Source organism: Chaetodon auriga, chromosome 21, assembly GCF_051107435.1.
Source record: "Chaetodon auriga isolate fChaAug3 chromosome 21, fChaAug3.hap1, whole genome shotgun sequence".
NCBI lineage: Eukaryota > Metazoa > Chordata > Actinopteri > Chaetodontiformes > Chaetodontidae > Chaetodon > Chaetodon auriga.
Genome location: NC_135094.1, coordinates 18,652,604 through 18,796,782, shown reverse-complemented (window position 1 = coordinate 18,796,782; position 144,179 = coordinate 18,652,604). Strand labels below are relative to the sequence as shown.

The following is a 144,179-nucleotide window of genomic DNA, read 5'->3' as shown; positions in this document are numbered from 1 at the left end:
ACAGATTTTTTTTTTTTTTTCTTTTTTTAATCTCATTAGTCATCTTGTCACCCAGACGATTTATCTCCTCCCTTCAGATGGGAAGCCCTGATACAATTTATTTTATGGGTGTACACTTTCCCTATTTGGAACACTCTCACCATTCTACTGTTTCTTTTAAGTAAGGAGTAAACTTAACTTCTCTTATTACCTCTCTTGTCATGTTAATTTCAGTTCCATCCTTGGTCACTGTTGTTGAGATGTTTAACCATACCTACAGGGCCCTCCTCTTCCTCAGGACAGCTCTCTGGCTGTGATTGGCTATGCAGGCAGTGCTGCTATTATATCAATGCTAACAGGTAGATTAAAAAGCTGAATTTTGGTTGCATAATAAGTCACAGCACATTGCTTTACTGTGTGACAGCGCAACGGTGAATAATAAAGAAAGTACACTTTTTTCGTAAAGCAGTATTAATTCCTGTTTTCAGTCACTTGGGGGCAAAGCTGTTCTAAGGAATGTGTCAGCAAACAGCTGCCTGTTTAAACATGCAGCAGACATGGAGTAATTCATTTGGAGTTTTTGTCCATCTGTCAATATTCAGTGTCTTATCAGAGCTTTTTCACTGAACAGCTGCTTGCTGATGCTATAAATGATACTGATGAGAGTATGTGAGGGAAACAACGAGCTTAAAGACACAAAAACACCTAAAAGAGCTCAGGGGAAGAGCAGAATTGGTTGTAAATTTCCTTTCACATTACAAATAGTAGTTTAATCACATATTAACATAAAAGTGTTGATTAACTGAGCTTTAAAAACTGCATATTGCTGTGAAATTGTGTGTATATGCTATTTTTAATAGGCTAAAACATTTCAAGAGTGATATTAAGATAAAATTGATATAGATCAGTATAATGTAAAAGATTGTAATTTATCAGCCAAACATTAGATTTTGAGGCATTTGAGAGGCCTAGAGTTGAAAACAGCGTCGGAGACCCCTCTGCACTTCGCACACTGTATTTATCCCTTCATGTTATAAAATCCGACATTAAAAATGAGATCTGTGAGGAAACTACACCTATAAGGCAAAACAGCACATTCATTTCTCGCTCTGTTCACTTAGATCCCATTGTGCTTTTCTTCCTCGTGCGTGACAGATAAATACTATATATATATATATATATATATATATATATATATATATATGTTTGCAAGTACACAAGAGTGTCTCCAGGCACTTTGGGTGTTAAGAGAATATCAGGGCATCGGAACAGCTCGTTCTGCCACTTCTTTCTGATCTTCTCTTCAGACCAGTCGTCTCTTGATGGTTCTCAAGTTCCCTCATGCCTGTCTGCTCTTCTTGTGACCTTTTCAAAGTTATACATACAAAATGAGATTCTTTCCCTTCAGGAATGTACCATTTGAGAGCGATCCTATAACTTAGAAGACACTTTCCAGAGCTGCAAGGATTTTCAAATGCCCATTGAGACATACTGTGCATGATTTCTTTTTCTATTTTTTTTTTTTTTTTATCCCCATTCCTCTGCCTCGCTGTTTTTTCTTTTTCTTTTTTTTTTTTTCAGAGTCATTCCACACTTCAGCTCTCACTCTACATCTAATATTGGGCCAAGATTTCAATTTGTTGTTTGACCTTTTGTCAGCTACATTCTTGGGGAAAGTGCAAATAGCATTGTGCTCCCAGGACTTTAATTCAGGGTGCTGAGCTTCACTGACGGAAAGGTCCATCTCAATTCTTCAAGCTAAAATATCCTATCAATAGTGCAATATATTTTGATGCTTTGGAAATATAGCTATTATTTACAGGCATTAGATACTCGCCTACACAACATTAAGCTTTGAGTGATGTAATGAATCTCCACTGCCGCCTTACGCAGACCCGTAATAGTATTCTGACTGTTTTACATGACCAATAGCATTTTCATTGTGCGAATGCAACTCGGATCATAAATAAGCTTGTTAATTTTTGCCCTGCTGTTTGTGATGACAAATCACCCGCCGTGTAAACATTGTCAACAGATGGCAAAATTACTCAAGCAAGGGTGTGCCTGATACTTCTGGGAGGTGTAATGGCGGGGCTGTGTCTGGCAATGGGATGCTAAGTGATGCAGGGCTCCATTCTTCTTAGCTCAGCCTCGGCAAACAGCTTCATACATCATGTCGACGCACCTCCTCAGACAGATGCGTGCAGAGGAAAAGATGGAACACATGCTACTATTACCTCAGATGGATCTCGCCAAAACAAAGCTCACAATGGATATTCCACAGTCCCCGAGCTTGACAGGCCTCCGTAATAACAGTGCCCCCCATGAGGACAATATCTGTGTCTAACTGTGAGCGAGAGGGTGTGTGTGTGTGTGTGTGTGCCTCCCGTCTTCACCCATGTGCTCAGATTTATCAAATTCTATTCATTTCCAGTGAATAACTGAGCTGCATAAAATCATCACTTGCAATTACCCACTTTTGTTATGAAATGGCAGTTACACAACACAGTCCACATTGTCAACAGGGTCATGGTTGTTTGCAACAAGTTTCTTCCCATCCACTCTGCTCTCCCTTTCCTCCTCCGCCTGTTTGAAAGAAAAAGATAAAAGGAGACAAATGACCTGATACTCAGACCTTGTGAATATGGCTTTCAACATGAATGGGCTCATTGAATCCACTGAGATGCAATTGCACTGCCTTTTTTTTTTTTTTTTTTTTGCTTTCACTCATGCCTCGCCTTGTTTCCCCACCAGCTAAACAATGATGTGATGGTAAGAGGTTAGAGGTCAGAACAGGCAGGCTGGGGCAGTTTGAGTCTCTGTTACAGCTGGGAAATCTGTGTGGCGAAAGTGCATGAGTATCGCAGTTGTGTCATCAATGGTTGAAAGAATGTGGTATTGGGTAAATATTGTTAATAACAGTGATTTAGCATTACACAGGACATGTTTATTGTATCAACATTCCACCAAAAGCAGAACCCCTGTCACCGGTATTAAATTCTTAAGCTTTGCATATTGTATGTTGGTCACATGCTGAAGTGGTGAGTAATTATATGGAGTTTCAAGTGGTGGATGGATCTGAAGTGTGTCCAAGGTAGCATCTTTTTAATTATTCCGTATATTGTAGAACCTCAATTATTAAAAGACTGAATAAAATAATGTGGGAAGATGAACTATATTCACCATATTTTAAATTGAGCTAATTATCATGTAAAAAATACAGTAAACAAATGAAAAAGTAATGAATAAAAATGACATTTTTTTTTCCAAGTCTGCACATTATTACTATGAAAAAAAAAAAGTTAGAATTAAATATTCCAAAATGTTTTGTAAGCACGTTCAACTGAAAATAATTACATCGTAGACAGAACAGTGCCAGTTATGTGCTCTGCTCTAATTTTCCTCACACTGCATGTCTTGCTTTCCATTAGCAACCCACATTAACATATTGTATGTAAATGTATGCTGAGGGTAAATTGGTTCAAACTTATTGATACTTTCCTCAGCTTTATGTCCACATGCAATTTAAAAGTGCAGATGCGTTTGCTTTCTTTTCAGCTCTTACCCATATAACCCCATGTGGTAATGAAATAAGTCTCCAGCAGCAGACACATCCTTTACTACCCTTCATTTTAGCTCTCCTTCAGATCAATACCCTGATATTCACTGGACTGATAAAGCTCGTTTCAATGCAGCGCAGAAGTGTATGCGATTCTAACATCTCAGCATAAATGCTAAGCAAAACTTTGATTTAAAAGGAAGTGAAGGAAGGAGGTGGCGCACTGACACACACAGCCAGTGACTGAGCATTATATTAACACACTATGCTAATCCTTTCAGCAACGCAGCTGGAGTCCAAGTTAGAAGGAGAGATATAGCTTAGTTCTCAGGTTCAGGTTATTTTAAGACATAAGAGACCTCGTTTTCAAAGGAACTATAAAATGAGAGGGAAAAGGTTGGCTCCTGAATTGTAAAATAATTAGGTATTCTCTGCAACAGTAATTATCCTTGTTGTTTTTGACAGCAGTAGAAGTTCGGGCTTGTCTTACTTTGCTTCCATCTACTTGCAGACATATATCTCTTCTCATCTTGTTCATGCGAACATTTGATTTTCCAGCTTTTCTTGTGGAGCCTCACTATGTTTTATTGTTTCATCACTCTGTGGAAAGCAGCAAACACCACTGCATGAATGATGATCAAATATCTGCAGAGGAGCTGCTGTGTCTTCTCAGTCGTCTGCACATAGCATCAGATTGTTAAGAAGCGTACACTCAGGCACAAAGCAGTTAAAAACCTAAAGGGTAAGTGCATCTCTCAGAATGCTTTCAGACACCAGATATACTTAAGATCAGAAACAATCACAAAAGTTTGTCCTATAATTTTGCACATTTGTCTGTCTGATTCATCTTCACAGGTAATGATAAAAGGTCTAGATGAAGGATGTCACAAACAGAAAGCAATTTTGAAACCAGCTCTCCAGAGAACTTCAAAATTCTAGTCTGAGTCTGTCAGAGTCACCGATCGGATCTGTGAGGGTGGCTGTGAATTGAAGCCATGGAGTGAATGTCTGACAGTCCCAGTTTAAATATGTAGCAGTCAATATGGATTGCTCTGACTGATGAACTGGGTTATTTGCTGAAGAATCCAGTGCAGCACAAGGGAAAATAGAGCATTACACAAGCAGTAAATGTAGTACTTGTGTTATCCCAATCATGTGGCTTAATCATTTTTACTTTCTCAAAGGGGACATTATGTCAGCCTGTGGAAATGTCTTCTGTAGCTCTGGAGAAGCTTTGTCAAGTCTGAGAAAATAACCCCTGATGATGAGTCATGTGGTCGGGGTTATTTGTCATGTGATTTCAGATTTTCTAGCAAATGGCTTGCATTACAAATTAAGCTCTTGTAATTTGAAAGACAGGTATTTACCAGGCAAGAAGTGTGGAAAGAAAGGCGCTGTGGAATTTATTATGGGAACCATAGGATCTAAGCCCACACTGGTGCTCAGGAAATCAAACCTTTTTAATTCATCCTTTGTGGACCATGAATGTCTGTAGTAAATGTCACAACAATCCGTTCAGCAAAAGTCCTCTGGACTCATTGGAAACTATGTATGTCTCCACAAAATGTGCCGATTTATCAAGCAGATGTTGAGACATTGGAATTAATTCCTTGAATATGTGTAAAAAAGAATATCATGTCAATCCATTCAGTGTTGATCTGTCTGTCACACCAATATAACCATCCCAAGAGCTAAGCAGCATCTAAAAAGATCAGTTAAAATCAAAGCAGTAGAGGCCAAGGTATCTTTTAGTCCCTGCTGTCAGGAACACCTAATTGCTGGATTCAGGTTTAAAGGAGCCCAGGGCGCTGGACATGCAGAATTGCATTTTGGAACTCTAACATGATAACAGATGAGGTCACTGGTTATTATCTTGTAATCCCTGTACAAATCACAACATGTATATCTTAGGAATGATATATATATATATGAATTAGGATCTCTTTTTAGCTTAGTTGATGAATTCCAAAAGTTAACTAATAAGCCAACACTCACACACACACACACACTGCAGCTGAAATAAAATAATGTCCTTTCGAATAAAATAAACCAGTGCTGGCCATAGTTGTGGCTTGGGAGCATATAGACCTAAAACAAATGGCTACTTGCAAGTGCAAGCTATCAATACAAAATGTCAGTGCAATATTAGTTTGGACCCACAAGTCCATGAATTGTCATCTAAACACGGGCAAGGGAAAGATGGAGCAGGCTGGAGAAAGGCTGTGAGTGTATTTCAAGCTGCATGCTGCAGCAGTCCATAATTAATTTAAATCTAATTAGTGCGTTGTTTTTAAATGGCTGAAATGAATTGGTTTCAACCCCACATTTTTAAAGCTCATGAATACTTATTTATTTGCTTCTTTATTTCTGTTTGCAAATGAAGTTTTATACTGGGCTACATAATGTATGTGTGTACAGAGCACACATGGTGGGTTGACAGCATATCGCCATGATTCTTTATGACCCTCAATACATCTGCAATGCGAACAAACACAATCATCGTAAATGAGCAGCCAAGTGCTTCAGCAGCTTTTAGCCAACCATGCCTTTTCTGCCTAGAGGATATTTTGTGGTTTTTGCCATTTGAATACATATTACATACTGGATTAAAAAAAAAAAAAAAAGAAAAGAAAACACACTGAGTCTCCACGGCTCTTCCGTTCTATTTCATAACCGGAGCAGAGTACAGGACACTTCCCCAGTGGCATAGCTGCCACCGCCCCCTGGGATCCCTGCGCATACGCATGGAGGCCTTAGTGAGGCTTTTTAATGTGGTCCTGAGTTCGTCCATGACCCTTTTTTTTTTTTTTTTTTTCCTTTGAGACCTCGGTCTTCTTCGTTTATATAACTAAATCTATTTGCTGTAGAGAAAGAAAATTGGCAGAACTGTGCTGCAGAAGAAAAAAAAGATAAATACATTTCAAATATAAAAAGCATAAAATGCTGCACTTGCTTTTGTTGATTAGATAACCCTTTTCAAGTTTTGTCTACCACAGGAAATGCACAGTTAAGTGTTGAATTCTCCAACAACTGAGCAGAATAGTAATAAGCAGTTACATTATGTGTTCCAAATTTTGCTCATAATAGTAGTTGCAAAGTGTCCCTGATGTCAAGGCCTCAGGCGTGCAGTAGGGGGAAATGACACCAGCTTGTTTTCAGCACTTCTCGTCACAGTTAAAGAATGTAGGACAGAGGGAATAAAAGACATATGAAGTTGAGAAAAACAGCATGTTTTCTCACCCTGCCATTGTAACCACTTCTTTATTAGGCAGATTACATTCTTTTTGTTTTCAGCACGGGGAGGTGATTCATTCATTGTGAGAGTCAGAGGAGGTGGGTGGAGTTGGAGTTTGTTTAGGAGTGGTATCATCTCCACTTTTCATTGTGGTTCTTGTATCTGAATACCTGAAAGTGACATCTGAAATAGTGTGTGTATAGTGGAGAAAAACAAATAACTACATTTTGCACACAACAGTCTGTTTTTTTGAAATAATTACCCCACCAGAAGGCTGTGGTGATTTTAGAAAGCATTTTTTATTCAAACCACAAAACTGTGACTTCAAACTGGGCAGTCATTTGCTGCGCATTGCTTTTCATCTTACTTAAAGCTTTCTTTTTGAGAGACCACAGGGTGAGCATGCAATTAATTTCATTTTTCAAGTAGCAGTGAAAATGCTTTCTAACAAAGGACATCACTGCAAGAAACACAACTCATGACTGGTGTTTGAAGAATTAAACACAAGTACATTTAACAATCGACGTATGAAAAACTTCTACTTGTTTTTTGGTTGAATTGATATTTGTTGAAGAAAATAATGCCAACTAGAGGTGAAAGGTCAGGCAAAAGGAGCCAATGGCTTGCTCATCCCAAGCCAATGATTAGGATCAGGTGCGGGTGGTAGCCGGAAGACACCTCAGAGCAGTAGTTCTCAACCACAACAAAGAAAGTATACAGGAATCAAATGTAAAGAAAGAAGTGTTTCGAGGCAAGAATCTTTTTGAGTTTTGCTCCTTTTTGATAAAATGTTGTTTGTAAAGTCCTGTTCTGTTTATGAATGTATCTGAGTTTTGCTTGTTTGGAACAAACCACTACAAAAAATAACATTAAATTCAACAAATGTGTGTTGATCCATCTTGGAACTTTATGGCTTATGGTCACTAATTGTAGAATGAGAAGTCTAAAGATAAGCTGAGAACTGCTCATTAAGGATATTACTTTTGTTTACTAGAACTGCTGCTGTTATCTGGATGGATAGAACAGATGCAAGATGGAAAATGTGACAGACCATAGTGTGGAAAAGCATTGGATCGACTGAATTGTGATCAATGGATTTGCAATAAAACAGTGAAAGCTCTATAGTTGTGGATATGTAGGCTGTGTTCCATGTCAAATGCATGGATTACTCACTGAGAATGGCATGTGGGCAAAGAAAGTATTTGAGTTGATATATACAGTATATATTGTTTGTTTTCCCATTCATTTGAATTGGCTGAGACTAAACTGAACTCTGATAACCATCATGTTAAAAAAAAAAAAAAAAAAGTTAGATATTGATTTAAAAAAAAAAAAAAAAAAAGGCTGATTACAAGCTGCACGTTCTAAAAATGCCTGCTGTGGTTTTGGTAGAACTGAATGAACAATGTTTAGTGAATTCACTTTGCTCATCAAGGAATTTACAAACCTGCATTACTCTTTGCAAGAAATGCTGATAGAGGAAGACCAACAGTACAATCACCTGCAGTGGTATCTTCTAAAATTGCAAATTTAAAGAAGTATCAAAACGCGATTAAAAAATGAATTGTTGAAGCTGTAGCTGTAGATAAAGAGTCTACAGCTTGAATGGAGTCTACTTGAGAAGAAAGCAGTATCAATAGAATTAATTAGCAGGAAGGGCTCAAAAAGCGATTCTAGTGATGGTGGTAGGTCTTCTATAGCCTCATCAGCACATTTAAAGGTTGGAGCTGAGAGAGCAGTGCTCATGGCATGTGCAGCTGCTTTAGAAAAGAAGTATGAACTTGAAAGACAAGGAGGAAGCAAAAACAGCATGTCTCAAAGCTGAACAGGAAAGACTTGCTCTTAAAACAGACATGGAAGCTGCAACAGCCAAAATAAATACCTTAGAGGCTTTGGTCATGAGTGGTGGGTAAGGTACTGAAAATCTTTACTCAAGTAAAAGTACAATTACAGTGGAGGTCACTGTGTATCAGATTGACATGGTATTTCTAGGGGATGCAATTTGCTTTGCTTGGTGATTAGATCTAATTTAGCTATTTTTGTTCACTATAATCATCTTCCACATTATTTTTAATCCACATGAAGGTATTAATACAACCACTTTAAAATATCATGCTCACTGGCTGCCTAGCCCGCTACTGTTGCCTGTATCTGTTGTTGTTCACATGGACATGTAACCAACCAAACCACTTGCTTTGATATGAAGGGTACTGCATCTGATTTGCCTTCTCCAACAGCACAGTCAACAGTACACAGTCAGTGTACAATATGATTATTCTGAAAGCATCCATGAACATAATCTTTGCAAGGTAAATAATTAAACTGGCAATAACACAGGAGCAGCCCATTATTGAATGAAGTAGGATAAGCCTATATTTAGAGAGAGCACTGTGCGTCATGCGTAAAGCCCAGCAGGACTGTTTCATCCACTCACAGTTGCTCTCTCCCTTTGCTTCTCCAAATTATTTCCTGAATGAATAACAACTGGTAGCCTACTGAGTGAAATCCAAGATCATTAATATCTCGCACAACCTCATGTCTTTTTGTACTGCAAGGGAGACTGGCTAAAGCTCTCTGTGTAAGTGTATGCTTATAGCTTGGATGAGCTCATTTTGGTTAGTGGAGCAAAATGCATAGCAGATAACAGACACCAGATTGGTGGGCCAAAAAAAAAAAATAAAAAACTATACTGAAATGCAAAGTACAATTATAAAAAGGAGTAAAGTAAAAAATTTGTAAAAAAAAAAAAAAAAAATGACTTTTTTATTGTTTGTTACTTGTGTTATGGTGGAAGGTAGGCAGTAAGCTCCACCCCTTCAATGATGTGCACCTACTGAGGACACCTGCACTCATTAGCCCAGCTGGAACTAATCAGCCGGGCTGCTCTATGAAAGGAGGCTTGTGGCTCTGCTTTAGTTGGCTGTGTGACACCGGAGGGTTAACACCTTTAGTTGACTCTCCTGTTTTTGTGTGTGGCATTGTGAATGAGTGTGTAAATGTTCTTAAATTGTAGGGTACTTTCTTTTCCAGAACTTCACTTCCTCCTTTTTAGTGACTCCCAATTTCTTGTTTTCGGGCTCATTTCTTTTGTTCTTCTATCATTTTGATAGAATTAGTTCGTGTTTGTGGATAAGTTAATCCCCATCACCTTTTAGACCCCAAGGGACCCATTTTGTGTTGAGTGCATTTGTTTTTTGTTAGTTTCCCCCACCAGCGACCGCCATTAAGTTTTGTTTTGAGGGGTCACGTAACACTTGCAATGAGTTAATACCCATTCCTGAAAGTCAGATATGAACCATGACATTAGGTCTGCCCCACCACTGTGGACCGCAGTGCCGTAACAGCAATGTCCCAGCTTCTTCCGGTCACGCACCTGCAGCGAGGCTCCTAATCAGCGCCATTAGCGGCACATAAAGGCAGGTAGCGGCGCGCCAGCTCTCTCTCTCTCTCTCTCTCTCTCTCTCTCTCTCTCTCTCTCTCTCTCTCTCTCTCTCCTACTGTTCCATGTGATGCTGTTATGCTTTGAAAAAGACAACGGTGATGCTGTCCATGTTTGTTTTCGCCATGGCCGGTCGACTTGAGCGTTGATCGGGTGTTGTACAGCCAAGCAGTGACTGCCACTGCTGCTTTGTGCTTGTTGAAACTTGAAAAATATACTTTTGTATATTCTTAATTCGTTTTACATTTTACCAAAGATTGTAGCTCGTTTTAGGGTTGTGAGGCTTGTTTTTGTGTAACTACATTTTGAAACTCGCTGATTCATACAGAGGTGGCCTAGTGATTTACCGTGTAAAAGGTGGCTGGGTGATTTTTACTTATTTATTCCCTTGTGTGCTATATTTTTAGTGTGCTTTGTTTGCAGTGTTTTATTTTAATGCCCACCTGAAAGTCTGACACCCTTGTATGTTTCCTTTTTTCAGTCAAGCCCTCCACCCCCCATTTTATATATATATTTTTTCTAGGTTCTTCTTAGTATGTTTTTAATTATTTTAATAATCACTGAAGCCTAGACACTGAACAATCTTCCTTCAGTTTTATGTTCTTTTATGTCACATGGTTTGTGATGTTTTGCATTACTGAAGGAGATTAAAAACAAAAGAAAACTCTTTATCGACTCAAAACCATGTCTCTGTTAAATTCTTTGTGAAGCTTACCTGTGTGGTGAAAGTAATAATTAATAATATGATGTATTCCCAGGGTGGCGTTGTTGGGTTGTTAACTCAGTTTAACGCGGGTTTAGCCAAGACCTTATTGGGTTACATAAGTATAAGCAGATAATTTGAAGGTGAGGATTATGGATGATGGGATGATGTTGAAGAAGAAGTAGGTGATGCGTCAGAACACTTCAGCTCAAACATTCCCCTAATGCTCAAGGTCTGCAACTGCAACCCAGAACTACTGTGGCAACAAGTTGCTTAGCTTAACCACACCACTTTAGCCAGATTAGGACAGCTTCTCATGAACCCATGGTAACAGGAAGCAGTGACCTAAATCAAATCATGCAAAATGAATCATTGAAATGCTGATGAAGGAGCAATGACTGGCATTACCTACATCAAGAGAAATCCCCATTGCAGTTTATTTTTTATAATGTTTGAACTCACAATAGAAGAGAAAACTGATACCTACAGAGAGCACTTGTTGTTTCTGGAGCAGTTTACGGAAGGCCAAGCAGGAGAATGATGACTGGAAGTTGGAACCATATGGACAGCAGAAAAGGATATTGGAGATGAGGAGACTGTTTTAAGATTATTTTGGAAATCATCTTTTGATTGCTGCTGCTTTGTAGAGAAAATTCTGAGCTAGAATACCATCAAGAGTAGACTTGCCTTTGCAATTTCCTTTAGAGGATGTTGTAACACAATGCAAGATGTTGAATTGTTGGATGCAATGAACAGCCCATACAGTATGAAACAAGTAATATTGAAACTGCCCTTTGAGCTCAGAGAGATATGGAGATCAACTGTTTATGACTAGTTTGAGTGAAAAAAAGCCAAGAGCCAAGTCCAAAACAGTTGGTTGATTTCATAAAAAAGACATGTCTTTGATTCTTTCTTTGGGGACATGCAAGATGTTGCTCCCAGGAAAGACGCTAAACGGCACATATCAACCAGCATGAAATCAGACCATTGTCTAAAAGGAAGTAGTTTGACAATGCTAAGAAAGTATGAAGGCAGTGATGAACAGGAATCATCTGAAAATGCTAAACCTGCTATCAAGACAGCTGCTGTGCACAAGCTCTGTGTATTTTGTGCAGGAGAACTTGCTTTTGAAGGAATTTGATTTGGTTATCTAACAAAAGGACATCTCTGTAAAGATCGTCAATGTCGGCTCAAGTGGGAAGTGCATTCACTGAAACATCCCATAGTATTGGATTAGGATTAGTTTCCACTGATGTCAGTAGTGCTACTGGGGCATCAGACTTTATCCATAGTCCCACTGCAAGTTAAACAAGCGAACTCAAGATTGTTCAAACTTACACGTTTCAGGGAAGCACCCCATGCTTTTGTAGTCAAGCACATAAAATGGTGGTTGAACATCAAAGGAAAAAAAATAAGAAGATCTTGAAGTTAGTAATATTGACTTCCCCAAACTGTAATCTAAGAAGCAATTCCTGTTAGAGAGAGAACATTCCCACACAAGAAGCCATAGAACAGTGAGAGTATGTAGTGTGAAAGAAGTTAAGTTGCCAAAAAATGTTACGGATCACTAAGCAACAAACTCTTCACGATGAAGCCCTGGCAACAACTGTGTGCAAAGTGGAGGCAATTCTTAACAGGCAACCATTAACTACAACATCAGCAGATTTAAGTAATTTGTAGCTTCTCACTCTAAACCATCTGCTACAGCTGGAAGTCAAACCTGTATTGCCACCAGGTTTATTCAGTCCACAAGACATGTACTCTAGACAGCGCTGGAGTCACGTCGAGTATATTACAAAATTGTTAGGGCCAGATGGGAATATCTCCCTGTAATGCAAGCAAGACCAAAATGGAACCGTATTAAAAGAAATTTAATTTCTGGAGACATAAGTCGTTTCTCAATACCAAGTACGCCAAGTTCGGACTTACGAACTTGGCAGTTGGGACTTAGCAAGTTCGACCTGGGAGTACAGTCTCTCCAGGACGGGAGGACGCAGGACAGTCATTCTGCAATAGGGACGGCAGCGTACTTGATGGCGTCACCATCGCAGCCCATCTGCCGGTTATCTCTGAAAACTTTGGAGCAAATTTTAAACTACGCGCTATCGTGATGAATCGACCACAGATTTTAAGTTTTAACATCCACTTTCTCACATAAAATAATCGTAAAACCACATTCCGTACTACTAAAACAGTAGTATTTCGAAACTTGTAACTTTACAGTTGTGAGTCCTCTCCACCGCCATCGGTGCTACGAAATGCATTCTGGGATACGTGGCTGCCCCAAGTCCACACAAGTCACCACCCGATGCATCCTCGATAAAATGGGAGGGGCAAGAACACATCCGGGTATTTGACTGTACTTGGCGAGATGCGGACTTTTGAATTGGAACAGTACTTGGGCTCAGACTGATGACCAGAGGTTTCCAGAGGACTTGTTCGAAGTGTCATTAGTTTGTATTTATGTGAAATTCCCATAAAATAGGGGCCTGGTATATTACAAAGTAATGCCACCTAATGGCAAAAGCTTGGCAAAAGGGAAAATTGGAGCAAATGGCTTGCGCTGGCCCGGCCAATTAATAGTCAGGTGCTGGCGGTAGCTGGAAGATGCTCTGAAGCAACAGTTCTCAACCGCAAGCAATCACAACCAAAAAAGTAATGGAATATAAAATTAACAAAGACAGAAAGAAGAAGAGTTGAGAACCAAGAATCTTTTTATTTGAGTTTTGATCCTTTTTGATTTAATTTTGTTTGTAAAGGCTTGTTTTATTCATGGATGTATTTGGGTTTTTGTTTGTTCGGACCAAGCTACTACAGAATTAATCAAGAACAACAAATGTGTGTACCTACAAGTTGGAACTTTACAGCGTCTGATGACTAATTGTAGGAAAAAAAGTCACAACACTGATTTATTCTATATTTTCTGCATTGATTTAAAATAACAGAAGTGTTCTCCAGGAGGCATGACAACTTGGATCTGACTGTACGATGCCAGTACTTTAATTTGATTGGTTCAGTATCTGTGTGGTCCACAGTGTCACTGATTGAAGCCCATTGGGACCTTTGTTGCATTACTCTCAACCTCATTTCCTGTCATCTCTCTCCTGGCACTATCTAAGAGAGACATAAACCCATGTCCTTTATAAACTAAAGTATGAAGTACTTCTTCATTGGTTGCCATCTTCAGAAAAACAAACCATTTAAAAATCATTTAGATTATTTGTTTGCGTATATTTAAAGTTCCCCTCACCTATAAATGTCTTCATAACTTGGCTCAAGAATATCTCTGCGATCTCCTCCACACCTACAGTACACCTCTCCTTCTGCACTCCTCTATAGACTCCATTCCACTCCATTAACCAGGCTACATTCTGTGAGGTGACAGAACTTCCAGTACTGCTGCTCCTATGCTCTGGAATGCTCTTTGTCTCATGCTGAGTCTTTTCTTAAATCTAAACTTAAGATCCATCTTTTTATCCAAGCTTTTTCATTGAAGTATTTTTTGTGTATTTAATGTGTCCTTGAGTTATATGAAAGAAATGAATTGAAGAAAATACGACATTCTGGAAACACAAGCATCTTGTGGTGTGTATTGGCACAATGTTTACCACTCTGAAACTCTCAGTATTACTGTACTAAATGCCAGCACCGGCAATGTAAATAACAGTAGATTGATGCATTGCAGAGCGTCAAAGTGTGTTTTTGTAACAAACCCGGTTGCTGCAACCTCATGCTGATATTTTGCCAAGTAAATATATTTCTGTCTTTCTGTGCGACCCCTCTCAGTGTACCATGGACATCACCATGGAGCTGTCACAGCACACCACATACACAATAAAGGAGGGGTACCCAAAAGCTGTTTGTCCAAAATAATGTGAACAGTCCTTCACATCACATTACTTTTATGACTTAGCCCAACTCAACTCAAGCTGCCACAAATTAAGCGAATACCGTCATGGTGATGACGGGGAGAAAATATCATGTGGGCTACTGTTGTCTGTCAGACACAGAAACAAACTACAACAAAATACACATGATATACAGTGTGCGGCATTGAGATTATTCATTCCCTGATTATATTTTTATTGTTTGTACTGTTTTATCTACGAGTGTTCTTTGCCGTAAACCTGCTCACAGCTGTGCGGGCTGAGCAAGTATGACTGACCAGCACTGAACCAAGGCCAAGATCAGGAATTATTCATCCTCCAGCCGCTCTCCCTTCTCCCTCAGACCATCACTGTGCTGCCTGACTGCTGCAGCTGAAAGCCCGCTGCTGGTGGGACACATGAGGGGTCATCTTTTCAACTAGTGTCCAGACTGACCTGAATAAATAGTGTTGGTAATGGGCAGAGATAATGTTTCTAACCATGGCAGTGACATTTCTACCAGATTCTATATCCACAGAAATGACATTTCCACCGGTGTTGATGATGTTTCCACACACGGCAGAGCTGTATTTACCCAATGATGACGTCTCTGACCCCAGCAGTGATCCACACTGATAACATTTCTGCTCATCTTTGTCTTGTTCTGTTCCAGTGTTTGGACACTGCATGCTTATTTCTAGTTTTTTGTTCATTTTATTTAATATCAGCTCTATTATTTAGAACAGAATACCCTCTGAACCAATCTATCATTATTTTATTTGATCCATTTGTTTTTACTCTATAATATGAAACTTCTACGGACAAATTTTGATCAAATATTAATTTCTTGTGTCAGCAGCAGTTTCACTAGTGTCACTAGTAATCGTAATTTTAAATGGAGGCAGAATCAAAAACAGTCTTTTGAAGTCAGTATTTTCTGCATTTTTATTCTTTTGTCATGTAGATAAGCAACAAGCTCAAGTTTTCCACCATTTCAGCTAATGCCTTCCTCAAAGATTGTGACAGTTCAACCCATTTTCCTGTGTTAGGTTATCTTTTAAATTGTAATATTGTTGACATTTTTTATGCGGGGGGGTTGACGAGACCACTATCCTTGTTACATAAAGCTAAATTACAGAAATAAAAATACACTGCAGCCTGCATTATATGCATGATCAGGCATGCTCAGCCTTCCATGTGTTGAATATGGCATATTAGGCTTGTGACATACTTGCGTCTTACAAATGCATATCGCTACACATGGGTGAGCAGCTGAGATGTGAGCAGCATGGTTCACATACTTGACAGTGTGTGTTGTACCTAGAAGATTACAATCACAGAGTTACTAAAGGAGTTAGTTTGTAAGGTAAAAACCTTTTTACTAGCAAAACTCGTCTTTGAGGTAGAACACAACCCTGTAAGTTGTACAGCTGTCACATTTTGACTAAATGTTCTATTTTCTGTTAGTGCTTGATTTCACAGTCTTATTTTTATATCTCTACTATAAAATGAATATTTTTTTTATTGAGTAACTTAATTTAATTGGTTTGTCGGATTTGCAGTACTTTCCACTTGTGCACTGTTTTAACCTGGCTTTTTTCTGAGGTTTACTTCAAGGTATGTGAGAATGTCATCAGTATAAAGGTCTGGTTGCACAGCATTATGTATCCATGCGTCATTGTAAAATATTTAGTTCTAGAGTCTTGGTGATGTAGTGACTATACTCACAGGCTAGTTGTTGTTGAACTACCGTAGCTGGCAAGGTGAAAGCTAACTAGTCATAAAAATTCTACTACTATTTTTATAGCACCTGTCATGAAAGAAGGTTGGCAGTTCAAAGTGCTTTACAGCAAAGAAATCAAGTGCTTCACATAAAAATAGACAATATGTACAAAACAGGGATAGAAAATTGATGGAAAATAGATGGCACATTAAACCCATGTAATGGGAATTCTTATTATTCATCTTCTCTGTTCATAAGCATTCACTGTCTTAAAGTGTGCGTGTGTCACAATCTGCTGACCATGACACCACGTATGTTATTATCAACTGATTAAATTAACATTTTGTCCTGATTGTACAACACATTATGACGTGCCTATTGTGCTGACATTGTTCTGATGGTAGAAGTCATCTTGTCTACAAGAAAATGTATTATATATACTCTCACAACTTCTCCTGTTCTGGGCTCTTTCTTGTCATCTCACACTCGAGACAGCAAGCAAGGAGTCCGTCTGCAGGCGTCTGAAGAAACTCTCAGAAAGACAACAAACGACTTTGTGCTTTTTAGTACAATATGTCAGAACACCCATTTGATAATAATGGTTAAAATGAGGTAAAAATAAAGATGAAAATAGAAGCATCAAATTTCTCCACACTCTTCTTATGCCTTCACTAAAGTGGGGTTCAGCAATTTGAGGTTTAATAGGCAAGGATTCACAAAGTACTTTGCCTCATGTGCACACTCTACTAATCCACATCTATAGGCCTCTGAAGCAAACAAGCATAACAGATTCACTATCAGCCTTCCTACAATTTGATACCACTAGAAATTAATATTTACTTGGCCTTTGTTAATTCATACTTCCTTATTCACAATGCATACATTATGCAAAGCTCCATGCATTGTTACATATTTGTTGTACTGCCTTGAGATATTGCTATATACAGTATGTCCTAAACTTTTTGCATAATGTGTCAAAAATTTTTCCACATCCAACACGCTGCTTAGCAAGTTATCTCATCTTCTCTCATCTTACTTTTCTCTCATCAGCAATAGTGTTTTACACTAATCTCATATCCCATGCAAGGTCTTATTCTTTGTGTTTTGTTCCTCTACTCTGTTGTCATACCACACACACATCACAAATTTGCAACACTATCCTTTTTAGGACATTGCATTGAGTTCCATTTCAAAGTGCCTCAACATGTTCAACAGCCTAACCTTAACCATAGTTTGTGCCTAACCCTAACCTTACCTGAACCTTAACTCACACCTTACCCCTAACTTTAATTAGACAGAGCTTCAAAAAGGATGTTTTGCCTCATTAGGCAGTGAGTCCCACAAGTACTACAGATCTTGACAGCCTCAGTGTTTACACCAGAAAAGGTCCCAAAGAGGTAACAAGTAGCAACAGCAGACAATGGAACTCTCATTGATCCCGTCTATTACAAGAGGGTGTCCTGAAAACCTCACAGATGTTGTCAACACACACACAGCAGTGATGGCTCCTCATACATGTACATGAACCGTTTTCAATTCCTGCTGGTCACTCGGTATTCAAGTTCTTGCCAAACGACTGATCATTCATCTATTGTGCATAATGATACATTCTACATTCATGGCAAACCATGTTTAATGTTTTACATGAACACAAATTGACCATGCAAGGATGGTTAGGCATATTTAAAGAATCTGCCACAGTTCACCTGTTTCACCAAACTCCTCACGTGTTCCATTGCATCATACACACTGATTTGTCAGTATCATGGCCGGTGTGATCCCACCGCAAGATGGTCTTTACCTACACCCCTGCTTCTGGTGCTCTTGCACGTCCCACACCTTCTTTGAATCTTTTGTACTCAATACACACCTGTAAAGTTTAATGACCTCATCTTGCACGGGTGTGACGTTTTCACATTGACAAAATCTGTCCACAGTAATACTGACATACTGACAACTCCAGGGCCATGTTCCGCCATGATGACACCCACACACAGACTCACAAGGTGAAAACAACACCAGTCACACTGTCACAGGTGGTAAAAATGAAGTGCAAGGACACATGTAGAGCAAGAGGACCCTGTCTTTTAATTAGAATTCTCTCTGAGTGGAGTTTGCATGTCTTCCTTGTGTCTGTGTGGGTTTCTGCTCTCATTCCAAAGACATGCAGGGCAGGTGTATTGGAAACTGCCTGTAGGCATAAATGTGAGTGTGAATGGTTGTCTGTCTAAATGTGTTAACCCAGTGACAGACTGGTGACCTGTTCAGGGTCAGCCACAGGATAGGCAGGTGTAGATGGATGGACTATCCTTCTGTAAGGCTGCAATGAATGATTTACTAAACATTAATAAGAAAGTCATAAGTGACAACTGATAAACTGATTGTCTGTCTGCCTTTTCATGAGATAGTACTTTTTTGTTTATATTTATGTACTGATTCATTGTATCAGGCTGAGCTAATGTCTCAAAGCCTCTACAATCCACAGCATCATTATCTTGAAATATGGATCGAGAGGAAATTAGTTTTATTGTGTTTATGGATAAACTGTGCTTTTCATGATCATTACAACAAATGTTAAGGATTTAAAGATTAAGCACCAGTAGTTTAAGCACAAGCAGTGATACATAAGCAGTAAGGCTGTTGGTAAAACATGCACGAGACAGACTACGTCTGTTCCGCTCCAAGCTTTATTTCTTCTGTCCATATCTCTATTGCCATGTTAAATTGATTCAATCACAGCCAACATAGTGTCCTTATTTGTGAATGTAAATCCAACCTGTTTGACTATGGAAAAACTCAAAACTTCTCTTGACTGTAACTACCCAACACATTTCAGTTTAAAGCTCAATATGGCAGAGAATTTAATCCATCACAATCTCTTCATTCTTGTGGAGGATGGCATTTTTGCAGGTAGTGCATTGGAGGGCAGCAGTAGACAGGCTAGCATTGAATGTAATGAGTCTGTCCCAGACATGGCTCTAAGGATGGCCTCGAGTTAACAATATTTTGTCTTAATTAAAATGTTAATTAGACTATCCCTGTAGCCAGACCCAGAGTTGCAGTGCTCCTTTTTTCAAGTCACTCCCATCTAACCTCCCCTGGACACCACAAATGTCATGAAACAGGAGGAAGCCACTTTGAAGTCTTCTCACATCTGAGATTTGAGACGTAGCAGTTAAACAGAATATGGAAATTTACGGCTTTGCTATAATTAAGAGAAATTCTTTTGATAAGAAGAGAATTTTCTTGGGTCTGCAATATGATTGAGATTTGCGAATGGATAGATGAGTAATGTTATTATGCATGCAGGCTCCTCAAAATTTATATCACATGTAAAATATATTAGCAGTTTACATTGCTGGTAGCATTTAGAGTGTTTGCAGGAGGCAGAAGGACTTTCATGGAGAAGGGGCATATCAGTGTGTGGAGGAGGGGGATACAGCCCCACAGACTGAGGCTAATGTCTCATCAGCTGTGATTTTTTTAATGTTAGAAAAAATCAATAACTTCCTCTGAACTTGATTAAGTGCTTTGGTTAACTAAACACAACCACAATCAGGCCTGACTGGCTACTAGCAGATATTTTGATTAAACATTGTCTGTGAAGCCACTGCTATGAAATGTTAATTATTTTGTTGATAAAAATGTTATTTTCTGTCTTTTATGCTTATATTATTGGTTATTACTATAATCATAATTAGCTAATAGCAGGATCAGACTGCTATTTTTTTTCTCTTTAACAATGGTCACTGTGTCAGATCTGATGATCACAGTGCCATAAACTCTTGCTATGTCTTAGTCACGTGACTGGCAAGACTACATGTATGACCCCGACTAATCACAGCACGTCTTATCTTACTATAACACATGAGTTTAGAGGGAGGTGGGTGAATTGTCCAAAAATGGCTGTGCATACACTGCATTAAAAGCAAAATCAGAAAGGAAGGGTTAATTTAGTCATGCTGTTCATTTATTATGGACTCTTATGCTCTCTGTATCTGCAAGGTCATTTCTATGTGGTGATTTTTTTTTTCTCAACTATCCTCTAAATAAAGAAGTGCAAATATATATATAAAAATAAATACAAAATCTTGTACTTTTATTTTGAAGGGGATTTTTTATGCAGCGGAGTGCCATCTATTCATGTTGTGCCTTGTCGTTAAGGGGTGATGGTGGGTCCCAAAGCCATACCAGTTGAGAAACACTGCTTTAAAGCATGCCAGGATTATCCCAGTTTTAATGAATATCTTGTTGCGTTCTCCTCTATGACAGCAGACTCATCAGCCCTTCATAACGGCACAAAATCCACACTCATCCCTCTATTCTTAAGTTTATTTAGAGGCTTCAGCAGTCTGAGAGAAACAAATGAAGTTTCCCTCCAGTTACAATTACAGTCTCCAGTTCCGTTGAACTACAAATGCTTTAACTCTTATAAGCTTTAACTAAACTTTAGAAAACGTTTTTGCGTCAAACAAGAACTGTAAACTGCTTTGTCTCCCATCACTTCCAATGAAAACACAGTGGGAATAGATTTCTCAATGGCCAGTATGAACAGAAGGAATGATGACAGTTTCAGTGTTCACGTGGGCATGCGACTGCTGTTTGACGACAGACTTGAAAAACTGGGAATCTATTCTTAAACGCTGTTTGGAGATGCATTCAACATTTCTAAAACTACAAGGTTCTGAAAAGAGGACAACCACTTTTTAAAATATAGATTGTGTGAAGGTTTCCGTCCTGAATAAGAATATTAGTTAAGTCAGAAAAACATACACTATTTACATTACAGTTTTTTGGAGAGAGTGTTTCGAGTGTTAAGAATTGAATGGGACTGAATGCATAACTAGACAAACATTGTGTGTTTAATTGTGGCACATGCTGGAAACTTAATGGATGTAAAAAGAAATATTAAAAAATGAGCAAACAGACAAATCACGCTGGAATTATCCTTAATTATGTTCCCATGGTATCAACCTTCTGTTTTGCTAATTTAGCAGCCTGCCTCATGTCCCTGGCAATATCAATATGCAAAATCAACACAGTCAATCATAGTTAGACACACACCAACTCACACTCACACAGATACTCATATACCAAATACAAATACTCATTAATTTACTGGATGTGATGAAGCTGTTACTTTTATCATTAAAAACATTCCATTACAGTCATGTACAGCTAATGTGTGTCAGGCTAAATGGCTCCATAAGTCACTACAAGTCAGCCTCTGCACAGGGAAAGACACATATTACTGTCCTTTTCAGCCACAGCTATTCAGTCTGTCCTGCCACATGACATCTATTACAATGCTAGTCAATGAGATTCACAGAATGGCAATGAAAGGTTCTCCCAATGTCAGCTTTCTATCTTTGAAATGAAGTCAATGATTAAATGGAATAAAGAAGGAGTGCAATAGGCCACACTCGAGGAGACAGACAGGCAGCCAGAAAGTGAGAGGGAGTTCTTCAAGTAGCCATTTGCTGCACGACCACAAAATGACGGCCCCAATTATATCTTAGCAGCATGTGTGTGCAGAGGCAGCTGAGCAAAGCGGGAGAAAAATGAACCCTACTCACGCAGTTCTAATTAAGTATTACAAACAAAATAATAGATCTTGAGTAGCTCTCACATGCATTACTGGATTCATCTATAAAGGCCACTTCTCATCCGTGTTCACTTTATATAATGACACAGCGCTCATTCCACTTTTTGTCTTTTGAATCTCACAGTGAAATCACCTTCATATGCATTCTCAAAAGGGCAGGCTTGAAGCCAGTTGTACAATGTTTTAGTCCAACTCTTACGGCAAGTGTTTTTACCCGTTCTGAATGGCCACACCTGGGGGCTGGTGGAGAAAGCCTTGCATCATAGGCTCATCCTTTTTGCATTCCACTGCATTTCTGATCAATCTCCAAGAATTCTGGGTCAGATTAACTAGAAAAAATTGGCACATTACAAATGTGCAGTGCAGTTCTCAATTAATTAGCAGCAGAATCATGCAGTGTATTTAGCGGCTGATTTACGAAGGCAGCAGCTGATCGCGCAGTCAGCTCCTGGACGGCAACTTCAGTGAGTGGGCAGGTCCAGCATCTCAGAGTGCAGCAGGTGGAGGTGGAGATGGAGCTGATACAGCCGATGAATACTCACGTATTCAAAGGCAGTAAATACTGTAAATGCTCCCCATATTCTGTTCGTTTGGTATAAAATATATATGTTCATTAACAATGATTGCTCTTTTTGCTTTTCTAACAATCTTGTTTAGTTATGGCTGTTTATTTTATTGGTTTATTTTTGAGATCATTGAGATTCCTGTCACAGTCATCTAATTTCTTCTTTTCCCACCTCATCCTTCCTTCTGTGCTGAAGAATTTTCTGGCTATCAATGTATAAATAAATAAATAAAAATTTCCATGTATTATTGTTATTATTAGTGTTTAAAAGCTATGAACTATCTGCATACATGGATGTACCATAGGGGTAATCTGGGTACATGCCCATGGACCCCTGGGGGTACGAATCCATCTTTGGCTAAACATGTAATTTCCCTAACTTTTTGTAACCTGTGGCCTGAAGTCTTACTGTATAGCTATGACCAGCAGCACTGGTTTACTGCAATGCACCTGAGACCATGTTATCTCCATACAAACCCAACACACACAGGTTAACCTGGTGGACAGACCAGACCAGGAGAGGGGAGCACTGATTAATCTGAGTTTGAGACCCCTGCTTCCTTAGTATCATCATGTTGGTGGGCAAGAATTTCAGCAATTAGTTTTCTTTACCTTTTTTCCCCAAGCAAACGTGGATCTTTCAATCATATCCATTTATTATTAGCTAGGTGCTACTACTACACATAAATGGAAAAGGAAATATGGAGCTGGCTTTGACTGAGCTAATGCATAAGAGCATCACACGGGGATTTATTTCATTGGATACTCCCACACTCTCATTGGACATTTACTGTATTTTTTGGATACTGCAGCTGATCTGACACATCAGGCTGCATTGAAATGCAATCATTCCAATTTTTACATATTTGTTCTCTTCTTCATTTAATTAAAATGATTGGATCTGTGCTAAATGCAGGTCTAAATTAAGGAATCATGAATCCCCTTTTCACACTCTTCTAATGTGTCTTCAGTAAAAGGCTTCCTTTCATTCTCTTATCTCTTATTTTCCCTATAATGTGCATCTCAGCTCACAGTCAGGTGCATATGGAGAATATGTGAGAAATTACTTTTAGCCCCAGGCTGACGTTTAATTTTCATTTTAGGCCATTTCTGTATTAACTGTTTATCATAATAGAAGCTCACCTGTATAAAAAAACTAATTAGTCTACAGACTATATTTAGAATGTTAGCTGTTGACATTGCTCCGTCATGTTTGGTCCTTTTGCAATAAACAGTTGATTTTGCTGTCATTTTTTCATCATTTAGTGTGAACCAACTAACCACAGTATGTGGGGCTGTAACATCATCTGTGATGTAGGCCACAATCGGCACTTTGGTGTGGTCATGAAGTTATTTCTACACAACAGGCACCATTCTTTTTACTTTATTTTTATTTGTCCTTTATTTAACCAGAAAAGTCCCATTGAGATACAATATCCTGATCAAGATGGAAAAAGGTGCTATATACTGTACAAAACGAGGACAGATGACATTGCAAAAACACACCAAATCACAACAAAGACACACAAAACATACAACGCACCAAAGAATCACAGCAAATAATGGTACATGTTAAAAGCAATGACATTGCTCTGTTATCTGATCTAAACATATATCTATTAGATTAGAAATAATAAATTTACAAGCTAATCAAATAAACACTGACCAAAATAATTGCAAGAAAAGCACAGAGAAAGAATCAGCGATGATTTCTTGCATTTAATTGGTATTTTATTTTGACAGCGATTCTTATTATCATCTTAACCTACAGCAATAAGCTGTGCCAACAGAAGTCAGTAAACAAATTAATGTGCTCAGATTGGAAATATGGAAGCATGTTGATAAATAGCCGGCGTCTGGAGTGAAATATCATAGATGGACTGTGAGCATGTGAAATACATTTGCAAACTGAATTAGGGTTTAATCACTGTTTAGATTGTCTGAAGAGATGTGTGTTCATGTGTGAATCTCTGGGAAACTGCTCATCAAACAGTCCATTTTAAAGAATATGCTCAGACTAATAGCTAATTACTGCTACTCATCAGTATCTGACACTGCTTCAGATGACACTTGATAGGTATGGGTGTAGGTATTTGGGTATTAAGGGAAGGTGCTCACTGGCTGACGACAGGGGACAAGAGGTGTTAATGGAAAATAAAATGTAGCCCATGCTGAATCAGACTATTGACTGATGTGTAGGTGATGAGTAACATCTTCAAATCAATTCTGAATTATTTAAGAAAGCGAATGCAGGGAGGTCTGAAACAGACGTTATGTACTCCCTCATGCTTGTTTTGTATACCTGGATTGCTGAACTCTTGAATAATAAATGTGTGGGCCTCTTAGATAATCCACTCTCCATCACTTAGTGAGCCGAGAGCTACAAGAAGCTGCAGATCGGGTTGTCGATCAGTGGGATTGGCACTACTGTCACTCCCTCCACATAACGAGGAGATGTTTGAACAATAATTGCTGTTGCTTGCCATTCAATCACAGGAGGTTTAGTTACACAGGTAGGGATCATGTTTTCGGTGGAGGGCATGTTTGTTTAGCTACAGGATTACAGAAGAACAACTGGCCTGATATTCATGAAACCTGGTGGAAGGATATACCATGGACCGAGGATGAACCCATCAAAATTTGGATCTGAAACACAGGGTGGACACACAAATTATTATTTACTTTCAAGCTACTAAATCGAGCATGTGGTCAAGGCAGAATAAACATGCACTACATCTTAAAATGAAAGAGTAAAGTTGAGTAGTGACAAAACATAGCCAATTGTAGAAATATAATGACTCCATATCACAAGCCACACTCATGGGCAGCAGTAATCCTCTGGGGTAGCCAACACATGTAGCTGCTCAAACTTCATGTAAATACACTCATATCATGGAACTAATTATACTGAAAGTCACTCTTTTGCAATTTTGGTTTGTCCATTCTGGGCTACTATAGCAACATGGTGGTGCAACATGGCACTCCATGGAAGAGGGCCAACTCCCTCTGTAGATACAAAGGTTTCATATTAAGGTAATGAATATATTATTATAATTTTCAGATTTCCAGGTGATGATGCACTAATGAAAACATAACTATGGATATTATATCCCATTTATGTCAATTGGTCCACACTTAACACTGGACTTTTAAGTTAGTCCTCAATAACTTATCATTATGGTGTTATCACAGCAAATTGCAGTTGCACACATCATTGTGGTTACAGGTGTTGTATAAAACCTTTTGTGGCTCTAGAGGGAGCTTTGTCCTCAAGTGATGTCACTTGAGTCAGTGTCGGTTGGATCTGAAGACTACAAGTTGAAAAAAAAAAAAAAAAAGAATAAATCTGTGGATGTGGATTTGGAAAGAAGTGATCTTACCAGACCTCTGCTGCCTGATCATCATCTCTGCTGCAGACTGGAGGTCCAAGGCTACATTAGCCACTACTGGCATAACATACCTCGAACCTTCAACCAAACTGTTGGCAGTCGTGTTGCATTGTTGGTAATGTAGGCGTCAGTTTTTGATAAGGGAGAAGAATGTGTGGAATGAAACAGATGATATCTGCTGCACTGATTTTTATCATTTTCTCAAAAATAAATAAATAAATAAATGCTCTCCATCTTAAGTCGGACTGTTGTAGGACTGCAACACAAAATAAGCGGACTACTCTCTTAATGTTGTTATAAGTGGTGATACATGTTTTTTTTTGTTGTTTTTTTTTTCACTGCAGAGTTGATGAGAACGGGAAGGGGATCAGACTAAATGTTCATATCTAGTATAAATTAAAAATTTTCTGAGCCAACATTATTTGATGTATTCATAAAACATTTTTAAGTGCTTGAAGACACATTTGTGAATTTATAAGACGCTAATTGTTTCCCCCTGCTTCCACTCTTTGTGCTAAGCTAGGATAAACATATTATGGATGAATCTCTCTGCTATGAAACAGATATCAGTAAATAATGTGACATCTTGAATGACAAAAAATGTACGTAATTTTATTATAAGGACCTTTACAGTTGAGATATTATGAGTTTGTCATAAAATCCCATTGTAGTCATGTAAGTGGTAAATTAGTATTAAAAGTGTATTTAGCTTCACTGGGGACAAACAGGGACCTGTTTTTTTACTTTCAACATTCATGACACTGATTTGTTGTCAGTACCTGAGATGCCCCAAAACAACCTTGAACTGATATGACAGCAGGATGTCACTTTCACATCCTCTGAGTATGCAGTTCACTTCCTTCACTCATGCCCCTATGGCAACCTGAGAGGATTTGAAGGAGAAAGGTGAAGTTTGCTAGAGGGGTCTTCCATATGGCACTTACATTTGGAACTGCAGCATGGCGGATACAAAGACATAACACTGCACTGTAGACCCCAACACACACACACACACACACACACACACACACACACACACACCTCTAACTTCAATGATTGATAGTGAATTGAGCTAATTTGTTTGTTTACATGTAAGAAAAGTGCTCGGGAGAACAGTACATGTCTGTCCCTGGTTCTAGAGTTTAATGAGGCAGGCTTCACATTCTGTCAACACACATTCAACACCCAATTCTCTTGGGCTCTCTTTTTTAATAAGCACACCCACTCACTTATAGCAATGCAGCACATTTCCATTCTACCTTCACACTGTTTCATCTGTCTCTCATATTGGGTTAAACTTGGGGCTTTGTATCCACACGCTTTAAAATGACATGGCTGTTGTTGTTGTATTCAGTCATTGACAGCCATCCTAAGCCCACCGCAGTACATTTTTGGCTGATATGCCAATATGATTTTTCTTCCAAAACCTTTGGGGTGCATAAATCCCACAGCATTGACAGATGCTTAGCATTGATAGGTTCGCACAAACACATTTCCATTCCTTTGGGCGTTTTGTGGAACAAAACAATCAAGCAGGGTTAGAAAGTCACAGGGTACATTACAGTGACGGATTCTTGAAAGCCCAATAAAGACCCTTACATCAATGCCAGTTTCAATTGATTACTTTTAATGAGTGCAAATAAATAATGCAGGACTGTTCACACACAGACTCTCTCTTTTTCTCTCTCTCTCTCTCACACACACACACACACACATTTGCAAGCAGCAGAAACTTTAGTAAAGTTTAATGCCCTTCAATTGCTTTGCCTTTGTTAAAATGTCTTTGAGCAGAATTGCTTGTTAGCACTTTACCAGCGACCAGATCCCAATAGCACCAATAAGATGGTGTCAGAGGACCCTTCATCCTGTTAAGTCAGATGTACCGGTCAGCAATTGTGAAAGCATGCAGGAGATTTGTATTCATTTCTGGGATATCCAAATTGGCCTGTACGTACAACTTTTTCACGCATTGCTAAGGGCAGATGATAGATTTTGTTTAACCTTGCTGTTTGGGGGAAAGTTTGCAAAGTGGTTTGTCCTTGCTCCTGTTTCTTAAAGAAAAGTGCTTCACAATCATAAATAGGGACATGTTCACATGTGATAGCTCACCAGTAAAATGTGATTTTTTTTTTTTTTTTTTTGGCGCTACAGGCCCCAGGGTTTTGCAAATGCCAATGATGTTTGATGTCTATTTTTCCATTCATCTGTACCATGCTTGGTCTCAAGAGCAAGTAAACTCATCAATGACGGGTCAGATTTCACATTACACTAGATATTGGATAGTCATGGTCCTCAAAGGATGATCTTGTTTGTAGATTTTTGCTATCTAACAGGCCTTGCATCAAAGAACCTTTTGTCTTTCTAGAGGCTACTTGTGAGACTATAGAATTTGAGGCAGATAAAGCTGTTGCTCAACAACGCCTTAGCAGAGTTGTTCAGAGGGACAGCACTTCTTGTTTCCTATTTTTCATGATATTTGCAATCAGATCCACTTCTCTAACCTTTAGGCCACTGCATCCCGACAGTGTTGTCATGGTTAGATCTTACCCATTTTATTTGATGTACAATGTCATCCTTGAGATGTGAGGAAACACACGAGAACACATTACCTGTACCATGCAGTGCTACCAGTGGGGTGCTCTGCATTAAACTGGAATCACAGTGGCCCTTTCACTCAGCATGGATCCTGTCTCTGCAATGTACGCATGTATATTTCATGAGCATTTGAAAATGTAAACTTCAGGTATCACACTGTGTTATTTTTTTCCTTGACAGGAGCATATAAGAAGACACAAAGATCTTGGCCATCTGTGATTCACTGATTCACTACCACGGCACAAGATATTTGAATATGCAGGATTTAAATAGACTTATTCATACAATATAATCATTTCCACCATCCCTCTGTCTTTGTGCTGCAATCGGACCACTGGCCTGATTAGAGTGCCAGAGGCAGGCTGGTGCCTCGCCCTCTCCTTGCCTCAACATAAATAACTGTGTCATTGCTTGCTGAATTAACAAACACGGGCAGAGGGTTAATTTTGTATTGTTGCTCCTCTATCTCTCTTGCCTTCGCTCTCTTTTGCTACTTTGGCTGCTTTGCATTCTGAATTCACTGATTGAGTAAACCTGATTAGCTGAGCCGCTGCTGCCAAATTCACTCCTCTGTTCCAAAGAGGATCTTATTTTCTCTCTCTTCATTTTCCTTTCCCCTATCTTGTCTTTCAGCGAGATGACTGGATGATGAGACTTGACAGGCCCATTTCAACCCACAGAGAGATAGTTTCCAGGGTTTGCACTGACGAAGGTTGGGTGCCAAAACCAAGAGACCTGCAGTAAGATTTCAATATCACCTCCAAAATGCTAACCCCCCCCCCCCCCAACATTTTGGAATTTTTTTTATTATTATTGTTATTTATTTATTTTTTTTTTCTTGGGGGGGATTGTTGTTGTTGTTGTTTGCTTTTTGCTCACCTGTAGCTCAAAAAGCTGTTCACAATGCCCATATATCAATAAATAAGTAATTTTATGCAGCATCCAGCTTTTTCATAAAGTGCGCATACATTTGCACATTTAATGAGCACATTTCATATTTCAAATTGTGCAAAATTCCGTGTACGTGCCTGCTTTTACTTTTCATATTGCTAACTGATTTATTAATTATTCATGTTTCAATACAATCCTTGTACACAGTCTCATATTTTATTGTATACAGGGCAAACATTTGCATTTCTAAAGGCTCAGTGTTGTACACTGACCAACTGCACAAAATATATAGCGTTCAAGTCTACGGAAGCCCATTCAGTCTAATCGTATTCATAACACAGCACCTGTGCAATTGCACACTGATTAGCCATACATTGTTTCATTGTGGTGACATCTACAGTTTATAACCTAATGAAACATATATATTGCATTCAAGACTGTATGTAATTTTATTAGCATGGCATTTACAGTTATGTTAGTTAGTTATGTAATGCACTAAGGCTGTGGAGGCCCATTCAGTCACACTGCATTCACAACTGTATACAGTACAAACAGTGTTGATATTTGGCTATGCTTAGTGTTGCACACTGATTAACTGTACATAATGTCATTGTTATGACTTTTTACAGTTCAGGAATTATCATTATTATTTGTTATATACCACATTAAAGTCTATGGGGGCCCATACAGTCCCTTTGTATTTGAAGCTCCATTCAAATTTTAAAATGCGCACTGTTGCACACTGACAAAGTCATATAGTGGAATGCATTAAAGCCTAATGCTTAATTGTTTTAAAGCTCCCATTCTTGCCCATAGAGTCTGTAACTCAACCAATACGTTATGTCAATTTTCAATTTTTAAAGTCATCCAAAATTCATGCCAATCAGCAGCTAGACACACAGCAATCACATTCATTTTCCTCAGGGAATGCTCTCTAGTTTTATATGACTGTTATCCCATTCTGTTTTTTTCCCCATTTCTCCACGTCTGGGTAGTGGCGTAAATGAAGGGTGGCTTGATTTTGAGTAACATTTAGTAGTACAATCAAATGAAAAGTGATTTAGCTCCCACACAAAAAAAAGAAACTCTCCCAAGTTGGAAACTGGGACAGTTTTTGCCGTTGTCAGCACTCTCTCCGGTTCACTCGCTGTGAAGCTCAGTACGTTACCAACCAAATAGATGGAATCCCTCAGTGTTTGAATTTCATCTGTGAAAATGGTTTATTTAAATATTATTCTGATATCGTCATTATAATACAAACTGTTGCAATGTTCCAGTACAGAAGCCTCACACAATACCAAAGAAAAGAGAACTATAATTCATCAGAATTTTTGACAGCTCAACAAACAGACAGGACCGCATTGAAATGAAATACATTATAGAAGAAACAAATACATCTAGAGTGGATGAGTAGGGTGGCATATAAAACAGAACAGAAAAAAATGCTTGTGTGATGTTTCTGAAATAACATCCCTGGATGAAGGAACTGCTGCTCTAGCCATCATTGTGAACTGTTCACCTCTTTGGCAACAGAGACCTTGTTGCTTGTAAGCAATTCAGCCTCCATTACAACCCAAATGTTTCTTCTTTTTTTTAACCAAGCATCATGTTTCATCACTCCGATCATATCAAATCAATCATCATTCCAATCTCTCCTTCTTTATTATTCATTATGTTGCAAGAACCCACAGTCAGGCGAGTCCCCTAGATTAGGATGAAAGCTTTATAAAGGAGATGTTTTTAATATATATAGATATTTTTTTTTGTCAAATACAATTTATCCAAGTTCATTTTGAAGAGATGAAAATCCACTTTGGACTTTTTAACACTTGAATATGAGTACATGACACCATTGTTACAAGTACAGAACATCACTGGCCTCTGCCTTTTTAAATGGATTTTTTTAAAAAATGTTAACATGCTGATTATTTCATTTACAAGTTTTACAGATCTGTAACTTTTTACATGAGGGTTGGACAAAACTGTCCACTCAAACTGTGCATGCTCTCCAAAGTGCCGTGGCACTTTCCCAATAGAATCAACAGCCACATCCCAAGCTCAACACCTTCAAATAAGATGTACTTTTTTCTGCAAACTAAACATTCTGAATCGTATTACATAACACGTCTCATTTCAAAACACAGCAATCGATTCCCAGTCACAGCAGAGTGGCATATATATCATGGTGAAGTTAGATTAACTGTCCAAATACAACCTGAAGCTATTTGGAACTTGAGGGATTAGACAGGGTTGCCCTCTATCGCCCACACATCTTGTACCCAGGCTGGAAGCTGCTGATCAGTAGATGTCTCTGGTCTGATCCCAAAGCATGACACACTCTGTCAGCCTTTGAATCTCGGTGCTGAATCCACAAGTTTCCCCCCACAGTTCTTTGGAAATGCAATACAATTATATGAGGGGGATTTTTGCTTTGTCTACAAAACTGAATAAAAGCTTGAAGGGACATGAGTACTTTGCTCTTTGAAAAAAAAAAGAAAAGAAAAAAAGAAACACAGCACAATTATCATTGGCAATTACATCTGTATGTTATGTATGAATGTTAGATTATACCATACAGCACATGAGGAACTACATAATCATGCTTAATGTCACCTTAAGTTGGTGTAAATTTTGGGCATCAACTGAGCAAAAAATAGAATGTGCTTAGGGGTCAGTGTCTACCAAACTGAAATATTGATCTCATTGCAGGGCAACTGCTGCACTGTGGCAGCATGATACTTGTGGTGGATAACATTCACTTACAGCATGATTCTTGAGATATAAATCAACTACTTCATTATTCATAAATGTTTCAATTTGAATTGGAACATCTGCATTTCTGATGGATGGTGCACAATTTCCTTTTCAGCTCAAAAGTTAACAACAACAACAACAACAACTAAAGAATCCCATTTATTTTAGAGGTTATACTGTATCACGGTAATGATCTGAAGTTGTTGCGCTATGAAACCAAAAAACACCTTTGTGTTTGTGTCAGATTGTCAAAGCGTTTTGCTTATAAATGCTCTGCGCGGATAAAAATCTCTATGATATATCATCTGAAAATAAAGCTAAAAATATATTACTGTGAGATATAAGACAGAGGATTTCAACAAAACTAACTTGTTTCTCCCAAACATGGGTCATATACACTGCTGATGATTAGCAAGCCTACTCTCTATGTTGCACTGCATCTCATGTCACCATCCAGCCACTCAAACATCTGTCTGAAATCTGTGTGTTTGTGTGCTGACATGAACATAATACAAACTAGCAATACTCATGATCCGAAGTAGGTGAATACTCATTCACCTTTCTATAATAATGAGACATCCCAGGGAGGGGCACAGCAACTGAAGCATGCCATTTAAAAAACGGTGCAGGTCAATTAAAATTAATCATCCAATGGTCACATGTCAAGATTTTGAATGACTCATAAATTGTGACATCCTTTTTATTCCTACTGAGGATGCAATACAAATTAAAATGACAAGGGACATTTTTTTTTTTTTTTTTCACACCAAAGCTAGCACATTAAAATAAAGCTAAATTCAACATACTGTAACACTGAACTCCAAGTGTTGACTTACGTAGCTCAAATAACGTATGTTCCCCTCATTTAAGCCTTCAGACTAATAAGCATGCACACCTGTATATGTATCACTAACAAGATGTAAAATTATGCACATTAGATAATTTGGATGGCCAATACAGCTGAAGAAAAATGAGAAGTTTAACCTTTTTTAACCTGATGGTTTATGTTAACAGTCTAAATTAACATGTACTTCAGTTTCTTTTGCTTCTTTGAGAGGGCCGGAGTGCCTATTCACAATGAAGTTCAATGGCCAATATGGAGAGTGTCAGCTATGTATACAGCACATACAGTAATTCGAGGTGTTTCAAATAAAACAGATATATCTAGAATCATATATATTACACAAATGTAGATTCTCCTTTTTTCTTGTTCACTTCTGAGCAATGAACACATGAACAGGAACAGCGAAACCATAAGAAAATCATTCTTCCATGAGAGTTATCCAACAAGATACACAGTCCGTTCGCACCGGAGCGTTGCGCCTCAGATGGTGTCGACGTCTGTACAAAAGGTAATCCAACTGGTTTAAAGGTGACTGGTGTTTACAGTGGCTAATAACAATGTGCTGGGTACAAGAGCAGTAGTGGCTGGGAAATGAGGGCCAACTGTGTAGTCCGCATGGTGAGGGGGAAAAAATAAAACAGGCAATTTTTTGGTTCACTCTGAGAGCAAACGTGGAGAGAGCGAGATCAGGGAGCAAACCATGTCAGTTCTTCAAATTATAACAAGGCATCCCTCACCAAACCACATACCAGAAGGAGGACAGCCAGTCCATAGCTGGATGATATCCTTGTACCTGAGGAGAGAAGAAACAAAGGATTTAACCATAGCACAGATTTCCATGGCTCAATGAAGAGACCAATGCAACAGTTTAAAAAAGAAATGCTGGGTTAGACAATATTTCGATATGTTGTCACACATTTTAAGATTTGCCAGAGATTTTGTCATACAATTTTAAAATGTATTTAATCCGCTGGCCTCAATGAGATCAAGATTATCTTTCAAGAAACGCTTGAGCACATGAAACAGTCAGGGCCAGACAGTCCCACAACCAGCATGAAAAAATATAAGAATATTTACATAGATAGATAGATAGATAGATAGATAGATAGATAGATTTTTTTATTTTTTGTATTAAGTGATAGGGAAACCATTTCAAAACAGTCAGTTGGACTGATTTATGTAAATATTGGATTTTTATTTGTTGATATGATTTTTGTATCAGTGAGGGACATTCTTGTCTGGATGTTGTATCCATTAACAGTTGCTCAATTTTTTTCCAATCAAATGTATTTCATCATGACATATATAAATATTGTGGTATTAAATTACATACACAATGTATAATATAGAGATTTATCCATGTTGCCCACCACCTGATATGTATTGTTGTATCCATGCATGGCAACCTGCCAACAATATGGTGTTATTTCTGGGAAAGTTCCCTGTTATTGCAAGTAAAATGAAAATAAGAGATAATATTCGGTGGGACATGCTCATACAACACACAACCCTCCAGACTGCCCCTCCCTCCCAAAAAAAACCCCCATCAGCCTTTCATCTTTTAACTTTCTTTTAATTATGACTGTAATAATTCTCTAACATTTACCCAGAGTTAATTACTGTAATCATGACAACAAATGTTCCTTAACCTCAACTATTAATTTTAACTCAAACCATGATCTTCCCCTAAACCTAATCAAGTTATTTTTGTGCCTAAACCTAACTAAACCAGAGCCATAGAGTTGTCAGACTGTACAGTGGATTTACAGTACTTTCCACCAGGGATTTTTAACAGTTTTGGAAGGCAAAGGTGAATTATATCTTATATATTTTGTTGTTTGATTGGAAGGACTTCACACCCTTATGTATTTTCCACCTCATGACACAATAAAGCGCACAATACCTCATCAGGTGGTTCAAAATGCGTCTTTTGTTTGTTTTAATCTTTATATGTGGTTGAGTTTCACCCTCTCCTGCATTAGATTTGGTCCATATGGCTGCAGTCACGAATGAAGCCTGTGCACACCTCTTGACTGCATCGGTTTAATACATAAAACACAGTAAAACACATCTTGGTTATTTCTTTGTCATTAAATTGCTTTTAAAACTATGGCAAACATTATCAGACCATCAGGGATCCATAGTTCACATCATGTCTTGTGACTCAACAGGTTTTGGCGAATCGAATTCTTTTTACCAGAAGTAGCACACACATGTGCAGAGGCTGCATCTTAATGTGACAATGTCATGCCTTGATTTACATATTCATATCCTCAGACATGTACAGTCCCTCATGCTGAGGCTGTTCAACGTAATTGCAGAATTGTGATTTAATAGAAAGTGCTGCAGCATTCACACAAAACCGTCAAGGTCTAAAACTGGCTGTTTGCTCAAACTTATATATTCTTCCATGAATTCCAACATCTTAACCAAGCAAGCACTGAAAACTACAAGTGTGACCCGTGTTACAGTAAACAGTCTTTGGACTATTGCGAAAAGGATTTACACGGACAGCTACCGTCGCCTTGGCACTGACAAACTGCTATCATCACAGTAGGCAGGGCAGCTCTGACTGTTTACTGAGCACCTGACATGACTAACAACTGCAAACTAGAGCACAGCCTCCTCAGCTCACTATTTGATTCACCTGGGTCTTGGGGACATCAAACCTGAACTGATGAGAGCGAAATAACACATGACAACTATACAATCCTATGCAGCAGAATTCTATGGCCAAAAAACAGCTTACCCTCCTACAGCCGAAGGAGGAGGAAAGGATGTGAGAAAGACAGAGCTTGAAAGCAGGGAGAAATGAGCAATAAGAGGCGCACGAAGTTGTAATCTTGTGAAACAAGGCAGGACATGGGAAATAGAAAATGAAATATTCACTAAATCATACTGACATTGACTAGATTCCTGTGTCAGACTGGCTGATGGTTCTAAGAAGAAAATCGTCCAGGGGGACACTTTGTTCCTTGCGGCCCAGCTCTGGGTTGTCTGGGCTGGTGGGGATTGGGGGGATGAAGGGAGGAATGGTGAGAGGGGGGGGGACACAGAGATGGAGGGCTTTGACCCTTTATTCCTCCCCACCACATCTCATTTGGCTTGAGGAGATCTAGAGAACAGGAGAGCCACAGAGGAGCAGCAATCACTCCGGGCCAAAACACCCTTCACACAGAGAATAATTAATCAGCCTCCAGCTAGGAGTCAGAGCAAGACACAGGCGCAGAGAGACATACAAATATACATGGAAAAAACATGCACTAATTCACTAATATCAAGCGTTTTACAATAATCTACTCAGCGACAGTAAAACCACAGTTAAATGGGTCAAATTCCCTTTAAAAACTGAAAGCCACTTAATTATGCATCCCCGGATCCCGAAGCAGTTGCCAAGCTAACCTATGCCATTCTCAACATGTTGTAATGCAAAGCTACAGCCTGTCTGCACTGCACTACTAAATGATGGTGGAAAATTCTGAAAAGATTTTGAGGATTAACCTTGCTGGATGTCTGAGTGGGGCTTTTTTTTTTTTTTTTTTACATTATTTCAAAGTGTATTTATGAAGATTTATCTATCAAGGCTGTGAGCAAGTGGTGAGAAATTTGAGGCAAATTTTGTAAATCTAGTGACAGGCCTGAATGGACAAAAGGGAAAAATTACAGTAAAAAAAGAAAGACAACCTTATCTGGTCATATCTGAACAATGTGTTTGTATTTGGTTCCATCATTACTGTGTATAACCTGTTGATGAAGTGGCACCGAGGCTAAATGATTAGTGACTACCTCAAATTGGCACTTGTTGACAATTTTGCAAATCTTGGCTGGGACTGTGTTCTACTAAGCCCATTTAGTGTTTCGTCTCCTGCTCCATGTGTTTAGGCTTAACAAAATCCATCAGTGGTACATCAACAGCACTGACTTCACCAGTATTGACTCATGTCTTCAGCCACATTGGTGGCAAAGTTACCTGGATGAATGATTTTTTTGATCAGTGGATTTTTATATTGGATACAGTACATAAGGACAATAGTGTTGTTGTACTAGACAGGTTAAACACATTGTTATTACCCAGTCAGTGCGCACAGTATGAACACGGACTGAGGGTCATTTTATGACTTCATTGCTCATGTTATTGTTATTATATCTTGATATATATGTCACTGTCAGCATTCACAAAAAAACAACAATGATGTCTTGCCACTGACAAGAATTGTATATGTATCCAAAACCTGATAAATCTTATTCCTCTGTGCCAAGCTCCACTGTCCAAAATCTGAGAAGGGAAGTAGTGAAGCAGTAACACATGTTGTTGTTGGTCTGTTTTGAGGATTGCTGACATTTTAATGCTAGTCAATGGTTAAACACTACTAGTCTCCCTCTGGAATCTGGTGATCAAGCCACACTTGTACACAACAGCAGGGAGATTGCTATTCATACATTACTTATTTGCCGTTGCAGTGATGTATTGCTTTAGTTGGTATTTGGATAGCAATTTTTTTTCCAGTTTAGCAGTCTGAGAGAACACAAACAGTAAAAAAAAAATGTCCTCTAATGTTGTTCATTTTCATAAGAATGTGTCTACTTGCAGACAGGCAAAAACATGATGACAGCTTAATGTCCTGTTGTCTCTGAACCCGTCTGGTGATTCATTGTAGGTCACACAGTACGCCATGTGAGGGACAATTGTGTCAGTTTGTTCTGAGGTTTACCTAGAGCAGCAATTGTGTCTCATTTCATAATTTGGCCCCCTTCAAGGCAAAGTTTAAGCCTATTTGTCAATATTTTGGTAAGACATGGAATGCCATTTTTTGATCTTGGGTGGCAGACTGTGAAAACACCAGTGACAATGATGAATAAGTCCAGTAAGTCTGATATGTTATTTTCGATATTGCTGTTAATAGACCAAGTCAAAAAGCAAACCTGATGTAACAGCAGAGATCTGGAGCAAAACAAGATTGCCACAGTGAACTGAAGAACAATGTGGGGAAAAAGATGAGCAGTCAGAATGTCAGACAGGTTGTAGACAAACCAGCACTTGATCCAGAATATTTTAGAACTGGTTCCTGACCTTTTCGGGTTGTATCTGTTCCAGCCAAGGAATGTTTACTAATGACCCCTTATCACAGGTTACATATGTCTATGAGCTTTCTTCTCACACTATTTCATTTTACAGTACTAGTCTTCACAGGCTTGACAAGGTTAAACTCCATATTTAACCATTTGAGGAAAGTTAGAAAAGCTATGATTCTGTGTAATATTTTGTCTCTTCTTTCCTAACTTCTAAATCATTTTGCAGCCACTCAAATTGTGGCCTTTTGACGTAAAACCAAATCTGAGCACACCTGAAATAATAGTAAGAATTTCTCACTGCACAGGAAAACCGTATGCACACAAATTGTGCTAAGAATGATGGATCAGAGTTTAAGTAGGAATGTTGTTGTAATGTGTGAATTTTACTGTGCACCTTCATTTTAACTTCAAAATAAGTGCAAAGCTATTATTACCAATAGGAATGAACGAAGGCGGGGGTTTTCAAAGACACTGTGGGCAATCCTCAAAGTCAAGACAACTGCATCCTCTCCACACCGCCCCCACCAACCACTATTGACTATAAAACTGACTTTTCTGCAGGGATGTTCACAAGTTTTCAACACAGGACATAAAATAATGTTATATAGAGCGTAACATGAAAACAGTTATTCATGAAGATTTTAGTTCTCCTTTTATTATCCTTTGTCTTACCTACTGTGTATTCGGGGGAATGATCATGCTCTACATTCTGCTTCTCCCATAATGTTTTGGGGATATTAACCAAGAGTATAATGTTGCAATGGAGTCAGTCATTTGGCTGTGGGCTACAACTTGGGCCTTGTTTTTTTAGCCTGGGATGTGACAAAATGTCTTAATAGACATGGGACTGCAAAATGTCTGATGATGCAAATGTCATTTTCCAGAACTGAAGTGGATCACAACAAAGGACTGATCCTCTACCTCTTAAATGTTTCGGGCTCTGCCTGTAGCTAGTAGTTTCTCTTGAGTACGGGTTTTCCCCTGTAGTGCTGCTGAGCGCATTTAAAACTCCGTTGTGCACTGGGTGGGGTCTGGCTGCAACACCAGTAGCAGTCTATATTCACAATGAATCACTGTCACAGTCCAAGCTTTTCAGAGCGGATGTGTGAGACAGCCACACTCCCATATATGTTTACATTTTGGCAAATTGACGCCATTAAAAACATGCTGAATGGATTAATAGCAGACGGCTATTACTGAATTAATTTGAGGCTGAAAAAAAGCAAGCTCCGGCGTTATAAGGGGTGTCATTTATTGACGAATTGTCGGGAAATTTATGGACATTTATTTGCAGTGGACATCGGAGATAAGGATATCACTGCATCACACTAAATTTAAAATTATGTGAATCATGTCTGCATAAGTGTTTTAAATACTTTAATTGCCTCCATGAACTGTGTGTCACCGCTGCTGCTCCAACTGCTGACTGTGTTGGTGCGCGAACAAAACTACATTAACTGATTCACAATTAGAACACCTGCATGCTCCGGTCTCTTTTACCCCATAAAATTTCTTCCTCATGTCTCTCCCCCCATCGATTTTACTGTGATGGGGTCACAGATAAACCTCACTGTCTGAAAATCTCTGAACCGATTCTATGATACTTATATACCACTTATTAGTTAGGTTACACCTCGCTCTAGTTATTTGTATGCCTCTGATATGAGGTTGTTATATCCCTGGCTCTCAAAATGCATCTAAATCATCCATATACACAGCAAAACTATGTCTAAAACTATTATTCTTGTATAAATCACATACACTCGTTCAGCTATTCTTTTATGTGAGCTGTTTTTCACTTCAAAAAGTAGCTTTGCAGGCGAGCTTACTAAAGGTAAAGGTACCTTCTGTGTTCCTGTGCTATCTTTAGAAAACAACAAAGGAAGAACATTTGTGAATTATTGTTGTTATTGTACACGACCATGCATTTTAATTGCTGAGCAAAGAAGAAAATACAAAAGAGGATCGAGCAACGCAGCTGAAAACACACACACATATACATATATATTGAGTAGGCAATGGTTACATTCCTTCATTTATCCATCACTGTGGCTAAAAGCATCTCCACCCACTTCCTGTCGTAGTTCGCTTGACAAGATCATTACATGTATGTCTGAAGTCATTTTGGATTAATTTACAGCGGAATTTTGATGCTGTTATTCAGCTGAAGAGGAGAAGCTCAAAGAAAAAGAACTAGGTGAAAAGATTTCCATGGCAGATATGATTTGGAGATGTGGGACTTTTATGAGATGTCTCAGGGTTTAGAATTGCGACATGATGCTTCTTTGAGTTTACATCTTCTCTGTGTACTTCCCTGGCTTTCCTCCACATTCGGAGGGACTGCACGCTGACTTATCTGAAGCCATAATGAGTAAGATATCTGTCTGAGCTAGCAGAGACGTTTTCAGGCTTTCTCGGTGCATGCTGGGAGAGAATAGACCCACAATGAATACTCTTCATTTTGTCCTACTTAACCTAACACAACACTCAACATTTTGCCAAAATGTTTTTGGCTCGGTGAAATGGTAATGTGGAATATCAATTCCAGGCCAGCGAGGTAGTCAGGTTCAGTGAGGCAGGGAAGTGAATCACCACAGCACCTCCACAGGGAGCTCAAACTGGCTTAGTGCCAGTTCCATCTATTCCTGCTGATCCCTGGCCGGCTGACTGGCTAGCTGACTGTCTCTTTGACTCGCTTGCTTACTTGCCTGGTGGCTCTGTCATAAAACTCACTGTCTGATTTGCTTGTTGACTGATACACTCTAACAGACAGTCTGGCTGCATGAGCCATGGCTGGATTGGTGGCTGACTGACTGGTTAAATACAACTGGATGTCATTACCTTGCAGCTTGACTGTTCATCTGTGGGTGAGGGTAAATGTGATAACACAGTCTGGTGTGCAATGTAAAAGCTCCAAAATTACCATCCACCACATTTGAAAGGATCACAGCAGCCGTTTTGTGTGTTTTAGCCGACATTACTGTGACCATTTTCCAAACCATACAGCCATAACTGAGATGAGGAACATGCGGCTGATTGGAGCTTAAGGTGGGGGCCCACCATTGGACAGTTTTATTCATCTTTGTTCTTTCACTATCACTGTTTCCTTCCTCAAACACAAACACATACTGATTCTATGAATGTTTCAGCTTTATCAGCATCTGGCTTATACCTGTTTCCCTCGGAAATTACAGTGATGGAATGTAAATGAAACTTATTTGACAGCATTAGTTTCTAGTCAAATTCCAAGTTAAGATTTTTGGGAACAAAACATATGAATATACAGTACATGATCAGGATCACATATATAATAATATTTAAAAATATTTTCAATGCAGGACTTTTAGTCTTAGTTCAATATTTTTACAGTGTGTTTTTTTTCTGGACTTTAACCTTTGGATCAAAACACCTCCTCCACCATGTACTGGTTAAATAGCTATCTTACAAAATCTTTGGTTAAGCGGTTATCTTACAAAATATATAGCTAAACAGCTTACAAACTCTGACAACATTGTCGGCTTTTCCTCTTTGTTTTTAGTTCTGTTTACCTGAAGCCTTATTTTAGCATATCCTACCAAGATCTTCATGTTCCTAAAAAGCTGTAACATGACGATTAAACACATATCCTTTTGTATTTTTAAATCTTGCTTTGGTTTTTACACAGAGGACTGTTTAGCATTTTGTACACATGGCCTACAATTCAGCCTTAAATCTTTGAGATTAAGTTTCGTGGGTTTGAGCAAAATTGGTTTGCATATTATGTGTATCGAGAGTTTGTAGTGACGGTGCTTGTTAAGTTAGCTGAACATAATGAGCAGACACGAACATAGTGTCTTATCTTCAAAGGCATTCGTCACATCAAAGATAGGGCAATGTTGTGTTTGAAATGCACAATTCAAAGCATATCCACATATTTCCAACTAACACCGTCTTTGCTAACAGCTAAAATTGGCCAGCGTTGCGAACACAACATCCAATGTAACATCACGATTGTATAAAAGAGTCTTGAGGGTACAAGCAAAATGTAATGAATGCAGTGAATGTAATGATCTAAAAATAGCATTAGCATTAGTAGGCACATTAAATCAAAACACAAGTACTGTCTCAGCAACCTTTAACTTCAGTTCATACTGTGTAATCTGTGCAAATGGGAACATTATTATTAAACAGAGAAGACCCAAGAATGGATCCCTGAGGAACTTCACACACTATCCAGATACACTTTCTTTCATACTTAAAAATTAACTTGATGCTAAGTTGAGAGCACGGTGGACACAAATAAAATAAATTATGTACAAAATTATCAAAAATAAATTAAAATAAGACCCCCTGGCACCTTTTGGACTCCTTGGCATTTTGACTACTTGGTTCCTATTAGCTGGAATGTTCTATGACACGAAGAGGTTCAGTGTTTATTTATTAAATGGCTAAAGTGTGCAAAAATATTGGTACATTGGCTCCATTATCTGCTCCAGTCTGGTGTAAGTCAGTTTTCAGTGTTCCTCACAAACAGCATTTAGCACACGTTGATATCTGAAATCAGACATGATTGTTGTTAGGTCAACTTCTAGTTTCGAATTAATTTTGGACACATATTGGTGAAAGAAATTGTTGGCACTACTCTTTGGCTTCATATTAGTGCTGTTCTTGTGTTGTTTCTTTGGAACAGACACAGTAATGCCTGTGACTGGTGGACATAAACTGTCACTGCTGCAGTCTCAGTTGACATGGAGACATTTAACCACATCACTGCAAGGCTTCTGCGGATCTCAGAAGTGGGCTCTTTACATGCTGAGCACTCACAGATGTTTGCCAGATTTACAAACACCCAAAAGACAAAATTGTGAGAAAGGAAGGTCCCATGGAAGCATCCACATGAACCTGAAATGACACATTGACATTGCGTGCGACTGCTTGAGCAATATGAATGCAGCCGTGAATGGCAGTCTTGCTGTTCCTAACCACCTACTGGAGCGATGACTCACTGGTGTTCTTTCCTTAGACATATGCAGGCAAGGCAGTTTAAAAAAATATGGTGGTTCTTCAAAACAAGGTCAGTGATTTTTTTGTTTGGATGAATGCTTATGCAATCAAGCTGAGTCCATATTTGTTTTTCTTTCATGCGGGAACCAGGCTGGCCTCAGGGGTGGAGGGACAAGTCTGGCTTAGGGGACATTTTTCTTTCCTTTTTTTTTCCACATTCAGCACTGGTCACCTCTGAGCTTTGAGAGAACAACACTGCCAGGAACGATAGAGGCCGAGCTGTGATCTAACAACAGCTGACACACTGGTGGGGAGTAGCTGTGAACAAACCACTCTGCTGCTGCTGCTACTGCAGCCGCTCCACCAGCCACCGTCACATTTCCCCCATCTGGAAAGTGCCTCATTGTTTACAGATGCAGCAATGCGGAAAAGGAAAATATCGGCACTCTCCCAGGTTTAATTTCATCTCAGCCCATTTACCTATTGTTGCTCATCTGCCTCCAACCTGAGCGCAGCAGTAATAGAACTCTGTCGCCCTCAGCCGTAACACCTCTCCGCTGCTCAGAGAAGGTGGCTAAGGCTGCCTGAGCAGCCACAGAGAGGCATTTATCAGTGTCAGACACACCGCACAGAGGACTCACTGCAACACAGTTGTCAGCATAATTTGGCTGCTCATAATCTCCAACTCTGCAGCCCCGGGGATTATTCAACTTTTTACCTCTATTCAGTGGCAAGTAATATCTTTCTATGTTTGCTTCAGGGCACAGAGGGCTATCTAAGCCCAGAGCAGGGCCGACTTTGTGTCTGGCCAGGTGGCAAATGATTGGCATGTATAGATTAGGAGGAGCAGGACAATTATAAAATAGTTTAATAGTCAGAGAACTGAAAATAATGCAAAGAGTTAATGAGAGAATATTCAAACTGAGGCACCTAAAGAGAAGAACTGACTGAGACTTAGGGACGTTGCTGCTGTTATACAAGTTGAACACCATGAAGATACAAGAATGAATTCCTCTATCAGATTAAGTATGCGGGCATGAAAAAGATATGAGGAAAAGTGCAATGTGCAAAATGTTGTCACACACATAAAGTCAACTCCACGCACAAACAAAAACACAAGAATGCATTGCATACATGTAAATTATTTATTACAAGTGATGAGTAAAGGATGCATCATTACTACAAATATGTATTTTTGTCTAATTAGCATGAAAATGCAGTCACATCAGTGACAGTTTCAGTTCAGTTATTTTGTCGCACGTTAGTATTTAGGTTAAGCTTTTTACTGATGGTTTGAGACCAGCCTCACCAGAAAAATGACAGCACTGATCATTTGTTCAAGTGTGACCTTCTTCAGGAAATGAAAATAATCTCTTTGTAACAGAGGCAGAGGTAGTGTGAGGTTGTTATACTGAAAAACCTCTTGGGGAGGGGTTCAAGGTGGCTGCACTGGTGTGCAAAGTGTCTGAGTTTTGGGACCTGAGATCACTCTTTGTATCCCATTTATCTACCAACAGTTGCTTCTTTTAATCATAACTGCAATCATTCCCTAACATTAATCAAGCAGATTTAGATCCATAAGTGTAGGACCATAAGATCAGAAAATGCTCCTATGAGCTTTTTTTTTCTTAATTGTAATCTATTTTGTCACATAGGTTTGGAACCTTGGGTGGTTTCATTTATTGGACTATACCGGAAAAATAAAATAAAATTAAATAAAATCCTTTTCAGGAGTAAAAACACATTTAGTTTAGATGTTTGTGCAAACAACATAAAATGATAATAGAAATAGTAGTAATAGATAATAGAAAAGAGTAACCTAACACCAGGCTGAAAAGCAACATGTTGCACATGTAAACAACACCCAACTGTAAAACCAGTTTAACCACTGAAGCAAAAACAAGATATCCAACTGGTGTTAAGATCCTCTTTAATCATAGGTGATAACAAAAATCAGATCAAATTGTTTCAGTTGCCCATACAGCACCTAAGTAAATATTTAAATGCATGTATGTTCTGTATTTAACTGAGAACATGGTGTTTTATGGATTTTTTTTTTTTTAAATACTGTTAGCTGTAAGCTTCCACAGTTACATCTGTTTAAGCCGGATAAACGTGTTAATATGACTCACAGCATAGGGAAACAGATCATGCATTTCACATACATAATGTTTGAGAAGTAGCAGGAAGGCTTTCTTGGATAGTTTGTTCATTCAGGATGCTTGCTTCTGTAGCTTGACTGTTCCTTCATTTTGGAGCCAGCAGAGGGATATCAAGCTAAGGTGGTGATGCTAACTTTTTAAAGGTCGTTACAGTAATTTTATTAACCAGTGCTGCATTTTCTTAAAACGTAGATCATATATTACACCATAAAATCTTACACATCACTTCAGCTTACAAAATGATTTGAAGTGAAATGTTTAATGTGAGATAGTGATGGCTTTAACAGGAATGACTACACATATTGGTTGCTGATTACTTGAATGGGTGAATTTTGTTCATGTTCGTCACTGGGAAAACAGCTGACCTCAACCACAATGAAAGGATTAAATCATCCTCCCCTAGCTCAGTCTGCACGTTTTCCATTTCTTGCAAATGCTGATGATGTTTGCACTCACCAAGACAACTCAATAGGTATTACACTGCACACATCTTTGAAAGGATTTCAGCCTTACTGCACTTGCTGAAGGACAAAGGTAACATTGATATTCTTTGCAATCTGCTGAGTATAATTACAGACTGGGTATCAGAATCCCATGGCAGAGCCATACTGCAGTAAATCTCATGAAAGTTCGATAAAAATAATAATAACTTAAAGCCAGTATGTGTTGCATTTTTATGTGATTATAGCTCATCGAATTTTTCTAAAGGTGTTACTTTTTGTGGGTTGAAAAATGAGACAATATTGGAGAAAATCTATGTATGTGTTGCTTTCAGCCCCACATTCTCAGTGTCCCTGGGTCATACTGATAGACTACTTGAGGACACAAATAAGGAAATTCAAATTCAAGCCACAGATAATAATTAAGGAGTCGAGAAATTCAAGATAAATGTGGAAAATAATATAAAAAGATGCCACTGATTTGGGCTTGCCTGCTCGGGCAGGGAGTTCTAGAACTGAGAAGCCTGCAGCAAGAAGACCCTCGATAATAAGGTGAGTTTAAGAAGCACCAGAGGAGGCATGCCTGAGGAGCTCTGGAGCTGCTCATGGGGGATGGAAATTTCTAAAATATGGCTGGGAGCCTGGCCACGTAGTGCCTTAAACATTAAGGGTAAACTCTTAAAATCAATTTTAACGCTCAGCCAGTGAAGAGAAGCATGAAAGGGCAAAATGTGTTCTCATCTCGAAGAATTAGTTAAGAGCTGAGCAGCAGCATTTTGGGTATGCTGGAGGAAGGAGATTGACTTGCAGCTGATCGCAGGAATGAAGGGAATTGCAATGCTCCAAACAAGATGAAATAAAACCACAGATGTCTTCAATATCTGCGGTGGCTGAAAAAAGATTTAATTTTAGCTATGGTCCTCAGCAGAAGGAAACACTGCATCACTCTAGTCACTTGCTTATCAATGCTTATTATTATTATTATTATTATTATTATTATTATTATTATTATTATTATTATGGTGGACAGTTCCTCTAAACAGTTTGCAGTTGTGCATAATGGACAGGAACAAGTACAGCTCAATAGTGGGTTCTCACATTTTGATTCACTGACATGCTGACAGTGACATTCTCCTCTTCTCAAGCATGCATGCTTCTCTTGCTGGGCTCTGTAAACATGTGTGGGAACACTTAAGCATGGTAGAATGTCAACTGGCAGATGGGGCTACCAGCTTTATGAATTGGAGCTAGTAAGAAGTGGTGCGTTCCCGCTACCTGGTGCAAGTAGAGATGAAAACTTGCGCTACACTTTACATCTCAGGGAAGGTAGCTAAAGACTGGGCCAGATTACTTGGCCAGCTTCTACTAATTCTGGTTCTCAAATCACATTTTCCTGCTTGTTCTATAACACCTACATGGTATCTTAGCAGTTCAGTGAAATCAGACACTCACCACAAAGTCTGCTCAGTTGTTTAGAGCCACCAGAGACTGGTTCCACTCTCATTGGATCCAATGTGTTGATCAGTGTTTCAGTGCTAACTTGAATGATGCAGGTGAAACATTGTTAAAATTTGGGGGAAGGTTTGTTTTCTGAAAGCATAATTTTACACTTGACTTGATTGTTCTGAATCTGAACCAAACAACCTTTTTCTTTTTACTAAAGTAGGTGACTCATGAATACGTCAGACAGGAAGGTTGCAGCCCAGACTTTACGCTGGTAGTAAAAATTCTGGCCAGATGAGTCTTTTTTGTGTTGCACAGTGCCCTCATTATGTAACCCTCCCCCAGGGGCTTACCTGAGCCGGGGTTGTGTTTAGCTGTATTGGAGGATGTGTGAGAAGTCGAGGTGGAGGCCACCCTCTGGTCTGAACTCATGTTGTCCTGGCCCAGAGGTGAGCTGGTCTTTCTCGGCTTCTTGTCCGTCAGGTGCAGCGGGGAGCTTTTCTTGGGGGGCGGCAGTGGTCGTCGTGGCCTGGCTGTGGCATTGACCTTCAGCCAGGCCTGGGCTTTGTACTCCACAATCTCTCCATAGTTAGCTCTGGTCACCCGGCACTCATACAGTCCTTCGTCACTCTTGCTGACTCTGGAGATCTGTAGCTTGTGTGAGATGTCGTTGCCCTGGACTTTCACTGTCTGTTAGAGTAATTAAAAGAGACCACAGTGTCATAACAGTGCATGGTATGATGGAATGCTACAAGGTTTCATGACACATCATTCCACTTTATTCTACAACATGCTACATGACCAGTATTCTGTGACATTTAGATGCTAACACACTCCAATTTGGACTCATATACAGAAGTGGCAATGATAATTGCAGGTATAAAATATATTGTTTGAAGCACAGATTTCTTTGTTAGACAGGGCTGGGCTAAAATAGTGATTCTTAACTACATTCCATAGGCATATTCAGGTTTTTCTTCAATACTGCAACAACCCTTGATGACTCTACAGCTTTACACCAGTGGCCCTGGAGCCAATATGTTTTGCTTACTGGTTTGCACACAAAATCGTGCTAGTGGTGTCTTAAGAGGGATTGAAATAAAATCGTCTGTCAGGGTACTCAATACACATCATTATAAAGTCGATTTTGGATCACTACTTATTCTGGAACTTCTGGACAGTCAACTGAGAAACTGATTATAGATAAAATAGCTAAATGCTAATATATGTTTTTGGCAAACATTAAGATACTTAAAATCATAGAGATGCAGTGGAGATGCAGAAGCAGTCCTGCTGATTGATATGCAGTGGTGCTTACAATGGCTCAATACATTTAGAAGTGTTTAACATCTTGATAGATTTGGTAAAGAAAAATGTCTGACGGTTGACACGTCTCTTCTTTCCCTGTATATACATATGACCCTATGCCAACATTGGCAGTGTCACTTAAAATTGTATTTAATCTTGGCATTTTTTTAGGATAGGGCTAGTTTCCATCTGGTCAAGACACCTAAGTAAAGTGTCACAGCTGCTGCAAATCTGGTATGGCATCTGGTAAAAGCAATGATCAAAGTTAAAATTCAGAAAATAAGTTCCTTAGGTATTAGTTATTTAATGTTTAACAGCCAAAACACATAAGCATTTAGCCACTAACTGTCAGAAAAGATCACTGAATTGTGACTGGTGTACAGTAAAGTGTGACATTACCGCTATCCAAATGCACCCCATCCACTTCAAACCAGTGAGAGGAGCAAGAGACAGAAATCTCTCATGAAAAGCAATTCAATGTTATAACTTTAAAAAATAGCATGTTCATGTTGCACCCTGTTAGAAGCTCTTGAGACAATATGCTTTCAGGATCTTTAAAGCAGGTCAGGACATTATTTTGTCTTGAGGGTTGCACATTTTGAGATGAAATATTTTTGTTATTCAGAATTAAATGACTGTGGTGGAAGTTTTTGCAGTGAGGACGCCAGGCTGACAGTGTGACTTCTGATGTGGTGAGTGTCAAAGTACAATACACTGACACAACAAATTAACAAATAACAAAGTCACATATTTAGAGGACAAAGAATACATAATGCATTACTGTCTATACGATAAACATTCTTTGACATTATATTTTTTTTTAATCTATTTTCCTGAAGATGATGGTAAAGAAATAAGACGCAGAATAGAAAACTATCGGTGATCTACATCTGCACATGTGTTCTTTTATTAAGAAGGGGTCAAGAAGTGTCCTGTGGTGGCCTGTACAGCCCTGACAGCAGCGCAACAAACTCAGTTACCCATCCATTTTAATCAGGACAGCTCAACTGGATGCACTGGTGTAGCCGATGGAAATATTGAGTGGTACATGGTAGATCTTTGCTGACATGTGCCAAACCTGTCTCCTAGAATTTATGCTTATGCACAGCAACATTTTTTTTTACCAAATACTTTTGAAGCCCTGAATTATGTTCTCTGGCAATGCTTTTCCAGTTTGCAGAGTGCTGCACTCTTGTTCTTTTCAGAGGTCATTGGAAGGTTGGGGTAAACAGCAGGCTAACAAAGCACAAGATTTTAAGACTGGAGATCCCGGACCCCATGTGTGCTTAGGCTCATTAAAAAAAAAAAAAAAAAAACTTTTATCACGACAACTGAAAACGTCTCAATTTATGCCTCAAATACACAACAATTTATAGAGTAAGGTCGCTACTGTATTTTATATTTTCTGCTTCACTTGGAGAATGGGGATACCAGGTATCCTTGTAATCTCTGCATGGCGACTTTCACTAGAACCATTTTATTCTCAATATATTTAAGATGGTTCGGTTGAAATTACAATGCAACATAAGTGAGCCAACAAAAGACACTCTAGTTTGTGGTTGCTAGTTTTGCAGTGTTTTGCAGTGTTCTTAAAGCAAAATGATGGTTATGAACAAGAAAACCTAGATCTATACTTTGGTGAGTACAATGTTATTGTAATTTGTAGAAATGATGAATCAATTTTAAATAAACCAGAATTTACCTTTTAAAGCAATCTATGAGTCACCTTGAACACAGACCAGTCACTTTACATTACATGACATTACATTTAGATGACATGACCACGACTCTTTGACTGTATGAGGACTCCAGTGCAGTCATTCAGAGACAGGCTGTGTGGTGCACTGGGCACAGAAAGCACATAAAGAACAACAAGAAAAAGGGGCCGAACAGTTGCTGGGGCATGAGCGCAGGCAGGGAACCACTCTGACAGTAATAATACACTGCCACTGATTTCACTGATTAGCTCCTTTCTCTGCTTGAAGGTGTATTATTCTGGGAAATCAGCTGCTGTTGTGCTTGCTTGGAATGAAACGCTGCAAACTTGGGTCATGACGGAGCACGTTTGAGAAGCACTGGGCTGCAACTAGTGATGCATGTTCTTCAACTTACACTTATTTTTGTCCCCTCGTCGTCAGGATCAGGCTCTGGTATCATCTCCATCTGGGAACACAAAAAAGGAACAAAAAGAGAGGGAAAGCATTATCAAAGTGTAGCAGAGTAGCTGAGCACTGTGTAGCTCTCAAGGAGCCACTGTGAGGACACATTCAAAGACGTATTTTATGCAAGTCTAGCCGCAGACTCCCTAAAACCAGCTATGAAATTACTACAACAGCTTTCAAAAAAAAACATCATCTATCTGCTGATAGTTATAAATCTTTTATTCCAACATCAACACACAGTTTTCAGACTGAGTGACTGCATTGCTACTGGTCGGCTTTTAAAAATAAATGCACAAAGATGTCACTTTTGCAACTGTTTTTGATTTATTTTTAGATTCTTTGAGTGGTTCTGCAAAGAAATTAAAGACGTCTTCTAGACGCTGCAGTGAATCACGAGGAACAACTGGTTCAGACCAGGATACCGTGTGACAAACTAACATCTTCCTGAGACAAATTGTGCCTCTAAACCTCCATCAGTCTCCGCAGTAAAAGTGATATTACCCATGAAAACTTATGACAAATAATACATGTCAGAAGGCCTGGAATAGCTTTTCAGTTAAAGACTATTTCAAAAAACAAGAAATACTGAACAGCAGCATAGCTTAGGGGCTCATGAAATGTCCCTGTTTGGGCCCCAGTGACATAATTCTAGCATGGTGGCAAGCACTAAAGCCTACAGCCTACAACGTAGACTGGGCATTGATTTTAGAGGCTATAATTTATTTATCCCACATCGGATGCCAAATGGATGTGCGCCCGGAAAAAAAGTCTGCTGACTACAAAGCTGAAGAGGAGCAACGGCAAGAGCAGTGCAGCAGAAAAGGCTTGAGTGGAGGAGGAAGTTTCTCCAGAGGACATGGGAGCTATTGGCTCCACGGCTGAGACAGAAAAGGAAGGGCAGGAGAGGGATAAGATGGCTACTTATGAGCATTTGCAGCAGAGAGCGTTCCTTCAAGTGTTGTAATTACCTCGGAGGAGCCGGGCACTTTTTCTCTGGAGGATGTTCGGCAGACAGGTGATTAATGAGCAGAATTAGGAGCCATAGCTTTCTCTGTCTGCATGTATGCATGACTCTTACATCTTGACTTCACAGATGGACCTGGCATTCACTATTGTATCAAAGAGACGTCTTTAACGGTGAGGCAGGATTAATTGTCCTCACTCTTGGCATTGGACTGTTTCAAGTCATCAATTTCAGCCTTCTCTTTTACAAACTTCACAGCGGTTATATGGGCTGGGTGTGCAGTCTATATATGTCACCTGAGGAGGATAAAGTAAGAATTCCATTGGAGGACAGATGCTCAGCTCTTGTCTACACGTTGCTGCTGCTGCTTTCAGGAAAACATGGTCACAGTGGCAAATAAGCTGGAGGAAAAAGGCTTAATTGCTTCTCACACATTTCATTATAGAAAATCCTATGGGCTTCTTGAAATGCCTTAAAACAGCTGAATTATTTCCCAGAATCCAGAGTTTAATCAATTTTTTTGCAATTTAGTACAAATGGTTTTAATTCTTTGTATTAAAACCTTGACTGTCTTTTCTCAAAGCAAAACACCGTTAATATGTGATCATTGCTTCATTAATTAGTTAGTCAGTTAGGAATGGTGAGTAACTAGCCTTTGTTAGCATCTGGGAATATAAACAGAACTTAATAGAACTTTAAATTTGTGAAAGTGGAACTACACATCAAGATGAGTGTACGTGTCATGCTCTGAACTGTACTCAGCAGTTGTATATTGTTTTCTGTGGCTCTGGAGGAGCTTTGTCAAGTCTGAGATAATCACCCTGATGATGTCTGCAGACTTTTCTCAGCTTGCACTTGGAGGTGATACATTTTTAAGGGAAAGCCACAAATATTGGACATGGAGTTTGACAGTCCGCAGGTCTTAAGCAAGCAGTGAGGGTCTAATGAAAAGACATTAACGAACATAGAATTTTTTTGGTTGAAGCTTAGCTCTGATGAAGATGTTGATGATGATGAATGTGCCATCATTTGCTATATCCTGCTCTGACTGATCAAAGGTGAACTGTAATAAATTCCTGAGCTGCTGTGTACTGTTCAGCACTGTGTGGGACCATCTCACTACTGCAGTGTTTTTGTCACTTTGATACTTTCTCCTTTTCTTTGCAGCCCCTTTTGATGCAAACTGAGGAAGAGCATCAACCTTGAAATGTTATAATCCAAAGCAACTGCAAGTCCAAGCCTCTTTGTGTTCTTTGTGACATTATTTGCCTGTATTTTGCACCTTTTGAGCCGATTACAGCTCCCCTTATTCCTTCTTTGAACCATTGTAAAGTATGTACACCTAAGTCTCATTGCTGAATGCAAAACAGCTTGAAACTCACCCGTTACTATTACTGCCCAATTTGCATGCTATTGATCGCAAACACTTGGCCTACAGTAAAATATCCACATTGTCATTGCTCTGGGAGTAGCATACTGACTCAGACACACTATTTTGGGCTCTTTGGGCACCAACAAGCACCAGACTGTAGCAAAATAGCCACAAACCTCTGTGGTTACTTGTCGTGTTGATGAATTACTCTAAACAGCTTCTATTGCAAATCAACAAGCATGTAGAAGATGGACGCATTGAAAACAGCTCACACAGAAAAATCGTAGATCAATTAAAATCTCTCTCTCCACTAATAGCTCCCTCAGGACTGTCTGTTTCTGCCAGTCAACCACAAATGCACACAAACACCCTTCCTCCTATGATGCATACCTCCATGATACAAAACACTGGGTAACCTGTGCGTACCACCGTTTTAGGAGTCTGGCCAAAGTGTCGCCTGAAGCTCTGTATGTTTAATTACAACTCAAGTATAGGTGTGATTGAAATAAGAAACAACTAGACGGCATTTTTAATTGCATTTTAGTCTCAGTTATGGCAGTTTGGTGGGATTTAACTGCAGATGTCATTGTGTGGATCATAGTGATGAATAAAAGCCCACCCTACCATGCACAGCAAACATGATGACAGTAGGATCTTCAACATGTCCAGAAAAATGACTTCGACTTAAAAAGAACTCCTTCCTCTGAGGGAAACTCTCCACAGGATCCCCGAACTGTCAGTGCAACATGACAGAGAAAGCCCAGTGATGAAAGGGGGTGAAAGTAGTGAATGTGACTGGCCATGACTGTCACAGCCTCTAACATGGCCAAATATATGACTGACAGTAGGGAGAGTAAGAGAACTTAGAGCGCTCTTTTATTCCCATGCACTCATTCATTACTGTGAGTGTGTGTTTTTATGTGAAACAATCAAAGTGATCACAGCTGTGGTTGAATCCTGAACCCTGTGCCCTGGTACAGCAAGCATGCCTGGCCAAAAAAAGAAAAAAAAAAACACACACAAAAAAGTGTTTGGCATCCCACTGATGCACTGAACAGGTCACAATTGACTGTGATCTGTCCTGTGTACCATTCACTGATGTTCAGTTGCTCAGGTGTTCACATGCTGCAGTGAAAAGGAGGGTATGAGAGTCCACATGATAAATGGGTAAATAAGCATTTGCCTTCAATAGCACCAGCTCCAGTTCACATCCTGTCTCAGACTAGCAAATGTCGACCATTTTATTATTTAATAATCAAGTCTTTTCCTGGGGGTTACTGTTTTTATTGGCCTAACTTTAGCTAGACTGTAATTGCCGTTTGCAGATGTTGTAGGAGTAACGAAGTAAAAGCACACAAATATTGCAGTTATTTGATTACAGAGTGAGTACACTTATGACACTAAATGAAGCTCAAGTGAAGGTTCGGTCAGGATGATTATTCTTCTGCATGCTCAGTCCTGTAGTTTATCTCTCATACCAGCCTGCCATTCGCTCCTCTCATGCTTGTGCATGGATTCCTGGCTGTCATTGTCTGGGGTTGTTAACTGAGTTTATTGGCTGGTCACATTTATCGAATAGCACGGCGAAACACCTTCGTCTTGATGCTCTCTTTTTAAATTTGATTCCCTCTCTCTGCCTTTTGTAGTTCTTGTCACTGTGGTGTTTACCATCCCCATCACTGTCCAGTCTAACTCATCGGCTTCATCATTTCCTCAGTCTCAGCAGAGTCATCAGCCAGCACTATGACCAGTCTCTGGACTCCGTGGTGGGATTCTGCTCGGGGCAGACACCCCTCGATTACAAAATCTCCCTGTCGAGTCTAAGCGCCAAAGCCTTTCTGTCAACACTTAAATATCACATCATATCATCTGTCATCATAGACAATCATCTTTTCTTTGTTCACTTGTCTCTCCTGACTGAAATATATTTCTTATGAAATAACTGCGGTTGAGATATAGTTAGTGTTTTATATCTGTTTGAATATGCTGAATAGTGAGATTAGCCTAGTTAAGATCAGATGCTGCATGTTTCTGGAATGACTGGATGTGCCTTGAACACATCACAAGAGACGAAATCCTTATTATTGATTCATCCCGTGCAGCTCTCTGTTCTTTCGATGCATACATCACAAAAAAACATCATGTTACATGTCACAAACTACAAAAACATTCTGAAGATCGTCAAAATATGTACATGAGGGATATGTTACGGTGACACAAGAGTAGTATCCTGATCGAGGCGATGACAATGTTTTTCTTTCATTTCCAAGCCTAAATGAAACTCTGTTTGTGGCCAAAAGGTGTAGATGTCGATGTATTGTTGACTGAAAGTTGTCTGTCATAGCGATGGTAATGTTAGCTAACAAAACTGAATACTAACTGATCAGCTGAACTACAAAGACTGGCCTACACACATAAAGACTGTTTCCACCAACTTGTACAGATATTATAGTCTTTGACAAACAGGAGGGAGCATAAACCTTATGACTGACTAAACACAGTGGACAACACATTGGACCGCTGGTCAGTAACCTCTGGAGTTCTGGTGGTACCAGCAACCAGGAGCTTGGAGTGTTTCAAAGGAAAAGGTCAAAAAGGGACGAAACGAGTGCAGAGTTTGGGTGAGCTCCTGAATGGAGAGGTGTGTAGGACTGAAAAGCATAGAAAAGGAACTGGAGGTGAGTGAATTTTGTAAAGCGAAGATAACTTCAGGTAAAGTTGTTCATCAGTTGCCAACATCAGCCGCAAATATCAAACATGTTTGAAAAAAACATTTATGAGAACAACTATTAGACATATTAGACTTAAAAATGACATGCATGAAATTTTCTAACTCAAAAAACAGCATGATCCATCAAGTTCATCAGACTTATAGAGCTACATGCATTGCTGACATAACACACCCTGTGTAATCACACAGCAATATTTTACAGCGCCAACAGTTCAGCAAGATAAAAGGAATGACAGTATTCGTCTTTTTTTGTTTTGTTTTGTTTTCAAGACAATATCTCTCAGCGCTGCCCCCAGGTCAGCTGACTGTGCTGGCCTTGTTCACATACTGAGAATAAATTCATTCTGGCTTCACCTTTACCTTTCAGACATTTTAATATATTTCATCTAAATTGACTGTTTGAATTAGCAGGCACTAAAAAATATATATATATATATATATATATATATATATATTTTATGAGTGTGAACCCATTAGTCACCCAGCACTGTACAAATGCAATTAAGGTAATTGTGACATAATGAATGTCCAATATCAATTCGGAATCCCAGCATTTATCATCCGCTGTAAAAGACATTTATCTGCCACTAAGATATGGTGGCTGTGTGTCCTTAAAAAGAACAGATAACAATGTTAGTGTCAAACCTTTTGTCGAGAATAATCACTCTCTTGCATTTCTTGCAGCTTTTTCAACTCGTCAAGAATGACTTTTTCTTATCTAAATGGGTACCTGTTCGCAGAAGTAAGTTTCAAGCCTGTGACAGCAATGTAAAAGTTTTCAATGACACTGTCGGAATAAACCTCCATTATTTTCCCATTTATATTTCATTTCTGTCGCATGAGTGCCTTCTGAGCCAAAGCTGTGGCCGCTCGCAAGTATCTCAATTTCAATCGCTTGTCTCTTTATTGCAAAACCCTTCCACCATGAAACGCTGCCATTCTTCATGCAAATCTCAAATTGACTTCTTGTAAAATGTGCTCCGCAATTATTGTGCATCAAAAAAGCTTTATTGAGTTGCTGAGACTAAATTAACGTCACATGAAGAAAAATGGTCATCATTTAAACTGAAGTATAGACTAGACCACCCTGTGTTGCTGTGATTGTATTACAGCTCTTACTGTGATGGGATACGATCTCATGTCAGAGCCCTGACCCTGGATGATAGGCATACACAAGCCGATGAAAACACATTAAGGCCAAATATTTAAACGACTTTATCCAGCAATCATCAGTTTTACAAACACAAACACTCAGAGGAGGTTAAACTCAGGTCGTGCACTTCATGTGACACATTAAACCCTGTAATCTTAAGATGTGGTGGCAGAGGAAATGTCATTATATACTGCAGTGAAAAGCTTATCATCATCAGTTTGCATAATATGGGGCCAGCTTAGTAGCGCTATTGAAATACACATTAAAAAGAAATTGTCCTTTAAATTTGACAGGAAGCAATGATATTTGACTTAAATGTCTCTGTGATGTAATATGCATCAACATTGGTCTCAAGACATATTTATTTAAGCATATCTTTGTGCATACTGGGAATGAAAGTGCATGCAGAGTAAAACTTACAATTTCAATTTGCAGGTAACCTTTAAAGGTATTTTTAATAGTATATTTATAGTAGTGTCAATTGTCTTTCCATCATCTGTTAAATAATTCCACTGATTGATCTAAAGTACATTTTATGATCTTTATTTTTTGAACATTGGATTTAAAGTTTGGCAGTGTTTGGTCACCCAGAAAATGACAGTTTTTACAGTTTGCGTGACTGACAGTTATTAGGATCATTTAGAGACGACAGCAGACGACCTCCTCACCTCTGCGAGGGCAGGGACTACTCCAGCTGAAACACCTATGTACATTTCACTTATTCTTTCAATTTAAAACCTCCATGAAGATTAATCCAGTGAATAAATAAAAGATTTTTGTGAAGCGTGACTGTCTAGCAGAGCTGGAAACAGTTTGGTTCATGGCGGCTACATTAATAGAATTTTACTGAGATTAGCAACATTTTTTTTTTCTAAATCATTGGTAAGTGGTAATGATACTGTATTTGTCAGCTGTAGGAGGAGCGGATATGACATTAAACATCTTGTTGACCTTGTTTCATTAATACATCTCTCACGCTCTTTCCCTCAAACATGCACAAATGCAGACCTTGTTTTGTAATTCATGGGGTTGTTTTTGGTGTACGTGGCAAATACTGTAAGCCTAGTCACACTCCACAGATATCACCTATTGATTATGAATCAGCCTTGAGCAAAAACAAACAGTTCGGTTGAACACGGTGAAACTGCTCTGTAGAATTTTCCTTACAGGTGGTTAAGGGCTCGTCTGGCTCAAACATACAGCGTGGTTCATGGCTTAGTGATCCCTCTCTAGCCTTTATTGTACACTGTGTGTTGTGTGTGTTGGAAGAGGTGGAACAAAGTAAGTTTGTTCTTATTTATGTCACAATTGGCTACAAAGTTCAGAGTCAAGTTCTGAATCAAGAAGTCCTACATCTTGTGCAAAAGAGGTCATTATTCTCCCTTCACTAGATGTAATATCATTTAAAGATTTCAATCAGACTGACAGTTATTAGAGTACAGTTCCAGAAATAGTTAAGTCCTAAAACATTTGTAACTGTGTTCCTCAACTTGTTATTCCTGTAGAATCATTGTAATTTCTGAACTAAATGTTGCCCTCTGTTTTGTGGCTGACCACAAAAGTCCATCCAACGTTCTGCACTGTAAAACACACCTTGTACTGTATAAAGTCATCAGATTCATGCCTTGAGCCAGACTCGAGTCCAAACTCAAGTCTATTCCTCTGCATTGCCAAAGTATGTTTCCGTTGTGATTCTAAATCGAGTTTCCTGTACCTAAAGTACCTAAATAATTTAACACCCATATTAACAGCTGTCGGCTGTTTTCTCTGCACATCTGGATCCATTTTCTTATTAGCTGGTGTGTCTCTTGTCGTATAACTGGATAAATGTGCACAATGTGACATAATGCCAGCCTATTTCCAGTGCAGCATCAATAGGGCCTGATAGCAGAAAATGTCTCAAAGATCTGAAACACCATGTCTTGGTGTCAGTCTCTCAGAATCAAAGAGTGAGGCTTTCTTTGTAGAGGCGCCATTTGCTCTGATGCTCAGTAATGACACAAGGAGAAATCCATCATGGAAGAGGCCGAGATAACCGGATCTCCACCCACAGCAGCAGAAAATGGAGCTGCATCTGACGTAGCAATATGATGATGTGTTTTGCGTAAGACAAATGTAACCCACACCTAAGTGTTCCCACTTTGGAGCCAATTTTATGCGCATACACCCACTTTGACTGAAAGCAATGAGTTCACGGCCTTTCTTTGAAGCATGTTGATGAGGGACGTAGGATATCATGAGCTGAAGTCAAGGCAGATGAGGCAACCTCTGACACATCAAACATCACAAACTGATGGTGTTTAACATGTAACATTATCTGTTTATCTATTTTGTCTCACTTTACAAGTAAGTGTTGTCAGTGACAGCTGTCATAATGAAAACAGAATAATCTTTCTATTATAGCTCCGAAGATATGTGACTGACTGACTGAAGACTTGCAGTCTGACTTGCTAAACCAACAAAACTAAACACAAAGTATTGACATGGATCCTTACATCATCTTTTAAAATATACAATCTCCAACTTGAAATACAAAACATGTCATCATCTTAAAAGAGACCGTCTGTCTGAAATCACAACTGATCACCACCTTAAAAATACATTATACATAAAGACATCAAATTCTTACTCCAACAGCCTTTTTATGCCTGCCGCTTTGAAGACCGTTGGGTTTGACGAGGTCTCAAAGGATAGGCTGAATTTTTTTTTTTTTTTTTTTTTTTTTTAAATCTTAAAACAGTACATACTGTATTGCCTAAACATAACCATAAAAAGGTGAATAATGTTTTAGTTACTATGAGTGACTAGTGCGATGCAAGATTGTCTATTTTGGTGGAAAACAAATGAAATACATAGTCAGTAAACATAGGTTCAGTATCAACAGTTTTGCGACATGCCAGGTACATTAATTGTAAAATGTAACTCAGTCTGAATTATGCTTCCTTCCAGTCTGAATGTTTTTTTGCTGTTGCTTATCAGTTGTATATTAATATAATCCTGGGAGACAGGGCTCTCAGACTGGCCATGAAGCAATTCCTTCCTAACATGACAAATTCCATAGTCCTCATTTTGTTTAAAAAATGTTTTCTAAAATTCAATCAAAGTCAGCCAGATGCGTATCAAGTGGGTATCTCCCATGGTTACAGTTTTGAGTATGAAATTGTCTATTTGTAAGAGTGTTTTGTCGCTGTGTCAGAGTTGTTGATGCAAACTTACGATGTGACTGACTGATCAATGATCAACTGTGCTGATTCTGACTGATCCTTGTGTGTTTTGTCTTGTGATCAATCAAACCCATCTGCAAGAACTTACGATTAGACAACGAAAATACTCAGGTGAGCTTAAAGAAATAATGTAGCTCCATTTGCTAAAAACATTCATTTCAGGTTTGCAGCCAGTAGGATCAAACTTTGGTCTCCTGCAGGAAAAAAAGACTCCAACACATGACCTTCAGACCTTTACTTTCCACCTTGCTACATATGGGCCCACTTCTTCCTACGTTGGTACTGAATGTGTCATTGGACATAAATTGTGAGGAAATGCCTCAAATGGACATTATTCGTAGGATACTGGGCTGAATTGTAGTATGACATGCAGTCTATCCACTTGATCTGGACAGACTGCTGAAGCTTTGTATTAGTTTCAGTTAAGGTTTAGAAAGCATTTTTTCATAGAATGATTTTGTTCCTGCTTTTCTAGTGTACACAAAAGGATCACTTCACAGCCAGTATGGACAAGAGAAGTAATTATGACAGCCAATAACTCTTGCAACACACATGTGGCATGTGAGTTGCAGTAAGACAGTCTTGAAAAAATGCAAACCTGTCAGTGCAATAGGCTGCTTCTTCCATGTCATAGCAGCAGTATACCAAAGAGAACCTTACCATTTCTGCTCCTAAACCTGTAACGGTTTAGGTTTGCTACACTTGTTCTGTCATTGTGAGACTGAACGTCTTTTACCTCCTCAAAATAACTGGGAAATCATCCATGTAAAATCCTATGAACTGTATAAAGTTGGATTTGATGTGCTCTTTCCTCAACTTAAAATCACAGTAGCACTCTTTAAACTCATAGTACTCCTATGATCCAACCTTAGTTCAATGCATCCTTCATCTGGTAAAATACATTTCAACAAACCTCCAGGTCAATGAAATCTAGGAGAGAAGACTGCATGTGTAATGCACCTACACTTTGACAGTGTATTGATACTCAATGACACATCTCCAATTATGATGGATGTGTTTGGTGTTTGGTGCTGTTGAGATCCATTACAGCCAGGACAGCTTAATCATATCTGATAATGAGTTATGAATGTTGCAATCATTTAAAATTCAATCTCTCCTCCAGCTGAGGCCCTCGGTAACAGTGTGCTCTTTAAGAACAAAGTGAGGCCATAGTGGGTGTAAAGTTAGAGTGCATACAGCACAGTAGCATGCTGTACAGTACTACCCTGTAAAGTGCTTCCTAATTACAATACTCTCTGACTCCCGCTTGAAGATGTTTTGGGTCTAAGCTTAGTTGTTAACCCTAATTACATCCCACAGCTGACAGGGGTCCCATTCACATGCAAACACTAATCCCCTTCACAGCCCATTGGTTTATGACAAGAGCTATGTTAATTACATGTAAAGCCTGCAATTGTGCGTGTAGAAAACATGAAAGTGCTTGGATTGTGTACAATTACTCCATTACTTTATCCAGTGACGTGGAAATGATCCTTGGACAAGCCAATGTTACAGGAATTAAAGACCAAAGTAGCGCTCTTATTAAACTGTGAAATGGTCTCGAAGCACGACTAAAAGAAGAGGTACGAGATGGTCTCAAAGAGTGACACTTAGAATGCCATGAAGTCACATGCACTACGTAACTATTATCATCTCAGCTCTATTCATCACGCCCATGCAAACTTTGGCAGTTGCATTAATGTTGAAATGAGAAAAAAAAAAAAATACATCAGTGCCATTGTGCAGTGCTGAGGTCAAAAATCAGAGCATTGTCCTCTTTTCTCACCGTGTTTGTTTTTGATTTGGGAAGAAAAGTGGATTAGAGAACTGACTTAACATAAGAAGGTATGCATTCCTTTTTTACACTTGGCCTTAGTATTACTCTTCCAGCGTCAAAAACAAACACCACTGTCTGGTCTCACACTTTCTCCGGTCGAAAACCAAGCAGTTCCACTTAGCACTCCCCCAAGAGGCCTGGAGAGCTTTCGTTGTGTTGACTGGCTATACAACATTTTTCTGTTGCATTTGTTATTGGAGAATATGCAGTGTGTTTGCTGTAAATGTGCTTGTTTTGGCATTCTGCAGCCCATTTTGACATTTGCAGCATATTTCCACTGTTGTGTTTTGGATTTTTGTATTAGTTTTTGAATTGCATTGTTTCTGAAGTTTCCAGTTGTTTCTCCTCATGGAAATGTTTTGGCAGTTGCAATGCGTTTACCCTTGTCAGCCACGGTAATTTTGTATTTCAAAATGTACATAATCCGATAAGACTTCATTTGAAGAATTGTCATGAAATGTTATATGGCCAGTTCCCAACAGGGAACACAAGGTGATTTATAGAGTTTCCTGGTGGACACATAGCTTTCTTTGGTGCTAAAGTAAGCTAACCATTTACTGCTGCTAACTGTAGCCGCTGTTAGCTCAGCTATCTGGATGGCAAGGGAACGTAACACACCAATCAATAGCTGTGATAAGTCCCTCCCTTGTTTTCTGCTTTTACAGGAAACACATAAATACACAGAATCAAATAGCACTCTACTAGCAGTGAAGAAGGCCAAACCGGGACCGAACACAGCCTCCAAGACAGATGGAGGCAAGTCTGACAATAGGGAGGTTGTTTTCTTGCTAGGTTTGGCTAATGGCACCTGAGGCTCAGTCAGCTAATGCTAATAGGAGTGCTATCTGCATGGTTAACGGAGGTATACCAGCTAATAGCAGCTACAGTTAGCAGCAATTAGTGGTTATCTTGCTTTAGCAAAAAGTAATGCAATCAGTCCAGCAAGAATCTCCGTAAATCACCTCTATAACGTTACAGTATTCCCTGTTGTCAAAATGGCCTCTGTGGGTCTCAGAGGCTGTGTTCGGTCCAGGTCTGGCTGTGTTCAGTGGGAAGCTGCTGAACCTGGTACATACTGCCGCTGTTAGCTGTTAGCTACCTACAACAAGTAAAGCTATGTCCATCAGGAAACTAAGTAAAATCACCTCGGTGAAGTTAATGTATTTCCTGTCATCAAACTGGCTTTATAAGATTTAATGACATCTTAATGACAAGTTCCAATTTTAACACTGTAGTTGAGGTCAAGGAAATGATTCATGACACCGTTACAAAAGCATTTGACAGTTTAATAAAACTTAATGACATTTTAATGACTAGTCCAAATTATACCGCCATAGTTAAGGTCAAGAAATATTCATGACACAATTGTAATGGTCTCATGACAGCCAATGTCAAAACAAACCACACATGACAGTTTAATGTAATAATACACGATATTCTTTAAGTTTCATAATGCAATGAGATGTTTATGAGAGGTTATATTGCGTTGGCTAATGTCAAGTTGTCATAACAAAGACATTGTTGTCATGGTTAAGGTCAACTTGTCATCACAAACACACTGTTTTCTTTATTAACGTCAAGTTGTCGCAACAAATACATCTCAAACAATGTCAACTTTGTTTCATAATTGCCCGAGTGACACTTAATGAAAACACTTGTAAACATTTGTAAAGACTCCCTCATGTTCGTGACAGGTGTCATGTCAAGTAAAGTGTCACCCATAGTTGTTACTATAAGAGAAAGAGGACAAGAGGAAGAAGGATGAAGATGTCAGTGTTGTTAACAGAAAGTGCTGTGAAGTTGTAGTGCAGTGGCTTGGTGTTTACGCCAATATGACCTAACCTAATTGCGATGTCTGGTTCCCGATGGGGACCTTTGTTACATGCCATCGTCCCCTCTGTCTCTTCACATATCCTTTTTTTCCTTTACTGTCGCCCGCCAAAAAAGGGCAAAAATCTCAAAAAGAGATAAATCTGATAATGCAGATAAGCAAAATCATTTAGATCCAAAAAGAGCTAATCTTTGAGAGCTCATATTAGCGGTCAGTGATAAAACTGTCATGAACAAGTATGAACAGAGGACAGTAAATCATACAGGAACACAGAACAATGTTCCTCTCTCTCTTTCTCACTCTCAAGCAACTCCACCAAACTAAATGACAAAATATGTAGTTTGTTGTCACCATCATGAGCATGACACCAATTGTTAGTGAACTTCCAAATATCTTTTCTTTTCTTTTGTTTTTTTTTTCTCTAAGTTTTAATTTTTGAGGGTGTGGGGTTACTGGTGGTAATAGAAAGTGTGTTTTAATAATGCGAGTAATAATACAGGTTACTTCTGTTTGGTTGGTCGGTTGTCCATATGCTCTTGCCTGACCAAATTCTCATTGGTCGAACAGTCACTGGTGTTACTTTCATAAGGAGAAAAGGCATTTCTTAATTCATCGGCTTTGCTCACTTACTGGAGAAACTCTAAATATGTTTCTCTTTACCTGTCTGTGGCACCATAGATATAGAAGCTTTCAGCATGGATCTACCATTACTTGTGACATGTAACCCATGAGATGCTGTGGGTGGGACACTGAGCGAGAAAACAGAGTGGTGACTACTATCGATGGGATAAACTGTTTTCTTTATGTTTTCTTTATGCTACATTTCTATGCAGTTACTTTGCAGAAGCCCAGCACATATTATGCAGTTACAGAACCACAGTTCCTGAATCGACTGACTGTGCACAGCACATAAAGAGGAAGGAGGAGAATGCTGATTCCTGTTCTCCACCATGAAGGAATGAAAAATCAACAGGACATTCATGCTGACAAGTCGTCTCAACTGTATATCACTACTTTCATTTCAAAGTCAGTTCACTGCGATGACATTTTTGCATCCCTGAAGACCAAATCTTGATATCTTGCACCATCAAGCCATCTAACAGTAACAAGTAACATTTATCATTAGTACATAACTGAGTGTATGCCTCTCCGATGCTTATCGCAAGCCCATTCATAGAAGTTACACATTGCAATATTTCTGGCTTTGTCACTGCAGCAGACACATTTTGAAGCTACACTGTTAGAAATGCAACAAACCACTATATATCTATATCTATATCTATATCTATATCTATATATCTATCTATATATATATATATATAGATAGATAGATAGATATAGATATATATATAAATAGATAGATATATCTATCTATATATATAAATAGATAGATAGATATATAGATATAGATATAGATAGATAGATAGATAGATAGATAGATAGATACGTGTGTGTGTGTGTGTGTGTGTGTGTGTGTGTGTGTGTGCGTGTGTGTGAAGCAGTGCTTTTTTTTTTATTGTTTTTTGTGAGTGATTTATAAATGCAACTGTGAAAAGGTTCTGCATTTTCAGCGTCTCCACTTAAATGTCTAACTTGTTTGGCATATAGCTAAAGTGCAAGTCATAATCCAAGGATGAAAACAGACAAGTGAAGAAAAGGGCGTGATGAACAACCACGAAAATGAATCTGCACCTTTGAGGTGCCCTAATTGATTTGGCAGTTTAATTTTTGTTCTGGCAGGCTTATCCATTTCCAGGGAGACAAAAAGGTGGAAATGGCATGGCTGGAAATGAGTGGACATAGGCAAAGGCAGTCTCCGAAGAATACTGAATGAAATGAGAAACACTGAGTGAAATGTCAATTCAAGGCAACGGCTAGCAGAATGACAAAGTACTTACTACTCGCAATGGGAATGCCTAATGAGAGCCGAGAGGAGACATTTGAGGAGGACACTGAAATGTGACAGCTTGAGTCCAGTTTTTAAAGCTCAACTAGACTATTTTGTACATTGACAGCTCCAACTGACAACAGTTGAAAAAAATAAATTAAAAATTGAACTGATATGACCAGAAATTGTGAAAGATGACATCAGCCAGTGGTGTGTCCAGTGTTATCTGGACCGTGCATTGCTCACAGCTACAGTTTGTACTGTAGAAGAAACCGTTTAGAATTCTTGCTTCCTGTTCGCCGACTTTTACATCAGTGACAACAAGGGGAATAGCAAAAAGAGTGAAATTACAGCAGCTCAATTAATGGGAAGCTTTTCTCTTCCAGCCCCACTGTGATTTAGGAGGTCACTTTCACATCAATATTTTACCTAATACAGCTTTACGTCAAGCATTCCAACTTCCAAATGCTTCTGCTCTTTGCATGAGGAATCCAATCAGCTCTTCTGTTCTCTTTAAATACATATATTAAAGTATGTCAGCAATCGCAGTTGAACAAAAAACTAATGAAATCACTTTGTATTTCAGACTCACTTACTGATGATCTTAGCACAATATGTTCCAGACACATTGAAGTGCACAGGATGGATTCCTAATGAGTTCACAAAAACTTAAAAAGATTCGAAACATACCCCACAAGACTTTGGGAGAAGAATAGTCTCTGTTCAAAGCACTACAGATGGCTGTAGTCTGCGTACAGTAATGGTATGAGACTGTTAAAAAAAGACCCACAGGGGTGGTGCAATAATAGGAGCAGCACATGAAAAAGGTCTTTGAAATAACTAGATCACAATTACAAATGCAGCCACACGAGTGAGCCGTATCAAGTTGAATGACAATTAGGAGTATATGTGTCAGCAGAGAAGTGTACAAGTAGTTTTATATTGTACAGAATATATTTACCTAGATGACAAATTGTGCGAACTTGACAGAGGACTGGTAACAAAAACTGCAACTTTTCTTAACCCCTTTAAACCATTTGGGTGTTTTTACTATGGATATGCGGACAATAGCCTTAAAATGGGAGAAATGGCAATCACTAGAAAGCACAAATTGCACTTAATCTGTCAAAATGCACTCTATATTATGTATACACATCCTGATTTGTGACAATATGAAGTAGGGTACATTTGTGCCTCAATTGGGCAGTAGAGGTTTAATGAGGAAAAACTCAATGCCAAACAATGACATCCTCACTGTAACAGATGGACAGTGGTGCCAAATAGTTTGCCTTGTGCACCATAACAACTTCTGTTGTGCAACCCTTTTGTTGAATGACAAATGAACCTTAAACCTTGAACCTAGAACCTTGAAATAGAAGCTCAAGGTCAGTGTAGATAACAGATTAACTCCAGGGTCTGGTAAATACCAATAATTTAGAGAAATGAATAAACAACTTGTGGAATGGTCTCCCAGAAGCTTCAGAAACATGTCCTATCCAGGTTTATAAAAAGATGCACATACCTAGTATAAGGAGTACTATCATATACCATAATCAGATAATTTTCCCATCCATGATATTTAACTATTCAAGCAAGTTTCTGTTCAGACAAAGCCAATGAAGTCTTCAACCACAATGTCTGCAACAGTTGGCAAACATGGGGCATCTGTGTGTTGTCCCATGTTTAGGTCATGTAGCAGGCAGTATCAGGCCAGAGGGACACAAATTTTGTTCTTGAAAGAGGTTAGTTTTACAATTATCCTTAACTACTCAATAATTAGAGTTGTTTCATCAAAAACAGACAAAGCCAGTCCTCTTTAACAACCTCCCAAAGCAGCAGATCTAAACAAGGCCCAATATTCATGACATTATACAGCACACCAGCAGAGTATTAAGGGGAGAGCTGCACGAAGTGAACCTGACCTTGATTTTGTTGCAATCAGTACAAACATATATCTCAGTAGTGTACATGGAGATGAGCTGAACCATGGGTGTCTTACAGAAGCATTTGAAAGATTCTAGTTGCTTTGGGTGAACATATTACTTTGAAACCAATAAACATGAATGTGAGCGTTGTTAACTCTTGTGAGATTTAACGATGCTCACACAGTGTGTTTGACGAGTGGCTAGTGCAACTGGCAATTCAGATGCAAATTGTGCTTGTCAGGTCTGAGAAAACAAGTCTGAACATCAGCCACATCTGCAACAAAGTTGACACGACACATCCCGCTGAGGCATCCAACCAGTGTTGGGAAATATCGAGTGAATGATGATCACAAGGAATCATTAAGAAAAGGTCAAACCAGGAGCCAACATATGCAAAATTTCTTTCGCACAAGTCAAACTCAGCATTTGTTCAAAGGGCCATTAGCTTTGTTTCTCAACAAAAGCAGTGGTGGAGGAAGCTTTCAGATCCTTAAGTACTAAATACCACACTGTGAAAATACTCCACCAGATGTCCTGTATTCAAAACCTTACTTTAGTAAGACAACGTAAGTATTATCAGCAAAATGTACTTAAATTATCCAAAAAAAGAGGTAATTATTATACAGTAACATGCTCCCTGTCAACATTTTGTTTTCATATATGATGTTTTTGGATTAATGTTACTGCTGCTTTAATGTGTATTTTGCATTTTTCTACTGTAGATGTTTAAGGTTGAGCTAATCTTAACTACTTTAAATACTGTTGGGTAGTTTAATTTACAACAATGCATCATAGTCTTTTAGATCATCATATGTCTGTAGTGTCACTCTCATGTAGAACCACATCTCTCAAAAGTCATGGTAGATTATTACTGATTTGGTTCATATTCTAAACTGATGATGCTTCAATAAGAACTGTTTAGGCACTTCACTTTCACATAGAGGATTTTTTATTGTCTTCTAACTTAATATACTATATTCTGTGTTACTTTTAAATCTATAACCAAACCATTTTGTCTCATGAAACAAACCCCTCCAACTCTCCTTCAAAGGCGCTATTCATAAAAGGTAGTGTGCCTCCAGGGTCCTGTAGCATTACCTATAGCAACATCCCTGATACATTTGATATCCGACAGTAACTTGAGAGAAGTGAGGATGAAATGCCTGGCACATTTTTATCCCAATATTTTTGTGCCTTTCAGCTGTTTCAACATGCAAAAGGTGTAAATAATTTCACAATTGATCAATTACAACTGCACTATACTGCACACAGCATGCCCCTGTTTACCAACCAGGTTGATGCGTCGTGCTTCACAGCAAAAGGGTACCAAAGGGAAGAGAGAGGCAAATCATCTATCATTTCCCACAAAAACTGAAAATATCTGCCTCTAAGGTGGCTTCATACATCATATTTTTTCTGTTCTGCTCATAAAATGTGTTCTTTCAATACTTTCTGTTCTCTGAGGAGGTTTCCTGGCAGTTGTCATATCCAACAATGTGAGTTTGTATGGACAAAAACCAGGCTTTGTGTTTTATCGTGTCCCATTTCTCATATGTGGAGTGTCATGCATCACGAAGGGGTGTTCAGTATATAGAGGATCTGTGGCCAGTGGTTAAGCTCACTTTTGTGCATCACGACGTGTTTAGCTGTGTTAATCTTTTCTTATGGGAATTTAATAAAATAACAGACGATGGATGGTTTATCCACTAAAATATGGATGGTACTTGAATGCAATTTAGTCTAATTTCTTAACACATCACTCCATGTCCCTCTGGAGAAACAATTTTTATTTAATTCACTGACAGCTGAAGGAGTTTTTAAAGTTTTTTTAATTGTAGAGTTTTTGTCGTCCTGGTCAATTTATATTCAGTCTAATCAGATCAGGTGGGATCCTGTTGTACTCTCACAGATCTCTGGTCTGCATGTCAATATCTCTAATACCTTACCGGTTTCTTACCAGCTGTACTTTGGACTGGGTCTGAAAATCCTAGGGATCAGTTCCAATTGTCCTACGGTCCCCCTCCGTTCTGGACTCTGACTCCTTTTCTTTTTCTCCTAAGGAAATGTATTTCGGCACAGCAGGTCTGTTTTGAATGAGGTCTAAAAAGATCTGATATTTTGGATCCTATTCACCCATTTTTGCAAGCCAAACTCTGTGGGATTTCATACTCACTCTGTTTCAGTCATTGCGTTACAAAATTTACATGGTGTATATCTTTTATAAAACTTGTTTTTAACCAAATTTACAAAGCAGGCAGTCAGTAAGGACCTAAAGCTAACTTTGCCTCCAGCTCCCTAGATGGCCCCGGTATGGCCATGGTTTTAGCCTTATTACATGTAATTCTATCTATGGTAAACACTGCCTTTCAGTCCTTTATGGACTGTGATTTACGGTTTTAGGGACAACAAATTATAAGTGTAATGCACTACAGTAATGTATTACTTTTCCTAATTACAAAGTAATACATGTTATTACTAAAAAAAAAAAAAAAAAAAGATTTTGAACAGCCACCTCAGTAATGGTTAAAACTATAAGCACCATGTTCAAAACCAAAAACACATCTGATAAAGCTTGTCGAAAATGTCCTGTCCAAACCAATCATAAGTTAAGCTAACATTGCCACAGAGACTTATGTCAAAGATATAGCAGTGATAGCAAATGTTTTCTTGCCACCTATCATGTGAACGCATGTAATTTGAAGGCATGTGTCAGATTTAACAAATATATCAGCCAAACTGACACTTATCACCATCATTGATATTCATCTTACATTAACGATTTCAGTAATGTATTACAGAAAGCTGCCCCTGCATATGGCATAAGTGATCCAATCTCATGGGTCATCTCTTTGTGACAGTGTTCCATAAAATGTCATGTATCCTGACTAAAAAACACTGGTTGCAGTTATACCTCGATTACCTGGTGAACCTGGTGGACTCATGAATGTATTGTGAACTGACTTTGCCACAAATTGAGATAAGTTGCAAACTCATTCTGGCTGTGGCACACACCTCAGCTATGATAATTCAGGAGACCTTGTCCGATTATTTGATGTTTGACACCTGGCAACACTAGTCACACCTGTGTGGGCTTTTCAGTTCACCTGCTGGCACCTGGAACTGTTTTTGGGGTCCAGGGGTGGTCATCAGGTGGTGTGCTGGCTGAGTTTAGACGAGGCATGCTAACTGTGGCCAGCGGCACTGCTTCAGGACTGGAATGAAGAATGAGGTGGCATCTGTTATGCTGTTCAGCCATCCATGACTTGCTATATAACAATATAACATAGTGTCACTGCCATAGTGTGTTTGTGTTCAGTGTCCATGTGCATGTGTATATATACAATTCCCACACACACAAACTAGCACACACTAATGTCTATCAGTGGGTGAAAAGTGACCAACTTTCAGTTTGCCAATCAGAGGGCATACAATGAGTGACAGCAGATAAACCTCTGTCTCTCTCTAAGATGTGTGTTTCATGATCAGATAGCAGACTCTAGAGCAGATGTCAAACTGTGAGACGTGCTTCCCCATGGTGGGGCGGGATAGTTGAAGGGGGGCATGGAGGGAAAGACATGAGGTAAAGATTCCATGCGAGGTGGTGGTCTAAAAATAACAGACAGTCATTGTAGTGTGGCCAGCTGATTTATCCGGCTTTCCAAGCAGCGGCTGTGACGCACAGCTCATGAAGGTTATTAAGGTACTTTAAAACCCTCAGTGCCTGATTCCTGCAATTTGTGTAAAGAATTCTACTCCTTTTTGGAGACATAACTCAGTCAAATGTGAGCACACAGACATGACTCACATATTTTACACTCAGCGTATCTCTCTGAATAAACGCCAATAAACACGCTTAGAATTCATAGAAAAAAATATGTCCTTATTACTCAACAACTTAAATGAGAGTCATCACTTTTTTAAGTTTCCTTCAGCATCAAAGTAATCACTCAAGCTACATTTAAAGACCAGAAAATAATCCCTCTGTTGTGATCTACTTAAGTGATGTAAAACTCTATGAAGTTTGCCTCATCAGTCATTTTCAGGGCCGTGTTTTTTCCACATCCATGTTAAATAATTGCTAGAATTATGAGATAGCTATTACTTATGCAGAGTACAATAACAGTGTAAGATATTATCTTATTTGATGGAAATTAATTGGCACATCAATCATGTGTTCAGGGGTACCATTTTTGTCATTTCCATATCGGGAGTATTAATGGATGATATATTCAATCGCAGGTTTAATTATTATTCAAAACAGAGTGAATTTTATCATGCGATTAGCACTGGGTGACAGCAGGGAGTCACATATTAATATCTTGACAAGCTTGGAGTTATGGAGATAGAGATGTTGTGTCAGAGGTGTGGAAAACCAGTGCTGTGTTTTGTCAGTCGTAGTGGAAATGAAAGCAATAATACCGCAGGTGCTTCAAATGAATGTTATTTAACAATTGCTTTGGGGTTTGGAGTCAAACCTTTTCACTTTTGCTCGAGTGAACCATAGCCAAGGAAGGTGTATGTGTGCTGCATTATTGAGAGGCTGTGCTCCAGCGGTGCTTTGATTCTATAAGCAACAGACCTCTTTAATCAGATAAAAAGTTTGTGTGTGCGTGTGTGTGGGAGAGAGAGAGACAGAGAGAGAGAGACGGAGACGGAGAGACAGAGACAGAGAGTCTCTTCAGAATACTTTGCCATGAATCCATATCAGCTTTGAAGTTCAGATGCCTGACTTCAGAAGGTAATGAAATAGTTATCACAAAATTTCCCAAAGTTAAAAGGGAGAAATGAAAGCATGGAGGGGGAAAAATTGCACTTAGATGTCACATTCCTTTAAAAGGATTGTGAAACAGCTAAAACTGAGCTAGATTTCTCATGCAAGAATTAACTCAGTGGATAAAGTATATCAGGCTTCTATTACATCATTAAAACATTATTTGTAAAACATTTTCATAAATCTGAGCATGCACTCTTATACTGCCAGTATTAAAGCTTTCACTCAGTTCAGCTATCGCAGGAGATGAGCCTCCACAGCCTGAACCCACAAATCTTGTGCCCATCAACCTGACAGTCATCTATCTGTAAAGTTTAATTGCATGTTGCTGGTGGATAATGGATAGTGTTTCAATTTGAGGACCAACCTTGGACAACTTCTTCAACTCTCTCACAGGCAGGCATTAGTGTCTTAATCAATTTTATGAGGTAAACGATCACAGCAGTCAGCGGAGACGGTTTAGGTGTGGATGGCGGGGGAAGCAGATGGAGAGAAATAAATTGTGCAAAAATGAACTGCATTGCAGATGTTTGCAGTTGTGACAGGAAGGGACTGACTGAAAATACCGATTCCTCATGAATTTTAAAGGAAGACGTTTTTACGTGACTGCTTCACCAGTCTGTCTTGTGTGGCTTGTCCCACACGTCGGTCCAGGGCATTTCAACAACTACTGACCATGATTTATCTATTTATTCATTTATATTTGACTTTTTATGCTCCACACAGAGTGATTCCTAATAACTTTGGGGATTCCCCTGACATTTCCTCGACGGCACCACAATCAGGGTAACTTCTCTTCTCGACAACATGGGCCATATCGTGGTAGCTCTGTGGATGTTCATGCGCCCTTGAGGATCAGTTGTAATGTTCTAGTGCCACCAACAGGCCAGAATTCCCTCTTGTACAGAAACTACATTAAAATCTGATAGGAAGAATTTTACAAAACGTACACCCACGAGGACGAACCATTTTCCATTTTGGACTCTCCATTATTTTCCCTCAGCACCCTCAAACCAAAGAAAAACCAAAGTGCCAGAGCGCGACTTGTGCTGGTTTGTAGCACCATCCTGAAAATATGATGTTGTCATGACACATCGTTGGCTGCTGCCTGGGCATTAAGGCTTTTACTCCTGTTTTAAAAAAGCTGTTCCTTTGCTGAGAACTCTCCGTTCTCTTCACCTCTACAAAATAAACTAACATGGCAACAAAAGTGATTATTTTTGGCAATGGTTTCATACAAATGCAATTTTGTTGTCGGGGACAGTGAAAAAGGAGCTTGACATAGATTGTGGTTTGTGTTGCTGTTGTTGTTGTTTGCCTTCCTCACACTGTCAGCAGCGCCGTCATTTTGTCAGCAGACATCAGATGCTACGCCCTTATCTTAACAAAAGTGAACCTTAATCTCTGAACAGGAAACAGCCTTATTAACTAACATTCACTTCAAAAGAATGACAAACTGCTGCAGTTTTCCATCCTCCAGCTCTTCTTGTTTGTTTACTTCACCGTGTGCTCCAGCAACACTTCAGGTTTTACTTTATTTTGATGTTCTTTTTCTCCGACCTCGTTGAACACCTTTCTCGCTGTGTCACATTTTGACAGTGTTCTGTCCATTTCAGACTGTCTCATGGCTGTCCCTCAGACAAAAATCTATTTCTGAGTTTGAAAGGCATAAATAGAGCTAATCAATCAAAAATAGGTTTTAGTCAGAATAATACAATGGACTGAAAATAGAAGCTTTGATGGGGACTTTTTTAAAGACAAAGCAATGTCTACTTTGTGCTTCAATATTAACATCTGTTTTGCAAAGGCTTGCAACTGAAGTTGATGAGCTAAGATGTACATTGGCATCTTGGGAATCATAAAATTCAGCTTTCCCATTTGTATTTACCATTTCACTGACTTATTCAAGTGCATGCGCACATAATTACCCTAATAAAAAGCGTTCTAGTATTTGAAGGCAGCATCTGTTTGTTACTGTTGGGACAAAAAGATTTAACAAATATGGAAAATATAGAAAACAATGTGCAACAGCAGTGCTAGTGGAACTCTTTAAATGCTGCAGAGAAGAGCTTCAAATATGCAAATGACGTCTGTGTGCTTATAGGGGTCCTATACATATTATAATATTGATGATAAGTGTTATTATGTGCAAATGACAGAAAATGTCATTTGTTTTTCTAATTGAAAACAACGTTTGGCCTGTTTATTCAGTGTTTTTAATTACATTTCATCAGAGAATATTTACTTGATCACTGCATGCAATAATGTATATTGTGAAACAATTATTTGACTTGTAATTCCTTTATTGATATGAATTAATCAAAAATAATGGGCTTCCCTTTAATGGACATTTTAAAATCAGGACACAGTGCCACAATACATAGTCAAACTTCTCCTTAAACATCGATGATTTGCATCATCAGGCAAGAGCAAGGTGAAGCGTCTAACTTCTTTTTTTGGCTGTGTCATTATCCATGGAGCAACAGAAGATAACAGCTTGGCAGGCAGTAGACTTTTACAAACCAGGTCTTGTCTCAAAATGACTTACTGAAAACCTTACTGTGAGGGAAATAGAGAAATGGGTGATGTAAGTTTGCTCTTGTTTTTGCCACTTTGATACTGAATGCAAGCGAAATTGGCTAAATTGCTCCTGAGCCACAGTAGTCCGTAGTACCTCTTAATGTCATCCAGTGTAATAATCACCGACTATCAACACTGTCAGAAGCCAGTCAGGAGAGATGCTAAGCAAGGTGTTGGGATTGTATCACTGATAGATGATAGGAACAGTCCACTTCCAGTGAAATTTCTTCACAGTTATTGGACAGATTGTCATGAATTTTTGTAAGGTCATCCATGGTTCCCAGATTATGTATTCTACTGACGCTGATGATCCCCTGACCTTCCCTGTAGTGCCACCATGAGGTTGACATTTGAGGTTTTGAGTGAAATCTCTTCACAATAATGGGATGGATTGCCATGAAACATGCAACAGACATTTGTGTCCCCCCCATAATCACCGTGTTTTTTTGTCTAGCACCATCATGAGGTCAAAACTTCTGTGTCCAAATGTGTCCAGTACTTTGGTTTATGACCACATACATGCAAATCCACTGACATCCCCATCAGCTTCGGCTGTACACTGTGTTTTGAGGTAATTAGCAAATTAGCATAGGAGCATGCTAAACCAAGATTGTACCTGCTTGCTGAGATTGGCATTATGTTAGCATGCTGACTTAAGCATTTAGCTCAAAGTAGTTCTGTGCCTAGTTCAGCCTCGCTGAGCTGCTAGCATGGCTGCAGACCCTCATTTTGTCTTGATTTTCTGGAAATTTGATGTTCAAAAATGATGATCAGGTAAGATGACATTAAAGGCACTGAAACATCAAGTAAAATGTGAGTCCTGCATGCAAAGCTGTGTGGAACAGTTGCGGGTGGAGGCAATGAATAATGGAGTATTCCTCATAATAATTTGAGGTAATGTGTTTTGATGAGAGTAAATCAGTAATAATGTTGAATCTTTACAGAGACAAAAAAAAAAAATGCTACAGATAATTGAAAGCAGGAATAACCAAACTGAATAAAATGAAGAAGTTGACTGCAGCTGGACTGATAGTAATTCCCTCATGGACAGAGAGCGATCCCCAGTAATCAGTCCTCAGTTTGGGTCTAATGTCACTGCATTACCAGTATAAACCCTGCTGCACTCTGAATGATTGATACCTCCATCTCCGAGCAGATGTCAGCGATTCTCTTTGATTGACAGCTTGAAATGACTTTCTTTACTCACCCAAAGTGCTTTCTGTCTGCTTCCACCTGAGGATATTGAATCAGTCATTCCTGCCCCCCCCCTTCCCTACCCACAGACATACACACACACACACACACACACACACACACACACACTTTGTAATGTAAAGAATTTCTTCCTTTCCTCCTTCAAAGTTTATGCTGGCCTTCAGACTGTCATTGACCTGAGATTGATAGGGCCCTGCAGTGTGGGAGTATTCAATTTCTATAAGCCAGCCACGACTCATTCGCCACAATTGTGGTTTTGAATAAACAAGGTCTGGAGGACGTGATTGTATTATCTTATCTTATTGCGCTGAATTATTCCTTCAATTTTCTCGGCGTAGATACAGAATGCAATGTCATGTGGTTTGTGTGATTTACAGTCACGTTCCCCACCACAGGAGCACCTTGACAGCACACATGTCAGTGATATGGCATCCCATCTGGGGTTATGCAAGTGGAGACCACAGATAATACTTAAATAAAGCATCACTGGGGGTGTAATTTCAGGCCCTGAATGCAAAAGTGCTGCTGCTTTATCACCTTAAGTATGCTATGGAAAATTGTCTAAATGTTAATCCAGCTGTTGCACAAGCTTGCAACAACTCCTCTTTCCTTCCATACCAACAGCAATCCTCTTCTTTTGTTCTCTTCCTCTGTTTTCCTAGACAGTTACTCCATTTGCCATGGTAACATTATTGCTCCAGACAAAGAGGTAAAAAAAAAAATAAAAAGACACTGAAAGTAATTCAAACAAAAACCCACAGGATGAGTTAAGATTTAAGTGGCCATTTAAATTAGGTGTGAGGAGTTGGAGTGGAATGAGTGTGAAGACTCAGGTGATGAGGCAGTGTCACAGGATGAAATAGGTTTTAAATGAGGCCATCCCAGCTTGCCGGAATATGAAAAGCAAACATAATGACTACAGCGATATTAAATACAGAGATCTGTGTCAGGCTGTGATTGAAGTGACCTTGACCCACTGAGTCAAGGTTCATTCGGATTATATTAAAACTCCATTAAGCAATATTTTGATATTAACATGAAATCAAATAGTTGTAATATGGAAGGGCTGCCACTGCTGCTAACCCACTGGGAAATAACTCTGCAGCTCTATTCAGCTTTTAACCAATTTAACTGTCATGTTTAGGGGTTTTCTGGCCCATGCAGACTGTATGCAGGGTCATGCACAGACATTCTGAGTGAGTCAGTTGTAAAAAAAAAAAAATGCAAAAAAGCTTAATAACCTGTGGAAATGAGGCCTAGGGGCTGGGTCTCATCCCTCACAAACATATATGTATATGCTTTAGTATAAAATCACTTAAAGGTGCATTAATCAATATTTTTTAACAATGGATCCAATTACTATGTGTAATGTCAATGGGGTCCAATCCACAAACTATTATTACCAGACTCTACAGCTCCCCTCAGCTCCACCAAAATGTTGAACTTCTTGCTCATTCTATTGGTTTTATGGTTCCAACTTTACTGATCTGGGTCACTGTCACTGCTGTCCCTTTTATCAATGCGGTATCCAACAGCAGCAGACAGCTGTTTTCAGCAAAAATGCTCTGAAAAACTCACTTTACACAACCTACAGACACAGCAGCTTTTGCAACTTAAAAGACATTCAATATTTTTCTCAGGAGGTAGAGACCAACACAGACCTAAAAGGAGAGTGAACACTGGGCACACACTCTCCAGAAACATGACACCTTATGAAGGCTAATGTGTGTTGGATGTGTGACTATATAAATGTTTGCTAACATGTTTGTCATATTAACTGATGTGCTATTGTGTCCATGTTGTGTTTTTAGTCACCAAGTGGCCAGACCTATGGATCAATAGATGTTTTTTAGTGTTTTCTCCCTTTGGAAACAACCACCAGTTGGAGTTAAACATGTCATGACATTGACAAGTGCGCTTGACAGAAAGCACAACCAAACTGTGTGTGCTGCTAACATGAACGAAACTTCAGAATTATGGGTTGGTAGATGGGAACTTTAGACCTGCCTAACCGATGTGCCCAGATTTCAAAAGGTTGAACCCATTCTCTGTTAGTTTACTGAGATGTCCCACAGCTGTCTTAGGCTAGAATTAGATAATTCTGCAGAGACACATGTAAATATCTGTGTGGATGTTACAGGTAAGCCTTAGTCACACCTCCCAAATCTGCATGTTACAACCAAATACATCAAAAAGCTGATTGGTGGATGTGATTCAAGTTTTCCATTGCAAACAGTCTATCCATGTGATTCCATTTCCTGCCTTCTCAGCTTCGGCTTCTCTGCCTCCTGTCTTTAGGCACTGTAACTGTAAACAATGTGTAACAACCAATATGATGCTTCATTTAGAAAGCTACATTAACCCTAGCTAACTACAGTCAACAATTAGCCTATAACAGTGTAGCGCAATTATGAGCTGTAAAATATCCATTCCAGCATGATGGAAACAGTACTAAACAGTTTAGTGCAGGACTGGGCAATTATATATCAACAACTGCTATAAAAATCCTTTAATCTTAATAAACAAAAAATATTTTTTTCTAATATATACCGTAGATTCTTGTAGTTGATTGGGGCATTCACTGCTTTCCCACCATATGCATATTTTTTTCTTTTTCCAAGCACCCACATCCTGCAAAAAGCCACATGGTTTGTCCTAGTACACATTTATACAGGTTCAAGGCTAATAAAACACAAATAAAGCCACTATGCAGAGCAGCCTGATCAGTCTAATCTTGGTTTGAAACAAACAACCGTAACGACTGATTAAATCAACATTATAAGAGCTGCATCGCAGTCATTGAAAGAAAGAGAGAGAAAAAAAGGTGAGGAAAAAGTGGAGTTCATTCAGAAATGAAAAGAGAGACGGCCATGATGTCATTGTGCTTTGAGGCTTGGAGGCTTACAATGACAAATATTGTCAGCATAAATAACAAGCCATTATAAATTCTAAGAATATTTATCTATTTTATCTTTTACTTTTCTAACAAATGTTTTAAACTAGACAATGGGCAAAATACAGAGCTAAGTTACATCTTGAACACATAAATAACACGGTAGGGTGGGAAGAACTTTGTTTTATGTGACTGACTGCGGTTAACTTACCCAGACAGATACTTTCTCAGGTTTGACATCAAGTATTTTGGTAAACAAGCTTTACACTGTGCAGTAATGCACTGAAAGGCCTTCTTGTCTAACAACATGGCCACCTGCCTTGATGTGTTCGGCTCACAGGCATGGCAGACTGTTGCCAAGAGCAATGAACATTGATTTGATTGGCAGATGAGAGGCAAATTCAAACAAGAAAACCAATCAAAAGCAACTTTCAAAATCTGAGAGCATACTGTCCAATGAATGGATCCTGTCTGGACATATACACAGTCCCCTGTTCGCTGACCTAACAGGTGTTTTTGGAATAAGAATAAGCAGATATTTACAAAAATCATACTAATGAAGGTGTCAGACATTAAATATATTGTCTTTGTGCTGTTCTCAAATGAGTATGTATATTTAAAAACATAAAAAAAACATCAGCAAATGATCACATTAATGCTTTACACGGCACCCAGACATTTTGGGAATCAGGGATGTAATTACATATTTCATCTCAGTAATTAACAGATTACAATTACATTTAGTTTGTAATTTAATTAAATAAAGCTGTTATATGTAACCAGTTACTCCCCAGCCTAGTACACAGTGGATTCACCCCATTTATGTAAAATAAACTCCGATGCTGGCTATTGGCACTGGACACAATGTGAGAGGGGAACATATAATAACCTCACAGTTCTGGGTAATAAAATTCATCAAGAATTTTAAAACACCAGCTGCCATCTCCAGCTGTCAGTTAAAGCTGCTAAAGTGAGACATGGCCTGGCACAGCTTTAAAATAAACTGACATTTTGGGAATTACGCATTGATTGCCATCTTACCCACAGTCGGACAAGAAGATCAATATAATTTCCATCTCTGTGCATCCAATAAACAGATGTTTGCCTGAGCTTCACGTGGAGCCTTGAAGCAACAGCGAGACAGCAAAGGGAAAAAGTGCGGCCTTAAACAACAACACCTAAGCTGTGCTTGTTGCCCCTTTCATCTTTACTGATATGTGTAGAAACGTAAAAGTAAAAAAAAAAAAAAAAAATGTATTGTTAGCAGCTGGTAGATAAAAAAAGCTGTTTATTGGCAATGTCTCAGGAATCCTGTTCTCATTTTGAGGTTGCCAGGCTCAGAACTCAGATGACTGTCGGATTTACAGCCACTCGCAAGTCCTCTTAACTTACTAAGAAAATCTTTTGTTTTGCATTCTCTTTAAAAATAACACATATATCATTTTTTGAGCATCTGCGCCTGGTACAAATCATGTATCATAAAAACTATTCAAATTCAAGTTGCTATCCACAAAAGGTTACTTTCAAATGAAAAATTTCCAATGGGAAAAATGCTTAAAAAACAGCAACTTTGCAAATCTTACACCTTTACTTAGCTTTAATCTAATATCGAAATGTTTTAAGGTGTGATTCAAAGTATTTGTCATTATTACAGCATCTGAAACCCCCTCCCCTTGCACCTTTCTGAGGTTGGATTTGTGGGGCCTTTATGCAACAGTTTTAATGACTTTGGCAAACCAACAATCCAACAAGCATGCTCGGGTTACGCAGTGAGTGGCGCTCCAGCTGTGTGGAGCTGGGATAGTAGGAGAACTCACGCTTCTCTTTCAAGCTTTCATTCTCAGAAGTACTGAAGTCGCTTGTCGCGGTCACAACCAAGTGAAACACCATGAATGGTTAAGCAGGGATTGCTCTACTGTGTGCACCTTAATGCCCATTTGAATGACTTTTGCATCTCATCACAATCTGACGGAAGGATTTTCACCCCACCTTTGAGTGTGGACATTCGGAGAAGGTATAACCACTTTTGCCGTTAGACATGATTGGACGACAGACTATTTTGTTTCAATCATAAGCCGACTTTTAGACTGTGCTCGTAAATGTACTAGTAGATCCTTTGCAAACTGAATCACTGCAGAGCTAACTGAGAAAAAACTATGAATTGAAAGAAAATAGAAATGTCTTTCGGGCAAATGGTTCAGGCACCAGAGGCATTTGATCCTGACTTTTTCCTGAAAATAAATGCTAGTCCTGTTCCGTCGAAAAATCATTGTAGACAAAGAATCATTTTGAAAATAGAGGAGGGCAGGGATGCAGGAAATCATTAGTTTGGCTCAATAAAATACCAATGCCGGATGGAAACAGAGCGCTGAGTTATGCCCCTCAACAATCACTGTAATTGTTTGGAGGTGGCCCCAATCGATAAAAGGATTATTGGCACTGACAACACATGAGTACATATCAGTGTGTGATCAGTGTCATAACTATTCTAGTGCAACAATACATTACATTTAATATCCTCGGACTGCTATCCAGCAGGCGGAGGCCTAAAGCAATTAAAGGCTGAATCAATGCCCTGAGTCAAAACACTGTGACAGCTCTATTATCCCTGGATATAGGAGTCCCATTTCTCGGCTTCACTCTCTTCGTGTTGCCTGGTGCGCACGCACACACACACACACACACACACACACACACACACACACACACACACACACACAGTCACACATTCTCTCTCATCCGTCTTTAACTATCTGCAGTGGAGTAGATACACCGCTGCACTATCACACACATAATACACCAACCTTTAACATTTTTAGGAATTTTCCTCCTCTTTTTTTTTTCCCAAGAACATTTTTACCGTCTTTCAGATTGAAGTAATCCCTTCTGGTATTTTCTTACTTTTTCCTTCATTACCTGCCTCTGCTCATTCTGTCTCCCTGTCTGTCAGCATCAGTCTTTCACCACTGAAATCCACCCCATCAATGTCAGCTGCACATCAGCAGCGACAGCGCTTTCATCTAATCGCATTCTTTAATGTGCTCAGGTGCTTCTAGTCCTCTAAGGTACCACAGGTGAAAATGATTTTTGCCTGCATTTGTTCATTTTGACACATAATACTTTGCTTCATTGACCACTGTAGTTACAGTAAGCTTAAAATTATCTAAAATAAATCTCTCAAAAGTACATTCCCCAAGTGCACACCAAGCCGACCAAGCAAAGAAGTGGCTGAGGACACTGAGGTCATGTCTGGTTTTTTCCAGGGATTTTGGGGGTTTTAGCAACCTGGATGGAGTTTTCATTCTCCATTTAAAAACCTTCGTATTTTTAGACCCAGTATTCTTCCACCAGTATTTCTTCAGCTGAACTGGTATAATTTATTTAGACCTTCATGTTGGAAAATTAAATACAACGTCACAATATACTTATTTCACAGGTTGCTCATTTCCGTAGAAGTTTTTTGAAAAGGATATTGCAGCCTGGTACTGTTTATTAGCTGATTGAGTTACACACTTATTTTGGTCAGACTTCATTTATCTTGTGCTTATGAGCAGTTTCAAGAATTTCCTTGAAAGAAATTCTCTACACTAAGAAAACATAAACATGTGTTTTATTAAAACTTACAGTGAAGATACTACAATGGCTACAGCCAGCGGCCAGCAACTGCCAACATGGACGTTTGCTCTGCACCTGCATTACAGTGTGTTAAAGTATCCGTATTAATTGTGTTTCTCCACTTATTTATTATGGTTTTCCCTATCATTTGTCACCGCCTGAACAGCCAGTCAGACAGCTGTCTCTCACAAGCTGCCTCTGATGCTGATTCAACATAAGGACTTGCCTAAATAACCAATGACAAGGGCCAGCTACAGCCAGCAGACTATGCCAAGCACACTGCCAAAGCTGAACGCAGCAATCAGCCACAGATGCTCAATGGTGGCCCAATGGTGCCTGATTATTTTGTAGAATGGGCCACATTTGACATGCTAAGCCTGAGTGTTTTTTTCTTGAGCTATTTTACTGAGTCCTTATCATTTGTCATTGTCATTCATTCTATTTTATGAGGCATTTTACATGAATGATGTAAAGAAATCCCTAAATCTCCCTGTAAGTTCTTTGCGATGTATTTATTCAAATGAAGGTAAATCCACTCTAACAACATCTAGTGATAAAACATATACATCGAAATGAAAATGAGCTATTTCAAATATGTACATAAAAAATGAACAAGTGTACTCAATGTCAAATTTCAAAGAGGAATAACTGATACAATGGTCCCGTTCACCTGTGCTGCTTTGTCTGAGCAGTCCATCCACATCATGGTGGTTAGTAAGCTTAATGCCAGCAGACAGACAGGGCTGACTGATGAGGATGCTGCCTGAGGAAGTCACACTTCCTGCAGAGTCCCTACATGTTTTTTATTTTTTTATTTTTTGTCACTTCACTGTCAGTAGGTTGCTTTAATGAAGTGTAGCGGGTCCTGCAGCCTGCTGGTGTCACCACACATACGAGTGTCGTTACTAAACAAGCATCTGTAGCGAACATGATGCTTCATTTACTGTGGAAAACATCCTGCTTGACACTGGTAGCACATTGACAATATGATGGTCTAAGCTGTCGATACAATACCAAATGTATCGTTTCACAATGAGCAAACTAGTGACAAATACCTTCTGTTCTAGCTGCAGATCAGCAGATTTCTTTCCTTCTTTTTCTCAACTGAACTAAGTACTCAAACTGACAATCTTAAACTTGAAAAGCCAACATAACCTTGTTGCTGCAGCTATCACGTCACTCAGAAAATAATTAGCTGAATGTTCTGCCACTGTATTCTGTTGTCAGTCCAAAACAGATTCATGCTATTTACAGCAAGATGTATTACCTGCAGTATATCACAGCAATCTGGAAATCATCACTAAAGTTTACAAAATTACAAATGGATCATGCTACTCCTCTTGATATCAGAAGAAAGAAACTGGAGGTTTATGGTGTGGAAGCTGGAACTGATACAGTATACTACAGTAACATGAAAGCCTCCAGTAACCACTGTTAAATCAGGATTACAAACTGGGCAAACCAGTGGACACCTGTCTCAGGGTCCCAGATCGTCAGGGGGCAAGGAGTTTGAAGTCTATGGTAATTTAATTCATTCCAAATTTGTTTGGTAAAACTGTATCCACCACTAAAGCACATTATACATTGAAGTGATAGGGGCCTGGAGGCAACGCTTGCATTTTTACCCAACCTTGAGTCCACGTCTTAAAGAGTGGCCCTGAGTTTACATCTAGTTTTTAAGGCTTTTATTATGTCAGTTTGTATTGTGTTGATATGGTGCATTTCCTAAACAGATTTGCCACAAACAAATTACTAATCACTAACTACACAGAGCTACTATGTTAAGCTACTAAAATTGAAGCAGCAGTTTCAACAGTCAGAATAGCTCTGTAGGGCAGAATGCATGATCTGGTGGTTTTAAGCATCTATCATAAAATGTAAGGAAGGTTTTGAAAATGAATGTGCCATAATAGCTTATTAGGTTGTATAAATGGAGGCTGTGCAAAATCAATTTGACTGACAAAAATGTGAAAAACTCTCTTTGTCCCAAACTTCAGTTCATTAGGCCACCAGGCTTCAATATCGGATCATTAGATGAAAGTAATAAATGTGCAACAGCCAAGTTTTATGCTCCACAGCAAAACAAATACGGTTAAAATGGATGAAAAGTTGAAAAGAAATCTGTAGCAAATTTTTTGCACTTTTATTGTTGATGGGCATTGTACATTCTTAATTCACACGAACAACACTGTGCTCTGCAGATTGTAGGTGTAGTTCTGACTTTTGAAATCAGAAGTCTCGTACTAATAAGCACGTTCAGAGTCTATTATCTCCTCATATCTGAACCATGTATTTGTATTCAGTGACACCCACAGAAGTGAACAAACTGGACATCCAGAAACTGGAGCCCACAGCTCATTTGTTGCTCTGATATTGGTAATTATTTGTAATGACTTCATCTTGTCACTAACATTTGTTTAATTCACTGATGAGTCACTGAGAAATACACTCATACACACTGTTTCTTTCTACAAATCTGAGTCAGCAATTGTTGGAAATTTTGTCTGTGGCTCCACTGTTGTTCCAACTTGTCCAGACAAGCCAGAGATAATTATGTGGACTACGATATTTGTTTGGTTTGGGAAAGAATTCAAATCTTCACACTGGAACCTGTAACAGTGAGCTTTTACGCCTCCATTCTCTGTGGCTCAGCAGCTGTTTTAGTGTGGGTATATCATTTCAGGCTTTTATTGAGAAAGAAAAAAGAATGAGTTGAAATGGTTAAAAGTAAATCTTTCTTAAAATAAAAAAAAAAAAAAAAAAAAAAAAAAGGAAACAATACAGTACATATTTCAAATCTGGTACTGGGCATGTAAGTAGGTGAATAGGGGGACTGGAAGCAATTAGTGAAATTAATCATAATAGCCAATAAAAGTCCAATACATTAGATCTAAGTTCCTCAGGGAAAGCATTATGGGCCATGAGTCCTGTAAGCTGAAACAAATCATCCTTTGCCCTTCCGCAGGCAATAACCTCCTGCAATTATGATCTAGAGTAAAATTCAAAGAAATACTGACTTCCTTATATATAGTATGTTCGCCCTGCCCTCCAACTTCCACTTGCTCCACTCCACAGACAAAAGTCAGAGCACGTGGAACAGATAGAAGTCATAGAAGTTTTTCTTCATTTTGTTTATTCTCCAGTTGTCACTCAAGTTGTTACTCAAAGTAACAAAGTATGGGCCAAGGACATGGTCATGCTGTGGAAAATGACAGTTGAAAACGCTATTTTGTACGACACAATTGAAAAAATCCAATGTTCAAATTCTGTAATCATATGATGTGTGCAGTATATGATTAACCCCTTTGAGACATTTGACAGCATTAAAAACATCCTAAATGTAATTATTTTAGCCTGAAATTGATGACTTTTCCTAATGTGACCCAAGATTAACAAAAATCTAAATATATAAGAATATACTTTCTGTACAGCTGCCACACATTTGTTCATTGAAGCTGCTCTGGGTCAAATTTCACTCGCATCTATCAAACTGTGTTTTGGATCGACCAGTAAGGAAAGTGGTGGCTTTAGGGAATCTTGAAGCTGTGAAAGTGTACATGCCATGTCTGTGAATATTTTTGATGGGACTGTAGTGTCAGCAGTGAGTCCAACTTGAACCTTGACACTGTCACAAGAATTGCCTGCGTCGTTCCCACGTCATTTGCACATTGTCCTACCACTGCTTTGAATCTAAAGACTCGTTTGCAATTGTTTTTTGTTTTGATGTTAGTGATGTTCAGTCAAGTCCAGTTGCCTTTTTGTAGCACTTAGAAGAAGAAGACCGCTAGACAGTGTAAATCTATGTCTTTGCCGGCACACAAAAAGGCAAGCATATAATTAGAAATACATCAGCTGAGCAAGACTTAGGCTTAAACTTAGACTTTATTGATCCCAATTTGGGAAATGCTTTTGTTGCAGCAGCAGGTTAAACATACACATAAACATAAAATATATACAATAAAGAAGAATAAGGATGAGAATAAAAGTATATAGTTACATAATATGTATCATAATAGATAATACATATTATATATGTGATGATAGTATAATATAATAATATTGTATCATAAGATATAATAGATCAAGTATTTATTAAAAGCCTCAATACATTAAGTATAAGGATCATTGCTACAACATGTGCAGCAAAGATTAATGATTCATGCTCTTAATGAGGACTCTGCAACATCTGTTGGAAATGACTCAGTGAATATCAAGCAGCACATGTAAAAGAAGACCTTCCAAGCTTAGAATGAATGGAATAAAAACTAATGGATCCCTGGAACAATAGTCAAAATACTTTCAACTAAGGGACCTTATGTACAGGCTGATTTTGGACTGTCCCAGACAGCTTCTTTCTGGCTAAATGAAAACATGAGAGTGATGCAAATGGATGCTGTAAGTTGATAACGTGTCTCTGCTTGCACTCCGTTTCTTTCTATTTCACACTGCAGTGGTACCAGGAATTCATACATCTGACAAGCCTCAAAGTCGATATTGAACACATTTAGACCTTTGTCAACCACAGCAGCATGGTTGGCAAATGTATTAGTTAATATGGTTTGTGACATTTTAAAGTGTGGTGAGGCCAGAAGTGCAAATTGCTTAAGAATTTTAAACTGCAGAGAATAGTGAGGCAGCATTGCCACGCCTGATGTGATTCATTGTCGTTGCATCCAAAATGTGTATGTGTAATTTAAAAAATATGTATGAGAATTATTTTTACTACAGGCAAAGAAGAAGAGGCGGTATTATTTTTAATATCTTTGACATCAACATCAAATGGCATGGGGGAATCAGTCAGCAATGCAGATACATTACGCAGGTACACCCTCCCACATTCTGTATGGAATTTGATAAAAATGTATATGGCTGTCATAAAACGATCCTTCCAAGCGTTTTTTTCTCTCTGTCTAGGTGCAGCCTGTCCCTCCCTCTTTGCTGCTACAATCACATGACTTCTCCAAGCAATCCGTTCCCTTAAAACTTCTCAATACTGAAAGAAATGTTAGACTCAACCCTTTCAATGCTGCTGGAAAATGTGACATTACATTTACAGTCTGCAAAACATGAAGCACCACCATGCCAGTGGCAGGACAAACGCTATCAATTTAAGAAGAAAACGTGTGCTGACAGTAAAGCTACCTAAGGCGACTCACACAAACGGTAGCAGGTAACGATACTTGCAAAGCACACTTGCCCATAACTCCTTCAGCTTGGAGACAATAATTGAAGAATGTTGCTTAAAACATCGATTTACACAGATTATATTGATCATGGTCATCCTGTACATTGTCACTCTAATTTTAGCTAACATTATCTAGCATGCTTCAGATTTGTTGGATGCAGTCAATGTATAAAACACCAAAAACTTTCTAGTTGACCAACACGTTGGCTCGTTCTCGTTGCGTCTCCAGGATAAATAGATGGAAGAGCGTCAGCCTTCAGTATAAGTTATATGGCAAACAGAACTCTGGAAAAAGGCTACTGGATACATGAAAGATCATTATTGCTCCTTTTGCAACTTTGCAACAGAAAACAGAGTCATCATTTTGAAAATAGTGAAACTTAGCTTGCAAACTGCCGCTACATAGCTGCACCATGCTTCCCCTCCGATACGCCTCTTTTCATAGCCCCATCCCGCATGCTGATGGGATTGGCTCCTTATGTGGTCCTTACTGATGCCTTAGATATGTGACATACGGAACCCTGGCTGTCTGAATCTGTGTTGTCATTAGTTGACTGCAGATCCAAGGTGGAACAGGCATATACATTAAAAACCACTACATGGACATGTTAACAGGATTAAAAAATCGATTTTAAGTGGAGCTGGCTTCAAGCACGAAAGCCAATCAAATGCAAATGGCTGCAGCAAAACCCTCCAACAAAGGAAGAATGGAGTGCATCTGTTAATGAAAGAAACTGTATCGAGAAATTCACCTTTACCTTTACCCATGAGGTAAAGGTCTATGATCATATGAAATGATAAATATCTAAAACGTTAAACTAAAATGTACTTCCTTTATGTGCTTATAGACGTAAGCCATTGCATATGTAATTAAAAATCCCCTTTTCTGAAACAAGTATAATGTTGCCTCTGTCAGCCCCCTCTTTTGGCATGAAAATGTCAATAAAAATGAAGTTGCTAAAACAAAAAAAAGAACCTATGTGCAAGAAAAACGTACATCCCCGCGCCAGATAGTACAGCACAGAGTGACAGAGCAAGCAAAGGGCTGCAACTTGCATATGTTTCCAACAATAGAGAAGTATTCCAACAGAGCTGACATCAAAGGCATCATCTGTAGGCATTTGGAGAAGCCTCTGATTCAATTTGAAAAGTACTTCTCTGAGTCTGACAACTGCTTTTGTGACACCAAATGGGTTCAGTTTCCTTTTGGTGACAGTGTAACAGTAGGGTCAAGAAGAACAGTGACAGCAAAGGATCCATTGATTGAATTATCTGCAGTGGCAGATATGAGTTCCAGCCCCCCTCTTGTCTGGCGGTGGAGCCCATGCATGGCGGCTACCAGTGCTGACATCAAAAGCAATAAAGTGACTTTGCTGTTTACGACCATGTATCTGTGACAGTGGACTCTCCACCCTTGTGTACAAGGAGAACAAATATAATTCCACGCTTCAAGAAGAAAATAACGGGTCCGTGTCCTGTAGGGGTGAGCGTTGTTCAGTATGTTGAGATTTCCCACTAGCAGCATAGAAAAAAGCATTCTAAAACTTATTTCTATTAATGAATATGATGGAGCTTCAGGGATTGCTTTTGAATCAAAGCGGAGGTTGAAAACACGTGTGAAAAATCATCGGCCACCGTAAAAGTGAAGTACTGATATTTTGAATGAATACAAGCATTACACCATTCAGCAGTAGTCGGTCCTATTTTCAATATAATCCTCATGGCCATATCAGCAATAAAAGATATAAAATAGAGCTTGTGCATTCAGATCAACGTTAGGAAAATAGTCAGTGTAAATAAGCTGATTTCCATGGTGTTAAAGTCACAGCCAACCTTAACACCTCCATCATTGCGCATGTGTTATAATCTGCCTCTGCTATCAAACAGCAAGGATAAACCATCTCCCTAATCCATGTTTAATTTCCTGTCCCACTGTGATGTATATAAGCCCTTTTTCTGCCATCACTGGTCATTATCTGCCGCTGATTAAAGCACCAAAAGGAATATGGCGGATTACGGAAAAGCTGTTGGTAAATATAGTGGCTGCAGTAAATATATAGACATGTGAAATCAGCAGTGATTGATGTGCACTCGATAGACTTGTGTATGATTTTTCAGAATCAATCATCTGTAGCAACGGGTGCCTTCAAAGTGGTGTTGCGAGGTTTGAAGTTTTATTTTTACTTTTGGCCAAAATAAATGTCCACATCAGTTGCATTTGACACCCATGAAAGCTTTTACACTTGATCTGCAAACAAGCTAACAAAATCTGATAAAAAAAAAAATAAAACAGAACAAAATTAGGATCACAGTCTTCGTCTTGTCTGATGATATTTAAAAGCTGCAGTAATCCATATTAACAATGGAATGAAATCACCTTGTGAATAACCACAGAGACCTAACACCAACTCCGCAGCTCTTTTCAGCTCTACAGATGTGATTTGGAGTATTTCGCTCATTGCTTTGGTTTTCAAATCCAAAACTTCACTGTTTCAGCTGATAGGTTTGATAAACCCATCATACTGTACACTATCAGCTCAGTGCCCAACAGCACACAAAGTTAGCACTAGTTAGCTAGTAGAGATAGCGAGACATTCAGCAGCTAAAGAGCCAGATACTGAAAATACAAAAAGGCACTAAAAGAAGAGTGAACATCAGACTTTATTGTTTCACCAGAAACCTGACTCCAAATAAAAGCTAAAGCTTCTGTGTAAATGGACAATAGTTTGCTGACGCAACTGTATAAGGAGACAATATGTCAGTTTCATGTTTGCATTTCTTGCCCTGTCTCAAGCAGGACCCTCGGCTTCTAACTCAAAGTTGGTTTCCAGAAACCAAGGGGTCATTTTTGACTCCCAGTTGAACTTTGCAAAACATCTCAAGGCAGTCATTCAAACCAGTTGTGTTCATTGAAGAAACATTTCCAAACTGCATGCCTTCTTCTCGTTCCAACAGCTCCAAGAAACCATCCATTATTTTGTCTCTGTGTCTTGACTAATGTACTGTGGTCTTGTTTAATGCAAGAAGCCATAGCATGTGAGTTCAAAATCCTGCTGCACGATTCCAAGACTTCACAGTGTTCTCATATTACCCTGGTGCTGACTGAATTTAAACGCCTTGTCCTCTGTCTGAAGGCACAACATAGAATGGGCCTTACAGCTCCACAAGACCTCTTAGGTCAACAGAACACAGACTTCTGATTCCCCACTCAAAGTTCAAGACTCATGGTGACTGCACATTTTCTGCCCTGACCTGAGATTATGGAAGAGTCTGATCAGCAAACTCTTCTCAATGGAATTTAATTCATGTTTAATGTTTGTTATATCTATTTATTCACATGCTTTGATCGTCTCTCTGTGATTTTGTAATCCTGGTTTTGAAAAGTGTTCTATAAAAAAACAGTTTGATTTACTTACTTAATTACTTCCTTTAGGGGAAAATTGCTCAAAGTGGACTTGTCCCGAGGTGCTGAATATATGAGACTGGGCCAAGAACAGAATCCCATGAAGAGTATGAAATTGACTTTGATTTTTTTGTGTTTATACTGCACCTGCCTACTGCTGCTGGATCGAGTCTTATTCTGAAAAGTTCATCTCAATGGAAAAAAAAAAAAAAAAAAGATTTTGAAAAGCTTCTATGACTGAATTTGTTTCAGTAATAAAATTATTTGGCTTAAAATATAAGATAGCTGGAGATAGATCCAGTCTTGGCAGCCAGACAAGTAACATGATATGATTACAGTGTAAGGCGTCCTGCTGGATCAGAGGGTAGATATATGTTGAGCACAAAGTGCATAGTCCAGTTACTGCTTGGAGGCTGATCAAGATCATTGTTCAAGCATAAAAGCAGTGCTGTGCCAATTAAACCGTATTGTCTCTTAATGCAGATTAGAGTGTTTAATGCATTAGAATAAAAACAAATAACTAAGGAAACAGTACTTACAAGAACATTATAATCATATGGTCCGATAATTCTTGTGTCTGTTCGAGGCATAAAAACCTCAGGGGTTTAAAAGTCTATTGTTATGAGATGAAATGACTGTTCAAGAGATGAGTCACTATGCTAACTAGTTACCGCTAGCTGTCCTTCCCTCACCATGAATACGAAGCATGGACAGCTTGCCTCAATGAAACAAAGTCCCAGCTTTGTGAGTCTACTCTGTTCATGGCATATAGTCTGGCCAGTATACAGAGCTGTGCAGATACACATGGGGCAGTAAATGAGGGTTGGTTTTGCATGCATGTATGAATCTCTTCCAGATATTTCCCCAGAGGCATTCTGTATCCTTATTGCATCACACCTCCCATATGTTTTTTTCCATCTGCCTGTCCCTTCATCCCTCCCTCCACCATCTCATTCCTCTGCAGCGCATGAAGCTGCCCTGGATCCCACAACAGAGCCATTTAAAGATCCACATTAGGGTTTTCTTGGCATGTTAGAAAGGCGAGGTCAGAAGAAGAGACTGGTTTGGTTTGCAGAAATAGAAAAAAGACAAATAGCAACCTTAGTTGTTAATCATTAGACATGCTTTTCTAAACATGTTTTATGTATTTAACCAACTAATAACACAGACAATCACATCTTCTTGTGAGATCAGACTTTGTTGCAGTCCAAAAGAAAGCACATAAATTGCAGGGCTGGAGGAGTACCATAATGCCATAAAAGGCAGATCAAATTAAAAACGTGCAAATCCAAACACAAGTACAATCCTTAAAGAGTTAAAGTCATCTCTGCGACCTTTCAAAACGCATTATGTTTGTGTTGCGTGGCAGACCAATGAGTCATTCCAGTGCTTTGGTTTTCAAAGAAGAGAAAAGCAGGCAGGCGTCTGAATCAGATTTATCAATATGGAGAAGTATAGCATTGTGGAGTCAGCTGACAGAGCACCATCTGTCATTCTCTCTGAAACCAGAAGAGTCAGTCATATTCCATCACACTTGCTCCATTGCCATCATGACAGAATGAATGCCCTCTAACTACAAACCTTTGACATAACCTTTCTCCAATGTTGCCTTTGTCCATTATTCCCAAGTCACCATGCAATAATATGCTTTTAACAATTTTATTTCTTCAGTATGAGTTTGCTAATATTCACTCACAATATTTTTTGTCACTTATTCACCACAAAAAGACCCAGACCAACACAGGAAGGCACAGAATCTGCAGTACAGAGCAGTGTTTCACAGTTGTGGTCCTGGGCCCCCCTGCCCCCCTGCATGTTTTAGATGTTCCCCTGCTCCAGCACACCTTATGCTAATGAATGGGCCGTTTCAGGCTTCGGCAGAGCCTGCTGGCAACCAAGGATCAGGGCCAGGATCGAAAAATACTGTACAAACTAACTGCACGGGATATATCGCTTCCCTCTGTGCCATAGAGCTCCATTGTTATTCAAATCAGTGAGCCATGCTGCTGCACTGACTGACATGTTCCTTCATTAACATGAATACACACATTGTAGTTTATTTTGACTCAATTCTATATACACCATCCTGCTGCTGCTCCCAATACTCACTAGAGCGAATGTGGATTAATCCTCCACTGAAAATAGTCCCCAACAAATGCACTATTCCCTACTGTTTTAGTAACATTTGCTAAAAACTAGTCTTTTTTTCTTTTCTTTTTTTCTTTTTTTGCTTCTTTTCCTGCTACAGCACAGAGATCTGCTCTCTGTGATTTACATTTCCTGTGGTCATTACCCAAAGGGGAAATATATGTTTTATATTTTTGGGGGTTTCATAGCAGCACTGTGTCTATGCATTAATCAGCATTGTGTTGGTTCCTCATCTGCATACCAGATAGAGAGCTTCTTCGCATGTAGCCAATAAAATCATTCTATTTTAACCTATATTTGCATAAAGCAGCAATGTCATCAATCTGTTATAGTCTGACTGACAGTCACACTTGCAGCCAGATATCAGTCTGCTGCTCGGTTTACAGGCTGTAGCTAATTGGGTCAGTTGTAACAGCTTAAAAATTACTGCTGATAATTGAACGCTGTCTGTCCATGGTTTGTGCACTACGGCTCCCAGTTTGTTTACAGTGTCTCTCCGTGCCCTTGCCAGCCTTCAATCAAACACTGACATCCACTCAGAGGTTTGGAGACTAACATTTCTAATTAATCTCCCATTTCAAACCAATTTCCTTCCCTTCAATAACAATGAAAACACGACTTAATTTAGAAGTCACTTTCACATTATGCTTGAAGACCAATTATGATTTCTGGTGAATGTTACAGATTTATGTCCTAGTGTGAAACAAAGGGCTTGAGGCTGACACCAGTCATGTGTGGCATTGGTCATTTTCATGCAATTTTTTTTTTTAGATTGTAAAACACTTTTATTGATCAGAAATTTGTATTCAAACTGGCTGGTCTGGAGGTGTAAAGCTAAAGGTCATTTTATTTTAGAGTTTGAACATTGGATATGTTTTGTTTTTGTTTTTTTTTTTAGTTGGACAGAAATGGCGAGAATGTGAGAACACAAGGCCAATGTTCCAGCAGCACGATGCAGTGATGCAGCAGCTTTTCGTGATTTCAAAGGAAGCCTTCCCTCCATGCCTGATGACTGTAGTGGAGCCTGACAGCGAGTGGTCCACAGTCCGCTGGTCAAGAATGAAAGCAGCGGGCTTTCACGTGTGGGTACATGCTCACACACACAAACAGCAACCTCCTGTGAAGATCTCATATTCACTGCAAACCATTTGGAAACCATTACAATCATTACAGACGTGTGTGTGTACAGGCAGGCGTCGGGCCTGATGAGAGCAGTTAACGGGCCTGCGCCTGGTGCATCATATTGACTCCTGGTGCAGTTATCTCAGCAAGAGTGTCAGAGGAGGCTGCACGAGCTGCAGTCAAGCAGTGATGGAGGGGCGGAGAGGCAGACAGTAAGGTCACTCAGAGAGTACAGCAGCCGATGGATTTTATGCTTCCTTGCTGTTACACCCACTGGATTTATAAACTCACTTGTTAAGAGAGGTAAAGCTTGCTGTGGCTTGAGTGCATTTTGGTCAAAGTGCGGCGGTGGATGTTTTATGTAATGGGTATTTGTATTCTGACCGCAGGCCTCAGCTGATACCTATTTTTGCTGCCGGGCCTGGCCGAGGGCAGCCTCCCATCGTGTCTGCTTACCTTTTTTTAATTCATCTCACTTTTACAGACACATCATGCCATCTTTTAGCATATCCCGGGTCAGATAAATCCAGGTATGAATCCAGCAGCAGTCTAGCCATTCGTGCACTCCGGGCGGTATTTCAGGAATGAAATGCAGTATGAATTTTTAAACAGCACACATCTGCGTCAAGTCTCCAGCATCATCTTTGATTCTTTGTGCCTCTGCTTGATCCAGGTTCGAAATTCATTCTGCCAAGGTGTAGCTCTTCTGATATTCCAGATATGCAGCGATTCTTTTTCCCCTCACAGAGAGCATTAAATTGATTCTAAGCTGTTTTTTATTTTTCATGTATTTATTCTCAAGTTAGGGTGGAATATAAATATGCGACTGCAAGCTCACTGAGCAGTGGCTGAAAGGATCAGAAGAGTTACCTTCACAGATATAACTCGGCTTTTCTCCTTTTTTTCCCTTATATCCAAACATAATCCCACACCAAATAGAATTACCAGTGGACAGGGTTGTAAAGATTTACTCAATAAATTGATCTTATGGCAAACAATAGCGGTTGGATTAGCTGGATAAAAAAGAGAGATCAAACCCCGAGAAGGATCGAATCCACCTCTTCAAAATAAGAGGGATTTAGGGTTTGAAACCAAAGAGGGAATTCACTAATGTATTTTTAAATTGAAATACATGGAAATGAGGCTCTTTGTCCACCATGTGTGACATAGCCTTCAGCTAATACCATTACCCAGGAGGCTGTGTTCTGTTCTGCCAATGCTTTCTGATTCTATGATGGAGGTCAAAGCAGCAAAGCAGAAATCCACAGCCTCAGGGTGTGCTTAGTATTTAGCGTTCAGGTATTTATTACCTCTACCATGTGTTCACCTCTGACTTTAATGTATGACAATACAGGAGCACCTACACACTTGACTGATATGTGGTCAGATAGGCAGCGGCCTGAGGATCAGCTGAATAGATGGTGTTGATCTATGTTGACAATGTCCAGCAACAGATTTACAATGTGTGGTCGTAAGTATTCAGTTTATCATTGCAGGCGTCAAGTCGGCTGGTGAACAGTGTGACACCCACATGATCGTTTGACAGAAAATCAAAGACATAAGACGAATGACATCAATAAGACACATGCAACAAAAAAAAGGCAAAAAAAAAAAATAGTCATCAGTTTGTTTGTACTGTCAAGTCGGTTGTAGATTCAAAGTTGTATTGATTTTGAGTATTGATGGTAATGTGTAAATAACCCTACAGCATTATTACACCAAATAAGGAAAGATTTTCTGTTTTATATGGGCTTTACATGAACACCTATAGGTGTTTATCTCGTTTGTAGCTGTTGTTACTGTTGCTGCTGTTCATTTAGCATTCTATAAGCCCCTCCTCCACCCCAGCATCTGCCTGTCGGCTCTGAGTCTGCTCTCTACTGAGTTATTCTCATCACTCCTCACTCCCTGCTCCCTGCTGAGCTGTACTTGGTGCTTCCTTTTGCAGAGTGACGAGGTCAAAGCCTGGACTTCTAATTTCAATGCTGTGCATATTTTACATTGACATAATAATCTGTCCGAACTATTAAAAACAAGATTATATTACATTATAAAGAGAGCCTATTTAGTTGGGGTTACCCACAGGTATTGAGTCTTCAATGGGATTGGAAAGAAACAAACATTCCAACATATATTTGTGTGACTTTTATGTAATTTTTGGTTTTTACCTGTGAAGTACTGGCTGGTTGATATTTTAGTTTGCCTAAAATTTATAGTCTGAACAAATGGGCAAAATCAGTCTACAACACAACATATGGCATGTGAGGGGTCTCAAGCACTGTTAGGGAGAGACTGCTGAACATTAACAATGTCTTGAAGCACAATACAGGAAATGTTTACTGTATATTTAACCTAAATCATGACCCTTTCCTGATTGCAAACAAAGTTTTGGTTGCCTAAACCTAGCCATCTGTTATACTCTGAACACTGACCTGAGCACAGATCACCAATGTCAAAGTCTTGACTTTCGTAAGTTCATTCATCCATCCAGCCACCTCACTAGCTGTACAAGAATGCAGCACTTCCTTGACTGAAACACATTTTGCCAGTGAACGTATTTGCAGACAGCAGTAGGGGTCACACATTAAAAAGTTGGGAACCACTGGACAATGAATCAGATGACTTGACTAATGAAGTATACAAGGTAACCAGAACTACTTCAGAAGCCAGCCTGGTGAAGGCAAAAGAGCCAAAAGTCATTACACAACAAGAGTTACTGAAACAGAGTCGTGTGGCATGTTATTGCAAAACTCAGTCTGGATCTCTGTCTTCCAGGAGGTTACCAAAAACAGCCCAAGAACATCCAACAGAAGTGGAATGCTGACTGGGTCTGCAGAGACAGAACTCACAAAATAAAGTGTTCCTCCACCTCTTACTATAGTCCTCATCCATCTCACTGTCATCTTGGACAGTTGAGTTAAAATATGACAAGCATCAAAGACGCTTCCCATGCTTTCTAAATGACGGAGGGGCTCTAAAAGCCCTCGAACAAATGACGTTCCCACTTTATGACTTCATATCTTATCATCAAGACTGTAAAACAATAGTGCACAAAATTATATTCTTTCTGTCTTTTGAGAGCTACCTTGTAGCCTTTGTGGATTCCGAGTCCCAGAGCACACAGCGGAACATCAGACACTATGTAACCATGTGTAATCAAGCCCCACATGGCTTCAGTTTGTAGTAAAAAATCTGCAGCCAAAATGGCATATAGAGTGATGACCCGCTGCTTCCACTGCAATCTGCTCATGGTCTGTAACGGCAAATGTTTAGCTCACACTCGCGCTCCACCATCACTCTCCTCCTCTCTGTGTATCTTTAATCTTTGACTTGAATCAACAACATCACAAGTGTAGCAAATCCCGTCAGCAGCGTGAATCCTCTTTGTCATGGAGGTGTGAATATTTTGTATCTGTCTCTCAGTGTTTGTGCATAATTATGAACTGGCAGTGTGTCATTTATAATCAGAGAGGAGAATAATTTACCACTTGTGGAAGCTGGAGCCAAATAGCAGCTTTCTGTATTGACGTGATTGGTGTTTTTTTTTTTTTTTTTTTTTTTCCCTAACGTCCAGTGCAGTCTCATAGAATTTTATGAAATGAGCACAAACAGTGCTCAAATCTGATTTAATGAAAACCTCATATATTAAACATGCCATTTTCTTATGTTCTTCATCATATATAAAACCTACATGTAGCTGTTAGGTACTGTCAACTGGGCAAATTGTAAGAATTCCCAATCCCACTCCTGCTGCTGTCAAAACTCACTAGAGTACCAAATGTAGATTAATCTGCTGTTGAAAACAGTCCCCAATAAATGCACTATTTCTTCCTGTTTGACTACCCTGTTTTCATTCTGTTTTGTTCTGGCAGTCAACATTGGCTTCTTTTAACCCAGACCGTGATATTACCCTACCAATGTCTCAATGTCTTCATAGATACCAAATGTCTAAATTTGGGCAGGAAATGTGTATAAAAAGATGCTCAGGATACCTAAAATGTTTCCAACTGATGAAATTGTGCAGGGACAACACAGACAATGCAACAGATTTAAAAGGCATCTAGCTGAAGGTGTTAAATTCTGGTTAAAACCATTAGATAAATAAATGGAGATAGACACACTTACACACACACATTTCAAACAGCAACAGAACCAGTAAAAAACAACTGTGTAAATGCATGTGTTGTTACATGTTACATGACAGTATTTGCATTGACATATATGTGTGTGTTTGTGTATGTAAATATTTTAAATGGTTTTATACCAAGTCAAAAGCCCAATATTTAAATCGCTAAACATGTATATGAGCACTTTTAATGAGCTCAAGTTTGGCAAGGTTCAATGTTCTCAGTCTTGTTAAGGAGGAGATGAAGGACTGTAACTGTGCTTGATTTATATATTAATAACATCTTACCTCGTTCTCTCAGCTCAGACATAAACTTAGATTAATATCCCACTACTTTTTGTTTTTGCTACCTACAATGACAAATTACTTTAAAACTAATGTTCCCAATATTGAAAAATATAAACCTAATGAACAGCTTTTTAAATGTCATCAGAGGCAGACACTAAGAGCCTCATATTCAGGTTTGAAGAGTTGTTTTCAGATGAAACTGCCCCCTCCACAAAGGATAGACTTGGGAATAAAGGTTATTGGGTTATTAATCTCCAGGATATTTGGGCTAATGCTCAACAGGGTATTCAGTCTTGTTCTGCAAACTCAAGAGATCAGTTAATTTAATAAAAAGTGATTCATCGACTACATTAGCATCAGATAAATCTTCCGTTGGTGCCTCCTTCATGTGTTTGGTGCAGGTTTTGTAAAGGGTCTCTGGATCACCAGGTTTTGGTTTGGTCCAAACGACAAAAGGTGGTCTTCCAGTGTTATTCAAACATTTCTGATATGGCATTCACCCCAGGTCCAGACACTGCATCTGCTCAGTTGGTCACTAAAATTAGCGGACTGTAACTTCTTAAAGGTTGTAGCTGAGAAATGAATTCCAATGCTTTAAAATAAAGACTACTCCTGAATGAAAGAGGCTTCTGCATATGGAAAAGATCAGCTCTGATGTAGCTGGAAAATCTTTTTACCTATTTATTTCTTTTCATTTTTTCATTTATATTTCTTTATTTTCTTTTTACATATGCATTTCTCTCATACTTGAGTGGACCTGGGCGCACTTCAAAGACATGAGTGATCAATAAGGGTTCATAAATTTTCATTTTATGAAAAGAGCTGAATAGATCGTTTAGCATTATTGTATGGGAGCATGTTAGATTTTTCATTGTCTGCATGGTTCTACTAATATTGTAGGGATGCTGGATACGCATGATTAATGTCATATCGGATACTTCCCGTAGACAAGAAAATAGAGCCATGCGTGAAAGGAAAAAATCAAGTATAATTTACTCACTTATCCAATTTCTACTTGTATATTACCTTTTTCCCCCTTCTTTAGGTGTAGATATAGCTAGGAGCGTCACATCATCAATGTTATGAAATGGTTACAGTTTGCTGAGGCTCAGGCACCAAATGTACTTGCTTAGGTTCAGAAAAGATTGTGGTTTAAATTAAGTATGTTACTGTTACATATGTGATGTACCTTACTTTATTTAAGTTAAAATGAGTTAATGCTGACTTGCAGTTTCACACGGGACATGAACAGCGCTCTCCTGGGTGAACGTCCTGTGTTTGTTTGGCACGTTCATTCAGCCAACCTTCCTTTAAATACAGACTCTCTTGCTCTTTATACTATGTCACCTGACTTCCACATTTGCTCCTATCATAATTACTATGGGCTGCAATCGGCTGGCGACCGGTTCAGGGTGTACCCCGCCTCTCGCCCATTGCCAGCTGGGATAGGCTCCAGCCCCCTGCAACCCCGAAAGGGATTCGCGGGTATAGAAGATGAATGAATGAATAATTACTATGGGCACTAGAGTTGGCCGCTTATCAATAAACGGTAATATGGGTTGCGATAACCTACTTGCAAGGTCAGCCTATAAGGTCGTCTTTCTGGTGAGGACAACATTTTTCTTTCTGATAGTGAACTGAACTGAAAATCTTTAAATGAAGTCATCAAAAATAATACAGTCTCACTGTAGAATTTTCATATTCACAGCTGAAGATAAAGCATCCCAGCCATCCACCCAACACTTACTCTCCTTCTGCTGCGCTAGCTATATGAGAAACTGCGGTCTGTTTTCTCGATGTTCCTCTTTTCATGTCATTATTTCAAAGGTCCAACAATTCTTACTTTTCATGCACGCAGCTTATATTTGCATACATATTTGCATTCGAAGACACTGCACTCATTTCCTGTAAATTTCCAGGAGACCAGCTGTTTCCCAAGTAGCATCCCTCACACAGTCTTGACTCAGTTCCCATTCAAACTGCAACAGCGCAGGACAAACATAGACACACACAGACACATGCACACACACACACACACACACAGCAGCTTTCATTTCAAACCGCCTTCTCTGATAAGAAATGTGGGTAACAATGTGATGTCTGCATCAATAGGCCACTTCAGCCCAACATTCAAGAGTCATGTGGGATCAAATCCACATCAAAGCCTGGCCGATGCCACTATGAGAGCCCAGCAACAATGGAACAATAATTAAAGCCACATGGATATCCAGCCACCCCTCTCTCTCTCTCTCTCTCTCTCTCTCTCTCTCTCTCACACACACACACACACACACACACACACACACACACACACACACACATCATATCTCTCTTCCTCTTTGTCACAGAAAAAGAAAGAGCACCGTTTGATGTCTGTCACGACAATCCACCAACCCTTTCAAATCTTGACAAGCAGCTACCTACCATACAATATGTAAGCAAGTCATTTCCATCCATTTGAATGGTAAACAAATTTAGATGCTCTCATCCACTAAGCAGCAAATCATTATTTGGGGCAAGGGAAGCTGTCATAGCTTGCACTAATGCAACAGCAACACATAACAAAATGCCAAAGCACTTCCAATTCACTGTTTAATGAGGCAATATACAAGAATATGCTTTGGCTGCATTGATTCAGCCACTTCTTATCCATTCATGAATAGTCAGGCTCATTTACTTCATTTATTATGCAATTAATATCCAGAACGGGTCTTTTTTTCCACAGAAGTCCTTGATTAATGTTCTTATTTTTTTCTTGATGGGACTGCTCCCTGCTCAGTGTCTGGATGGACTATTTTAACTGTCTGAGGGACAGAAGAGACATTCAGGCGTGAACTATCGAGTCAAATATGAAATACTTTTGGGTTGCAGAGCCACCATTTAAGGAGAATTGATGGACACTGAAAGCTTTGTTAATGATTTCTTACGAAATCTGTCTGCCTGTGGATAAAGATCTAATAGTGCTTCCGACTCATAAGAGGGATTCCACTTAGATATATTAAAAAAAAAGTTTAAAGCAACTAACTGCGCCTGAAGTTTCTGATCACTTCCAGGCAGCAGCTGGCTACTTCTGAAGGTCATAACTCGTTGTTCCTTGGAAGAAAATAGGCCAATAAAAAGTTCTACCATGAGTGCCTGACATTGTCTCCAGGGCTGCCACACAAGCACGATGAAGATGACATAAGGCGCTAGTGCGTAATAGCGCGGATACTTGTTGGATACCCTTCTTTCCTTTGAGTGGGTGTGCTTAAAAGATAACTCGCGCAGCTCTTGGTGGGGGAAGAAAAAAAAAAAAAATGAAAGGGGGGAAAAAAGGTCCTTTGTACCTCTTCAGCATCTACGTCCTCCTCGCTGTCAGTGGGTTCCGGCGCTTTCACGAACCACCACTGGATCTCCAAATACACAGACGCGGTTCCGCTCTGGAAAGCACACGCCATTTCTATGTTTTGTCCCTCTTTAACCGTCATGTTGGAGGGCAGATCCGTGAAGCGACCTGCAGATGAGAGAAGGGGGAAGTGTGTGTAAGGGGGGGTGATATGGTGGAGACAGCTGAGTGATTTCGGCACGCAAATAAATACCCATGAATTAATCACCTAAATGGTGTGCCTGTGGCTGCAGTCATGAGTGGAGCTGGGACGCGGTCACGGCAGCTGTGTTACTGAAAGCAAGCGCTTGATAAAGGTGCGTTCTTGTTTTAATTGAAGGAGATGGCGGGGGCTCCCCCCATCACAGATACTGACGCGTCTTCATCTGGAATTTACATAACGCAGAGTCGCGCCATGGCCACATTATTCGGATATTTCAGTTTTTTTCTGGGAGTTTTCTCTATTTCCCTTTGCGTTTTCGTGTCGCCGCTGTCTGACTCTTTGTGACCGCGATTAAATACTAAATAAACTTGACTGTGCCAGAATGGGGGCATACACAAAAAAGCACACGCAATAATAAATGAGTTTGGTTTGAGGGAGGCTAAAAAGGGAATATAGCCTGAAGGGGAGATGTGGCGACGATGGGAAGAAGAGTGAGGATATTCGTGCATGCAAACTTTCATAGCAAACCACCATTTCAATTCTGCACAAGAAACTACAGACTATTTATAGGTTCATGCGCCTTTACCGGTGATTTGGAAAGGCAGCTATGAGGAGGAAGAGGAGCACAGGGGCAGTTTGAAAGTGTAACCTCAGTGAGATGAAGCAGGGCGGACGGAATGTGGACCGTCGCTTTCAGCACCGCGGACAGCCGCATGCAGCAGCTGTCCGCGGTGCTGAAATCTGCAGCTCACTTTTTAAGCGAGGAGCCTCTTGAAAGAAGTTCCATTTCTTTAACAGCCGATCTAAAGAAAATGCAATGGGGAGGAAAAAAAAGGCGCCCGCTGTCCTCCACACGATGTGAAATGACTTGATTTCAAACAATCACCAGTTGCATTTTTTTTTTCGTCATCACGGGGTTAAAAACGCAACCTTCTTCATCTTCCATCCCGTGCTTGCTTTTCCTTTCTGGCTTTATCACCATCCATCTCACTTTAAACATGTCCTGTTTTCCTCCAAACAGCCGCCTTTGCTTTTCCAGAAAGGCTGCGCACTTTTAACACTTTCTCCTACCGAGCGGCTTCCACCATGCAGGGCAGCGAGCCCGACACGATGACACCGAGATACACTGTGAGGAAAAATATGCAGTTCTTACCTTCAAAGGAGAGTCCGAATTGCACACAAAATCCGGCAAAGAAAACAAATCCCACAGTATCATGAGAGGTCCACATCATTCCAATGTTAGAGGGGTTGATTTTTTTTACATCAGCCGAAGGGGGAAAAAGACGAATCTCTCCAAAAAATAGCCCACACACCAGCAAAATCAAACAGTTGCTGGGCGAGTGTGTTTAAACGGAGATTGCCGAAGGTGGAACATGCTGCAAAACTACAGCCTGTCGTTGGTGAAGTTCTTTTATTCCCCTCTCTGTCTCTCTGCAGGAGAGACTGTCGACTGCTTGGCTGCACTGAAGTCTGTAAAATAACCGGGCTGCGGTCTTCGTCTGCGCTACCGGAGAGACGTCAGTCTCGTGGATCACTGTGGCATCCACACACTCCACACCTCTGCAAATCTAGTCCTCATCCGGCCCCTCTCTGTCACCTTGACCGCTTGATTTAAAAATGCGCCGCACATTTCAGCGGCAAACGCACAGAGGCTGACTGCATATTTATGAGGGATCTTTATTTTGGAATGTCTGTATAATGAGCGCCAAATGATGTGGAGTTTGCTGTTTACTTCTAATGCTGCACTTTTTATATGACAGATGTTTAAAGGCCCTTCTCCAAAAGCTACTTATGAACAAAAGAGACACAAGCAGAATGGAACACGTCCTCCCCCCCCCCTTAAACGCATAATATTGCAGAGCTTAAAGAAGTGTGCGTGTTTAGTGTGGGAGTGTCCAACACTCATGCAGTCAGAGTCACTCAGCAGTCAGCCTTAGAAGCTATAAAACAATATTGTAGCATTAGATGGGAGCAAACAGGGATGGGGGGTGGGCGGCAAGTGCAGGGCAAGCACAGCATGTCCTGAGTCATTAAGATAGAAGAGATCCTGCTGGAATATTATTAGTCTCCTGGGTAGACTGAGAACACTTTGCCCTTTGTTGCAATGGGCACAAATTGTGCCACTCCTAATATTTGCTCTTAACTGATTCGAGGCCAGTCAGGGATCATCCTTTTGGGACAAGCACTTTTCTCTTCCATCAACACAAGCATCTGTGGGCAGAGGTATTCAAGTGACTGGTCTAAAGTCAGCTGGATAATCACTGGTCCCTGGTGTCATCTGGTTCACAGCAGACTCACCACTGCACTTTGAGTATTAAAGATACACCTTGAAACGCTTAAAATAACACATCGTGTTTGCGCTAGTGTAAAGAAAACACAAAGACTCACCAGGATGCACTATTTTGAAAGTGAGAAAAATGTAGTAATGATGAACTAATAGGATAAACAGAGCTTGGATTTCAGCATGTCATAAACACTTTGAAACTGGAAAACATAAACTAATCATGAGAATGATTTTTATTTATTATTTTCTTGTTTCAGAGCTGTTGCAACACCAGTCTAACATTTTCCCACTGTCAGTGCCTCCTTGATATCTGATATGTGTTCTATTGCAGGAAAGAAGGGTTTGAAATTCTTTAAAATTCTTCATGAGAATCTAAAGCCATCTTCAGTCTGTCTATAGATTTGTGCTAGTTTTTAATGTGAGTCGGTTATTGTTTTTAAGGATTTCTGAGAAGGGAATTTACTGCCTTTATTTTGACGGGACAGTCGAGATGAGACAGGAAATGAGGATGAAGCAATGAGGGATGACATGTAAGAAAGGTTGGTGAGGCATTAAGGTTACTTGATCAGCATTTTGAAGGATGTGTTCACATTTTTTCAAGTCTATCTTAAAGCAATGGCCCCATGGCCATATGTGCACCGCAAGAGTTATTGGTCAGTGGAATTGCTCCTCTTGTCCATACTGAGTGAAAATAAATTCCTAAATCAATTTCAGTGTAATGAGGGACAAAATCCACAGACAGACTCTGACATTCAGCTGCAGATCACACAAGGTCCAACAGTCTGAGTTCGGAAAAAAAAAGTGATTATTTTCCAAAGATATATTCTTTTAGTCTGAAATTCCCTGTTTGTCATTGAATGGAAAGTGTTTTCTTGCTGAAGCGAGGCAGAGATTTAGTAACATGAAGAGGCATCAAATAAGCTTCACCTGAACTTTTATTCATTTTTGCGTGAAAAAAGGACAGTGCATGTTGTCTCCCATCATTTATGTCGAAACATCTAAGGAGGGATCTCTTTGTGTGGACAGGAGGCTCAACCAAAAATCAATCAGTAACGCTTTAAATGTCATCTTGGCATGTCAGTAAGATACACTGGAAAAAATGTGAATCTGTCCTTTAATTCTCGTTTGTCAGCAATTAGAGTTTCCAGCTAACTGGAGAAAAAACAAAGTGATGTGGTTATAAAGTGGTAGTCTGAGCACAGACGGTCACATGCAGCAGCTGTTCATGGTGCAGAAATCACTCAACCTCCAAACTGACTTTTTGATAGTCCCTTAAAAATTGGGTTATTAGCAAATCTTTTACTTTATATGTTGCTGCCAGGGAGGCTGCACCAACAGCACATTACCACGTTGATGTGTTTGCAACAGGGAACATGTGATGACAGAATTTTACACATCGGCCTTCAAAAATAAACCATCACTGCAGCACTTCTGAGGTGGAACACACTCGATTAGCGAGCCGCCCTTTACTAACTACACCTGGAGACAGGTGTGGATCTACCAGGCCGTGGAAAGGGTTCCCAACAAAGTCAAACTAAACTTCAAAATACATCGATCTCAGAGTCCCTTAAAAATGCTCCCAATCTAATTTCCACATTAATTCTAAACAGAATTATTTTATGTATAAATTATAAATTCAAGGTGTCATTAAAGGATTAAGCCAAATAGCATTATACAGTAGTAATAGGTGAATTTTTTGGTCAGTTTTAAAAATTCTTTCTTCTTCAAATGCATGTAAACTCTACCAATAATCCATAAAAATGTAATAATATATCACAACCCATCAGTTTATCTCTGTCATGTTTTGCCCTGTTGTGAGCTATGTGCGTACGTGAAGGCCGTGCTGTGGTCAGCGTCTGCTTCTTGTCATGTCAAAGTCGTCTGAGCAGAGAAATCAGATGTTGACATCTGATAGCCAGTGGTTCCTCCTCCTTCTCAGAGGCCTGGCACATCTCAGTGTAATGAGGGCACTTCAGGAGTCACCTTGGAATCAAGTGACTCCTCAGCACGCGGCCAGAAAATGCACAGTAACACTGACATCGTCAAGATGAAGTCCACAGTGTTCACCGAAGAATTTGCTCTGAATTGTAATTATGTTTCATCTGGTGATCTGACTCATTAGTAGTGTCGCTAATTTTGTTTTTCACACATTCTTATTTCAACAGATATATTGTAAAAACAGAATTATCCCCTTATTTCTCAGTTCCATACAGCGCTCTTTCATACAGATGACTTTCTCTTTTAAGAATTCTGATTGAAGACAAATCATGTCTCTGCTGTTCTTGTTAATATTGATTATTGATTAAGTGACTCACTGTAGTTTCCAAATTCAACAGAAATTTAGAAAAATGTGGATTCACATGTGTAATCATAAAACTGACTATCATTGTTTTAGCCTTATATTTAAGTGAAGTCCTTTACTGAAGAATTAATTTGTTTTCTTCAGCTTTGCAGCATCTCATATAATAATGACATTGATATTGTGATTTTATAAGTTAACACTGACATCATTCATCATTTAGCCATTAACAGTATGAAAGTGAGTTTTCTTTAAATACAACAACAGTTTACAACTTTTGATACTGATTTTGTTTCAAAGCCTGAAAAATCCTCCAAATACACAAGTCGAGAACAACAAATAAATATCTAAATGTTGTAAAAAATGGGAGAAAACCAACTTGTCAACTTGTATTCACCAGTAAATGGAGTTCTTGAAGTTGTGAAGTGAATGAAGTTTCTCTTCACACTCCAAAAAATCTGAATATGTTTGAACAGAGTGGCATGTGATATTTGAGGGTTTGTTGACCCTGATGTTGCTTTTGACGACAAAAAAAGGTTGTGCATTGTAACTGTGTTGTTTTGTTTGAAATAATTGGAATATTTTGTTGATTTTTTTTTGCATAATGTTTTTGGAATAGCTGACAGACCAAAATCAATTTGAATACATAAGGACCTTTTAAATCAGTCTACGCACGTCTCTGTACATAGCCTGACATTTCATCAGCTGTAAATCTCCTCCAGCAGAATCACTGACTATTACAGAAAATCAAATCATTTATGGAGGATGTAAGAAATGATTGACAGATAAAAATCTGACTGCCCTGCTGTGAGAACAAGGGAGCCTCTCCTCGACCATCACATGTAAATCTTATTTTGTATGCCAATACTCTGATACAACATGTTGTACTTGTTTGATTAAAGGAGTGACTCAGTATTGGGTAATAAGCAAACAAACCATTACGCCAGAGCCACTGCGTTCCAGATAACACGTGATTTGGTTACTGTTCCCGATGTCTGTTTCCCTGCTTCAATCCTTCTTTTCATCTGTACATTGTTTTTTTTCTGACTAAAGAAGAAAAACAACTGCATCAGTTGTTTGTTTGAATGCCTGAATATGACATATTTATGTTTAGCTGACAAGGACATCCAGCAGCTGTGTGAATTACGACTGTTTTCTGTCATGAGCAAAGGCAAAAGTAGCAACACATTGTTATAGAGCCATAAAACCCAGAGCTAAATTAACCCACAAAAGAGCCCCAAGGCAAAAAGGAGGAGCGGGCCTCTGTTGGCCTTCCTTCTCTTGCACTGCCTACACTCAAAATTATTTGGTGGAAGCAGTAAGTCACCAAAATCCCTTCAAATACCACATCTCATCCTAAACCTGCATTCATTTTTCTATATGGTCTTAAAAGACATCATGTTTGAGCTTTTTTATCAGGTGTGGCAGCCCAGCTACAAAACCCTGCAGGAAACACTGCTTTGTATGGATCAGTACATTATTTTGTTGTAAATAAAGCACAAATGTATGTAAGAAATTATAGCTTCTAAGGACACTGTAATCTCAAATAATAAAGACCTTAAAAATAGATTTTATCCTGTGGCACTCCTATAACGCAGGACCTGCAAACTGAGTGATCAAGAATTCCTCTTGATCTTCTTGTGATAAAAAATAGTTTCAGTAGTGCTGAAACATTTTGCATTTTCTTTCGGTGGTACCAACAGTATTCCCAAGCAATTTAACGTTCAATCAAATCACAAACTAATTGTCACACTATTGTAACTTGAAATTTTTGGGGCCCCTGAGGGGCTTTGGTCCCAGGGAAGTTGCCATTCTTGCCCAGTTGGTAGTCCACCCTTAAAAGAATATCTCCACCAGTTTAGCATTGTCCAAGTTGCAACTAAGCAGCAGAACTGCAGATATCGTCATTTTCATTCAAAACCTACAATTACAACTACATAACCTACACTACAACACAACCAGATTGGAGATTGTGGTGTATTATGCTAGTGTAACCAGCAGCAGCCAGTGTGAAATGAAAGGAATGCCATATGTTGTGACCTGTGAAGGCCATCCTTCATATGTTGAGCACACTGAGGTCATGTGGGTGAACTTCGTGGTTTTAGAATCTTTGATAGCGTTTACATTTTCTCTTTAAAAGCCAACCCTTGATGGATATCTAAATTATTCCAACACACTGATTTCCTTATTTTTTACACTCAACATATTTGACCATGTATATTCAACCATATATCTGAAGACACAGCTCAGGAATTAAAGTGTCCGGATTGGGGACCTCAGATTTGCGTCGCTGCTTTCTGCAGATGATGTGGTTCTGCTGGTTTCACCAGACCATGACAAACACATGGCTGAAATGAGTTTCCTCTGTATAGTGGCTGGCCTAGAGACAGAGTGAGGAGCTCAGACATCCAGAAGGAGGTCGGAGTAGAGCCAATGTTCCTTTGCATTAAAAGGAGCACATCTGAGGTGGTTCAGGCATCTAATGAGGATGCCTCCTGGGCACCTCCCCTTGGAGGTTTTCTGAGAATGTCCAAATGGTAGGAGACGCTGGGGTAGATCCAGAACACACTGAAAGGATTATATATCTTATCTGGCCTGGGAACACCTTGGGATCTGCCAGGAGGAGTGGGAAAACATTGCTAAGGAGAGGGACATCTGGACTACCTTGCTCAGCCTGCTGCCACCCTGACCGCAACCCAGTTAAGTGGAAGCTAATAGATGGATGCATAAAAATTCAGTTTATTTAAATCTGACTACTTTTGTCACCAGATTTGTTTTTCCTCTCAGTGTGTGGAAGACTTTAACCTTATTGACCTTCATGATACGAAATAAGCTTTACAGGCAATATAATTGGCTAATTAACTGAATAAATAAAGCACTTTACAGACTTTAATTTTTGGGTCTTCCAGGAAATAGAGGCGACTTGGACAGCTGACCTCATTATTTCTAAAATCTTGGCTTGTGTCTTGTTTGGGAGACTTTTTTGTTCATTTTTGGAAAGGCTTTTAATCTGTTTGAGAAAGAGCTTCCATAGCTACAGTGTTATACATTTTGGGGTGCTAATGTTTAGCTGCTGCAGACATTGATCATTTGGAAGAAAGTAAAACCTTTAAAGGAAAGCCATGTCACCTCCACTACAGCAGACCTCAGTGCATCTCCACTGTCAAGAAATACCATCTGCCCTGCCAGTACAATAGCCATTAGCCAGTGAAACCACAGTTTAGCTGGTTCCCTGCCAGCATCCATTTTGTCAGCCTGAGCACACTCCACCAGGCTCGCTGAGTGCAACAGAGTGCATCAAAAAATAATTAAACACTTTTTCCAGGGTGATGATGCAAGCAGTAATTAATTGCCTTTGCATTCAGTAATGTTCATTAATGTGACTGCCACAATAATAATACTTTCTACTAAACTGTCTCATCTCTCGTTATCTTGCTTCTCAAGGTTTCATGGTTATAATATCTGGTTGTGGAGAACAACTAGCATGTCAATAAGACCCAAAGCCCCTGGTAGCCAGTGTCATAGTGCACAGTGAGCAATAGCTACAATACTAATGTGGAGCTCATCTGAATTTACTTGAACTGCTTATTTTGTGCTTCACTGCTCTAATCTTTCTTTCTTTCTTTCTTTCTTTTTTTAAGCTGGATGGTATTCAGTTCTTCCCATCATCAACAGTGATGAGCAGTGAGCAGTATGAGAGGTGTATGAGGTGTCTTTTTACCTTTGATGTTGCAAGAATGTCATTCATGAAAGGCGTAGTTGAGTTGAGTCTGTGTTGTCTGACAGAAGCCAATGAACTTTTAATAGAATGTAACACTTTATTTGTCCCTGTAGGGAAATACTATTTAGTTTTTTTCTCGTGCCTTTCGACAGGCAGGCCAGAGGTCAGGATCAGCTATAAAATGGCACCACTGAGGCACAAGGGATTTGACCTGTGGTTGGCTTTAGTCAAGATATGTGCAACTTTAGACTGTAGAAATCCTGTCTGTGGTTTCACAGGATTTCACCCACAGGTTCGTGAAGGGAGGAAGTCTGGGTGGGATGAAAAACCATCAAGGTTGACAGTAACAGGCTGACACCTGTCAATCAAAGAACACAGCACACTTTAAGGATGCTGAAGGTGTAAATCTTTCAAAACAGCTCAGAAATAAACAGGTTCATTAAAAAAAAAAAAAGAAAAAGAAAATAATTTCATTTAATTTCATATAACAGCTGATTAGAGTAGTTTTTTTACACACATCGCTCAGGAGGTTTGTATTGTTTTTAGGCTTTTTTCAGCAGGGGGGTAATCCTAGTGATTATTTGGGGCAGCAGGATGGTGTATGTGGGACTGAGTCAAAATAAGCTACCATGAGTATGTTCATGGTAATAAAGGAATATGTCAGCCAGTGCAACAGTGTGGCTCAGTAACTGTGTTTCCATTGCACTGTCAAGCGAATTTGAAACAAACCTCTGAAATGTTGCAAAAAAGGAAAAAACAAATCGACCATTTTCCCTCAAGTGGTTAGCAGTGAATAAACTAGGCTACGCATGGCATAATCAGAAGTTGGCAGTATAGGCCACAGATGGCTGTAATAAGGGAACAAAACCAGTTGTTCACCAGCCACCAATTGGGATTAAACAAGATGATGGCAACAATGGAAATAGTTGAGTTAAATGTGAGTTAAATTTCACTTCAAAATGCACCTAAAAATATGTTGATGGATGATTAGACTTTATATCCCATTAGTGGAATATAGACCACTAACAAACTTTGTATTCACCTGCCTCACCCCTGCCAAAAACAAAACATGACTACCTACAGTACGGTCAAAGTTAGTTCAGTCCTCTTTGCAGAATGAGTGAGTATGAAAATGACAGACAGTACTCCCATTTTGCCACGAGCATACACTGACATGCTTGTAGGTTCATGGCAGTGCACGGTGCTACAAACAGTTTAGAACCACCCTTCAAGCCTACACAGATTGCTAGTGCATTTGATAGTCAAGACAGGTTTTCTGTAGACTGTTCCTTTATCAAGCTTAAAACCACTGTTTGTCTGCTGGTGCTTATCAGTACTGTTCTTAAACCTGTGAGGCTCCAGCGATAACAAATCTTAACTAACCTGACTAGTCAATACTAGTCTCTTGTGCAAACTGGGCATTGGTAGGGTTCATACTGAAGACAGAGTCAGTGCTTACAGGCACCACATGACTCCATCACTTCAATTGTTCGACTCACTACACAATCCTGCTACCCTCAGTGGGTATCTTCATATGAGATGGCATGATGGCAAAGTAGTGGAATACCAAACAGCTGAAAAAAACAAGCAAAAGCCTCATTAGATGTGGAAACATGAATATTTAAAAGTGCTATGTCTATAATTAGAAAATTCAGAAATTTGGTGCAAGGCATGTCAGAGTGTAACATCTGAAGCTGATGCTTAAATGCTCAAAGCAGCCTATGTTTGTTTTAGGTTTTTTTTTTTTTTGTCACTTTGGGGCAGTGGAAGAAGCTGAAATCACATTAATAATCATATTATCATATATTATCTTATGAAGATGTTGTAGTGGACATGTTACTTATTTACAGAACAACATTCTCATCTATCATTCACTCTTTTTTAGCTTTGTTTTGATCTCCACCAACCCTAGAGAAAAATATCTGGCTTTATTGGTAACTGCTACACTTTGTTCACCATCTGGTCTCTAACTGTGTCTGTCTGCTGTTTGGCGCTGACAGGTAGTGTACATGGGCTTTAAAAGAGCTTTTTCCATGAAGTCAGCTGCCTGCTGCTGCTGCTACCTGAGCTGTGAGAGTGAACAAAACCATTCATTTTGTAAGGTGTAAAATGCTACTAAAATAAAAATAATAAAATGCTTCACACAGCTATGAGCTGCAGAGTGAGTAATAATTACATGTTATACAGGTACACTCTTTTGACCTATTGTTAAAAAAAAAAAAATGGATTAGTGTATCTGTAATTTTGGCCGAAAACACCAAAGTCCACCAATATGTTTTTTCTGGTGACCAACCCAGAAGTCACAAAGCTCCATTGAAGATTCAAATGGCAAAATTCCTATGGAATGTTTGCATAGCATTTTGTATAAAAGACGCTGTAATGAAAGAAAATTTCATGATAATGTACAGCTTTAAAATTTAAGGTTGAAATGGTAATTGTGCACTTTGTCAGCAAATGGAAAAAGCACTGGAACCCAAACTGTAATGCTCAGTTTTGATTTAAATTTTAGCACCTCACCACATTTCCTCCAATCATGGATCGAATGCTGGATGAGCTAACCCACATTTAACTGAGCAACTCCACACCTGCAATTTCGTACAAAATACAAAAAGGGCATTGACTCACATTGACTGGCTTTTACAGTTTGTCTAACGTTCAAAAAGAAATGCTTGAACATATCTTTTCTGTCAAGTGCATCCCTTATCTGCATGTTTGCATGGCTTTGCAAAAGATCTCTGGCTAAGATGCAAAGCAGTCACTGATAAATGATCGTGCAGGTCATCATGATTATCAAGGGAACAAGGAATGTGCGCTCTGAGCAATGTGTTTAGGTATAAAAGGATCCTAGGAGACTGTATTAAAATTCATGGGCCTCAGATGTGTTTTCTAATCCTGAAATATCATGTCTCAGTCTGTTTATTATTTTGGTTTCCAGTGATGAAGTCGCATAGAACTGCTTAAATCCTACATCTCTGCTCACTACCCACTCAGTTTTTCCTTCTGCTCAAACATGCAAAGGCTGATGATGACCTAAGATGGATCATTTCAATTTGTCACATGAGTGTTTTTGTCTATCGGTAATAACACTGTATTCACAATAAGTCATTGCTCAGGTCTGTGGGGAGGGCTAGACAGCAGTCACACTGGCCAGAAAAGAAAGTCCAACAATAAACTTATTACCCCAAACTGTGCACTGTAAATATCCATGACAGCTGACAAACCAACTTCCTATTTGACCAACAGTACTTACCATGTGCACACAGTTTTCCGACAATGATAACAATAGCAAAGTGAGGTAATCTATCCAGACTGTTGTTCACGCTTGTTTACATCCTGTCTATCTTTTCTTCTTTTGCCATTGTTGAGATTTCTCCATGTTTCAGCAGTCACCTTGGTGAGTCCAGTGTTCTTGTTTATAATGTAATTAAAATCAATAAAAACAGGAGTCTCAGCCTGTGTTTGCTCCATCTTCTCCTCAGTGTTAAGGGTATTGGTAAGTCGTGCCATTTATATGTGTTTGTCCTTCCAGGTATTCTTGATAAAGAGGAGGTTTTGTGGTCCAACGAGCAATGGTGCACATCACACAGATATGATCAGAAAATGAATGAAAAGTTTTCAAAATGTACTTTTATGTTTCTGGCACATTTTTCATAATCCAAATTCATTCAGGGTCAGGCATTGTAATTCTGAAGCCTTATGCTCTGGTTGGGGTCCTGGTCCTGGTCCTCTCTCTCCATCACCTTGATAATTCAGGACTTTTACCTTGTCAATTCTCCTCTAAGTACTGTGTTTTAATTAGACAATAATAAGTGCAAAGGTAACTATTTTCTTTTCCTTTTTATTAGTTTTTTTTCTCAGCAGCAGTGTGGTCAACAAAACACAAAGGTTAAACTGGACCACTCTGTGCTGGACCACTCATGAATTTCCTTTTCATCTAAGAGCGAATTCTAAATACAAGAAAATTGGTCAATGCCACAAGTTCTCTTGAATCACACGTATGTGCCACTTAAGAACAAATCTATTCATGTGAGTAGTTTTTACATCAGGCCCAATGTCCCTTTATTCCTCTATAACAGGGGTGGGAACATTTTTCCTATCAAGGGCCCCTTCAATTTTTATAACATCCTTCGAGGGCCATACTAAAGCACTGAACACATATATCACACTATCTCTAATGCAATGGCTGGGACAGCTTCTTTTTGGCCAGGCGTCGGATTCAGGTGGTCGTGATGATGATGATGCTACTTGCAGCTGGTTTTCCTTCCTTTCACACAGCTGACCATTGACAAATGAGGTATTTGTGCGGAATCGGTATATTGTAAAAAGCCTTCTCCCCCAGTCCTTGATCTTATCAACAGGGATTGAGGCAAACAGTATCGGTGATGAGAGAAACCTTAGCCTCTCTCTGGCCATAATGCAAAGCCAGCCACACATCAATGAAAACATCTCATCAAACATTTATGCTATCAGCACCACGGCAAATCCCTGTGAATGTGCTGAACCCCAGGTATAATTACAACCCATGATGATAAATAATCTCTTCAGCAAAGTTAGAGGGAGACTTTCAGGCATTGTGCTTCTCCCTGCCAATGCATGTGATGAGGTAAATGATATCAGCATGAAAATCATGGCACTGTTTCTTTGTTAATGCTAATTACCTTCCGCACCACAGTGGATTTCAGTAAGCCCACTATATTTTTGACAGTTTCATGCTGCAAACCAAAGGCCCCAGCTCTCTGTGTGTTTAATTAAATAATATGGAGCAATATTAGAAGGATGAAAAGGTATATTTTCGAGCCTCCAGAGGTCGAGAGGAGGATAGAAGGGGATATATATGTGTGTGTGTGTGTGTGTGTGTGTGTGTATATATATATATATATCAGTAGTAGACTTTCTGAAGTGTCTGTTATAAATGGTTTTCTATATAAGGTTCAACCAATGACTTCATTAATGATTAATAAATCATTTTCTGTTTCATAGATGACTTATAATCCCTTAATGCAACAACTTGTGGATTGCAGAACAGTTCTGTCATGCTGGTTATGGTCAGTAACATCGTCCCTGAGGATTTCACTTTCAAACAAGCCATCACGTCTGCAGTTCTAAATAGTTGTACACTAAGTCATTTATAAATGCTCACAGGTTTCTTACTGTCTAAAGGTTCACAACAGAAATCAGTCATTATTAAAATCTGGTCATGTCTGCAGTTGTAAATGTTGATGAGTTGATATTAAAATATATATTTTGGCCAGATGCTCTGCAGCTCTTTTAGTTGGAGGTGTCTTCCTGGAGAATAAAAGCAGTAAAAAGACAAAGCAAATGTCCTTCTGCTGGAGGACGTCTATGCAGAGAGACCATGTTCAGACCAAAAATATGAGCTTGATGAAAAAAAGAGAAAAGTTCTGTGTTGGTGTGAGCACATTTCAATGAGAAACAGAAACCAGGCAGTACAGTTTAAATCAAAGTATTTTACCACTGAAGAAATAAATTAAAAAAAAAAAAAAAAAAAAAATCATTTTGTGCGAAAAGCTTGAGCGCATTCAAGGCATTGCTGTCTTTCCTTATCATGTGTAAAATATATAGAATCATATATTTACTTTCCAGTTTACCTAAAATATAAATTAGTAAAAAAAAGATGATCATAAGCAATATTGTCTGCTCAAGTAGTGTCATGTGAGGCAGAAATAGGTTTTTATTTAGTGGAAGGTATAGATGGGTGCCAAATGAAAATAAAACCCAACATATAGCGTCTTGGAAGGTATTGTTCCACCTCGAGCCTCCTGAACAGCTTCAGTGCTGCCTGTCACTGATTCTCTTAGTCTGTGAACTCTGCTGAAGAGATCAACACCATTCTGTCAAAAGATTCCCTCATTTGGTGTTTTGATGATGATGGTGGAGGCAACTGTTTCACACGTTGCTCTAAAATCTCCCATAGGTGTTCAGCTGAGTTGAGATCTGATGACTATGAAGGCTAGAGTATATAATTCATGGCATTTCCATACTCATCAAAACCATTCAGTGCTCTTTATGGAAGCATCTGCATTAGTTATGTTTCTTCACTTCCTTTAAAATATTCCGAGTCCAAGTATGTGACTGTGTGAGCAGATATGTTCGTGCCCCAGTAAAGAGTTAGCAGGGTTCCTCTACTGTAACCCAGCTCTAATGTTTGCCTCTATCACGCCAGCAGGCTAACAGGGGAAGAGAACCAAATTCTTGTGATAGACAGACAAACATGAGGTTGGACCTGTGTGAGTCCAGAGGGTGACACGCAGTCCTCCTGCATCATTAACCCAGTTTGTTGTGAGGACCTGCTGCCATTGCGAGGTTGTGTTTTTGGCATGCTGTGTTATCAGTGGTGATGGGGAGACTGATTGCAGCTACACAAGGGGGAGGAAATTTCCACAGCCCATCTATCACAGCTTCAGATAAACAGATGGAAGACTGTCGGCAGATACAGGCTGAGCGCACTGCCTCCCCTGCTGTCCATTAAAGCTAAGGATTCAGTGGATCGGGCGAAAAGTTAAAGATGCACTCCAGGCAGGATTCTCTTTAATGTAAAAGAAGCCTTAATCGGTCCGTACAAAGGACACTACCCATCACTGCTAATCCAGATGTCATAGACTCACATTAAATTTTGGTATAAGAATCATCACTAGTAGAAAATATTCTCCTTGAGGACTGGAAACAGAGGACTTAAAGGACCATGTCATTGATCATGAACCTTATCTCTATGTGTCTATCATAGCATGACATGCCAATATACCCCATTATACTTGAACACTCTGTATCACAGGAAGGCTTAATTCTTGATGTGTGTAGATAAGTGGAAAGTAAGAGTGTTGAGGACAGGGCAGTGGACTGTAGAAGAGCAGTTTATGTCCCATCACAGGCCTGCAATTGGCGTTTACCCTCTTATTCAAGGGGCACTCAGATTTAAGACAGGAAGTAACCCCAATGAGTCATCATCATGGACCAAAGATTTTTTCTTTAGAAAAAAACAGAAAGCCTTAAGTACAAAGTGGAGGTGTGGGTTTTGAAAGAAGTTGGGATTTAGGAGGCAGGAAAGAGCTGATGAAAGAGTTTTATCGTGGGAAACGTAGAAGCTTCTCCCAGACATTACTAGGAACTAAAAGGCAGTATTTCTTGGTCTCTTGGACCATTTCTTAGAGACATCAGTCTCTTGACTCTGACTGTCAGTCTCTGACTCACCCAACTTGTACATCTAAAATCACTGGACTACCCCTTTAATCATAACCCTATTTAACGCTGACCAAGTGTTTTAGTTGCCTAGCCCTAACTGTGAGTGAACTGTAGATATTTTGCCATGACCATAATGTTTCTTTAAGCATACGGATGTGCAGATATTGAGTGAGGATTCAAAAAAAAAAAAAAAAATTAAAAAAAATTACAGCCGATTTAGGGTAAATTCAGGGTTTTGAAGAATTGTCCAAAACTTTCTTGTTTGTCGCCTTCTTCATCTTTATCTGAAGAACCCCTGGATAGCATGCACGCACTTTTAGTCCTATTGCACTGGACGTGGACATTTTACATTTTTTACCTTTAACCTTTAACTCCTTGCTTGCTGTGCTTTTAGATTATTTATTGCATGCCTTTTACGTAAAATTTGTGGAATATGCTGGAACTTGTGAATTTCCCTTGGGGATGAATTAAGTATCTATCTATCTATCTGAAATGTTCCAACAGTTGTTGACATTGTTCCCCTTCAGTATAAAGCTTGCCTCTAATATACTTAAAAAAAAGAAATGCTGAAAATAAAGTTTCTGCCTCGAGTGCAGCCTCTTTTTTTTTTCTTGTGTAAAAATCTCTTTACATCATGTTCCGCTAAACCTTCAGCCACTGCTATTTGAAGATCAGACGCATTCACATTGTGTCCACAAAAGCGTCTAGCCTTCAAGACATTACTTTCACTGTGCTACTTTACTTCATCAACACCCAAACACATCCAGCAGGACAATGTGAAATCTGATCTGGACATACCGAGACACACTTGTAGAAATGTGATTGAAACTCAATATGAAATTGTTTTTTCTTTTCATTTTTTTCTTTTTCCTGTTCTTTTTTTCCCCAGACATAAAAAAGCATGAATTTTCACAGTTTACATTTCAACCGAACAACCTTGCCATTGTTCCACTGACGTTATTTTAAGGTCATCTAATTAATGGAGGCAGAATAAATTCAAAGCAAATTCAATCTGGCTGTCATTGTGTGGAGTAATCAGGACTCACTTGCGACACCAAAGCGCTGAAGGTTCAGGAAAGTGCAGCATGGCCTGATGCCACTCACCAGAATCTGATTTCCCAGACTGTCCAAAAAGCATGACAGCATTGATCATTTCAAGCCTGTTCTCATTCCCAGACTGTCACATGCCAATGCTTCGTCAAGCCCGTCTGCATCTCATACAGGCATATGGTAGCTTTTATTGTCCATATGAACGTCTAACATTGCCATGGATGGGTTTATATTTGAGTCAGTTGAAAGCCCAAGGTGTCTCCTACAGATGCTAAAGGCTACCTTGTGTGTCCGTATGAGACGCAGAGGTGTGTGACAAAGCGTCAGTCTTTGACGCTCTGTGAATGAGAACGGACTGTCATTTCAGTTAGTGTCCCATTATCTCTGTTTGCCCTCAAGTGACAGCGCCCCCTATTGGCCGTAACAACTAACGGGTAATGGGAGACCACTGTGTGTTTACAGTTTTGGACTGACAGTTCACATTTTCTGTCTTTTATTTATTTATTTTTATGCATCACCGTCATTATCCCCAAACTTATTTAAAGCCAAACCACGATTTTCCCCAAACCTACCTTAGTTGTTCTGTGTCTACACCTAACCAAACCTTAACTCCTTTGTTGTCGCATCATAAAATAGTGATTTGTAATTCTATTTCACTCTGGAGGGTCTGAACAAATGATGAAAAAAATTAAAAATGGAGGACTTACTGTGATTTCCCCACGTGGGTCTATGTAGCTGTCAACTGTAAAAGCAATGAGTTAGCATTCAGTCCACATGACTCTGTGCTTACTCCTCTTGGTTTGTTTGCAAAAAATCAAACATGAACAAATAGATCAGACCTAACAGGCAAAAGTGTCTGTTTTTTTTTTTCCTGTGGTCTGGACCATGTATGTTCATGACATACTGTTTGGAAATGAACGTAAATCAATGATCAATGTCAAACACCGCAGCATACTGTGGATCATAGCAGTCTATGTGATATGTGAAGTAAATCCTTTGTTGGCTACAATGCGCAAAACTGCTCGTGCTGTAGGGTTCTGGAAAAGTTTTGTCGAATAATGTGACATTACATTTAATATAAACCCATCATTTCGTTTTATCAAATTAAAGTTAAACCAAGAAGCAGCATTATATCCTTGAGACTCATCAGCACACACCTACACTCACTGACCCAGTCCAACATGTTCTCAGCCACTGTATCTCAAACTGATTGTTACAGTGGCCATGGTAATTATGCCCTGCAAGATTGCAGATTGGGACCTTGCTTTGTGATTGAATGCTGGCAAAACTAGAGGGAGGACAGCCTGGTAAGAAGAGCCTGGCACGATAATAAGCACACAGCGCTGACTTTAAAACAAGTGGCTCTGGACCTACAACATCCAAGGCTGATGAGTGTATATGTGTATGTACTATGTGTGGGCAAGCGGGGATGATTCATGACACCAGGCAGTGACTCACCTTAAAACAGTGGAGGACAATGACAGAATATTGCTGTTAAGAAAATAACAACCTGCCCAGCTGTAAGTTTCATGAGGTATTCCAGTCCAACGTCTGTTAATTTCTTCATGCTGCAATTACTGTAAGTGACTTTCTTGCCTTCGCAGCCTTTCTGTCCTTTTGCCATGCTCCCTGGAAAGTGCCTTGTTTCATTAATGCTGAATCTTTGCCTCTGGAACTTTGAGATTTATTTTAAGAATTTTGTGCATGTAAAAAAAAAAAAAAAAAAAAAAAAGTCAAACTCTGCCGTGAAAAGGTTAACTGCACCACTTAGCATTCTGGAAGGATCCAGCTTCAACCTGAGAGTCAATCTGTCATTAAATCACCAGCAGCACCATCTCTGCTGCACACGATGTGAAGACATCAATAAGCCATCTCCAGCAGCATCGGGTTAGGCTGCTGAATTGATCATTGTTATCCTGATGGCCATGTGCCATTGGCACTAAAAGGTTGGATCTATGGAATGGAAGTTGTTTTCAGATAAGGTGGGCCTGAGGTGTCTGTTCCTCATACTGTGGCAGATGAATGTGGCATGTACTTAAGTTTATGGTGTAAATCCTCCCTGGTTTGACTTAAATCTTCCAAAAATAATCAGGAACAGCTTAATCTTTCAGCCTCTTACAAAGACGGTCCCAGGTCTGACTCTGCAGCTGTAATAACAATGTCTGGCTCCTCTAATGATCTATGGTACCAAACATATACTAGACTGAACGAAATGTCAGTGTTGATACACTGAGGATACAAAAATGTGGTAATTTTATAGCAACACCGTAGACAACAGATGTTAACAGTTTGGTACCCCAAAAAATTACAGGCTGGAAATTAGTCTGAAATTAAACCATTACACCAGAACACCCTAGGCATTACCACCAGCAAGAAAAAGAAAGGCAGAAAATTGTCTTTTAATTACTACCAATGCTGACATATTGATTGCATTATTGCATAACTGGCTAATAATTAGTGTACCCAAACTGCCATGAAGTTATTTGTGAAATTGCATTAATATTGTTAAAAATCCATGTAGTTTCTAAGAAACACAGAATGAGGGTCATAGCTACCACTGAGGACGCTGAGGGCTTGTCCTTGGTATTTCTGAGGGGTTTCAGCAAAGATAATAAAGGAAATTTAAAGAGGCCATGTCGTGCTCATTTTCATACTTTATTACTTTTATTATAGATATTTTTTATGCTCATACAGTCCATTGTCACAACGTCGCTTTTGTCTCCCTCTGAAACGCTCCATTTCAGCTCCTCTCTTCCTTAAAGCTGCTCTAATTGGTCAGTTCACTCAGGCCTGAACAGGCTCCGTTCACCATGTTTCCCCTCAGCTCTGCTGTCAACAAACAAAAACTTACTCTGGACAAAAGTGTTGGGCTGCTGGAAAGATACTTTAACCGAGCGAGAAAACAGAGAAGTTTGATAAACTCCTGTATGCAGATTCTCTGTCATTGCTGGCCAGCTATATTTGTGCATTTGCTTTACCAGTTTAGCTCAAACTATTCAGTCATAGGCACAGGCGACATGTCTGTACCAATGTAAAGATGCTGCTGAATTGTCCTGACCAATATTCTTACCAAACCCTAAAGATTTTATCATTTTAACTCTGTGCAGAGCTGCCAGGTTTGTGTGTTTTCTGCAAAAAGTGTGTGACCAAGAGTGAAATATGGAGGATTCCTGACTTGATGATCTGGCAACTTTATGGACTATATCGCTATCATAAAGCGATTGTATTGTTTCATCAAACAGCTATATCAGCCGAAAATCCCCCCAATAATTTCTGAAGTGTCAGTGACATCTTAGCTGTTCTGTGATCAGTCCAAACATTTGTCTTGAGCGTATGCCATCCCCTCTTTCTCATGACTGGATCAGGAGCTGAGTTATCTTTGCATCGGTCATTATGTAAATGATTTGCCTTAGATGCAGCATGAGGTAAATTAGCCTCAGTTTTTCCGACTGATGAATCGTTTTGTCGGGAAAATCCTGCCAGCAGCAGTTTGAGCAGCACAGAGACACACAGACAGGTGAGCCGCAGGGGGTCTCTGATGTCACAGGGAAATGTCGGACTGTTAGCTCATGAAAGAGGAAATAAAAGGAGACAGAAGTGAAAGTTCTCGGGAGGCTTTAAATAGAGGTTAATGTTTGAGCATTGTTGTGTCTCCGTCATGTGGTACTATTTTATTAACTGCTCGATTTGTGTCAAATCAAGAGACTGAAAGAGTTACAGAATATCAGGTTTGAAGATGGTTTACAGCAGGTTCAACACATCACCTACAGGTTATTATGCGTTTATTTTCTTGTATCATTTATTGTGAAAATCCTTATATCAGAAATGCATCACATATTATCATCTTTGCACATTGACTGCATTTTCCTGAATGACTGGGCACGTTCACCTTTAATTTGCACTGTGGCAGCTCTATCTCATCTTAATTCTAATCTATTTTAATATATTTACATCTCAGATTTATATTAATAAAATATAAGAATATAATCTAAAACATCTTTGTAAACTACAGACACATGAATGTATCTATATTCAGGGCCTGGTTTTTTTTGCATTAATGCTGCACTTCACATAATTTAATCCAACTTTCAATTCTATCTGTATTATCCTTTTTTCCAGGCTCAGGTGCACGGCCTATAGTTCGAAACAGAAAGCAAACTGAGAAGTGCTTTCAGGTTGCTGCTGGGGAACACTGTGGGAGTGCATATTGCTTCACATCCTTGACCCTATGCGTCCTTGATCAGTCTCACACTGCCCGACAAAGCTGCTGAAGAGCTTTTGAATATACCTGTTCTAGCCCTGAAAACAACCGACACCCTCCTATCTTCAATTCCATCATTTTAATTTGTTTGTTTCCTTTTTGATTCAGTATTCACACTGAACACCTTGAACTGGACTTTAGCTATGAAAGGAGAAATATAAATGTTTTTTTTTTTTGTTTTTTTTCCACGCTTGACAAATAAATGGTATATTTTAATGGACTGGGTTTTTTGAAATGTGAGAAAAAGAAAAAAAAAAAGATCATTTCAATTTGATATTCTTCCTGTGTTTTATGCAATCAGGGGGAATGGTGCACACAAAAGTCTCGGGTTGAGCTGGTTGCCTACCACATACCTTGGTTTTACTTCAGCCACTCACCATAATCCTCAGCCCTGAATAAAACTCGATCTGAACGGAGCTGTATACCTCTCCAGGCTCTCAAATATCACTGCTTAATTTCAACAGAATAATTTGGTCATATTTCAATTGGGCCAAAATAATTACATTCCAATTTTATTCCGCTGTAACATTTGCAGATCTGGGCCCATTAAACTCTGCAAGACTTCATTTCTGCAAGGTGAAACCTTGAGCAATTAATGGCTTTAGTCTGTGCTGAGGTGCAACCATAAAGCATTTTTTTTTCCCACTTAATGTAATCATAAAATGTGTCAAAAATCTGTTCTGTGCTTTATTAGCCTGTGAAGAGGGATTTCTGAGTACATCCAATTATGTTGGGACGCACCACCAAATGTCATTGAGTGCTTCGCAAGTCCACAGCTTCATATTAATGCTTCAATGAGTCTTTGCCACCTATCATGATAATGCACTGATGGATAGCATAAGTAGTGAGTTATGAGGACGTTGGAGTAGCAGGTGTGTGTTTGGGTGTGTGTTTGCGAGCGGCTCTGTGAATCTGTGTGTGTTTCACTCTGATGATCCCTAATGAGAAGTAAATGAAGCACTTGTAATGTTGCATGAGGGAGTGAATACCTTGTAAATGCAGGTATGATTCAAATATGAACACAAAAACAAAACATAATTGCGGGAGGTGTGCACTCAAGGAAGATGTTTAGTTTTCCAATTTTAATCTTTAATAAGGGATGGCCTTTGCTTTAACCTTGATTACTTGTTTTTATTTTTTTTTGCACATTATCACTGAGACTGAGCAACATTTTTAATGAGTTTTCATTTCAGGCCCCAGGTAGTAAATCATGAGATCTGAGACTGTAATTTGTTGATATTCACTGTACGCTGTGTTTGTTTCAGCTGTAACTAAATTTCTGCAATAAAAAAGAGGCAACTGCCAAGAATGGAGCAACAGCACCTTCATGAATCACAAAAATAACAGATGGAAAATGTTCGTTATCTCCAGCTGTAAACCTCCCTTTCAGCTCTGATTAGCCATTCTTTGCTATTAGCATGTAGTGACCTGGTCAGAGCCCTGGATTTCACCTCTTAACAGTAATTTCACTGGTCTCTCGCGAGTTGCTTTATTTCTTAATACTGAAAATGTCCATATACGAGGCATAATGACATTTTGGCCATGAGCTCTGTAGCCGCCTACCGTCCATGGATCCTCAAATGTATTTTAAAAGGAAATCCATCTATAGCAGCACAGTTTTGACTAAATGGGCATCATTCAGCTCAGTGTGCACACTGTTATCACATTTAATCCTGAAATGTATTTGCACTTTTTCTGCAAACATTTTGGCATTCTTTGCTTAAGGGTGTGCACAAAAATAAAAGGGTTATGCATGTTTTACAAATCTTACATCCGCTTTCTCCTCAGGCACTTTTCTCAACTAAAGCTGGTCAATGAGGCCAATTACCATTTTCTATGCTCTCATATTCCTTTCTTCAAGGATGTGTTAGGTATTAGAGATGGTTCCAAATCCAAATCTCTGGGCCAGAAACAGAAGTAATCAGAATTATACAGCATGTGGTTTTACCATATCAGTTCGGTATTATTTTTATGGGAGCCTGCAGCTGTAATCCATCTTTTTTTTTTTTTTTTTTTTTTCAGTTTTTCTTTCCTTGAAACACCACACCATGATTTAGCTCTTAAAATTAGATTCTTTTTACGTTAGGGTAACATTTGGCTATGTATCTAAGAGATGTGCTTTTCTTATATTCCAGACAGCGTACTCCAGTGTTCATTGAAAACCGAGCAATCTATCATTCTAGTATACAATATTCTTTCCTGGTTTCATTTTTGTCAGGGACCTTCCTGTGATGTAACTATGGTAACACAATTAAAAATGTGCACTTGTTTTACAAAGTTGGCCGCTGAACTGTGCTGCTTCTGTGCCCTGCTGATTGGTCTTGCATTGCTGAGGCACCACATGTGAAACATGGTTAAATACAATGGATTCCACATGTTCTATATCTGTGTTGGCGTTAGAGCAATTTTTATCCAGTGCTGCACATTGAAATAACAGCTGTACAATAAAAAAATTGCCAAACTTCATTTTTCTCGAGGTACTTGATCCAAACACAGAAGGTCCTGATTCAGAAAGGTTTAACTAATCATCTTAAACTATCAATATGGTGCATGGAAAGTTAATTGAGAGGATGTCACTCCTGAAACTGCGTTTGATTACCTTAATCAGAGCGAAGAACTACAGAAACACTCAGTCCACTCTGATTGTGCAGTGTGCTACAGATCAGTGTTGATGTTGTGCGAGACACTGAATCCCTTACTGCTCCTGACGGTCAGACTGTGTTTCATGGTAGCTGGCTGCCGTCTGTGTGTGTGTGTGTGTGTGTGTGCGTGTGAATGAGGGATGGATTGTAAAGTGCTGCATAAATGCCGGCCATTTAACAAATATTTCCTTTTTTGGTGTTATAACAATGCTTTATGGGTATTTCTGTATTTTTTACCCACCTCAATAAAATGTACAAGCCTTAGTGGAAGGGAAGAGTGATCCCTTCAGTACTTTTGCATATTGGATTTTAATGAGGTCAGAAAAAAAAAAAAAAAGAAAATATAAAAACAAAAAGGTTGATTTTGCAAATATTTTCAACATACAGCAGCAGGGCCTATTTGACCCCACACCATGAGGAAACAAAACCAATTTCAACAAAATACAAGAATGGTTTGATACACTGTACTGCGATGATTGTACGTACTCTATTTGAAGAGCAAAACTGGCTGTCGCAACTTCACAAACCATCACTGTGGCAGAAAGAAAAGATCATTGCTGTTCACTCTGGCCTGATTGGCCCCCTGCCGACCACCCCCACCCACTTCCTCTCCTTCTCTCCCTGATCTCCCTCATCTCTCCCACTGCTGGACACTTTACAGCCAGCCATAAACAATAAGCAGAGAGCCTGTCATTGTGCACACAAATGCAGCAGCAGCCGTCTCTGGGGGTCATCTAATTAATGCAGGGGATTATTGCCGGGTCCCTGGGCCGAGGCTGGGCCCCGCTGTCTCTGAATAGGGTCATTATGGGAGGTAATGAACAGGGTGAGCAATGAGTTTTGGGCTGACTTGGCAAGGGGCTGCCTCAAATGTCAAAGCCACAATGTAATCATCACTTTGTTTGCGGCACTGGGGATGGACTTTATTTGTTTTCGCATAACTACTAGTGTGGAAACTGCATAGATGGAGTCATGAATGGACTCATCTGGAGGGATGAGAGAGGTTTGGTTACTGGTAAAATCCCTCCTCATTGACAATGCAGATGTTTAAAGGGGCCCCACATTGGTACTGTGAGAGGCCCACAGTGGGTGCTGTGGGTTCTGTAATCTTTTGATCTTGGATTCACACAAAAAATATCTAGTGAGCAGCACAGTTTTGGGGTGAAAAGTACTGTGTATATTTCACTCACGAGGCCAGACGTATACTATAATCCATCAAAGTGGTGCAAAGTAGTTTCTCGTGGTGAGGTACCAATTTGTTAATCTGTGTTCCTGCAGTCATTCTTCCAGAATGTGACAGGTAGTGAACGTTAGGAGCAGTGTGCAGAAAAAAAAAAAAAAACCCATCATCAGCCACACCTGAGCACACACAGATTTCCGATTTTCACCCCATATACCTGAAAATATGGAAGATTTAAAATGCCAAAACAAAAACAAATCAAACAGTTGGACAGTTGATTGTTTTTCATTTTGGCATTGACAACGTGTTTCCATCTCCAAAACAAAAAGCTCCCAGGATCTCCTCATTAAAACTAATGGCAGTGCTTTGTATTTAGTATTGGCACGTCCACGCTGCTCTCTCTCTGAAATCCCTTAACTTTGTTTCCTCTGTGTTGTGACTGATTTTTTTTGGCATGGGAACTTCATTTCAGAACAAAAGGCTATAAACTAAGTAATCTTCATGTTAACATGTTTTTCATTTTAATATGACACACTAAATGCACACATAAAACAGAAGCACATTTAACAATGTGCATTTTATTTCACCTCTTCAACATGTATACAGTGAAAAAAAATAAATGTTTGAACAAATTTACAAAATAGGAAGACACTTTTCGTCTTTGATTCTAGTTCTGCTGCTGCAAAGCTTTGTAACTGATCCCTTACCCACAGTTATCTCAAATCAATTCTAGACCTGACCCAGCCTGACACGTTGACATACGACTTGACCAGCAGGCTAATCACATATGCTCTCAGTTGTACAGGCAAGAACTACAAGTGAGTACAACAAGGAAGTAAATGAATGTTAGATGAAATGAATAAAAATGAAGTGTCACATACAGAGTACACAGCCAGAGACACTCTCCTTGTTTTAATCTAGTTTTATTTATGTTTCCTCTGCTCAGACCAACTAGATGACACACACACACACACACACACACACACACACACACATACACACACATACACACACCTGCAAAACTAATATTACGCACAGCTGGCACAGTGTGGATATTTTCATTAATTATTTAAATCTTCCACCCTGATGTAACGATTAACTGACTTTGTGTGCTCTGCTGACAATGGTGAGCTCTTCTGTCAGATTCCCAGTTTGTACACTGAGATCATCTGTATAATAGCAGCAGACAAGCAAATGTCCAAACTGCCCTATGATGTTGTAATGAGTTTTAAGGACTTTCAGGACAGAACTTATTTTCAATTGGATGAATAAGGACATAAGACATAAAAGAGTCATTTCAAATACGGAGCATAACCGCACAGTTCAGAGAGTATTGCTTTGAATGTATTAGCAGTACGTCAGCAGCTGCAGCAGCACCAGAACACCTGCCAGTTCACTGTCAGTCACATTTTATGTGTTGTTCCTCACTCTTTAACATTCAAACATGAAAATACATTCCACAATAGAGATGAATAGAAACTAATCTCCAGCAAAATGTGCTCGTGAGGTCCCCAGGAGGGCCTAGGTGACTACGGCCTTTGTGTAATGTTTGAAAGCAAGAGGTCTGAAACGGATTTTCTCAAGTTCAAAGGCCTTCGTGTTGTGTTGCTGGAGTCTATCATCTGTAAAAGCTGCAGAGCCTTTAAATGTTTATACAGCTCACATTTACTCTTCTCAGTATGTTACCATTTTTAACATTCCACAACAACAGACGTTGCTTCCAGCTTGTCACCCCAACAAACAAAACTGTGAGCATTTACAAGTGGGAAGCCAGTGGGGGATCATGTTCTCGTCTCTGCTCTGGTGACTCCTACTGGTTGGTCAGGCACCTTTGCGCATACGTTATTCCTTCCCTGATGCTCCTCACTGGTAGGTGGGATCAAGCAGATGGTGACTCGTTATGTACTGGAGGAAGCACATGCTTCTCTCTAAAACAAGAGAGGGACTTAACCGCAAGCAGTACTGCATTGTAGGGGTTTGCTCAGAATGGGAGAGGTACGGGAAAGAGCAATAATGATTCTCTGGGTGACATGTTTGGTTGGATAATTAAGAGGGTTTGATAATATTCTGCACAAAGAGAACATTTGAATTGTGACTGAAGACACATGCACCAGTGGCTGACCACATATTACACATATTATTTGCATACTTCTGAGTTTATAAGTATTGTGAAGCCCTGAAGAAGAAAGTTTATCAAAACATCAGCTCTAATAAAGCCTTTTCTAGAACAGATGTGCAACTAGGTGTAAATTTGCAGTGCATGCAGTAGCTTGAAATGCTCATTATTCACACATGGTATGCCGCCATATGTGCATTGTTTAAAAAAAAATAAAAAATAAAACTTACATCACAACTGCTTCAGGAAATGTCACGAAACAGTTTGAAGCTTTACAGCATTACTGTATGGATCAGCTGTTAATCAGCTGGTTTGTGTCCGTGTGGCTGTGTTGACACGAGATCTGTTTTTGAACACATCTGAGTCTTCCTCTGTTATTTTGAATGCTTGGTTGGCGGCAGCCGTGTGACTCCTCAGAGCTATGTGTCTTGTGTTTTGGGGCGCTGCCCTGGGCGCTCCAAGGTCTCAGCTTAAACTGCAGTGCACAATGTCAGTGTCAGACAGAGAAAAACACAGCAGCGCCTGGAGAGATGCACACACTTCCCAGCGAGTGCTGTTAACTGCATCCTCCTTACAGAGTCATGCATTTTCATCTTTCATCACATTATCTCCTTTTTTTTTTTATGAGCAAAACTAGCATGTTAGTCTGACTTGGCAGTGCATTTGCAAGTGAAGCAATCAACATGTGCACTCTAAAGCCAAGTGTTTATCATGACCCATCCATTCCAATCTGATCACAGACAAAGTGGCAATAGCACCAAGAGAGCAGCTCAAATGTTCTTTTCCTCAACATTATCAAATTCCTCATGGAAAATCCCCAAGTGCTCCCGGACCAAATGTTATCCCTCCAGCATGTCCAGGGTCTTTCCTGAGGTCAGCCGGTCATGCCTGGAACACCTCCAGAGTGAGATGCCCATGGGAAGCTTTACCATGTGTCTGAACCACCTTGACTTGGCAGCTCTCAGAGCGAAAGGACACACACATACTCATTCACTGATTGACTCTCCATACAGGCTGCCATGTACGGCGCCCACAAGTGTCCAGTATGAAATAATGAATAAGTAATTAAATAAGAAAAAAGACTTATGAATAAATTACGTAATTCTATATGTTAATCTAGAATTTGCGAAGTGATATAAGAAGAAATCATTAAAATCTCATTGTTAAAATATGTTATTCCATTACTTTTTCATATTTGTTCATTTTGTCTTTGTTTTTCATGATAGTGGTGTCGCCAGCAGTCACTGCTCTCTCACCTTTCAGCCAAATCACATGACCCTTACCTCTTAAGCAGGCAAGCTCAATATTTGCTCCTGGATTCAGCCAGTCAGCAGCTGTTAATTAGAGCGACAATGCCAATGACAGAAAAAAGGTCGCCTTTTATTCATTGATCTCAACAAGGCTGCACATGCTACCTAGCTAGCTAGGTAGGCAAGGCTGTAAATTTGGATTTCGAACTACATGTCTTTACATAGCTGTAGAAAATGGCAACTCAACTCTGATCTTCACACCTTTTAATTTGCTTGCTGGATTCATTAAAACAAGAAATTCACTGTCTTGATGGAGTCTTAGCCACTCAGCTATACGCTCCATTTTAGAAGGTAAAAATGCTGCTGATGCTCAGTGTTGTTGCTGGCGAACTATTGTGTTGTACAGTAGTGTGTGTTCGTCTGTGTTAGAGAACCTCCCAGCCAGTTGCCCTGCTGGAGCCAGAGAGTCTCATAAAACGCAGATTGCCAGATTGGCGACGACTGTCTTAGTGCTGAGATGAGATGACACATTATGTAAATGATGTCCCCTATTTCACTCAGGCTGCTGTGTCACGGAGGATAGATGTGAGTAATGTAAACAACGTCGGCAGATGCTAGGCGCTGGACGGCTGACAAGACAGAGTGACACATTCAAGATTTCATATTTACCAGAGAGAAATGAGTTTCCTTCTCTCCCATCGTTGGACCTTGATGGCATTGTGTGTGGGTGTGTTTGTGTGTGTGGGTGTCTGGGTGTCTGATAGTCCTTATATTTGGCAGGAACTGAGTTTCACTGCTAATGACAGCGGTGCATCTACTGCTTGCTTTTGTGTTTAATCAATAACGGTAAATACAAAACAATGGTTTTCCGAAGCTGTGTATGAATCAAGATCTGAGAGATATAGTAATAAAGCAAAAATCATTCAAACTCACTCACTCTTTTGGCAGGATAATGCATGCCAGTATCATTATGCCAGCATTACGGCCACAATGTTTAATTCAGCAACAACCTAGATTACATTAATGTTTCGAACATTTAATGGAGACCTTTTCAATGAAAAGATGCATTTAAATAATATATTGAAGTATGGTTAAGGTATACTTATGCTTAGGCAACTAAAACACTTGGTTGAGGTTAGGAAAAGGGAAAAACTGTACTTTTTGACAGTGATGGGTTGTTATAAAAGTTGCATTTGCACTGAATATTGGTACTGGGTGTAAATCATGTGTCCAATCTTGATATAATATTCATACTGGTCCGCCAGTGCCTATACACACACACATGTACTCCGACAGTCCATTGCCTCAGCTCATCAATTGTTGATAATCAAGCCAAAGTAAATTGCTAAATGTTTATGACATGTCAGCTGCCGTGTTGGCATGTTTCAGCATTGCAACATTAAACATTAAAATTAACATTAAAACCACTTACCATTCCAGAAAAAAAAAAAAAAGCCTAAAACGCCTGTCAAAGACACACTCAAAGTAAACTGAACTGAAACTGCCATCTGGGGTGCATGCATGGTTTTGGTCTCTTCTGAAAGGTAACACTCTGAACTTTTATCCCCAGCAGTCAGAATAACTATAAGTGCCACTTGCATTGAGCAGTAGAAGTTTGAACACGCTGAAATAGATGAGTTTTTGCCCCCGTTTCGCAAATAGGTGCTTGTGGATGACTCTACGTAGGACCTATTCGCTAGAAAACACAATGCAACCACATCCTAAAGCCTTACACCAGTCCAAGTTCAATAAAAACTGATAACAACACCACAGAAACTTAATGTTTTCTCTAGTCGTGTATTTAGGCAGTATCTTGGCAGTGTACTATATATTTACATATATGAATATTTACATTTATTGTAATGTTTATTTATATTATACACTGGAGCCATCTATATGCATATTCTATGTTTTTATAGTGATATTTTGGCTGTGTATCTTTAGACCAGAGCCATTTGCGTGCCTGAGTTGATTTTTGCCTTTTTTCCAAAAAGAGTTAGTGCACTTAATGGAGGAAGGAAACACATTTTTCAAATGAGTTCTGATGTAGGGAACATTTAATTCATGAGACTGACCAGCTGTTTCTGCTCTGAGAAGAAGGAGCTGTTTCCACAGTAGAACATCTCATTGCTCCACACAGATCTAATGTAACCTTCCTCACATTAAAACAAACAGAAATGTCAGGTTTTCTACATTTTAGTATTTGAGGTGAGCCTGGCTCTCTTTTCATTATGTCATCTTGTTGCACCCTCTCTTTTTTGCAATGGCACAATGGTTATCTACCTGCAGAATTGACACCGCCTACTCTTATCTCAATGAAAAAGTTCCTAATGATGGTAGTGGATGGAATCAAGCTTCGCATTTCATTTTACTGATTTTTATGTGGTGACTCAACTGACTAAACGACATCGGCATCCATGGAGCCATGCTGCTAGTGTGGCTAGAAATGTCTATATACGATGCACATTTAGCAGGCAAAACAATATGATCATAAAATTGGCTAAAAAGTCAAAATAAGAAGAAATGAAAATGGCAAGCCTTATGCCTTCTCAATCTTCAGCTGGTTTCATTGGTGTTTTTGTTTTTTTTCAAAGCAGAGAATAGTGATGGGGAAAGGTAAATTAGGGTGTTACAGACAGCAACAATAGCATGAATAAAAAAGGAGACATAGAAGAGAATAAAACATACAACAAGTAAATAAATAAACCTACATTCTATACGAAAAGGAGTATAAAAAAAATCATTGAAAATTGCACATGGTAAGGTATGGATGATTAAGTACAGTGTTTTGCACAGTAGATAAATGTATAAGTTAAAAAAAATATATGTGCATATCCTTAGTAAGAAAAGAAAAAAATACGTAATATTGCACAAGTTATTGCATGTAAGAAATAGCAAGATGTCAAACATAAATCACAAACATCACATAGCAGCTTTAATCGATATTTTTTTTATATATAATATCAATGTATCAAGTGACCATGTGAAAGAGAAATCTTGAAGTGATGTACCTACAAAGAATTATGACCTGAATCTACAGCTCTCTTTAGCTTTTAACTCGCGCCTCACGCTTGAAGTAGCTAAAACTGTATGCTTCCTGCTCCGCATCAAACTGGCCGCATCTGGTGAACAGAGTGGAGCATTTTGTAGCTTAAGAACCAGATATTGTGTTCACAACTTGTTTTCACTATCCCCACACAGCCTTAAAAACCTTCTTTCATTGTTTAAGTATCCTGCATTTTCCATTTTGTGTACTGTATGTATGTGTGTGCTTGCATGTGTGTGCATGAATGTGTGCGCACACATATGTAGTCATGTTTTTTTCCAGTTTCAAAGTGCCACTGCTGGCCCCCAAAGGCTCCATTATTACATCCAACAGACTGACACAGCTATTTTTTAGGGTCTTACCATGTAGTGGGGCTAAAAGTGTAAAGTTGGTGCAACAAGAAAGCTTCTAAACCTGCTGCTGCACCAAGGTAATTTCTGTTGTTGTTTGCGACATTTTAAATTGTGACACAACTGCTAAAAAAAATGCTTCAGTTCATGTAAATGTGAAAAAAAAATCCAAAGAAATGATATGCTTGAAGAAATCGAGAGCAACAGTGTGTATGCTAAACAGCTCCAATATTTGCCAGACAATATTGCTCCTGTCAACACGACCCCTTTTACACCTGCCATTGAAACCATCCATATCTGGACAGCTTATCCTGCATGTTAATACAAAGTACAAGAGCACACAGTTACTCCTGGAATACGACTGAATCTACAGCAGCCAGCCAGGTGGAGACGCAGTGAAGAGTATCAATGTACCTTTATTTGTTCAAGTAAGCTGATGGCAATTACAAGATTAATTCTGAAGTACTGGTACTTGAATATTATACTGTTGCTGGACTTTTACAAATTATCTTCCATTACAGGAAATTAATTATCTGTACTCAATCAGATTTAGGCCCTGTTTACACGTACATTGTTATTTTGAAAAACGGAGACATTTCCCTTCGTTTGTGCCCTTCGTTTACACACAAACGGAGAATTCACCTCTGAAAACGATGCATTCTAAAAACTCTGCCCAGAGTGGAGATTTTGGAAAACTTCGGTTGCACGTTTGCATGTAAACTGAGAAAGACAGAGTTTTAGGTAGCTGACGTCACATTATACGCCAGAACTTGCACCTGCGCCAAAAGTGTGACCTATGTTTACATTTTATTTGGCTATGGTGATCATGGATGCGTAGCAGTCACATTTATGTTGGTGCAAACCCTTTTTGTATGTTTGCATTTGCAAATACAGCTGCTCTATGATATCGAGGAGCAGAGATGAATGACTGCTCTGAGGTCAGCAATTTTGCCCCCCCCCCCAACACAAAGAGCCAGTCCACGTCACCGCCAGCGTCGATGACATACATACACGGGTTAGTGTAAACGAAAAGTTTTCTGAAAACGGACACGTGTACACGCTGTTAGTTTTGAAAACGGAGAGGGTGAAATGTCCGTTTATGAAAATTGCCCGCTACGTGTAAACGTAGTGTGAGGCTGGGCATGGTTTTCTCCACTCCCTGTTCTCACCTGCCTAACCACCTGCGCACCTGTTGTGCATCTGACTCATTAGACCATCTATTATATAGCTAACTTGTTAGCTAGCAGTAGTGTTAAATTCCACATTACTAACTTAGCAGGCATTCATAACTCAAACATATTCAATCATGCATGAAGAGAGTTATCACTTGATTCCAACCTCATCCTAACAAAGACTAAAAGGGAATTTTTGGTTCAAACGAGAGACTTTGATGCAAAGGCTGAAGCTAAGTTATGTTATATTATGAATTGTATTATCAACTACATTCAAACTACGTTTGAATCACACAGCTCTTAAAATAACATGGTTGAACATTTCAACAATACCATGTCATCTACGTTAAATACTGTTGCTCCACTACAGGTTAAAAGAGGTCAACTGACAGATTCTCCTCATGGTTTAACAATAACAGTGTTAATGAGATTAAGAGAATCTGTTGAGCAGCTGAAACAAAATGAAGGAAAATTGGGCTCACAATTTACTGTAATATATACAAGGAAGCCATGACTTTCTATAACAAAGTCATGCACGTGGCAAGAAAGGATTACCTTTCCAACATTATTACAGAGAATGCTGGAAACTCTAGAATACTCTCAACTCAACGCTGCCCCCAGTCATCCACAGTTCTCTGCATCAAACTGTGAAGAACTTCCATCGTTCTTCAATAATTAAATAACCTGAATTCGAGACAGCATTGCTGCTGCTGTCAACACAGATGACCTCAACAAACCTTGTGACTGAGTCTAACTCGTCCACCTCATGTGTTGACCCTGTATCTACATAATTTTAAAAGCAGGTGTTTGGCAGTCATTCAATTCATGTCCTAACGATGATAAGTATATCTCTGCAAAGAAGCATCTTCCCAGATACCTTAAAACGGCTGCTGTAAAACCAATATTAAAGGAACCCAACCTAGATAGGAATGCAGTCACCACCATTATCAGTAAGATAGTTTCAGTGCAAATTAACTTATTTCTTAAATAAAATAATATCCTGGAGAAATTTCAGTCAAGCTTTAGAACACACCACAGCACTGAAACTGCTCTGATTAAAAAAAGATTCCTCTCAGTTCTTGTCCTCTTAGACCAGTGCAGTGTTTGATACGATTGATCATGATGTCTCAATCAATTGTCTTGAACAGTTTGGTTGGTCTTTCTGACTGTGTTAAACTGGCTTAAAACATACATCAAAGGTGGAGAGTTTGGTCTGAAAGTTCGTATTTCTGAGAAACATGACGTCTCTTTTGAGGTTGCAAAAGGCAGCTGTCTTGGCCCATTACTGCTCTTACTATACATATTGCCACTTGGTAACATCATTATAGAGCACAATGTAGGTTTCCATAGTTATGCATTACTAACTGTCTTTTGGCAATAAAAAATGAATGAGCAATCATTTCTTAAAGTTAAATGAGGACAAAACTGAACTGCTAGTAGCCCTAAATCAAAAAGAGAAATACTGTTTAATAATCTGGGGAAATTAACTCCCTGGATTAAATCTGATGTTATGAGTCTTGATGTTATCTAACCTTCAAGTCCCACATCAACAAGGTGCCAAAAGCTTCATTTTCCCACCTTAGAAACATAGTTAAGTCTGAGCATTTATGAATCAAAAAGATGCTGAAAAACAGATTCATGGCTTTATGTCATACACACACATACACACACACACACACACACACACACACACACGGTGTAAAAACAGATAGCAGTAAGTGGCCGGTGCTGGATATGGATGTATATGTGATGAGAGAGGTGATGAGTGGCAGGGGGATTTTTTATTTTTATTTTATTTTTTTGTGCGCAGTGAAAAACATTTATGTTGAGAGAGTGATTCATACACAGATCCTGGAATTTGAAATTTGTGAATCCTTTTGTGTGTCCTGAGACTGATCAAATTCCATAGAATTCTAGATTCAGGCACACAATTCAATGCATGGCGAGCCATTTCTTCTGTTGACTGCATTGTTTGTCCTTGCCATCGAGGTCTGTAAGATCTTGCACTGCTTTTTCATACATCACTGCTTCCATGACCCCCTCCATCAACCTCCAGCCTTTACCCACAGGACTCCTAAGCACTGTTGTTTTTGCGATGGCTGTGGCACCAACAGCACTTTGGTACATGGCTCTAAGTACATGCTGCCTAAATGAATCTTCATTTTGAGACAGTCTAGAGGCAGGCTGGATGCCAGTACATAGCTCATCTCATTCAGACTTATATACTGATCCCCTTTCTTGTTCTTCTGGCCATACAAAATGAGCGTGTGATGTCTGGCTTACAGGCAATGACTGGTCAATTTTTCTTTGTCAATCAGAGTGACTTTCAGCTCCTGCAAATGCTTCTAAAGTTTTGTGAAAGGAGTTGATTTTACTGTTTTGAAAAAACCTCTCATCATATCACAGACTGTGAGCGCATGGAAAATGGGATGGCACTGGCACGAAGCTTTCCCTGTTTAAGGAGAACACAGTTTAAGCACTCGGAAAAAGGCAAGGCAAATCTTCAGCAAAGAACAAGGCACTGAGAGCGGAATTGCTGAGACCTGTTATCAGGCTAGAGAGTGCAACAATCTCTAAAAGACTAGTGAGGAGAACTGGATATTCACACACACACAAACATACACACATAAACAATGATAGACACAAGGGGAGAACTCACAAGAAAGGGGTGGCAGAGGCATCCTAATATTCCCCAGTATTTTTTTTTTTCTTTGCAGATTGTATTGATTAGCACAAACCTATCTTTGCCTGTACGGCCTTTGTGCTTCAGGATCGAAGCTGAGCCAAACATGCTGCCACTTCAGTAATACAAGAGCAACACAAGGACATCAGTGCCATCGCAACTGATGATGACTCTTGTGTATATACTGGGGAGGTTGACGGTATGTAGCACTATCCTGATGTCAGCTTCTTCTTGACCACTCATCAAACTGGCTAGGCTCTCCACACTGTCCTTTCGGATGGTTTTGGCTTCCCCTGCATGTCCAACAGTCAATCTCTGGCCAAGATCATTGTATGTTCCTCAGTGAGTGTATATGGGCCTGAGCTGGTTATGTATTTGAAAACAAAAGCAGAAAGTGTAGCTGCTGGTCAAGTATGTCCAGTAATTTGGCACTTTTGGCTGCAAATTCTACATAGAAAACACAATTTACCCGAAACATGCTGCCAAACAGTTAAGGGCACTAAAAAGTTCTCTGAGGTTGATTTTGAGTGTTGGATTCTCCTAACTTCTCTTGTCTTCACAGAATTTCATGAGCCTGCATCGCGGCTTTCATTTTGTTGTCATACACAACATACAGCAGTAACAGGTCATCAATATCCATTTTCAAATACAGCTGCAGCATGCAGTGTGTCCTTGGCGTCACTGTTTACAAAATGTTATCATTGTGTGTGTATGCTCACATTGTTAATGTTATTGTAATCATTAGCATTATTGTGTGGGCGGCCCTTAAGTGGTACTCATTTCTCGCAATCAACTCTACCTTCTCGGCAAGGTCAGTTTTTAAGGTTTAATTCATATATTGTTAAAAATCGCACTGACATGCCCCAGAATATGCTGGTATTTCCTTTAATAATCAGTCCATTTTGGTCAAATTTAATAAACCCAATATCAGCAGTCGTGTCCATGAATATTTACGACTAGCTCAGAAACATTTCAGTGCCTCACTAATGTGACTGTTAGCCAGTCTGTAACAACTGCAGTTTAGGTGGACTAAGAGCCATATACCAAACTGCTGTTTGGCGCCGCAGTCATCACAACAAAAAGAGTGTTTTGGAGTCCCATAGCAAAAGGCTGGAGGTTGATTGAAGATGTCACTAAACCAGTGATGCATGAAAAAGCAGTGCAAGATCTTACACAAAACTACTTGGTTAAGTTTAGGAAAAGATCGTGATTTTCGTTAAAACGAGTATGTTGGTGTTATTGAAAAAGTGTATTGTAAATATTAATGTATTAAGATTTCTTTCCAAAGAGGATCTCTACATCTAAATCCTTCAAAAAAAATCTTGCAAGGAAGTGAGAGAGGGAGCGTAGAAAGCAGTCACTTATAAAGCCAGCTTGGTCTGGGTGAACCAAAGATAATATTGTGGAGATCTGCAGTCTGCCCTCCTTTTCCTCACTGTGCTCCTGTTCCTCTCCTTATGTCTCCTGTCTGTCTGTCCCCTGTTTGTCGGGGCTGAGTCTGTGTCACTGTGGGGCGTGGTCAACAGGTGGAGCCCAGCCTCCTCTCCTCCTGAGCACAGTTTTGCTCAATCAAGAAATCAAGACTCACCTGCCTACACAGTATATAAGCACCAGGTTTTCAGCCAGGATTTGTCAAATCATCAGCCTAGCTCTGTGGTAATGACCAAGAAAATCGCTAAGTACCTTTTGTCAGTTTGCTTTATCTGCTGCCTGTGTTCTTGACCTTCCTTTTTTGTGTGTCTGTGCCAGTCTGCTCTCACCAAAGAAACTCGACCTGTCTCTTCCTGGTCTCAGTTACTTTGGATTCTCTGCCTGGATTCACCTATTTCACATTCTTTGAATATCCATTAAACTGTTGACCTTTCATCAGTCTCCTGCTTGAGTGTGGTATTTTGGGTCCTAAATACTCTAAAATTTAACAGATAAGCTAATGTCCAGACATCTTGATAAGACCTTTGCATGCAGTTTGACATCAGTTTAGATTCGTTTCCATAGCTGGAACATTCCACAGGATCTTTACTCTTTTTTAAGTACGTTTTCTTATCCTGCAGGAAGCTTTCAACCACAAGTAAGAAGCTGATATTTAATCAAATTCAATAACACAATTTAACCAACCAATTCCCACAGGGTCATAACGCAGCTGCAGTGGATTGCCATGTAAACCTGATGATTTTTCTTCTGGCATTGAGTCCAGAGCGTCTTTCAATTCAGACAAATTCATAGAAATCTCTTGTCTGTTCTGCTGAAAGTGTGAGTAGATTCAAATGATTTAGAAAATACAACACTGCAGCGTTAACCTTCTGAGACTTGGTTGTTTAGAATTTAGAGTAAAGGGAGGCAAAAATGTTAAGAGTGCTAACTCTTCAGCATTCTTGAACACATATCGATACTTTAATCTCAAATCAAAGACTGTACTTGGTTTCTTTGCATCTTTATAGTTATTGTGATGAGTTCTGAGATGCAAGAATTCAGCTTTTTTATGTTCTCTGCTCAAATGAGAAGAAAAAGTAGAGTATGAAATGACTTCTAATCTACTGATATCTACCTGTTTCAAATGTGTATGTTGCAGAAAAGCAAGATCCACATGCTTCAGTTTAAAAAATTCAAGACATATTTTTTCTTGGGGGGGGGGGGGGGGGGGGGGGGGGAGTGGGGGGGATTCACTTTTTTATTGTTTTTTTCCAGAACAAAAAGAAACATGTACATGCTATACCAGTCACTTGTACCTTAGCCAAGACAATCTTTTTGACAAGTTCAAACCTCATACATTCAGAGTTATGCAAGTTGGTGATATTTCGTAGAAATCACAACTAATGTTTGGATACAGGACACCACAGACAAAACAAAACACTGACAATCAGATGAAAATATGAAATTAAACAAAGAAAAAAGTGACAAAAATGGACACTGATAGGTGAAAGCATATAGAGCACCTTGGGATACACACTATTATTTTGGAAATAATGCAAATTGTTCACTCAGTCAAATATTGTACCTCTGCATAGTTAAAAAACAGGTGCATGCTGGGATTGGTTAAATGCAAAATGGTAAATTGCTCAAGGTGGATTCTCTAGTTGTGACTTTATGCTTCTACGTGATTCTAAGTGATCTGAAAGGGATACATTTCAACAAATTGGGATTTATGATAGGACAGGACTTTTTTTGACTCTGTCCTGGGACTGGGATGGAGCAGGAGTGAAAATCCTCTCCCATGTCACCTTCTGATGTGAGTGCATGTGTGTGTGAGTGGGAATAGAGTAGGGCTCACTCCACACAGGGAGACTTAGGGCTGATCAGTGCAGCTCAGACAAAAAAAAAAAAAAAAAAAAAAAAATCTGAGCATCCTCTGGCATTTCACCTTAGCTGGGAAGATTAGGAAGTGTTGAATGCCCTTCTTTCGGGGACTGGTCATCACTTGGGAGAATGACTTTTTTAACCTAGAGGTAGAGGCAGAATAGTCCACATGTAGGAATAGCTTGTGAACCTCATAAGAGATGGAAGAGCCAGAAGCTCTGTATGTATCCATGATAGCTTTCCAGTCAGAATACTGGAGTAGTTTGAAGATCTATTTAAGATCTTGAAGATCTATTGAAGTTCTTGCCATCTGATTTTGCACCAGTATAGATCCAATGCTCTTTCAATGTCAATATTCCCTGGGGATAAAAGACTGGGGACACACACTGGTAAATGTCACTGGAGAAATGCAGTGGTATCACCCCTTTCCACACTCTCAGGTAGGTAAGTTAATCTTCAAATTGGTTCTGATCTCAGATCTCACAGAGATCTCAGCCAGGAGATCTGTGAGATCTTTTATTGTTAGCTCCCACACTATCATGCTGTTTTAAATCAGCGCAGCCTTATAAAGTTGTTGAGTTGTCATGAATTGTTAAGAGTGACAAGTTCAGTTTCCATCTTGAAGACACCGGATTTCACACACGAGGTCAGTTTGCATCACATTGGCTGTTGCGCTGGTGTTATTGACCTTGTTATGAATGCGGGCGAGCGAGTCCTTAATTTCTGAGAGTGGTGTAGAAATGCAAAGAAAAATCAATAGAAATACCATCTGCAGAGCTTGATTGGATACAGTTGTTTGAGTCAGATGTGTACTGGAAAGGGTTTGTTGGATGAACACTGTCAGCAAACAAAGTTTTTGGCTTGTGTCTTGTCCTGAGTTGAAGTGGGCCACAAGTGGAAGGTTCCATCTTTTCTTTGTTTATTTTAGTTGAGGTACATATTTGATTTTTTATTAGTGAATTAAATAAATCATTTTAGGAACACTGTAGAGGCGTTGTGAAAGTTTGCAGAAGCAAGAGCTGAACTCTTTCTCCACCATGCTGCTCAGCGACCCAGAAGGACCCAATTTGTGATTCATCTTTGACTTTTCCAATTCATTCAGTCAGATTTTTCAGTTAAATCACTTGGAAAACATTATGTCATGCAGCTGGCAGGCTCATATTATTATTTTATACCATCAGTGTTTTTAAAAGAAAAGAGTATTTGAACCTGTTTGCATTAAATGTATATACTATATACTTACCTTAATCTATGGTTTGTGTCCTTGTGAACACATTTTCATAGACACTCTTTGTATTTACATTGCCCTATTGCCCTAGTTGTGGTTGCACTAGGTACCTGTTAGGGGCTGGTGACATCAGAGGGTGAAGTGGGTAGTCAAATTACCTGTTTTTATGGTATGATAACATTCATTAGTACGTATAAATCATACTTATTTGGTGATTAGTCTCCTTACTTTAAGAATGACATAATTATTTCCAGAGATACATGTTACTTTTGGATATCCTTTTTCACTACTTTAGGTTTGTTTAAAATCTAAACATCAACCAAATAACCTAATTTTATAGTCAAATAATTTTAAACAATCTCCCATTTCAAAAACTAGATATATATAAGTCATGAAAATGTTTGTGCTTTGTTCTTATTCAAGTGGGGGTATGTCAAAAACTAAAGTCTTTTTAGGAATTAGGAACATAGGAACCAAATTACTGACTGAGCTAAAGTTGCTACAGTGAACATGTTAACATACAAGAGACTACAGCAACATTGTGAAGTTGCGTTTAGCAGTGCTTTCAGGAACATGCTATCATCAACTTGCTAACATGTTTCCGATGACTATGTTAATATGCTGATGTTCAGCACGTATGTTTATCATGTTGATAGTTAAATATCTCAGTAGTTGTTAAGGTATTTCAGACTCCAACTGACCAATCAACTTAACCACTATTGCCATCCATTTTTGAGAAATGGATGCCTACTTGTGGAACACATTTAGCGGACCAGGCATTATTTACACAGAACTGTTGGTGTAATTTTGTCCACCTGATGCATGTTCATTTGTTCAACAGTTCAGACAACAGATCTACCCCTTTAGCTCTAATTTGGTCTCCACCAGCAACTGAGAAATAAATCTTTAGCTTGATTAATGTTCTGCTATGTAACCAACCAACCATTGTGTAAATTTGTATTGTCTGCCATTTGGTGCTTGGCAAGTTAAGTGAAATAGGTTCATTAGCTTTTTTTTTTTTTTTGCCAACTAGAAAAGTTAATAAGAGAACTCACATCCAACTATACAATTAATTTGTTGGATGTGAGTTGTGTGTGTGTGTGTGTGTGTGTGTGTGTGTGTGTGTGTGTGTCACAATCTGCTGAAAATGTAACCACGTACAGTACGTTATTATTCACTGATTAAGTGAACCTTTTGTCCTGATTGTACAACACATTATGACGTGCCTGTTGTGCTGACATTGTTCTGATGATAGAACAAAGTCATCCTGTCTACAAAGATAATGCATTGTATATAATCTATCAACTTGTCCTGCTCAGGGCTCTTTCTTGTCATCTCACACTTGAGACATCAAGAAGGGAGTCCGTCTGCAGACGTCAGAATAAACTCACAGAAAGATAACAACTCTGTGCTTTTAATACAAAATTGCCTGAATATGAGCGAAACAAGGCAAAAATTGTCTATTGACATTACACTGACATTTTACATGTAATCTTGACAATGCATTGGACCCTTTCAATAAAGAGGAGTTTAAATTGATGGTAATATCAAAAATTGGTCTAATATATCTCTTTGATGGAGTACTATGATGATTAGGTATTAGGTTTTAATACTTAAACCAAACTTTTTCCAGGTCTGTTTACCTTAAGGGAGAAATTGTCCACTATAAATGTAGAAATACTGAGGATAGAAGACCATAGATAGAACACATGATGTCAGTTGGAAGAGATATCATCACTGCTGATAGAAAAAACCATTACCTCTGAAGAAAACATCAAGTCTGGGAGCAGAAACGTAACTTCTGTCCAGAAATGTCAACAGAAACATTATTACTGCAGGTTTAACTTCACCAAACACACACTTATATTGTCAAATGCAGTTGGTGAG

At 39.2% G+C, this 144,179-nt stretch overlaps 1 protein-coding gene across 1 annotated transcript; it reads right to left on the bottom strand.

Moving 5' to 3' along the window:
* Positions 1-31,129: 31,129 nt before the first annotated feature.
* Positions 31,130-104,373, bottom strand: vstm2a (V-set and transmembrane domain containing 2A). Its single transcript, XM_076761473.1, has 5 exons — positions 103,670-104,373; positions 102,316-102,482; positions 50,669-50,719; positions 47,602-47,938; positions 31,130-33,940 (listed from the first exon to the last, which is right to left on the bottom strand). Exons 1-5 carry the CDS (start codon positions 103,746-103,748, stop codon positions 33,864-33,866), a joined length of 711 nt encoding a protein of 236 aa, XP_076617588.1. The 5' UTR covers positions 103,749-104,373; the 3' UTR covers positions 31,130-33,863.
* Between the last annotated feature and the right edge of the window lie 39,806 nt (positions 104,374-144,179).

Coding starts and splice junctions, on each gene's coding strand:
- vstm2a (XM_076761473.1), bottom strand. CDS start 103,748: ATGATGTGGACCTCTCATGATACTGTGGGATTTGTTTTCTTTGCCGGA. Junction 47,939..50,668: donor ACGAGGGGACAAAAATAAGT/GTAAGTTGAAGA, acceptor TTACTCTAACAG/ACAGTGAAAGTCCAGGGCAA. Junction 33,941..47,601: donor TAAACACAACCCCGGCTCAG/GTAAGCCCCTGG, acceptor TTCTCTCCTCAG/GTACAAGGATATCATCCAGC.